Genomic DNA, 139,317 nt, shown 5'->3' with positions numbered 1-139,317 from the left:
TGAATGAGAGAACAGGTGCCCCTTGTCATCTTGAGGATAACTTAGGTTCAAATTCTTGAGAAGGTGTGCCTGAGTATTTGATCTGCTCAAACTAGATTCCCAAATAATTGACCCATTTAACTAGGCAGGGGTTCACTCCTTATATTATACACAAAAAAAGAGAAGGCCTTTTTTCTCCATGAACCCTCTTACTAAGCTTCAATATATCTTCTAAAATTGACTTTCAATTTTCATATAGGCAAACTTGAGTGGATTGAACAGGAGTTACATGACCATTACCATGTAGGGAAACTTGAGTGGGCAAGATATGTCCTTGATATCTTCCCCGATCTCAGACATAATTGTTTCTGTCCTCCCAGGTTCTAAGTACTCGTACCGTTATTCGCTATCTAAGTTTTCTTTCAGTTTAACATATTTCGGCAAACTTGAACAGTAACAGTTATGCTATACTGTCTGTTCCTTAATATTCTTGTAATGAATTCAGTCATGACAGTGGAATGTCTGAACTGTTATATAGAGTGCCCACCGTTTGAGGCTTGAGTCATGCACCCAGTGCTGTGGAGTTGGGTTTTAAGTAGATGCCAGTTCCAGTAGCCTGTAAACTGGGTATGTGGCTGAATGTATTGGTGTTACATGATATAGATTCTTTGAAATATCTTATGTTGCAATGAAATCACACAACCCAGTTTGTCCGACTCATCAGTCATGACTTTGGTCTCAGTAACTTTCCTGAATGTCATAATTTACCCTGAATGCTTGATGATATCTTGTTAGCTTATATGCATTCCAGAGGTGTTACCATTGCCGATGATGTGGGGTTATGATGAATAAAAGATTGATTTAGTTTTTCCATCAAATTCTCTTTAGGAGTATCTCATTAAGTTCGTTCTTTCTGTTGCAGCATTGATGTAGTCTCAAAGGCATTTGAAGGCCAATCCATGGTGAATAGGCAGAGAATGGTGTACAAAGCTATATGGGAGGAGCTTCAGAGCATAGTGCATGCTGTCGATCAAATGACTACAAAAACTCCTGCAGAGGTCAATGCAGAAAAATAAGCTACCGATGAACCCTGGACATGAGTTCTTCTGAGCTCATTTTAAGTTTCATTTCTTCTTTTTGTCATTATTAAATATTTGGCTTGGAGGGAGTTTCTCCCTTTTTCCATCAATGCTTACTCTTTACTCTTTTCGACATTGGCATTGTTAAGTCTGTCATTGTGACCTGCTGGTAAGCTCTCAATATCTAAACGAATCTACTTATCAGCACATTTTCCTGTTTTTTGTCTCCTTGATTGCTATAAGACCTGCACTTTTCAACGTCGGTATTGGATGCTGCTACGTAATTGCATCTGAGAGAAGATACATTCTCTGGTGAGTCGAAGTTTCTGCCCACCAATTGCACAATATAGCGACCAGTGTCCGTGTAGTTCCGGTGTCCTTTTCAGCTTTTTGAGAGATTGTTCATGTACGTTATCCCAAATTCCTCTCACTAGAGATAAACTTGTTGTACCCCACCATTCTAGAGTTTGATTGAAGTCAAAATTAAGTATCTATTATCTGATCCTCGAGGACTTCTTTCCCTGTCTATTGGCCATCCAAATGCAGTGAGTTCCTCCCCACAAAACCCACCCCCTCTCACCTGTTCTCTCTCAGTTGAATTCGAGTTGTTTGGTAGCCGAACTTGCGGTTTGGACACGGTAGAATAGGGGGGCAACATTTGAACTAGGTGGACAAGTAGAGATGACCATGGAACCGTCGGTTCGGTTCCACCAAATTTGAAACATGAACTCGGTTTGATTTTGGTTCTGGAACTCAGTTTTGGTCTAGTTACGAAACCAAAACCATCGGTTTAGTTTTGATTTTGATTTGACTCATTGATTTTGATTGATTAAAAAAGCTAAAGTATTTCAGGAACCAAAACCAAACCGTGTGATCCCGGTTCTGCTTTGGTTCGGAACTATCAAATCATTGACCTAGTTCGGTTTCGACCGCTTCAGTTTTGGTTTGAATTGAACTGTAAACCGAAGTCTTTAATGGTATTTTGCAGTGCAGAAGTTGCAGAAGGAGCTTTGTTTAAGCAAGCTAATCGACTATAGGATGAGGTGGTTGGCAACCGGTCTTCAAAGTCAAGTTGCGGGTAAGAGGGAGATCGGACTTGTTCTTCTGGTTCAACAAGATCGACGCGTGGATAATCTTGCGAAGCTATGTGAAGTGCGAAAAGTGTAGTTCTATCTTTAAGTTCCACGAACAACAGAAATAAAGAGAGTGGATGATTAGTGGAAGCATGACAGAGTTACACGTTCGAACGGCCACAGTAACTCAGTGATGTCTGGGGGAAGCAGAGGCACCGATGCTGTTGTGCCGCATCGAGGGGCCCGATGGAGGGATAGGCGTGCCTCTGGGAAGGAAGTTCAGTGTTGGAAAACCTTCGATCTTGTAGGAGGGGAACACCGGTCGCCGTCGCTCGACGCCTTCACGCATCGCCGCTGAACGAACTCTGTAGATGGAAGCTTCGCATGGTAAGCTCGGAACGGCAAGCAATAGGAGGAAGAAGAAGGGAGAGAGGTGATTAGAGGCCATGTGGTTGCCGCTCGCTGCTCCTTTTCCATGTCCCATAGGAGCCTTTATAAATCCTCAGAGGTCAAAGAAAGCAGCCGAAAGGAAGGCGAGAGGGAAGACTTGAAACAGAGAGGAATGGGTTAGGGTAGGGTGAGTGTCCTAAGATGTACACGACGACACGAAATAGAAGTACAAGTCGATCAACTTCTTCCATCAGCAAAGGCAAATCAGAGGCACTGAGTAGTTACCGTGAGATGGATCAGTGGCGACATATGCGGCGGGCCATCACAGAGTGTGATCGTTAGGTTTCGGAGACGGCAGCATTGGGATTTTGATAGATCCCCAACTTTGTCTTTTGGGAGAATTCGCTGGATTAACTACGTATTAGCCTTTGAACTGCGGCGCCTCAAGTACTGTGCTCCGCGTTAGATAAACTGCACTCAGCCTTCCCAATGTTGACGTTCTTACTCTGCAACCAGGGGACCATTCGCACTCCCCTCTGACCCTAAGAGATGATTGGGTGGGTTAGCGTAGTTCTTGAGGTTGATAAAAGGAATGATTTTTGAGGATATTTCATTAGTGAGTGAGGTTGTGTTGGAGTTCCATATGGGTATATTCTGATGATGAACAGAGTCAAAGGCTAAAATGATGTGGTATTGTCATCCACGTTGATGACAGCAGAGTCACATATGGGCCATGGTGCAGAGACTGCAATGTTGCTACGAGAATATATACAAACACATATGTTTTAATTTAAAATTAATTTTTATTTATTATATTAAGATACTATTGCATGCAGTCGAATACAACATATATTAGCTGTGAAACAATACCCTAACCACTATAGTATCTCAATAATTAGTATTGCTTACTTTGATATTGACGAACTAAATACTATAAATTGAAATCACTTCTGAAGTCATTTGGTGTCAACTATATATTCGAGGAAGAGTGCATACGGAAAACGCATTCTACTATTTTGATCCTAATTTTAAAGATTCCTGAAATTTATTTTAGATCTAAAATTTCTTTATGGTTTCCTCTTCGGATGAGACACTGATCAACCGAGGCCGATGAAGCTCCGAAGCGCAGCAAAAATGACGTTAGTGGTAACAAAACCCATATATTTTCCCTCGCAAAAGCATATTAATATCTCGTCATCATTCAATTTGTCGCCGTGCGTTCTTCCTTTCTTCTCTCCTCGGTCGGGCGGAAACCCTAACTAGCAGCGTATTACTGATGGCAAGCGGTACAAGGTAGAGCCATGGTCGAACCAAAACCCGAACTCGCTCGGAGTCACACCTACACTGCCGCGTCTGCGGCAGCGATGCCCCATCAGCGTTCTCCCATCCCGGAACCTCCTCTGCTGGCGACTCCATCGTCGTCGGCTTCGGGCCTCGCGGTCAAGGACTCCCGTGTCCGTGCCTTTTACGAGATCCTCTCGCGGGTGCCTCCGGCGGAGGTGGAGTCGGTCCTCTCCCGCTGCGGCATCACCCCGCTCCCCGAGCACGTGGACGTTGTCCTCCGCCTCTGCTACGCTTTCCCGGCCGCTGCCGTCAAGTTTTTTCGCTGGTCCGGCCTCTCCCTGAAGCACACCCATTACGCCTGGAACCTGATGGTCGACATTCTCGGCAAGAACCGCATGTTCGAGCCCATGTGGGACGCCATCCGCTCCATGAAGCAGGAAGGCGCTCTCTCCATCGCCACCTTCGCCTCCGCCTTCGGCTCCTATTGCGCCGCCGGCCTGATCAAGGAGGCCGTCATGACCTTCGACGTCATGGACCGTTACGGCATCCCTCAGGATGTCGTTGTCGTCAACTCCCTCCTCAGCGCCATCTGCCGTGAGGACGGCCGCATGGCCGACGCCGCCGATTTCTTCGACCGCGTCAAGGCCACCGTTGCCCCGGACGCCGACACCTTCGCCATCCTCCTTGAGGGCTGGGAAAAAGAGGGCAACGTCACCCGCGCCAAAAATACCTTCGGCGAGATGGTGATCCGCGTCGGCTGGAACGCCAAGAACATGTCTGCCTACGACGCTTTCCTCATCACCCTCGTCCGCGGTTCCCAGCCCCATGAGGCCGTCAAGTTCCTCAAGGTGATGAAGGGCAAAAACTGCCTGCCTGGGCTCAAGTTCTTCGGCAATGCCCTCCACATCCTCATCCAGCAGAACGATCACGTCCACGCCCTCGCTCTGTGGAACATAATGGTCACCGACAGTGGCCTCATCCCCAGTCTCTCCATGTGCAATTCGATGATCACTCTTCTCTGCAACAATGGCAACCTTGACGCTGCCTCTCGCTTACTCGATGAAATGCCATACTATGGGGTCTTCCCTGACCCCATAACTTATAACACCATCTTTGATTGTCTGATTAGGAACAAGAGGGCCCGTGAAGCAGAGTCATTCTTCACAGAGATGCGGAAGAATGAGCAGCTGCCGTCTCCCAAAAATTGTGCAGCTGCCATTAGAATGTTCTTCGACCAGTACAACCCATCTGCAGCTGTGGAGGTGTGGGGTTTTGTGACGGAGGTGTTTGTCTCACAGGACAACGAGTGTGCCAATGAGCTGCTCCTCGGGTTCCGAGAACTTGGGCGGTTGAGCGAGTTGAGAAGGTATGCTGATGAAATGCTTGACAGGGGCGTAGAATTGCGGGCATCCACTGTGGAGAAGTTGAAGACTGCCTTTTACAAGGCTGGACGGCAGGATGCTTATGATCGGATTCTGAGGAGGTTAAAGCAGCATTAGGATATCTAGAATGGTGGTTGGACGGGTATGTCTCACTCCTTTAATTCTGGGTCTATATCGACAATCTTTTCTAAGATCTTTCTGATAAGAAGGCTGTGGGTTGGAGGTGCATATATATGAACAAGGATCTGGCAGTGGCTTGACGCTCTTCCACCAGATCTTGTTTCCTTGATCGAAATTGAAGTACTTATTGTGATTATATTTGCTTGTTCCAAACAGAACAGGGGATTTCATTTTGCTGCAAGACCCATCATAAGTTCGATTGAGGGGCTTGGCTGCTTTAATCATTCCTGAAGCATCAAGAGGTCTATCTACATAGATTTGATACTTCCATGACTACATATTAGTGGATAGCATATTATTTCACAAAGCTTCCATGACAGTAAACACTATGTTTCTATTTCTCTTGTTCATATATATTAGATGCTGAAAACTCATGATTGGGGTCGGCTAGATTACATGACTTCCATGACTTAATTCACAAAGCTTCCAGGACAGTAAACATTATATTTCTATTTTATCTTGTTCATATATATTACATGCAGAATACTCCTCAAATTTTTATCCCATTCTGCATAGTGTGTTTTCTTGCAGGTTTTGTCTGTTTTATTGAGCCTACTTGGTTCAGTTTCCTTTTCTTTCTATTTCTTTAATACTTCGCTATCTTTTTGTGTGTGTAATTACACAAATGATATTTAATATGATTCTATAATCTACTTATTTTTTGTTTCCACCATTTGGTTTTGCTTTTATTTAAATGAATGTGGAACTTAAAGACCTTGTGGAATTATTAATATGTTATGCTTTTGTTTTGCACCAGCCTCAACTAAAATCAAGTTCATAACAAATCTAATCACTTCAATTCTGTTACATCTACATTATAATCTCATAGGATTTGAACTTTGCATTTTGATTTGACTGGAATTTGCATACTTTTCATTGCCTACACCAATATCCACCTTGTGACTAGGCCCTAACAGTATGTATGATTTGCAATTTGATTTAGGTTTCTACTAATACCATACTTGCCATCATCTGAATGCAAAACCACATGAGCCTTGTCCGAGAATGAGTAATCAAATATTTACTCTTCTAGTGTAAATAGTGACTTTTCTATAATGATGATCATAGTGTATTTATGATTTGGATTATATGACAATAGGACAATAACAGGAAGCAAAGTCTCAATTATTTGCGGTTGGCTCACAACTCATTATAAGATAATGTCCATAAAAATCATTTTTAGTACTGAAAGGCTTAATTGATCTTTAGTAGGAACTTGTCGTATCTTGTTGTAATTTGTCTAGTCTAAAAAAAGCCACCACCACCAACAACAACAACAATAAAGTCGTAAGTCCCAACGACTTGGGATCGATTATATGGATCTTTTGTCGTCATTGAGATTTGTAAAAAAATCATATGCTTAGTTAAGTTTAGAGTACTTAGATCTTTGTTTATAGTTTCTATTAAAGCTTTTTAGGCCTTTCTCTATCTCTTCTCATATCACCAATATTAATCATTTCATCTCTTTTGACTACTATATCCGGAGGCCTCTTAAGCACATGCCTATACCATTTTAAACGATTTTCTCACATCTTATCCTCTATCTAAACGATACCTAATTGTTCATGAATAAAACTTTTTTTTCTTTATTTTCTAATAACTTCACACATCCATTTTAATATTCTCGTTTTGGTGATATAACCTTTTGTATATATTGTTTCTTAACTGTCCAACACTTTGATTCATAAGGCATTGTTGGTTTCATAAATGTCTTATAAATTTTCTTTTAATCTCAATGCTATCCGATGATCACACAAGATTTTTGATGCCACTGCCATTTTAATCATTATGCTTTTACTTTATGAATAATATTTTCATCGATCTCTCTGTTCTGTTGAATAATTGATCCAAGATGTCTAAAACTTTTACTTATAGGATTTCTTGTCTATCCAACTTAACTATATTCTCTTGTGTATTTCTAGAATCACTAAAAGTGTATATCATGTATTCATTTTTAGCCCTACTTGATAAAAAAATTTTAGTTTCTAAGGATTGCTTCCATAACTGAGGTTTACAGTTAATTCCACTTACACTCTCATCAATTATGATAATATCATCAACAAATAACATACACTAAGGAGGTATATTATGTAAATGACTAGTAAATTCATCCATTATCAATGTGAAAATGTAGAGGCTTAATGCGGATTCTTGATCAAATCTTATGCTAATAGAAAACTCACTAGACACATTCCATATATTTCTAACACTAGTAGCTATATTATCATACATACTTTTAATGACAATATAATTAATGGATATACTTTTTTTTACTAAGACTCACTGTAATAAATCTTTAGAAACTCAATCATAGGCTTTTTCTTGGTCAATAAAAATCATATACAAATATTTTTTCTATATATTTTTTCATTAATCGTCTTAATAAATAAATAGCTTCTATGGTTGATCTTCCAAACATAAATCTAAATTGATTTTCTAAGATATTTGTTTCAAGCTTTATCCTACTTTCATAGTATGGTTGGCGATATTAATTTCTTTATAATTTGCATAATTTTGTATGTCACCCTTATTTTTGTAAATTGACACCAAAATTTTTTTCTCCATTCGTCATGCATCATTCTAAATCTTATGATTTTATTAAATAAGCTAGTTAATCAAGATATTCCCTTGTCCTCTAAGTTTTTTCAAACCTCAATAAGGATACCATTAGGCCTCACATCCTTAGCTATTTTCTTCTTTAATACGTTTGTTACTTCACTGGCTTTAATTTTACAAACAATTCTATGATTATTAAATCTACCACTACTATTTATCATTAAATCTTAGTCTTGCATGAAATATTCATTAAATAATTTATAAAAATATTTTTTTAATCTTTTCATAATCTCATTATCATTAACAAGTATTATTTGATCTTCATCTTTAATGCATCTTATATTACCTAAATCCTTACACTTTATTTTTCTAGCTTTAGCAATTTGATATATATCTTTTTCACAGTCTTTAGTATCTAATTTATTATAAAAATTATTATAAGCTTTATAAATTGTCATACTAGCTGTTTTTTTAGCCTTTTTTTAAGATTATTTATGTCTTTTAATATTCTCCTTATTTTTATAATTTGTCAATCTTTAAAACATGATCTTTTTAGTAAAAATTACTTTTTTAATTTTCTCGCACCATCATCAATTCTCTCTTAAAGTTAAACCTCTATCATTAATTTCATTAAGAATCTCCTTTGCTAAGCTCTTAGTCTTATTAGCCATTGTAGTCTAAATAATATTAATATTATCCTCATTTGAGTTCCAAATAATCTCCCTTTCCATCATATTCTTAAAAAAATTTATATTTTCATCTTTAAAATTCCACCATCTAGTCTTAATAAAATTTTCTACTATCTTTTTCTTCTTCCATTTTCTGCAATGAATATCTAATGCCATCAACCTATGTTGATTCGTCGAACTTTCACTAGGTGTAACTTTATAATTCTTACAAATAACTTTATCTATCCTTCTAGTGAGAAAAAAGTTTATTTAACTATAATTGTAACCACTGTTATAAGTAACTAAATGTTTATCTCTCTTCTTAAAGTGGGTATTTACAATAATAAGATCATATGAAATTACAAAATTCAAAAACATGCCACCATCTTGATTTCTTTTCCCATAACCAAGCCCCCATGCACTTCTTTATATTCACCATATGTTTGCCCTATATAGCTATTTAAACCTCCAAATATAGATATCTCAGTTATAAGCATTCCATGAATGACACCATCTATGTTTTTCTAAAATTCTCTTTTGGTTTGATCATCTAATCCAACTTAAGGGGTATAAGCACTAATGACATTCAAAACATCTTGTCCTTTCACAAATTTTAAAACTATAATTTTATTTGCAATTTTTTTTTACATCTACAACATTGTTTTTAAGATCCTTATCAATAACAATTCCCACACAATTTCTGTGTTTAATTTTCCTACTACTAAATTTTAAATCCAATATTATCAATCTCTCTAGATTTTTCCCTTACCTATTTAGTCTCTTGTAAGTAAATAATATTTAATCTTCTTCTGATCATAGTGTCTATTAATTCTAATCTCTTCCCTAAAAGTGTTCATATATTCCAAGTTGCTAATCAAACCCTTTGTTCTCGGACTAACTTCTTTACTCCCATTTGTTCAAAACAAAGAGAGAGCCTTGCTTACTTGGCACATCTGGGTATTGACGTGATGGGCTGCTTCCGACTACTTCCTAGCCCACCTTTTGCAATTTGGGACACCTAGGCAGTGAAGGTGTCTCGCGTCACTTTCGGGTGATGACTTGACTCTATATTGAAATCGATTAAGATTCATGTTCATGAGATTTGACATAGTTTTATATTGATTGTCAATGACCTAACACAACCCTCAACGTTTTTCACCTGGGCTTCGGATAGGCATCGGTAGTGTTTCTCAAGAAAAGCCATCCTTGAACTTAATTTGTGAACTTTGAATATAAATATGTTTTGGTTGTTGCACCAACCTAATCCTAGGCCATAAATTTGCTGCTTCTTTAGGATTAATTGTTTACAAGGAAATACAAGTGGGCCATTAGTAGCCAGAGTAGAGGAGTAAATAAGTGATTTTGGAGCCATTTTGTTTCCTTTGGAATAGTTTTGCTATTTTGGGCACAATCTCTAGACTCACCAAGATTTCTTTAAGTAATAGATAAGAAATTAGCTAAAATAGAAGATACGTAAGATCATGCCCAAAGAAGTCAATCCCCAATTTGGAAGTATATCTCTCCTTGAATACAAAGATATATGATTGATTGGGATCCTAATGGGCATGGAAATTTAATGAAAAGATGAGTAATTCAAATTTGAAACTAGCTGTTTTTTTTAATGTGCCGACAGTTCTGTATGGCATCATGCTATGCTATAATGTATAGAGTTATGAAACATAAAAAATTGTCTTCTCTGATGGTGTGATTCCATCATGAATGTGTGAGACACGAAGCATGCAGAAGTGTGAGACTTTCAAATGATTTTTTCAGAAGTAAGTTTGGTATTTATACTTTTTTTTTTTCCAAATTGCCCACTTTTATTTTTTCACGATTATAAAGTCCCAAACAGGGTGTTTTCTGGTTTTAAGAGTCCCTCTATGCATATATCGTACACCAGATTGGTATTTGATTTTTTGGTTTAACTAAGATATTCTGTCATTGAGGTTGATTTGAAGGCTATAACATCAATATAGGACATCACAAAATAGACATTCATCGTGAATTGTTGAATTGAGGATTTCCGAGTTTCGAGCATTTGAGCTTGAGGCTGAGTTCCTACATGTGAACGCATATTATGTGGGAGCCATTTTGTTATTTTATGAATATAAGAAATATTTACATAGTTCATTAGGCTTGACATAGAAGTAAATAAATAAAAAAAGAAGACCAGGGGCATGGATTAGTATCTCGGCTGTACTGGTTAATATGGGTTGGTGTATATTGGTTCGACAATCAACTTAGTAAACCAGATGCTGCTGCTCAATTGATCCTATATCGGGCTTGCCGGCCGTGAGCTCACTGAAAGGCTTATTGGATGATAAACAGACCGATGATGAGTTGTCTAGTAGTGTTTCTTTTTAATTTCTGATAACTATGAACTGTCCTTTTTTTTCTTTCTTCTCTCTCTCTTCTTATGTTAGGCTCTCTCTCTCTTTTTTTCGTCTTCTCTGTCTCATCACATCGCAATTGTCTCATTGCCATCTGAAATTTTCTGCCACCTCCTCCTATTCCTCCTTCATTGTCTCCTCTTTCTTTGCCTTATCCTCCAATTGGTAAGTAGATTGGTACCCAGCCATCTGATGCATTTTCTTTAATGTGACAAATATTGTCTTTTTTCTTCTTCTCTCTTAACTTTTTCTGCTAATCTCACTCTCTCCCCTCCTTTGCCTCCTTAACATCACATTGCTGCCTTCTTCCTCCCTTCTCCTCTGCTATCTCCTGCCTTCATCAGTCTGACAAATAAACAGACTGATGATGAGTTGTCGTAGTGTTTCTTTTTAATTTCTGATAACTATGAACTGTCCTTTTTTTTTTTCTTTCTTCTCTCTCTTCTTATGTTAGGCTATCTCTCCTTTTTTTTTCATCTTCTCTGTCTCGTCACATCGCAATTGTCTCATTGCCATCCGAAATTTTCTGCCACCTCCTCCTATTCCTCCATTGTCTCCTCTTACTTTTCCTCATCCTCCAATCGGTAAGTAGATCGGTACCGAGCCATCTGATGCATTTTCTTTAATGTGACAATATTATCTTTTTTCTTCTTCTCTCTAACTTCTTCTGCTAATCTCACTCTCTCCCCTGCTTTGCCTCCTCAACTTCACATTGCTGCCTTCTTCCTCCCTTCTCCTCCTCCCCTTCGCTCTCTCTCTGTCTGTCTTTGGTCTTGGCAGTATTAGATGCTGACCCATGCATATTGTCACCATGTTGTACAGTACCTTATCAGTTCAGGCACAAACCAATGTTGGTACTGTTCCAAGTTTATAATCCATGATTAGGAGTAAACTACTTGATTAAAGATTGGGCATTAGAAAATAAGTCAATCCTAACCAAAAATCAAGAAAATAAGGAAGATTATCTCGCAAACACATTTAGAAGTTTACTTTTTTCCAAATAAAGGAGATAAATGACCGATTGACATTTTGATGAGTTTAGGAAGTTGGTAAAAAGATAAATGAATCAAATTTGAGATTGGTTGTCATATTCACATTTCTTATTCCTTTAACAGATCAGTAATTGATTTCTTTTATTTTTATTCTCAAGTGCTATGATGTATGGAGTTGGATGATTAATAAAAAGCCTTCACCTATTGATGTTGTTCCGACTTAGATGTTTGAGATGTACAATATGTTGTCTTCATTTGGTCTTCTGTGTCAAATTGAGTCTGAGATTATCCTTTTTATTATTTTCTCAAAATCACTTAATATATTATCTTCCATAAATATCAAATCCTTCAAAAAAAAGAAAAAATCTTTCCTTAGTAAACCCTTCATGCATGTATCCTGCATCACTTCCCTGAAAGCAAAAGGAGCAATTTACACTCCTCTGCCCTGATGCCTTGTAATGGAGTTGACTTTTGCATGCCTTGTTTCAGTTTCAAAGATCTTCTTTTTACTGTTCCATGTCACAAGGATTATAACTAAGCAACCTGCTATCGCTAGTGGAATGCTGGAAATTGAGTCCAATGGCAAAAGGAAAAGAGCAGAGTGGAAGTAAACTTGAGGAAATCTTTTGTCTTTGGGGATAACAGAAACATAATAAAAGAATTAAAATGAGGAATAATGGATGACACATCCAGTGGGTGTTTTTTATTTGTAAAGATTCACCAATAGAATCTTGTATTTTTTTAATTACAAAAAAATTACTATGCGAAAGGATCTACTTTGTAAAGTTTTGACCTAGTAGGATTGCCCTTGTTTATGGGTATTGTGATTTATCCTGATTATTTTTACTGTAACTTCCACATAGTGAGGTTAAACAAATGGGAATTTAGGCAAGGTAGGGATTTTGATAGGACAAATGATGGATATAGTGATCATTCTTATTAGTTGCAGCTTAAATTCATAAAAGAAAAGGCAATCCTCCTAATTCTGTAGATCTTGTAAGAGTCTAGGTGTTAGAGAAATTTCAGGCTTCACAATATTAAGCTATCTTCATTTCGGAGGAACAAATATGCTGGCATGTAACAACATAACTCGTTTTAACTTTTAAACATGGCCTTAGGTTCTTATTCTTCTATGTCCTATGATTCTTAAGTCTCCACTTCTAGTGGATGTACGTCTTTGAGATTAGGATTATGATCTAGCATGACATGCCCATGCCAAGCACAAGCTGGAGCAAATGTTGTACTCATGGTAATGTGTGGTGGCACATGCCTAGCTTATTTATGGCAGATTCTTGATACTTTGCTTGCATTGGCCTGTATATTGCTTCCCGATATTATGCACTAGGCATGTCAGTGTTGCTGTGAATTTTTATTTAGGATAGCTAGATATTGCTTACCAAAATTCATTATTATGCATCTGCTTATTTGTACTAACCATTTCAGAGGAATGCGTGTAAAGAATGTTGTGATACTTTAGCAACTTATTATTTTTATCAGTCTGGTTACCATGGAAGCAATACAAATAGTTGCTTATGACTCTTGACAACTATGAAAAATCTCCTTCCAAAACTTATGCGGTGATCATACTCAGACAGAACCTATTTGTTGTTTGATAAGTTAGCCATTCAGCTCTACTATTTGTTGGATGTGTAAAATAGATGTGTATAACATCAATGCACAAATTTTCTTCCCGTGCAGTGCATTGTGGACCTCACTTATGTTATGCCCAGTGTAAGCAAGATCAACTCTTTGGAAATGTCTTCTCAATCTTTTGTCATTTCAAACGTCTCTTTTTTTTTATATTTAAGAGCTTTTACATCACTCTGTTGGATTATGTAATTCTTTTCGTTGAAACTCAGTTTGGTCTGATTAAGGATCGCAGTCAACACTTGTAATATCACAGGTTTTTCTGTTTCTTGGGATGATTCGATTATGCGCACAATGTGGTTGTTCACCTCTGCTTTGCACTGAATCTTTTATCTGGATTTTGACTTATTCCTGAAAATGGCTCCTGTAGATTATTAGCAAAATCATTTTTCAGATGCATCATTGCCCTGACATTCTTGAAAATAAGTCTTTGTTGATCCATTTGAATGAAAAAGATGTTTCATTCCTTCGCTCTTACTAGATTCAGATTGTACAAGACATGATACAACCACATCCAAGACTTGAAGTGAGAATATGAGAGAGAAGTCAAGCATGAGATAGAATGAAACCAGCTTTCATTGAGTTGGCTGCTTCAATCAGAAATCAGAATGGAGAGAGAAGGTAAATGGCAGGGAAAATCTGTCTTCAATATGTATTTTTTTAATGAAAAGCATTTGAATAAGCTCAAGTTATTATCATAAAAGGACGTTAAAAATAAAAGAATATGGGGTTCTACTGATGCATATGATGTTCTTTTTCCAAAAGGAAAAATACATTACTAACCTTTTAGTGGTTAACGATAAAAAGTATCACTAGACACGCTCAGTTCATTCTGTATCATTCTAGACACAATAAAAAAAGTATTTACTACATGACTGAGCTTGTAAAGTTGATGACCTGTCAAGGCAGTATTTGTTTGTGACAAAGATGCCTTTTCTCTACATCGTTTTGCCTTGTCTTAGCTATCATAAAAGAAGAGTTAAAAGTGCAAGTTGGAAAGGCAAGAGATTTCTTTGCTGGATTTGTTGCTACTAGCCGTGTGTCGTTCTTGCTGGAGATTCTAGATTTAAGATCTATCAAATCGTCACAAGTAGGACGTACAATCCTTTTAGTGTTAGTAAAATGCTGATGAGATCTACGATAGCAATTGGAATGTCGCGAAGGATAACTCAGCATGTGCATAGTACGAGTAGAATTGTGTATATATAGGGAGCGCTCTGTTCGGACTGTGGATGTCAACTAATTGAGCAACGTTCGGCCGACTACTGATATGATGTTACAGTGCATTGTTTGCCATGGATGGTGATCAAGACATTGGTTTCCATGATCCTTACTAGTTAGTGCGTTGTTGATCAATGGCCCTATGCAAGACCGCTTCCAGGGGGAGGTTCTGATGATGATGACGGTGGTGGTGGTGATGACAATAATAGCACAATACCTACCACCAAATATGACACAGTGGTCCTTCTTGCCTCCGGATCTACTACACCCATCTTGTTTCTTGTCACTGCCTGTTCTCTGTTTTGCACTGGTTTCATGATTGTGGCTTGATTTCTCACTCCTCATAGATACCACTGAGAAAAAGTGTGAACAAATCTCTCCCTCTTTGGAATGAACATTTTTTTATTGCCAGCAGATCGAACTTGAAGTTTTATTTATTACATAGAAATTAGCTAAACAAAAGACTGCCATCGTGAAGTTGCAGATTAGTAGTAGAAGCCACCAGCTAGCCTCGGTATTTTCGTGTAACATGGTTTGTTTTTATTTATTTATCGAAGGCTTATGTCCGGTCAGGCCAAACCAATTCCCTACGCGGCTATATATTTAATATATAGTGGCATTGAGGTTGGTGCAAACGTGAAGATGGACGGCGTAGGATCCAATGAGAAGGCTGTGTACCGCTTGCAACCTATAAATTAAAACATCAATTTATGCAATAAATCAAATGAAAAATGAAGATGGAGAATACGAGATGGTGGTGGTGGTGGTGGTGATGGTAGTGGGGCATTCATTCTTCCAAACCCCGAGAGAAAACAACCTCTGTCCTCTTCTCCTTTCCTCCGCCGACGGTGTCGCCCCTCCTCCTACACGGAAGCAACCGAACTGAACTACTTTCCATCGAAGGAGATGCGTCGCTGACCGGGGCAAGCTCAGGTGATTTGTTTCTCCCCCCTCCATCGTCTTCTGTATTGTTTCCCTTTTGTGTTCTGTTCCTTCTTTGTTCCATCATCGCTTGTTTGGTGCAGATCTGGCCGTCCTTGGAGGTCCTCGATTAGCATTCCGTCCTGCTCCTCTTGAAGAAGAAGAAGAAGAAGGTTTGCTCTCTTGTGCTATTTTCTCGACATTGTGGGTTATCCAGACGGATTCGAGTAGTGAACACTCCACATTCTTCCTCCTCTTCTTCGAAGGAGGAAAACGGTGGCGATTCGATGAGGCCAAGTCCTGATTTAGTTATTCTTTCATTTCGGCGTTCGATTTTATCATGTCTTCGAAAGTTGGCATCATCATCGGTTTTAAGATTCAAAATTCCCCATCTGCAGCTTTTGATTACTTTCAAATCGATTGGCAGCTTTTCAATTACGTCAAACCTATTGATGGCAGCAGCTTAATGACTTAATAAAGTGGCAGGTGCACGATTACCCAAAAGCCCAGAGCAAAAAATAACAAGCGCCGGATCCCTTTTTCTTCCTTCCTTAGAGTGAAGCTGAAATTAATCTGTACTACTTATGGTTTCAGCAAACGCAATCTTTTGATTTTTGATTTCTCTTGTGCAGGCGGCTCATCAGTCATGAAGAGATTAGCTTGCTGTCGCCGCCGTACCAAAGACTTCAGCCTTGATTTCGAGGAGAAGGAAAACAGTATGTTTCTCTTCTTTCTTCTTACCTTCCGCCGGTTACGAGTTTACTTTCTGCAATTTAGCTTTTGCCCTTCGGTGGATCCCTAAGTCGTTTTCCCATTCCTCCTGTGGGGTTTTGTTGGGTAAAAGGACGGGAGGGATAGTGGTCCATCACTGCATTCTAATTGACAAGACTGCTTAGCAAACAGTGCACCGATGGTGAGAGGAGCGCCGGGTGGTCGCACCGAAGCAAGAGTCTTGTACAATATGCTTATCCGACCTTGTTCGGTGCCGATAATGGCTGTCCGACGCGTAGCTCCTCCCGTACGTGTCAGTCATGTGGAGTATTCATTTACTGAATTATTGAGATGATTTAAAGCAAGGATTCATGGCAGTAACAGCGGACATGAAGGGGGGAGCGGGGCACCCGTTGGATTACAAATTAAAGCTTGAATTCATTTCCAATCTTTGAATTTTAGAACCAGCATAGCTTATCTGGCCGATCATGATTGGTCAATTCGGTTTGGGAATTCAAACTGGTGTTGGAACAGTTATTCTACTGGTGGAGAGAGATTCCTGTCTTCCTCCTTTTCTTGCGGCCGTTCACGTGAACGATGGTGTTGTGCGTCGCAAGGGAAATGTGGGGGACATGTCTACCGTAGGCCTCAAGTCGCTAGGTAATTGACGTTGCTGTGGACCATAGTTGCACTTACACTTTGTAGGCATCTGGTAAACGAGTCTTCTGTACACACCAATGGCCCGTAGGTTACGTGATGAGCCATGTTGGTCTACGGTTGCCCAGACTATTCCTGACGTCTAGATGATCTTTCAGGTCACCATACTGTAAAGATAATAAATGGCTCTTTATCCTCCTGATGTCACGAATCTGGTAGTGCATCTGAAGATTTGCTTACTAGATCTTGCATCTTTTTCAATAAAAACTGTTAAACAGCAAGCAAAAGTGTGAAAACGTGTTACCTGAATTGTTAGGTAACATTTAGAGCTTCAGATCTTTGGTACTAGATGATGCCGTAGATTGCTTATTTTCTGAATTGCACGGCAGCTCTATCAACCATTTTCTCTATGAAATTAGAACCATGAACAAATGTTTCTGCAGGAGTGATGACATATAATGGCCTTGAGAGCTGCATCCTCAACAGCTGCACCTACGACGATGAGAGTGCTGGCGATGGAACGAGTGGAACTAATGGATCTGTAGTCATTGACTCCCCTGATGAGGATGCTTCAAGTTGCTTCTCCAGCAAGGATGCCCTCGGCTCTTCCTTCTCTTCACAGTGCTTGCCCTCGAGCAAGCAGCACTTGCTAGATGAGTTGGATAATCTTAACACCCTGCATCATTTCTGCACTAAAGGAAAGGCACCTGCCGCATACTCAATGGAAGTCTCAGATGTTGAGGTAATGAAGGAAAAGTTTGCAAAGCTGTTGCTTGGTGAGGATGTTTCAGGGGGGGCCAAAGGGATCAGTACTGCTCTTGGGTTATCTCATGCCATTACCAATCTTGCAGGTAATGATGTTATTTCACTTAATAAATGAAATGAGACATTTGTTTGGAGTTTGGACCTTCTGACCACTATTTGGACCTTATGCAACTCGGTTTATTGGCTTATGGGCTGCAGATTGTTGAGCTTGTCTTTTTTGTTTACTGGCCTACACTGTGGTTGGAGTGTCACACATCCAACTTGCTTCTTAAAAATTAATGAGGCTGCATCATATCAGAACTATTTTTTTCTAGTGCCAGCTTTTTGAAATCTGGAGGATAGAAAAATCTAGGTTTGTGGTGTAAAGACAATGAGCTTGAAGATATTACGTATTTGCCTTTAAGATGCTAATTATCTAGTTTCTCCATAAAGCTAAGTTCACATTTCGTTGTGAGATAATAATCATTATCCATGAGACTTGTTGAGTTTATACATGGAGAGCAACTTCTCCACTTTCTAGATCCAAATGCTATTGGGAAATTATAAGTTTGCTGACAGTCCAAAAACTGTTGTATTTCTTAGATGAACATCATCTTCTGAAGTATCTTTGTAATATTTTTAAAGATATAGATTATGTTAAGTTGTGTCCAGCGATTGAATATCAAGGTCAAGTATATGTTATCCAAAATTATTTGGTCATTAATGCAGACTTGGCCAAGTAGTTTTAGGTCATTATCAGAATAAGAAAAGCCTAATATTTTCATGCAATGGGTACTTTGATATTATCTGTTGGTTCTGATTTTTCTTTCCGTTTTAGCATCAATATTTGGGGAACTTTGGAAATTGGAACCCTTATCTGAAGGAAAAAAGAGCAGATGGCGCAGAGAAATGGACTGGTTGCTTTCCCCTACCAACTACATGGTTGAGCTGGTTCCTGCAAAGCAGAATGGCACTGATGGTGGGATGCTAGAGGTGCATTCTTGGTGGCTAAACACACATTATGTAGATTTATATGTTGACATCGACGAAATTTTATTTTCTCTCTACCTTTTGCAGATAATGACCCCAAAAGCTCGTGCAGATGTTCATGTGACACTTCCTGCCCTTCGAAAACTAGACTCGATGCTCATTGTATGCTTGATGTCTATTTTTTTAACATAAATTAATGAAGATTAGATGATTAGCTACATATTGGGCATTGCAAATATAATTGTGCCTTATAATTCTCTATAAAATCTTCTTTCCATGTATGTATATTAAGCTACATGTGCACCATTGAAGAATGACTTGTTTCCAGGAAGTGTTAGATTCAATGGTGGACATGGAGTTTTGGTACGCGGAAGTAGGTGGCAGAGATGATGGATCCAGCCTGCACAATGGTACAAAGAGCAAGAAATGGTGGCTTCCTGCTCCTCGGGTTCCAGAGTCTGGACTCTCCCCTTCCCAAAGAAGAAAGCTTGGTTTCCAGGCTAAATTTGTCCATCAAATCCTGAAAGCTGCCAAATCCATAAATGAACAGGTCTTGGTCCAAATGCCTATTCCCTCTGCCATCAAGGATGCTCTTCCAAAGGCAAGCTTCCAATCTAATTAGTGTACTGCTGGAGACATTAAAGTGTAATTTGTTTTTCATTATTATTGTATTTTTGTCTTCTTTTTTTTCTTTTTCAAACAGTCAGGAAAGGCTAGCTTGGGTGTAGATATCTACCATGCTATTGCTGCAGAATCAATTCCAGTTGAGGAAGTCTTGCTTTCTCTAAACATGGAAACTGAACACAGTGTTCTTGATATGGTAAACCAGTTGGAAGGTGCAGTTTTTGCCTGGAAGCAGAGGATTACTGAAGAAACAATGAAAAAGTCACCAATAAGATACCCATGGTCTTTTGTCAAAGAAAATGGATCAGAGCTTGAGAAGAGGGTAGTCAATTTGGAGAGGGCCGAAGCACTTCTGCATCTTTTAAGAATCAGATTCCCTAACCTCCCCCAATCCTTTATTGATGTCACCAAGGTCCACCACAACAAGGTAATTTCATTTCTTCCGCAAATAATTTTTGCAAAAGGATCTGTTTCCTAACATCGTTAAATTTAACACATACCTGCAAGAAGAAACATAGTTTGATATTTCCATTTCAATCATAACTGTGTTACGATCAACAAAAGCTTATGAACCTTGTTTAGGGTTATATGACGTGCATCAGCCATGTGAAGCGATCTGTTCTCCTTGTTCTTGATGCTTTTGAACTTTTTGTTGCAGGATGTTGGACATGCCATTACCGAAGCCTATTCAAGGGTTCTTGGAGGTTTGGCATTCAGTATCTTGTCAAGGATAGGAGATATCTTTCAAGAGGATGACTTGAAGAATCCCACCACTCCAATTGCCAACCTCAAATTTGATTTCTCATCTAATGTATATCTGGCTGGAATCGCAGAAACACCCCCTGGTCATATTAAGCGGTCTCTAATTGACCAGATGAACACTGTGGATGGGCGTTTTAGCAGCTTCTACATTGGTAAGGCCTCAGAGGAGCTCTTTCTCGATGGCAAGGCCAAAAGAATCACAGTGGTCCCAACCAGCCCATTGAGAAGCCGAACTTGGTGCTACTGAAGGGAAGTCTGTGCAACTCCTTGATATAGCGAGAGATGAGCGGTGAGCAGGTATCATCTCATTATAAGTTCCAAGTGAACACATGATAGGAATAGATAGATAGGCCCAACTGGCAGTCACTCCAAAAATATGCACACTGCGTCCTATTCCAGTCAAATCAATATTCGAGATAAGCCATGTGTTTACACAAATGCGTTGTAACGATGATGCGTCTGCCCGGCCTTTCTACCTACTTTATATTTACATGTTACTTGTTTCTCTGCACTATAATATGTGATCATGTAATGGCTCCTGTGTTTGCTTGCTCTGTATATTTGTTCATTAAATGTGCCTATGACTGGGTTGCGATGGATCGTCAAGCAAAACACGTCGACTGAATTTATCACCGAACGGTGACTGTCACATCTGAACCTAGTTTGCTGTTGTTTCAGCTTTTATTTTTCATCAAAAGGTTTTTCTTTCCTTTGACTAACAGTTGGGATTATCAATTATTTTAGGATTTCCGAAATTGATGTCCGAGGAAGATAAGGAAGAATATTTGTGAAGGTAAAAAATATTGATAATTAAGATTTTATTTTTTAGTAAATATTTTATACATTATTAAGTTTTGATGAAGGAAGAATAAGACATGAGGAATATTTTAGATATTTTTAATTTTAATTCTCTCTGGATTATTGGAATTGAAGTAAAGATAATTCGAGATCTTATAATTGATCTTCAATTTATGATATATATTGATCTTTGATTTCTTTTTTTTTTTTAGTTTCGAAATTTTCTCCTTTCCTCCCAACAAAATTTGGAACTGCATACGTCATGAACGGTGACAGACAGGAGGAACGGAGCGCGGAAGGTAAGCTTACCTATTGGTCAGTAGTCCACGCTGTACGCGTCGCTTGCGTGAAACCAAACACGGGCGCTCGGGACCGACGCGTGTTCACCAGCTTATCTTATTAGCGTCAGCGGTGGGACCCAGCGACGAAGGCTGACGGACGGGATCCCACGGCGGAGGCCGGGAGGCACGACCACGTCCCAACGGTCCAAAACAGTCGGCCAACCGTAGGATTTAGATCATCCCGTCCTCCGGTGATCGATTGCAAGTCCATCTCACCGTTCATCTAATATCCCACAATAATAATATACAATAATAATGATGATGATAAGGGGGTAAAAGGAGAGACAAAAGAGAAAGCGTACTTCCCCCGCCCGCACCCGCTCCAACCCTCTCTCTCCCACTAGACAAAGTTGGGGGCCCACCCCAGACGAGCAAGCATCGACGAAACCGGCGCGTCGGGTATTGTTAACCACGGTTAGTTCGGCCACATATATAACAATATACTGATAATGGATAAAATTGTGGCCAATTTATTGAGTCTCGGTACACGAGAGACCGATGGACGAGCGAGGCGAAGAACGGAGGAGGAAACTTAAATAGTTCTATTTTATTCGAAAGGAAAACAATAGAAAAAGGCGAAAAGGGTAAAAATTCCGAAATCCAGTCCTCGTTCATCCCGGGGAGGAAGGTTTCCTTCTCTGTACTCTTCTCCCCTCCCCTCCCCTCCGCTCTCTCCCCTCTACCATTTCGTTGTTGCCCACCCTCTCCTCCTCTGTATTAATTATTGATATCATCGCCATAGATAACCCTAACCCTCCTCGATTCCGTGTTGCTGCGATCTTCCCGTCCGCTCCGGAATAATTTCTGCACGCCTTTGAGCTCCCGATCCGGTCATTGCCGGCGCCTCCTCCTCCGCCCCGATGCGTCGTCGGAATTGAGGTGATGGGACTGGAATCGTCCGGAGGGATTCGGCGACTAGTGGGTTTGAGTCGGGGAACAGCTGACACGATCCAGGATCTCGGCGGCGCTTCGGCGTGGTAGATTTAGGTCGGGTGGCGCCGCGTGTGCTGATGGTGTAGTAGGGCTGGTCGGTCGGGGGCTATGGCGGAGGTTGATGCCAGCAAGGTGGTGGTGGTGGAGGATGGATCTCGTGATGAGCCGCCCCCCTCCAGCTCATCGTGGAATCCGCTTCGGAAAGCATTCCGCCCGTATGTCTCTCCTTCCCAGTCTTCTACGGCGAGCTCAACACAATCCAGCAGCGGCAGCGGCAGCGGCAGCAGCAGCAGCACCACACTTCGGGTGATCGTCAAGAGACCTGTACTTATTTCCACTGTCGATAACCTTCGTTTAGCTTTTTGCCATAATACCTAAAACTGAGAACAAATATTTCTTCCATGTCTTCTTTTAACAAAACCAATATGAAACAATGCTTTCTTTCCATACTGGTAGATTTGCATCATGAAGAAAGGCATATGAGAGATTTCTCCTATATGAAAACAGATCCTAAAACAAACCCTTATTTAACTTCAACTAAATGCAATGTATCAGCATTTATATCAAAGATAAACAATCCATTCCCATCAGAAATGATTCAACCTGGTGTGGTGCTGTTTACTGAGTGTTTAATACAATAACTTGTTTGTTCAATTTAGATTGACCCTTGAAGTTCTTGCTTTTCAATTACTAATCTTAGGTTTTGTAAGAATAAAGGCATATATCGGTTACATTGATTGACAGGAGAATCATTTGCATTTCAAGAGATTGTCGATCGTAAGAGACCAGTTAATTTTACAATGTGGGAGAAAGAAATATGAAATGTACTACTACTGTTCTGCTGTACCTTGGTTCTAGTAGTTAATGCATACGACCCTGTTACATATCCTGTCCATAATAGCATCATGGTTAAATAAGACCATTTGACCCTAATGACATTGACTTCAAGCAATTAAACATGGTGAGCAACACACTTGTTAACATACCATGAGCACTAAGAAGATCTGCTATAATGGAAAACTTGACGAAAACCTAAGCAGTGAAAACATAAGTTAGGTTGCTTTTTTTTTGGCTTTTTTTTTCAATTGTGACTCTTGTTTTCTCAATCTTTGAAGTGGTTTTCTATGCTAAGATAAGCTTTCTGACATTTCCATGCATGTGTCTAGGCTGCTTTAATCAGATTGAACTATGCATTTATCAAATAATGGCCTTATTAAAATTAGCTATTTATCTATTGTTGTGGCATGTGATAGCCATGTCTTGTAAGAAATCTCTATCATTATCTGATGAGTATTGTTGGACTTCCATAGTTTGTGGCAAGTGATAAAACGGTTCCTGCTGCAAGGAAATGTGACTTGTTTGATGGCTATACAGATAGCTAAGGACATTAGGCATCCATTTAAAGACCGCAAAGAACCTTGTCTTTGGTGTCTGGGCAGTTTAAAAAAGATCTACTTAATGAACTAGACCATATTTGCCATTAAGATGGGAAAGGGGGAAGAGCTTATGTTTTTGGTGATGAGATTGTGAGTAAATCTTCCCTTATTTTCTTAATAACTCTGCTTCAAATACCAGGACACAAAACAAAATTAGGAAAGCTAAGTCCAGCCTAGAAGCAAAAAAGGTGAACTATTTCCAAATTATGATAAATATGTTGTTGTGTGGCACGGTTTAGGCAGCTATTGGTAGTTGGCTATATCTCGTGAATCAGTAACATTTCATAATTTGTTCTGGGCCAATTTGGGACACATACCAACATATGTCCAGTTGTTCAATACATTTTTATTATGTTTATTGCATTATGTGTTATATATATATATATATATATATATATATATATATATATATATATATATATATATATATATATATATATATATATATATATATGAAACAACAGATTCTGGGTATATGTATGTATAATTTGGAAGTTTGACGTACTTATAATGTTTATATATTTTGTTTGAACACCTCTGACAAATCTTTTAAGTTTCATATATGATAATCATAAATTACCCATGTTATACAAAGTATGAAATTATAATGATATAAAAAAAATATACGTGCACAAGTTGTCCTGCTCATGTTGTGTCATATCTTACTTTCATGAGATTTGTCATGTCAGCATATCTGTATTGTATCTAGTCTGTAATATAAGCATTCATATTCATGCTTCATAGGCTAGAATTTGAGAACTAATTTTAAAGGATTGGCAATAGTTGGAAGCTAATAATGCAATTTTGCTTTAATTGTTGTGCTTTAAGAGTTGAATGTCATTAATACAATGGTTGTAGAAATGGTTGGGTGGTAGTGATCTGTGTTGTACACTAGACTGAACTTAGCAATTACCTACAAGGTGATCTTAACTTTAACAGAGTAATATGCAAGGAAGGAGGTGCTAGTTGCCAAAGATGTTTTGGCTGGTTGCTGCCATGGAGCACTGGGTAATGCCAGCCCATCCTGCAGTATGCTGTGCCTCCAATTATGGACGCAAGTGATTTTTGACAATGTCACAATTGTGCAGCACACTTCTACATGCTTGTTAAGTGCCTGCACAATATGTCCTGAACCTTGGACCTTGGTATCTAGAGTCCCCATGTATGGGTAACTCTGAGCTATCTCATATGATTCAAGTTGTTTCTGTGGCTGCTCTTGTTCTTCTAACTGTCTATATTGTTATCATTATGTTCACTTTACTGAATGCAACCATAATTTCCTCATGTATGTTATTTTATATGATGCAAGTGTGGTCATATTATGAATAGTTATTTTGTGAATTTATGAGTTTTTACAGTTAACTGTTGTTTCTCACCCTCATCTTGTAACTACTGAATTATCATACCTTTCCCATCATTTACAACCATGTTGGTGCAAGCTGTTGATTATGGTTCTTTCTAACAAATATCAATGTTTGAACTTTTAAGTACTGATAGCAAATTTGCTTATGCAGCTGGTGACAAGACTGACCAAGGGCCTAGTTGAAACTTATCAAATCTGTAATCCCACATTTAAATATTCAGAGGCAGTGAATCCAAAGCGCTTCCTAACAAATCCTTCAATCGGAGTGCTGAATGATGGCTACGATAATGCAAATTCAGATCTTATCTTACATGTGAACTTTGAGTTGGTCAATTTAGAGAGAAAACGAAGGTTTGGCTCCATTATGATTTTATAGCATTTTTGGTTAGGTTCTTTTATTAATTAAAACTTTGCTTCTTGATATACACTCATAAGATGTTTTTGTGGTTCTCTGATGTTAAAACCATGAAGGCCCTGAACAACTCTGGTTATGTTTGGGGTTTCAGCAGGTACGACTTGTAGTTGTAGTGTTCCACAAATCTGAACGATAGATTTTTTATTGCTGTAAGAATAGTGAAAAGAAAAACACCAGCTATCTGTTTTTTACTTTGAATATCGATATTGTACTATAAATAATCACTTATAGAAAGTGCTTCATAACATGGTCGATCCTAAGACCTAAAAGAAATTTAAGATCAAGGTTCTTTTTTGTGAAACTGACTTGTATAGGGGATTAATTAGTCCAAAAGTGAATCTGATTAAGGAATTACTTTTCAGAATATGAAGACGTATGAGTGTTTGGGTGCTTTGAATATTACTTGAAAGGAGGGACTATACTTTGTGCAAATTCTAGCTCATCAATTGAATCCCTAAATTTTGAACCGTTCTTGGAGTTTGACATTCAACAAGCAATGAGTTTGCAATTAATGCCTTCACTATGATTGCATTCCAGTTAGTTTGTTGATATCTAAAGTAATGCATTATCAAATGATTTTTTCATAAACTTGGTTATAGTTTTCTTTCTGGATTTTAGGTATACTGTCAAGGATATGCTTGGCCAAGGGACCTTTGGACAGGTTGCCAAATGCTGGGATTTGGAGACCAACAATTATGTTGCTGTGAAGATAATAAAAAACCAGCCTGCTTATTATCGGCAGGCAGTGGTTGAAGTCTCTATTCTGCACATGGTAAATAATATGAGGGGCAGTAGGTGTGTGCATATTGAGTTTATGAATGGAAAGTCATAATCACTATGCTTCTTTATATTGCTCCATGCAGTTGAATCAGAAGTTTGATCCTGATGATAAACATCACATTGTCCGCATCCTTGATTATTTTGTATTTCAGCGACACCTGTGCATATCCTTTGAAATGCTTGGCTCAAACCTGTAAGCTGTCTCTGATATATATATATATATATATATATATATATATATACAGCAATCAAATTTTGGTGTTAATGATGAATGATTTTGCTATGTTTATGAATCTGATATGCACTTATCATCTCTGTAGGTATGAGCTAATTAAAATGAACCACTTCAAAGGTTTATCATTAAACATTGTGCAGATGTTCTCAAAACAGGTGAGCTGATTTCAAGTCAAGTGTACAAACATTTCCAGCTTCGGTTTATAAAATTCATTTCTCATTATTGATTCATGCACTTTTATGTCAATCCTTAGATTTTGCGCACATTGGTTGTCATGAAAGATGCTGGCATAATACACTGTGACATGAAGCCAGAAAACATACTTATATCTACAAGGTGAGCTGCTAATTGTAACACCAGGGCAGGATTTTTTTGGATTTTATTTGTTTGTTGAACCTTGATTCTTAATTCTTGAATTCCACAGTGTGAAGCCAACAGAAATAAAGGTTATTGATTTTGGATCAGCCTGTATGGAGGGTCGGACAGTGTACTCATATATTCAGGTGCTCTTGCTGCCTCATCAGAGTCTTACATGCAATTTTCTATCTGAAGAGTTACAGATATAAAAAGTACTGTATATGTGTGCTTATCATGCAAGGCTTGTTCCTGTGTATTGCAGAGTCGTTACTACAGGTCTCCGGAAGTTCTTCTGGGTTATCCGTATCCTTTCTGGCATACTACTTAATTTGGTTACTATTCTTTCATTTTTGGGAAAAAATTGTTTGATCTTGCATTTCGGTTTTCTCCTTGTTCCTTTTGCATCACAATATTGAGCTTAATTTTCTTATTGAGTGATGATACCAGATTGTGAGTGTTATTCTTCTGTGGATTATTCATGATATATGTAGGTGGCAGTAGAATTCTATTTGGCAAAGTGTATGTGGCTCTTCATCAATATCATCTTGGTTAATTGCTTGTAATCATTGTGTAAAAAGTATCATGCTTAACATTTCTGTCAGATATACAAGCTCGATTGATATGTGGTCGTTCGGATGTATTGTTGCTGAACTGTTTCTAGGATTGCCTTTATTTCCTGGAGCTTCCGAATATGATCTACTGAAGCGGATGATACAGATACTGGGGTAGGTCTTATAAGTTCTTTGTTTAAAGCATCTAGTAGCTAAGCAGTAGGACTCTTCGCAATGTTGAATACATTTTCACACTGTTATAAGAATATCTTGACAACTGTTGTTTTTTCATTTATTGTGGCGGTGGTGCATGATTCATGATTGTGATGATAGAGAGGAATTTGAATATATTATGAATCATATTAGTAAAAAGACTTACTACACTTAGATTGCAAATGGCAATTCTTTTTTAGACCGAGTAACAAGCCCACATATGTATTAGCTGATTAAATTCATATTTGGTTTATATGGACTACTGGTTGTTATCTTCATAGGAAGTCATAACAAGTTATTGCCAAATTTGCAGGATCTTATAACAAGTTTGCCTTGTTATTATCCTCCTAAATTGGTCTTATTAATTTGATTATTGAAGTGCGGAACAGAATTGAGTTGATTATTCTAATATGACACTCTGTCAAGTTAAGTTTTGAGTTAGGTGGTTGAAGTATATACTGGATGGATTGAGAATATAAAATTAGGCTGACAGGTTCATGTGTACATCAGCATGTTCCTTATATTGGATGTGGGTTGTCATGACCCTTGATGAGTCATTGTTCTCACGTTGGAACTGGTAACAACATCAAACCTCATGTCGTGTGCATTGATGATCCAACGTAAGGCAGCTAAGGTTTAAGTTGAGTGTGTCAGGTTTAGTTTTGTGTTTAGTTTCTTTCAGTCTTCAGATTAAATTGAATGAGTTCTTGGTTCAAAATTCTTTTCTATTTTAGGTATTTTAATTATCTTTCCTCATTCTTAATCTGATTTCTCCCAGCCATTTAGCTCTATCATCACCTATGTTGAAGATTGTTGTAGATAGGGAACATCTGAAAAAGGATGTAACAAATTGGTGTTAGACATTCATTTAACTTTATATGCAATTGTTCTTTGTGTAGTTTTTTGTTTGATAGCTGAAATCATCTCAAGACCTCAAGTTGCTAATGGTGTATTTGGTATTTTGCTATCTCCACAGTGGGCAACCACCTGATAATTTGCTTAGGGATGCAAAAAATACCAGCAAGTTTTTTAAGCATGTTGGAAGTATTTATCGTTTGGAGCATGAAGAGACATCCGAGGAAGTTACTAGTGCTTACCGAGTTTTAACTGAGGAGGAATTTGAAGCAGTGAGTTATGGAAATTTTATAATAAATAATGTTGTGTTTCTTTTCTATTCTCATGCTTTCTTTTTGTCTCCTGATATCTCTAAAGAGAGAATCAAAAAGGCCATCAATAGGAAAAAACTACTTTAATCATGTAAAGCTGGAAGATATCATCGCCAACTACCCTTACAGAAAAAACTTGCCAGAGGAAGAAATCATAAGAGGTTTGATTTTTTTTTAATTTCACAATTTATATTACTGCATAGAGTTTTTGCAAATGCCGAATAGCATTATCTTCTTTTATCTAAATAAGTAACTTTTCTGCAGAAAGTTTAACTCGCTTGGCGTTGGTTGATTTTTTGAGGGGCCTTGTTGAATTTGATCCAGGAAAACGGTGGTCTCCCTTACAGGTTCTTAATCTAAATTTAATTTTCTTATGCCATTTAGCTTATAGAGTTAAATTATCTACTCCAATTTGATGCAATTATGTATATTATATGCTCATCCTCAGGCTTCAGGTCACCCATTTGTCACTGGAGAACCATTCAGATGTCCTTATAAGCCTCCCCCTGAGTCTCCAAGAATTGTAAGTGAACTCTTTTAGAACCTTACGATATCTACATTCGTTGAGGTCCCTGCATATTTAAGTTAAGCCACCTAGCTTTCCTTTATAAAAGTCTTGCATGATCTGATGCTTGTACTCTATTAATTTGATGCTAGAGTTTTATTAGCACTTTTTAGTATGTTCACCTGTTTATCTATGTGACTATGGTAACTAATCTTTAGGAACTTAGTGATGAGTCTCTGATGCTTCTAGCTTCTCCATGCTACTAAATATATGTGAGACATTTTACAGGAATTGACTGTCAGATACTGAGCTTAATACCTTGCTTTCTGTTTTTTAGCCTGTAATTCATACTGTAACAGTAGACCACAATCCAGGAGGTGGTCATTGGCTGGCTGCTGGTCTTTCACCCCAGGTCATTGTAAAACCATTTTGTCATTTGTGAATGCTATTTGTTTGTTTTCATTTGATGTCCTGTCTGAGCTTGCAATTTTTTCACTTTTTAGGTTTCGAGCGTTAACAAGTGTTTACCACTCAATAGCCCTCACTTTCACAAGGTACCCATGTCTTATGGCAGTAGCTATGGCAGCTTGGGGAGCCATGGTAGCTATAATGATAATACAGGTCTTGGGAGCAGTTACGGAAGCTATGGTGACATTAACAGTGTGCATGCCTATAATTCACCGGTAGGTCCATGTGGATTCAATATGCATGTGCAAGTTGGCGGACCATTCCTTGGATCTAGTCCAGATGCTAGACATAGATCTCAGCTGTCTCATGGAACTGGGTTTGGTGTTAGTCCTTACGGAGGTCTGGGACCAATGTCTCTCGGAGCCAGTCCCTCACAATTCACTCCTCCAAGCTCACAGATGCAGATTTCATCTGCTTCTCCTGGAAAGTATGGTCCAACTTCTCCTGTGAGAGGCAGTATTCGTGGTATCTCTTTGGGTAAAGCAGCTGCGGTTGGCCAGTACAATAAAAGAACTTGGGGCTACCCAACAATCTGCATGCAGCCTTATGGAAGTGCCGATCATGGACCAGGATTTTGTGGTGATGGCATGAGTTGTAGCCAACCTGATGCTCAGTTCCGAGGACACGGTGGTTCTCCTCATTCTGCAATTTCATCTTCCAGTCATTCTAACTGGTGGCAACAGATGGGTGGAGGGAATGGCTTGTCTTCGAGCCTCAATTCAGCCAATCAGAAGAGTTATCCAGCCCCTCAAGCTCAAAATTCCTTTGTGGCCTCTTCACACAGCTTGGAAGTTCCATGTGATAAACCAGAAGGCAGTTCATCGCTGCCTGATCCTGCAGATTGGGATCCCAATTATAGGTAAGTTGCAACCTGGATGCCTGTTTTGTATTGCCTACTTACAGTGCATTCCAGAACTTGAGCATTTGCTTCCTTAACCCTCCTCATTGGCTTGTAAGCTTTGGTTCAATACATGTGCAAGTTGCATGGAAGAAAAATGACAAAAAATTTACTAGAAGATAATAGTATCACTGAACCTTTAGAAGAAAAATCATTATGACAAGATGGTTACCAGCTGCTGAGTACAAGAATTGGATAGTTCATCTTTGAGGATTTAGAGAATCCTACTTATTTTATTTTCTGTAGAAACTGTTTTCTTTAAGTTAAAGACTGTCTCCTGGCTTCTTTTGTTAAAATGCATAGTCGGTGTTCTTTTAGTATGACTGAATTTGTAACATACCCATATTATTCATAAACTTGATTATATTATGTTTCATTTTATGTTTCTGGACAAGTTTAACTTTACAAACTTCTATATATATACATTTCAAACAATTTTTTGTATTTATGTCAAAGTGTCAAACATCGTGTCAATAGATTGCCTTGTTGTTCAGTTATGTCTGCTTTGTTTATAATAATCTTGGCATGTTGTCATATCCAGTTAACCTATGCATGTTTTTCTTTTAATTTCATATACTTCAATGTCCCTTTTCTTTTTTTCCAGTGATGAATCCCTTTTGCAAGAGGATAATGCAGAAGTCAGCTCCCTGAATTCAGAATTTGCAAATTGTGTACGTCTTACTGACCCATCAGATGAGGCCGTACTAACTAGTGGAATTGGCAGATATGCCCATAACCAAGCTCATCCAAGCACAAAATTCTTATCATCAAATCAAAGGTATGAACACCATCTATTTCCCTTGGTTGTCATCTATATGCATTTTTGGAGTTAAGGATATTTTAGTTGGAAAGATTAGTATCTTGAATTTAATATCTCTGATTATTAAGCAAGGATTCAGATGATTTTTGCAGTTCAGTAGGGCAACATGTGCCACACAGTACCACCCCTACTGCATCATGTCATGCCTGACACGGTCGTGCTCCCTGGCTTTATCTAGTAGCATCACATGTGGCTCCCACACTTCTCTGCACCAAAATATGTATTAGTCACTGGTCACTGCATGTAGGGATGCTCAGATGCAGATAAACCATGTCCGTGATTGAAGTTGCCTCATCACCTAGCAATGGTTTATGTTGGTTCTTTGTAGACACTGCCTGACTCTAGTGTAATTGAATCTTGGCTAGTCAATTTCATGTGTAAAATTATTTAAAATTTTAGATCTATGAAGAAAATATTTATTGTTTGGAAGAAGTTGCTAAGTTATGAACTTAATTTTAAAGTGGCAGATTTTTTTCTTGTATGGCTCTTGATTTTTTAGGAGGAAGATATTCTTTTCCACGTATACTCTAGTTTTCCTTCTATTATCCCCGTTCAATAAATCTGTTGTAACGTCTGGTACCGAGTAATGAGTTCCTGCCTTTAGCCAATTACAAAACAATTTGATGAGATTGAGACTTGCTCACTAGCACACATTTTCGTTATTGGTTCTTTGTTCTATCTTATTTTCATTCCCATGCTTCTACAAATTCAATATTGCAGGAATAGAAACCCCAATTAAGATACAGAAATGGACCTATTCTCATTGATTTTTGGTTTACTAAATCCCATGGTTTAGGTAAGCCATCAACATTTTTCATTTGATATGATTCAAACCATTTTGACATTTGTCCTAGCATGGATTAGTGTCCTGGAAGTTTGAAAATTAAAAAATGTTGAAAATATAATGTGATTCAGATTTGTCATCTAGTGGTCTATCTCAAGTTTCATGTCATTTTATCATTTGTGCTACACTTTGTAGAAAAATTGGTGGCAAAGATACTGGTGACTTAGGGGAGTGAAAAAATGTTAAATCTTAAGATGCTACTAGTGCATATTTTATTATGTATTTGATTATTTGGTGTAATTGCATAAGGGTGCGACAACACTATCCTGTGCAATGTGCCACTTGTGTCAGAGTGCACCTGTATCTTATTTTTGTAATTTGATGGTTGGTATGAATTGTTAGGTATAATCATAGTTTTATATTCTCCACCATCTGCTTTTAATTTTTCTCCTCAATGAAATGGAATACATTTCTGTCTTTTCCTGTTTGATTACAGAACAGATGGTCTTTGTCAGACATATTCATTTGCTGAGAATTACCCTTCTACTTCCCATGAAATACGAGGTGGGAATGGTCGTCCACCTCAATTCTTGCAAAACTTTCCAAGCCGTTTTGGCCAGCAATCTGTTCATAGGTACAATTACATGAATTCAACTATGCATGGTGAAAGAAGTCATCAATATGGCCAGCCAGCTTATTCAAATTACAACAGAGCAGATTCTCATTCTTCAGCAAATGCTATGTTTAGCAATAGTATGCCATGGGGTAATCATACAGCTTAGTCTAAAGTTTTCCTCTTTTATCAAGTTGATACCATTGCCACTGGTTTCTTGCTTTCTGATGTTGCTTGTTTATAAATGAAACTTCTTGTGCAATTTGCTATACATCTCAGTTGGTTTATTTGAAGAATTGGCCATTCAAAGTGCAGCAGGATAGTTCTGTTGTTTCTGAAGATAGGAAATGTAACATGCAGATATCTGCAACAATATATTGGTGTGGGATATTGTTGACTGTAGGATTACACTAGCAAATTGGATATAGGAACACTTTCAGAGAAGGGACTAGATATGATGATTAGGAGAATTAACACAATTTGTTTACATGAACTAAGCAGGTATCAAAGAAGTATGGGAAGATTGATAGTATTAGATATAAAAGAATTGGTACACAAAGAAAGGAGGTTATATATAGAAAAGTCGGTACTATTGTAGGTAAGGATCATAGTGAGTGTCTAATTAAAGTTTCTTGATGATCTAACCCAACTTGACAAAATCATAGTATGGCAAGGAATGCCTGAATCTGCTTTCAACCAAAACCTAGCCAAATCGGATCTGGTTGGTAGGCTGCCACACTTGATCCATGTTTTGTTCTTGGAGGGTGGAAAGGTGACACAAACTTAGAATACACTGGCATTTTCAGTCTGTTGGTTATATCACCTTTGGCATTTTCAAGCTGTTAGACTGTATCACTGCTGACCTCTGCTGTGGATGAACTCTCAACAAGGCAGCTGATCCCATATGCTTCATGAATTTTAATCCACTATGAAATGAGAAGAAAATTTTCATGTCTAATAGAAGGAAAATAATACAGAGTAAGCAATTAACTTCAGGCACCTTAATGGAAGTTGGTTAGGGGTTTTGAATTCCATAATCTTGGTGGCAAAAACTTCAAGCATGTATACTGACCTGCTTTACACCACTATTATTTTCTAATGTAAGGTATAAATTTATCATCGCATCATTTGGTACATAATATTTCACATCTAAGTCTATACTACATTGGCTTTGTTATTTGATAGTAAAAAACCATGTTTGAAGCTTATAGTCTTTGATCGCCACCTGGGAAGTCTATATAAACCTTGATTTAAGTCCGGTGTGGAACTTACAAGAAAATCATCTCCTCTAATCAATACAGTAGAGTTAGAGATTACAAATTACGATGGTTATTTCATATATAGTCATCATGGCTTTTCATGCATATCTTACACATGGCCAGTATTTGCATGAATGCAACTAATTTTAGATGTTCCACCAGTACCCAGGGTGTACCCTTCATTGTAATATTGCTTTTTATAATTGTTTGTAATTATTTTCTTTCTAGACTCTTACCATGGCTAGAGTAATTATAGGAGTTGCTTCTTGATCACTAAAAACAAAAAGGTAAGCTTCTTTGACCATCCTCTTTTGCCTAATGTTGGGAAAGAATTTCGGGAGCTTTCTTGATCTTAAATTTTGCTACATATAGCCAATCCATATGAGGATGGTGTCTACATGAAGAGGGCAATCTTTGTTTCATCAGTCAAGCCTATGGATTGTCAGACTTTTTTCTGATTACTAGAGGGCTTGTCATCCTTTGAACTGTACCAGGTATATGCATCTTTCTGAGATGATGGGGCATTGTCATGTTCTGGAGAAAATAGTCACAAAAAGATGAGTGACCTTTTCTTTTTCTTAATCTTTTACTAATTTACTATAAGGCAATGAATTATGACAATTTTGCAGCTGGCAAAGTTGTTAGCAAATATATATTAGTTTAAAAATTGTATATTTTGTATAACATATGGGTTTTCACATTTAAGATTTATGTGACAGTAGGCTACATGGTTGAGTTCTTTAGTTTTTGGATGAACCAAGCCTCTTATAAAATTTTTTTTAATGTCATGTCTGAGAGTGAGCATTATTTTAGTTGTACAGAGTCCTGACAATTAGATACATTTTGGTCATTGAAGCGATTGCGAGTTGGATTATTTATGGATTGTAACCATTAGCGCATGTTAATTACAGTAGGACGTAGTTTATTATTCGATCAAGTTGTCCAATGTACATCCTCTTTGTATGGTTCACTTTGAATCTCATCTCCCATTCTTGTAAACTGGGAGCAACTAGCTATATATGCCCATGTTGATGTTAAATCGGTGTGATCTGTTTTTCTTTGCCTCGTCCGGGTGACACCAATAGGATATCACTAGAAATGAAATTTACATGTATTTTTAATCCATATGGCTAGAAAACAGCTTTTATTACCCATATTTTTGCACCCTTTTGTATGTCAGTGCCTCTTAGTCGCTTCTGATTTGGGTTTTCCTATTGAGGATTAACTTTTTTTTTTTGGCTGGTTGGACTACAGGAGGAAGGGTTGGACATTCCATGGCGACGACCCTACCGACATCCCATTCGAAAAAGGACTATGGAAAGATCTGATGCTGTCAACCATATCTGTTTGCCCGGAACTGAAAATTTCTACTTGGAAATTCCAATTCCAGCTGCCTTGCCTTGCTTGTGTTGCTTGTGACAGTCCTTGATGGGGTTGCTGATACACTGTGCTTTTCACAAATATATAATGTTATGGTCATGGGAACACATTGCATTTTATATGATCTTGATGTTTCAACTCCATGCGACTGTCTCTTTACTTTTGCTGCCAAATTGCATAATAGGTGATTAATTGTATAAATGGATTTGTCTGACATAATCTGAGTTTTCTTCCTGCACTGACAGGTGCGACAAAGAGGCGGCTATAACAGATTAGGGGCGTGATGGACTATACCGTTAGACAGGATTTCATTTTAACTGAGCTTCAACCTGGCGACCTATAAAAGTAAGTTTCCGTAATCTTATGTATTGTGAACAGCCTCTGTGGCCGGTTGTTTGCTGCCTTGGTTGACCACAGTGGTGGTGGCCGCCGATGATGTTCGTGTTCGTTTCAGCCTCCCCCTATTAGATAGATAGATAGATAGATAGATAGAGAGCTCGTCCATTTGCTGGTGTCGCTTCGGGCACTTTATTACCCAGAAACGTCGGAACGTCGGGTGAGTGGGTGAGAGCCGGGATGTCATGACCTTAGCTGGAATTGCCTAAGGCGTGGGGCACACTTGTGGCCAAAGACGCGAACTTAACTTGTGTTGCCTAAGTCGCGAGTCACCCTTGTGGCAAAGACGCGAACTTAGCTTGCGTTGCCTAAGTCGTGCTTCGCCCTTGCGATCTTGCTCCGCAAGGATCAGCCCACTTTGTAACCTCTCGCAGGTCCCGAAGGACCTGTAAAAGAGAAAGAGAGTTAGATCGAAAGAACGAGCAACGGATAAGTCCCGAAGTCTCGCGAAAAGGAAAGCTTTACAAGCAATTCGTCGAACACCTTGTGTGCACAAGAGAAAAGAGGGAGAGGGAGAAAAACAAGGCTTTCAAGGATGAACGAACAGCTACAAGCCCACAAACAGTCGCTCACCTGGTCCCGGGCGCAAAACCAAGTTCCCGTAAAGGTCACGTGCGAACTTGCGAAAGAGTGTTCAACGCCCGGTATATAACCGAAGTCCCATCCAGCCATGTGCCACCCGGGGGGTTCCTGGGGTCTGAGATGGCTGACATTTTGGTGAGCGGAGGCAGCTCTCCGCTCACCTCCCGCGGCACGCGAAAACGGAGCTGTTTTGGGCTGTTTTGCTCGGTTCGGTGAGCAGTCGCTTTGCAACGCTGCAGCTTGTTCGAACTTACATATTTACAAGCAAAATGACCCAAAACCATAGGAAAACATGATGTCAAGCAGCTGTACATGCGGGTGTGAGCGACGAACGGTTCGTTGAACAGAGTTGTTGCGGGTGCGCGACGACCGTTCGTGACATTCTCTCCCACTTAAACTGTCGACGCCCTCGTCGACGCTTGTTGGTAGTTGTTGATGACTTCTTCTTCATGTCGCAGGGCATCTTCAGGCTCCCAACTGGCTTCAGTTCGGGGAAGCTTTCGCCACTTCACCAAGTACTCTGTCTGCTCCGCTCCGTTGGGTAGCTTTATCTTACGATCCGCTAGAATGGTTTCCACTCGCTTCTCGTAGGAGGCTGTGATGGGAGGAAGCCGAGTTGGAACACTTCGAGAGGCATCTTGCGGATCCGAATGGTAGGCCTTCAGGTTGCTGGCGTGAAGAACGTTGTGAATTTTGAACCACGCCGGCAGCTACAACTTGTAAGAAACATTGCCTACTCTGTTGATAATTGGGAAGGGCCCTTCATACTTACGCACCAATCCTTTGTGAACTCTGTTCCTGAAGAATTGGAGTGATGCTTGTTGGAGCTTTACCAACACCAAATCGCCAACTTTGAACTCTTGTGGTCGCCTTCCCAAGTCTACCCACTTCTTCATCCGTTTTGTCGCCTTCTCCAAGTAAGCTCGCGCAATATCGACATTTCGATGTCACTCCTTTGCGAAATGATAGGCTGATGGACTACTCCCAGTATACCCAATTGCCATAGTGTGCGGAGTCGACGGTTGTTGTCCTGTTATAATTTCGAAGGGGCTCTTGTTGGATGCAGAGCTCCGCTGCAAGTTGTAGGAGAATTGGGCGATGTCCAACAGCTTCACCCAATCTCGTTGATTGGCACTCACGTAGTGCCGGAGATACTGCTCCAAGAGCGAATTTATTCTTTCAGTCTGGCCATCCGTCTGGGGGTGGAGGCTTGTAGAGAAGTATAATTTTGACCCCAACAATTTGAATAGCTCGGTCCAGAATCGTCCCAGGAACCGAGCGTCCCGATCACTAATGATATTGTGTGGGACTCCCCAATACTTCACTACACCCTTCATCATCAGTCTGGCCGCCTCTTCAGCTGAACAGTGTAGGGGAGCAGCAATGAAAGTTGCATACTTTGAAAACCGATCGACCACCACAGAGTATCGATCCAAGTCCCCCTACAGGTGGCAAGCTTGATATGAAGTCTAAGGAAATGCTCTCCCATGGCCTTTCTGGTACGGGCAACGGCTCCAAAAGTCCCACCGGCTTCCGCTGCTCCGCCTTGTCTTGTTGGCAAGTAAGGCATGTTCGAACATACTCCTCCACATCAATCCTCATCTTTGGCCAGTAGAAGGCCCTCTCCACGAGAGCCAACGTCCTGTGAATGCCGGGGTGTCCAGCCCAAAGGGAATCGTGACACTCTTTTAAGAGTTCACGCCTTAAATTGTCCACTCGGGGAACATAAACCCTATTTCCTTTTGTGTAAGCAAGTCCCTCCTGGACCCAAAATCGTCGTGCCTTGCCTGGGGATCAGTATACAGTCCATCTCTGATTCGGGAAAGGAAGTTGGAGTGTAACTGACTTGCTTGGCCTCTGCTCTCCAGTTGTGCAGCATTCACGCATTCCACTTTCCGACTCAGCGCATCGGCCACGACATTCGCCTTCCCGGGCTTGTATTCCATTGCCATATCAAATTCAGCCAGGAAGTCCTGCCACCATGCTTGCTTTAGGGAGAGCTTCTTCTGAGTTTGGAAATAACTCAGGGCGATGTTGTCTGTCCTCAACACAAATCGCGACCCGAGAAGGTAGTGTCGCCAAACTCGTAGACAGTGGATCACTGCTGTCATCTCCTTCTCATGCACTGGATACCGCCTCTCGGTTTCGTTGAGTTTGCGGCTCTCGTAGGCCATCGGATGACCTTCCTGCATGAGTACTCCTCCAATAGCGAAGTACGAAGCATCTGTGTGGACTTCAAAGGGCTCTCCATAGTTTGGCAATTTGAGCACTGGTTCTTCTAGGACAACAACCTTTAGGTCTTGGAATGCTATCTCACATTTGTCTGACCACTTCCAAGGCTGCTCCTTCTTCAGCAACTCCGTCAGTGGGGTTGCCCGCTTCGAATATCCGGCAATGAAGCGTCGATAGTAGTTGACGAAACCAAGGAAGGATCTCAACTCTGGCACCTTCTTTGGAGTTCGCCATTCCACGACTGCTTGCACCTTCGACTTGTCCATCCGAATGGAGCCATCACCGATTCGATGCCCCAAGAATAGGATCTCAGTTTGAGCAAAGTAGCATTTCTCCCTTTTTACAAACAATGTGTTCTCCCTGAGAACCTTGAAAATCGTCCAAAGGTGCTTGACATGCTCCTCGAGCGTTTGGCTGTAGACGACGATATCGTCCAAGTAGACGACCACGAACTTATCCAAATACTCGTTGAATAGCTGGTTCATGAGAGTACAGAATGTGGCCGGAGCGTTGGTTAAGCCAAAAGGAATCACCAAGAACTCAAACGCTCCATATCTGGTCACACAAGTAGTCTTTGCTTCGTCGCCTTCAGCAATGCGCACCTGCCAATATCCCGACCGAAGGTCGAGTTTTGAGAAATACTTCGCCTTGCCCAATTGATCGAACAAGTCCGCAATGAGCAGGATGGGATACTTGTTCTTCACTGTTACTTTGTTGAGGGCTCGGTAGTCGACGCATAATCGGAGGCTCCCATCTTGTTTCTTATGGAAGAGAACTGGAGCTCCGAAAGGTGCTTTAGAGCTGCGGATGAGACCACCGCTTAGCAGTTCACCTAACTGCTTCCTGAGTTCTGCCAACTCTGGTGGAGGCATGCGGTAGGGTGGTCTTGCCGGAGGCTTCACTCCTGGCTCCAGCTCGATACTGTGATCCACGCCTCTGCGTGGTGGAAGAGTCTTCGGCAACTCGGGTGGCATGACGTCTTTGAACTCTTTTAGGACGTTCACCACCACAACAGGTTCTTGAATGGCCTCCTTGTTGAGTGGCTCTAGCTTCATAGCAGCCACGAATGTCAGTTCGCCTTTTCGCACCCCTTTCTTCAATTGTAATGCCGAAATATGTTGGGGCTCCTTGGTTCCTCTCCGAGAGACGGGAACCACGCAGGGGTCATCGCCTCCCATCATACATAGGGAGTTCAAGAACGGCATCGGCACCAACTTCGCCGCGTGCATAAACTCCATTCCAAGAATCACTTGGAAGTCGTCCAGTGGCACGGCCATCATGTTGGTGTTTCCACTCCAAGTCCCGATTTTGATAGGAACACCCTTCGCCAACCCGGAGATTCGCCTAGCCTCCGAGTTCACCGCTTTCATTCGGCTTGGGCTCTTCTCCAAGGTCAACCCAAGTCGTTGTGCTTCGCGATCGGCTATGAAGTTGTGGGTAGCGCCCGTATCCACCATTGCACGGGTCGTTTGGCCATTTAGCTTGATGTCCACATACATCAGCTCGCTACTTCCTGCTTTTTGTGCCTTCGTCTTCATGTTCTCCCCCACTTGACCCCGCATAGCATTCAGCAAACGCATTGCTCCCATTCGGGGTCCTTGCGACTCCTCATCGTCGCTGCTGGATTCAGAACTGCTTGAGCTAAGGACGACAGCTTTGCCCTTGTCCGATCGGGGAGGGTGGATGGAAGCCGTCAATGCATTGAGTGCCTGTTTTTGTGGGCACTCCCTCACCATGTGCGGTCCTCCGCACAAGAAGCATCCTCCCAGTTTTGAGGCCTTGCCTTTCGGGTTCGGCCCTTTGTGGGAGCTCTTCTTCTTCTGTTCGCCCCCGAGCTCCTTCCCTCGAGAATGTTTTGGAGGGCAATTGCATGAAGATTGTTTCCTTCTCGCTGGGTCTTCAGAGGAAACAAAGTCGGTGAGCCTTTCTGCAGCTGCAATTGCCCTGACTACATCGGTAACATTCCTTCGATTCAGCTCCTGTTGAGCCCATGGTTTCAAACCATCAAGGAAGCTGAACAACTTGTCCTTCTCGGACATGTCCTGTACGTCCAGCATTAGTGCAGAAAACTGCTTCACATAGTCTCGGATGGTGGTACTTTGGCGGAGTTGTCTCAACTTACTTCTTGCGACGAACTTTGTGTTCTCCGGCAGAAACTGAGTTCTCAACTCCCGCTTCAAGTCTTCCCATGTGTCGACTCGACACCGACCTTGTTGGATCTCCTCCTAAAGAGTGCGCCACCAAAGTTTCGCATCTCCGTTCAGATACATTGTTGCTATGGAAACTTTGGTATCTTCAGAATCGAGCCTCGTAGCTCGGAAGTATTGCTCCATGTCGAACAGAAAGTTCTCGAGCTCCTTGGCATCTCTGGCCCCTCCATATCCATGGGGCTTAGGTGCCCTCAAATTTTGCGGCGGTGCAGCGCGGGTGTTGCCCCCTCCCGCATTTAGCGTTCTTGTGAGCATGGCCACCTTTGCAGTGAGTTCTGCCACAACATCCTGTAAGTGCTGCACGGAGTCCTTGGTGTCATCGGACAGTCGGTCGACTAGGGCCTCGACCTTGTCGATCCTGGACTCCACTTCCTCTTGCGAGCTCTCTACCCCAACAAGTCTTTGTTGGCCATGGTAGAGTTCCTCCATGCTCGCTTCCAGAACATCCAGGGGGGTTTCCGCCGTCGTGAGTCTCTCCTTATGACTCTTTTTCCCAGTTAGCGCACCAGATTGCGCTTCCTCCGCTCGCGGAGAGTTGCCAATTTCTCGCTCATCCTGTTCGCTGTCGCGCTCCTCTTGAGTGGCTCCAACAGCATGAGAGCGAGTGTGCACATGCAGCCCACCTGCAGCTGCTTGGGGTAAGGGTCCGGCTTGCCCCTGTTAGGATCGAGAGCACTAAGAGGGGGGGGTGAATTAGTGCAGCGGAAATCTTATAATAATTTAAAAACCAAAAGCTGCGTTCGTTCAAAAACTATTATGATGCAAAAGCAAATTCTCAGTTTGTATCTAAGTGCAGTTTGCGTCTAAGCGCAGATTGCGTCTAAGCGTAGTTTTGCGTCTAAGCGCAGATTGCGTCTAAGCGCAGTTTTGCGTCTAAGCGCAGTTTTGCGTCTAAACTCAGATTTACGTCTAAATGCAGATTTACGTCTAAACGCAGATTTACGTCTAAACGCAGTTTTACGTCTAAACGTAGTTTTACGTCTAAACGCAGATTTACGTCTAAACGCAGTTTTACGTCTAAACGCAGTTTTACGTCTAAACGCAGTTTTACGTCTAAACGCAGTTTTACGTCTAAACGCAGATTTACGTCTAAACGCAGTTAGACGCAGATTTACGTCTAAACTTTGAAACTCGTTTGTATACTCGCAGAAGGCAGTATGCAGTTGAAACCAAGACGTAAACGTGAACTGAAATCTGATGATTGAGCGAAGAAAGTCGATTTACGTCTGAATGCAGTTTTACGTCTAAATGTTGAAACTCGTTCGTAAAATCGTAGAGGACAGATTGCAGTTATTAATAGGATTAAAATGTAAGCGTAAACTGCAAGGAAGCTCGTTCGTAAAAGCACGAAAAACAGTTCTGCAGAATCAAACGTAAACGTAAACTATAATGTATGAAAATACGAGTTTACGTCTGAATGCAGATTTGGAAGAACAGCACTTAGAACTTGTTCGTGAAAGCGCAGAGAGCAGTAGTGATGAGGGAGGTTTGCAGTAATGATAAAGTGCTCGAAAGTAAACGCAAACCAGAGATTTAGAGTGGTTCGGTCAGCCTTGACCTACTCCACTTTTGGCTTCCTCCACCGATGAGGTTGCCGACGTCAACTAGGTGCCTTCCTTCAATGGGCGAAGGCCAAACTTCCCTCTTACAATTTCTCTCCTTTTGACAGGCTTAGGAGACAACCTTTACAGATGTTTTCTCTCCTCACTTTACAACTCAAACTTGAAGAACATAAGGAGGAGGAAAACTAGCAGTTTTGAGCTCTAAGAACCACTGAAAAGATCAAGATTTCGGGTCAGTTCTTGCTCAATTCAGTGCTGAATGGGTGGGGTATTTATAGGCCCCAACCCAATTCAAAATTCGAGCTCAAAACGATCAAATCGATCAAATCCCAGAATTCTGGGATCAGGCGGTTGCACCTCTCGACTGGAGAGGTGGCACCGCCTGGCAGAGCTCGAAGACTGAGCTCTGCCGATTGCTTCTCTCTGCCAGAGCTCGAAGACTGAGCTCGATGGTTGCATCACCTGGCAGAGCTCGAAGACTGAGCTTGGTGATTGCATCACCTGGCAGAGCTCGAAACTGAGCTCGGTGGTTGCATCACCTGGCAGAGCTCCAAGCTGAGCTCAGGCTGATCCACCTCTCTGCCAGAGCTCGAAGACTGAGCTTGGTGAATGCATCACCTGGCAGAGCTCGAGACTGAGCTCAGGCTGATGCACCTCTCTGCCAGAGCTCGAAGACTGAGCTCGGTGGTTGCATCGCCTGGCAGAGCTCGGAACTTGAGCTCTGGCGGTGCAACCTCTTGGCTGGGGCGGTTGCACCTCCCAACCCCACAGCCCAGGCGGTTGCACCTCCTGGCTGGGGCGGTTGCACCTCCCAACCCCACAGCCCAGGCGGTTGCACCTCCTGGCTGGGGCGGTTGCACCTCCCAACCTCGCAGCCCTGGCGGTGGCACCTCCAAGCTGGAGAGGTGGCACCTCTTCACTATTCCAGCTCACTTGGTTTGGCTCCAAACTTGGTCCAAACCAGTCCGAACTTGGGCCTAATTGGCCCCTACTTGGGTTATAGGATTAACACCTAATCCTAACCCTAATTAACATGCTAACTATGAATTTAAAGACATTTTCTAAGCTATTACAAAGTCCGCAAGTCAAGACTTCTTCTAGCGAGCTTCCGGCAAACTTCCGGCGGTCTTCCGATGAACTCTCGGAAACCATTCTGCGGACTCCCGGCAAGCTCCTAGACTTCACGATTTGTTCTTAGCGAGTTCCAACGAGCTTCTTCGGCAAGCTCCGATCTTTCTCGGCGAGCTCCGCGAACTCCCAACGAATCTTCGGACTTCCGTCGAACTCTCGAACTCGCAACAAATCCTTCGCGCTTGACTCCGACACTTTGTTTCGCTTTATGTCTTCATCGTTATCATAGTTAATCCTGCACAACAAAACAAAACTTCAATCGAGACAATTAATCCTAAGCAATTAACCAAGTTGTCCGACATGTCATTGGTCCCTCGACGCTTCGTCCGATTCTTCGGCGCATCGTCCTCTCGTGCAGCCTATTGCCCAATCGGCCAGTTGACTCCGCAACTCCGATATCCTTGGCACAATACCCGCTCTTCTTGGCCCGATGCCCGAGTCCACGGCCCGAAGCCTTCTGTCGATACGTCGACCGATCCACCGGTCCGACGTCCAATCTTCTGACATGTTCCTTCGGCACAACATGATTTTCCTGCTTTAATTGTCTCATCCTGATCGAAGCATCCTGCGTCACTCAAAACGCAGATTAAATCATAAACATATATCAAGTAGTTTCATCATCAAAATACGAGATTCAACAATCTCCCCCTTTTTGATGATGACAACCACTTGATGACGGAGTTAAACTTAACTCCCGGAGTTTAAACAAACTCCCCCTATCAATATGCCATATTGATAGAACCTTGAATTCAAACTGAATTCAAGTCATTGCAATATTCATCATGAATACTTGCAACACGTCAACATGAACTTATGCATAAACTTATGCATCACATGTCATGTCATCAACATACTTCTCCCCCTTTGTCATCAACAAAAAGGAGAAGTACTACAATCAAGTGTGTGTGATATTGGTTCAACTCATTGCATGAAGAACATAGTATCAAGTTTTATCATCATGCAATCTTGGAGCTAGAAGATTTAGCAAGTGTTACATCATGCTTAGAACATTCATGCTATCAAGTTTTAGATATGCAAGTTTTATAACATATAAGATAGCACTTTTGGTAATGTTCAAGATAGCAAGTTCTATATCATGCAAGCTAGCAAACTAGAGATGTTCAAGAAAGCAACTCTTGCTTCTTGAAAATTTTGCTCACTTTGCTAGATGCGCAAGTTAGCATTTTTGCCTCTTGAGATAGGCAAGATAGCACATTTGCTTCTTTTGAGATAGCAACTTTTTGCTTCTCTTTAGACCAACAAGCTAGCAATTTTTACGATATACAAGTTTCACAATATATAAGCTAGCAAAAATTTCGAAAGCAAATGCAAGATAAATTTCTTGTGTAAGCTCATGATTATTGCTTCCTATTGTAATGTGCAAGTTGCAAGTCTTGCTTCTTGAGATATTCAAGATGGTGATGTTCAAGAAGACAACTTTTGCTTCTTAAAATAAGCAAGTTAGCAAACAAGTTTTTGCATCTTCTTGACTTGTGCAAACTAGCTATCTCCCCCTTTGTCATTGTCAACATGGGAAAAACCCTTTACATCAATTTCTAAATCATGACAAAGGTAAGTAATCATTCTTATTTGTGCATCATTATAGTTTCAATGCACAAATTCATTAACATTACATTTCAAAAATTTATGCATGATACTGAAAAATCAATCTTCATCATGAGCATTTCAAACATGATATTCAAGCATTCATGATATATCATATTGGCAGCATGATCATAGATATTCAAACGATGGTATCTAGAATTCATTACATCCTATTATGCATGATCATTAACTCCTCATTTGTATTTCATGCATTATTTCATTTCATCTCATAAGGAATATCAAGAAGAGTTATTGGATGATGAGATAAATATTTTATGAATACACAGAATATCATAAGTGTTTCATGTATCCATATTATCACATGAAGCATATTATCATTTTTAAGATTCATAACATGAATAACGTTATTACTATTTCATCAAAATCAGTTTCGAGATTCACATAATATCATGAAATCATTAATCTCGATAAGATGGGAAAAACATTTTCTTTTTAAGTGATTCTTTTAACACATCATAAAAAAGAAAAACTCATTCATAATTCAAGTGATTTACAAGATATCATAAATGAATTTATCACTTGTATTTCACCAAAATCGAGAACTCTAGAGTTAGAAAATGATTGAAGCATTTAATCTGATTGAAGAATGATTCATATTTAAAGTGTAGCATTTGTCAAATCTGAAATCATCAAGTATAACTTTAATATTTTCATTGCAACATTAAGCAAGGTTTCATTGAACATAATTTTGAATGATTCTTATAGATGCCTAAAACCTCTTTAGTTTTAATCTATGATTGACTTTATAATAGCATGCTCAAATCTTTATTTTTATGTCAAAACCATACATTATATTTCATAAACAAAGACAATGAGAAATATCAAGCCTTCCAGACAAAAGCCATGTATCGTCATTGAAAAGCAATATGAAAATCATCAAAATATACATTCTTGCTTCTCAAGCACATAAGATTAATCTCACTAGGTGTAAAAATCATTAGATTTCTATCTTGCATTAACATAAGACATGCAATTTTCATTATCATTTTCAAGATTACAAGCATGATCATATTTTTGCATTTTCATTGTTAAATTATTAAAAATATAATTTTCAAAAAAAGAAAAAGAAAAGTGCATCATGAAAAGCATCATGTAATTTCGAAGTAAATTAGGGGGATTTCGATTACCTCATCATTGTAGGCTGTTAAGGCGTAGTTTGCCGCCTTGCTTTTGTTGACTTTCTCTTCTTCGGAGGAGCTCGATTCATCCCAATTTTTGTTCTTCTTCTTGCGTTTAAAGCAAGTAGTTCCATTCTTTTTGCTTTTTAATTTTCGTTTCATTTTAAGTTCACCATCACTTGAGCTTATGCTCGAGTGGTCTTCAAATGATCTATGTCCCAAATCCTTCCTGTTCTTTGGAAGGTTGGTTTGTTCATCATTGTCCTCATCACTTGAGTCATCGCTCAAGTGGCATTCATTTGTCCAGAGTTCCAAATCCTTCCTGTTCTTTGGAAGGTGGTTCTCAAGTTCTTTACGTGCATTGCACGTCATTTCATATGTGATCAATGAACCAATTAGTTCTTCAAGTGGAAAATGGTTCAAGTTTTTTGATTCTTGAATAGCAGTTACTTTTGAATCCCAAGTTTTAGAAAGTGAGCGCAAAACTTTGTTAACGAGTTCAAAATCCGAAAAGCTTTTACCAAGTGATTTTAAACCATTGACGACATCCGTAAAACGGGTGTACATGTCAACAACGGTTTCGCTTGGTTTCATATGAAAAAGCTCGAAATCAAGCAGTAGAATATTAACTTTCGAGTCTTTGACTCTACTAGTTCCCTCGTGCGTGATTTCAAGAGTGCGCCAAATATCGAAAGCCGTTTCACACGTAGAAATCCGATTGAACTCATTTTTGTCCAATGCGCAAAATAAGGCATTCATAGCCTTTGCGTTTAAAGAAAAATTCTTCTTCTCCAAAACCGACCATTCGTTCATCGGTTTGGAGGGAAGTTGAAAACCGTTTTCAATGATATTCCATAAATCCAGATTTAGAGAAATTAAGAAAACTCTCATTCGAGTTTTCCAATAAGTGTAGTCCAATCCGTTAAAGAACGGTGGACGAAAGACCGAACAGCCCTCTTGAAAAGTCATTTCTCTCGGGTGTAAATCCGAAATGAGAAAAACCCCGCTCTGATACCAATTGTTAGGATCGAGAGCACTAAGAGGGGTGGGGGTGAATTAGTGCAGCGGAAATCTTATAATAATTTAAAAACCAAAAGCTGCGTTCGTTCAAAAACTATTATGATGCAAAAGCAAATTCTCAGTTTGTATCTAAGTGCAGTTTGCGTCTAAGCGCAGATTGCGTCTAAGCGTAGTTTTGCGTCTAAGCGCAGATTGCGTCTAAGCGCAGTTTTGCGTCTAAGCGCAGTTTTGCGTCTAAACTCAGATTTACGTCTAAATGCAGATTTACGTCTAAACGCAGATTTACGTCTAAACGCAGTTTTACGTCTAAACGTAGTTTTACGTCTAAACGCAGATTTACGTCTAAACGCAGTTTTACGTCTAAACGCAGTTTTACGTCTAAACGCAGTTTTACGTCTAAACGCAGTTTTACGTCTAAACGCAGATTTACGTCTAAACGCAGTTAGACGCAGATTTACGTCTAAACTTTGAAACTCGTTTGTATACTCGCAGAAGGCAGTATGCAGTTGAAACCAAGACGTAAACGTGAACTGAAATCTGATGATTGAGCGAAGAAAGTCGATTTACGTCTGAATGCAGTTTTACGTCTAAATGTTGAAACTCGTTCGTAAAATCGTAGAGGACAGATTGCAGTTATTAATAGGATTAAAATGTAAGCGTAAACTGCAAGGAAGCTCGTTCGTAAAAGCACGGAAAACAGTTCTGCAGAATCAAACGTAAACGTAAACTGTAATGTATGAAAATACGAGTTTACGTCTGAATGCAGATTTGGAAGAACAGCACTTAGAACTTGTTCGTGAAAGCGCAGAGAGCAGTAGTGATGAGGGAGGTTTGCAGTAATGATAAAGTGCTCGAAAGTAAACGCAAACCAGAGATTTAGAGTGGTTCGGTCAGCCTTGACCTACTCCACTTTTGGCTTCCTCCACCGATGAGGTTGCCGACGTCAACTAGGTGCCTTCCTTCAATGGGCGAAGGCCAAACTTCCCTCTTACAATTTCTCTCCTTTTGACAGGCTTAGGAGACAACCTTTACAGATGTTTTCTCTCCTCACTTTACAACTCAAACTTGAAGAACATGAGGAGGAAAACTAGCAGTTTTGAGCTCTAAGAACCACTGAAAAGATCAAGATTTCGGGTCAGTTCTTGCTCAATTCAGTGCTGAATGGGTGGGGTATTTATAGGCCCCAACCCAATTCAAAATTCGAGCTCAAAACGATCAAATCGATCAAATCCCAGAATTCTGGGATCAGGCGGTTGCACCTCTCGACTGGAGAGGTGGCACCGCCTGGCAGAGCTCGAAGACTGAGCTCTGCCGATTGCTTCTCTCTGCCAGAGCTCGAAGACTGAGCTCGATGGTTGCATCACCTGGCAGAGCTCGAAGACTGAGCTTGGTGATTGCATCACCTGGCAGAGCTCGAAACTGAGCTCGGTGGTTGCATCACCTGGCAGAGCTCCAAGCTGAGCTCAGGCTGATCCACCTCTCTGCCAGAGCTCGAAGACTGAGCTTGGTGAATGCATCACCTGGCAGAGCTCGAGACTGAGCTCAGGCTGATGCACCTCTCTGCCAGAGCTCGAAGACTGAGCTCGGTGGTTGCATCGCCTGGCAGAGCTCGGAACTTGAGCTCTGGCGGTGCAACCTCTTGGCTGGGGCGGTTGCACCTCCCAACCCCACAGCCCAGGCGGTTGCACCTCCTGGCTGGGGCGGTTGCACCTCCCAACCCCACAGCCCAGGCGGTTGCACCTCCTGGCTGGGGCGGTTGCACCTCCCAACCTCGCAGCCCTGGCGGTGGCACCTCCAAGCTGGAGAGGTGGCACCTCTTCACTATTCCAGCTCACTTGGTTTGGCTCCAAACTTGGTCCAAACCAGTCCGAACTTGGGCCTAATTGGCCCCTACTTGGGTTATAGGATTAACACCTAATCCTAACCCTAATTAACGTGCTAACTATGAATTTAAAGACATTTTCTAAGCTATTACAAAGTCCGCAAGTCAAGACTTCTTCTAGCGAGCTTCCGGCAAACTTCCGGCGGTCTTCCGATGAACTCTCGGAAACCATTCTGCGGACTCCCGGCAAGCTCCTAGACTTCACGATTTGTTCTTAGCGAGTTCCAACGAGCTTCTTCGGCAAGCTCCGATCTTTCTCGGCGAGCTCCGCGAACTCCCAACGAATCTTCGGACTTCCGTCGAACTCTCGAACTCGCAACAAATCCTTCGCGCTTGACTCCGACACTTTGTTTCGCTTTATGTCTTCATCGTTATCATAGTTAATCCTGCACAACAAAACAAAACTTCAATCGAGACAATTAATCCTAAGCAATTAACCAAGTTGTCCGACATGTCATTGGTCCCTCGACGCTTCGTCCGATTATTCGGCGCATCGTCCTCTCGTGCAGCCTATTGCCCAATCGGCCAGTTGACTCCGCAACTCCGATATCCTTGGCACAATACCCGCTCTTCTTGGCCCGATGCCCGAGTCCACGGCCCGAAGCCTTCTGTCGATACGTCGACCGATCCACCGGCCCGACGTCCAATCTTCTGACATGTTCCTTCGGCACAACATGATTTTCCTGCTTTAATTGTCTCATCCTGATCGAAGCATCCTGCGTCACTCAAAACGCAGATTAAATCATAAACATATATCAAGTAGTTTCATCATCAAAATACGAGATTCAACAGCCCCGTCTTGCTTGATTCGCCACGATGCTTTGCCATGGCGAAGTTGCGAAGTTCGTTCGCTGTTCGATCGAAGAGCTTGCCCGCTCTGATACCACAATGTCACGACCTTAGCTGGAATTGCCTAAGGCGTGCGGCACCCTTGCGGCCAAAGACGCGAACTTAGCTTGTGTTGCCTAAGTCGCGAGTCACTCTTGTGGCAAAGACGCGAACTTAGCTTGCGTTGCCTAAGTCGCGCTTCGCCCTTGCGATCTTGCTCCGCAAGGATCAGCCCACTTTGTAACCTCTCGCAGGTCCCGAAGGACCTGTAAAAGAGAAAGAGAGTTAGATCGAAAGAACGAGCAACGGATAAGTCCCGAAGTCTCGCGAAAAGGAAAGCTTTACAAGCAATTCGTCGAACACCTTGTGTGCACAAGAGAAAAGAGGGAGAGGGAGAAAAACAAGGCTTTCAAGGATGAACGAACAGCTGCAAGCCTACAAACAGCCGCTCACCTGGTCCCGGGCGCAAAACCAAGTTCCCGTAAAGGTCACGTGCGAACTTGCGAAAGAGTGTTCAACGCCCGGTATATAACCGAAGCCCCATCCAGCCATGTGCCACCCGGGGGGTTCCTGGGGTCTGAGATGGCTGACATTTTGGTGAGCGAAGGCAGCTCTCCGCTCACCTCCCGCGGCACGTGAAAACGGAGCTGTTTTGGGCTGTTTTGCTCGGTTCGGTGAGCGGTCGCTTTGCAACGCTGCAGCTTGTTCGAACTTACATATTTACAAGCAAAATGACCCAAAACCATAGGAAAACATGCTGTCAAGCAGCTGTACATGCGGGTGTGAGCGACGAACGGTTCGTTGAACGGAGTTGTTGCGGGTGCGCGACGACCGTTCGTGACAGGGAGGCAATCAGAGTTACCTGCCCTCTATAAAGGGCACACAAGTCAAATTGGACCGTCCCACATGTAGGCAGTCAAGATTCGACATTATTGGGTTCTAACATGCAGGCATCCCAACGACATGGTCATGTCTTGGTGTGCGTTTGCGTTTAGTTAGTTTGACACGTCAACTAAATGACCATTTTATAATGGTGTCAACTTTGGAGCAGGAACTTACCCGTGCAAGTGCATTTGGCGGTGTTAGAATAAGTCGTGTCTGATAATTTCGTATGATCCTCCCGTAATTAACCCTCCACTTATTGGTGCAAGTGCACTTAGCGATCGTGTTTGATAATTTTGTATAATTCTTTCCTAAATTAACCTCCACTTCAATCAGACGGTTCCGATGCATCTTTGGTTTTATTTGAGTAAAATACCATCTTTCTATTTTATAAATCAATCGAATAAAACCTTGTTAATTTAAGCATTGTTGGGATCATCGTCGGATCACTGCTAGAGAGGATGACACTTGACCGCCTTCGTCCTCTCCCACATATCTGTAGAAATTCAAGGATATATGATCTCCCTAGGTAACACAACTATCTCACACGTGATTTTCAGTTTTGTGGGTTTTTACGCATCAATCTTCGTATAACGATGAACACCTTTTAGGAAATTTAGGATTTTTATTTTATGTTCTTCGCCCCTATATTTCCCTACACAAGTCCCCTGACCCGATCAATGCCCTTTTGACCCCATCCTCGTATCTTTCTACTCATCTTACGATGCCCTTAAGTTGGGACTCCATCTTTCCCTCCACCCGGTGATAATGTCCTACCTCCAATAGTGGGAGACATCGCCTTTTTAAATGACGCCCAACTAATGACGCTACTTAATAGTATTCATCAGAGAATGCCGACATGTTGATATTACTCCAACTCACACCCTTTTCGTCGCTTATTTTTTGTTATGCAAGGGGAGAAGTGGCTACTACCTAACCATTTGGGGAGATTTCAAGATTAATGGTGCTTCTTCCAACTACAAAGATTGGAAGGAGTGCTTCTTCCTTATGAGTTCAAGTCGAAGCTAGAGATTCAACATTGTCTAATTGGCATATTGTATTAATAACACATCTCCCTTCTTGTCAAATAAGGAGGCTAGTCAAGTGCTTCAACTGAGGTACATACTCTCTTCCTCCGAGATAGTTTGAAAGATAGACAAGAACTAGTTAATTGATAGGGTACGATCGAACCTCCCATCGCTTCACTCCACCTCTTTTTTTAGTCCTCAGCCTTGTAATTTGAATCTTCTACGAGCATGGATTTACACTTCTTGAAGAGGAAGGTGCCTAGTGCTAGTGATAGGTGTCTTACAAGTCAATTATGTAAGTGATGACACGTGTGACATAGTACACATGCTTTTTTCTTATTATATTATTTGACATTTTATCACTTTATCTTGTACATTGAATATATTGTGATGTCTATGGATCTATGCAATGGGAATCAGATCGTTATAAGATCATGATAATAAGACCGATTGACCTTTAAACACAGACCTTAAATAATCCCGATCATAAGTTACTCGAGAGAGACATCGAGATAACCAGATAGACTAGTGTGTTATATACTCATTCATATAATAGAGGCGGTTGGTCACATAGTTGCTAATGTGGAGACACTATGGATATAGTAGAGGTGCTAATTAGAGAATGAGTTCACTGATCGATCCGCTCATAGAATACTAGATGGTTGATGATACCTCATTGTCAAATAGCGATTCTATCATTCCAGTGGTGTATTTGGTCTTTAGACTTAAGATACCAAGGATATCCTATATGAGTACTTTACTTTTTTATACTAAATTTATAGACCTGGAAGTTCTAAATCTAGCATAATCGATCATCGAAAATGACAGCCAACCTTACGAGGGCTATTGAGTATCAATAGAGGATCATCCACTCTTAGTGTCATAAGAAAAATATTTCATGTGTTATTGCTCAGACAAATCCCTAGTCGGGGTCATTCGGATTGAGAGAGAAAGAGTTCTCTGAGAGAATCCAATTAGAGAAAGACTAGAGTAGAAATCGTATGAGCCTGATAGCATCATGCCCAGTATATAGTCTCTAAGATATTAGATGGATGAGGGACTATATATATACTGTAATAGAGGACAGACAAGTCCAATGGATTGGATTCCCTTGTATTATTTGGGGAATACGACGTAGTGGCCTAGTACGTCCGTAGTCGATGAGTCAAGTGAATTATTATAGAGATAATAATTCACTGAACCAGAAGGAGTTTTGATAAGTATAACTTATGGCTAGCTAGATATTGGGCCTAGAAAGACAGATATGGTAGATGTTGCGACGAGTAGAGGTTCTATGTGATATCCGTTGAAGCTCCTATCTTATTAAATATCCAATATGCCACTGGATTATTGAATTCTGTGGATGAAATCCAATAAAAGTCAATAAGCGATTATTGGATAGAGATTCACTAATATAAGAGGTTTGGGTAGTTGGATGAAGATCCAATACCCAATAGGGCATGATTCGTTAGGGTTAAGTTGACATGAGATTTATATAAATAGGAGAGAACTAAAGGGTCATAAGCTAAGACTCTTTTTGGCTGCCACATTTTATTCTTATCTTTCACTCTCCTCCTCAACATGTAGCCCTTATTTGGGGCATGTGGATAGCAAGAAGGGTTGACCTCTTCTTGATTGTGTGGTGCGTGCATCGAGAAGATTTGAGGAGCATCTTCATAGCCCCTATCATGTGGATCACTGCTAGAGAGGATGACAGTTGACCTCTTTCTTCCTCTACCATAGATCTAGAGAATTTCATGGATATATGATCTCCTTAGGTAACATAACTTTCTTATACGTGTAGTTTTCGATTTCGCGGGTTTTTGCACACCAATCTTCGCACAACGATAAAAGATTAATTTTCTGTGAAAATATAAGATTTGTGTTTATATTCTTCCATTGTGCATGTAATGTTGTCCCAGATTTCCCTACATCTAGCTCCTCATCGGGCATATCGGAGCTTTGTTCAGCCTAAGCTACTACTACTTGCGAGCCATTGGTAGAGTCAATAGACCCGCCTCGATTTGATCATCATAGCAACGCCAATAAACTAAGGAAGAAATATGAGGCCATTGTGAGGAAAGTCCTATACCCTCAAAGGAAAGACGCACTTAAGGAGTTAGCTCGGGAGAGGGAGTTTCCAACCACTATAACGTTAATACCTCCCGGAGGTTGAAGTTCTAGGTCTTTCTTAGGGAAAATGACGAGCATATCATGGTCAATGTTAGATTTGTGCAAGGAAAAGCCGCTGCCCTTCGTAGCTTTACAAATAGCTAATTTACTAGACTTGACCCTCAAATATAATGTTGTAGCGAAGGTGGAAAGATTTAAAAGAGATGTAGAAGGTGATGGGTGAGGGCACAACTACGGAGTAGTACTATTGCGAGTCTCTATTTTTAGGGATGGGGTGAAGTAAATCCACTACTACCTTTGGAGGTCGAGCGATGTTGGATACTAGTGTATCAAGCGGAAGCGATCATTGACTATAAAGCATTTGTCAAATTCAAGAGGGGTCTAAAGTAGATGAGGGTCACCTCACACTAATTCGAATACCAAATTGCTTTGGCTCGTTTTAAGATTAGGTACTCCAAGCTGGAGCTCAAGGAGGATCCATTCATAGACTACCTCGAGAACTAAAATGTCTCGATACTGACCAAGATGCTCTTTAATGATAGCCTTGACTCACTACCTCATCAATGCTTTATTTTGATAGGTCAAGACTTCATCTTCAATTTAAAAGCCCGACCTAATTGATGTAATCCTTTTCGAAGTAATGAAATTTTTTTTTCTTAATTCACATCTAGCACTTTAAATATACATCCTACAGCCAACACCCTAGGCTTTAGCAGGCCAACATCCGATGCTAAAGGCATTGTCCTCCCTAGCCTAATCCCGAGAGAGGCATTGAGGATAAAACTTTTTAAAGTTTTCAATGTGCCATATTTTTAGCAACACCATACCCTCTGTTGTCATGAGATAGTACGTTTCATCTCAGATGACTTTGATGACTCAATAAGACCCTTTCCAGTTTGGTGCCAACTTCCATTGGGACATGATCGAGTCACTAACCACAGCTTTTTGAAGCACCAAGTCCCTTAGTCTAACCCCTCGAGAGCGGACTCCTCAATCGTAGAGTTTAGCCATCACCCTTTTGTATCTTAATGCTTGTAGGTTTCCTTTAACTATAACTTCACTAATCAAGTCAAGCTCGACTTGAAGTCTCTCTTCGAAGGTTTCTTCGTCAAAGCTCTCAATCCGAGATGTCAGGAAGACTATCTCAGGTGGTAGGACAACTTCGATGTTGAATACCAGTTTGAATGGTGATTCTCTCAAGCCGATCTTGGGTATGGTTTGGGAGGCCCATAGAATGTTTAACAACTCAGCCACTTAGGTACCATTTTCTTTAATAACCCTCATCTTTAATCCTTCAAGAATGACTCAGTTGGTAATCTCGGTAAGAGCATTGGTTTGTGTTGGGAAACCTGGGGTGATATCATATATGCAATGGAAGGACAAAAACTTACAAAAATCTTAAATTTCCATAAAATAGTTTCTTATCGTTGTGTGAAGATTGGTGCATAAAAACCTACAAAACCAAAAAATCGCGCGTGTTTGGGGATATGTGTTATATATGAAGATCATATATCCTAATATCATACAGATCTATGAGAGAGGATAAAGGAGGTTAACTATCCTCCTTTCTAGTGGTGATTCATATGGTAGGGGCTGCGAAGACACTCTCCTTAAATCGCTACACAAACCTTCTCTTCACGTGCACCAAGGGATCAAGAAGGGGCTAGCCCTTATTGTCCACACATCCCAAATAGGGGTTGCTGGCTGAGGAAAAGAGGGAGGAGAGGAGAATAGGAGGTGGCAACCAAAAGGGGTATAGCCTATGGCCCTTTAGTTCTCTTCTATTTATAGAGGTCTCATATCAACTTAACACTAATAGATCCTAACCTATTGGGTACTAGATCTTCATCCAACTACCTAAGCCTCTTATATTAGTAGATCTCTACCCAATAATCTTTTATTGACTCTTATTGGATCTTATTCATAGATCCAATAATTTATGGGTTTAATGGATATCCAATAAGATAGGGGCTCCAACGGATATCTCATATCCGAACCTCTACTCGTCATAACATCTACTATATGTGTGTAACCCTCTAGGCCCAATATCGTGTGTCATACCTGTCAAAACTCTTTTTCGCTCAATGAATTATTATCTCTATAATAATTTAATCGACTCATCGACTATAGATGTACTATGCCACTACACCATAATCCCTAGATGATATAGGAGACTCCAATTCATTAGACCTGTCTGTCCTCGATTACCATATATATATAGTCTTTAATATATCCAATATTCCAGAGAATATATACCAGGCATGATGTTGTCAGACCCATACAAAATCTACTCAAGTTTTGCTCTAATCGGATTCTCCTATAGAACTATTCTCTCTCAATCCGAATGACCCTGGCTAGGAATTTGCCTGAGCAAGAACACATAGGATATTCGTCTCATGACACCGAGAGCGGATGATCTTTTATCGACACTCAATAGTCCTTGTAAGGTTGGTTGCCACTTTCGATGACTAGTTATGCTAGATCTGAAAATTTCAGGCTTATTAGTCTGGTATCAAAGAGTAAAGTACTCATATAGGACATTCTTGGTATCTCAAGTCAATCCATTAGTGAACTCATTTTCTAATGAGATGACGAAATCATTGTCTGACAATGAGATACCATCACTCATCAAACATTCCGTAAGCATGAACTCATTTTCTAATGAGCACCCGTACTGTATCTCTAATGTCCCCACACGAGCAACTATGAGACCAACGACCTCCATCATATGGATGAGTATAAAATACACTAGTCTATCTAGTTATCTCGATGTCCCTCTCGAGTAATCTATGATCGAGATTATTTAGGGTTTATGTTTAAATACGAATAAATCTCATTATCGTGATCACATCACGATCTGATTTCCATTACATAGATACATTGACATCACAATATATATAACGGACAATATAAAGTAAGAAAAATATCAAAATAATAAGCAAAAAGAGTACATATCATGTCACACGTGTCATCACTAACGTGATTGGCTTGCAAGGCACATATGACTAGCAGTTTGGGGATGAGCAATCAAGTTGAACCTTATTTGAATCTTGTAAGATTGATAGAACTCCTTGAACTTTGTATTGTTGAATTGAGTCTCATTATCGGCTATGAGGGCCCTTGGGATTTCAAAGCGGGTAATGATGTTCTTCCACATGAATCCTTCAACTTGCTTCTCGATGATCGATGCTAGCGGCTCAACCTCCACCAACTTTGTAAAATAGTGCACTCCCATAATGAGAAACCTCTGCTAGCCCAAGGTTGTTAGAAAGGGTTCTCGGAGGTATGTGTTCCACTGGGTGAAGGGTCATGTGTAATCAATCGGGCTAAGAGAGACCATCGATTGGTGTTATATTCAAGCAAACTTCTAACACCTATGGCACCTCTGGGCATAGGCAATTGCATCGTTTTGCAACATCGACCAATAGAAACCTTATTGAAATACTTTGAATGCAAAAGTCCACCCACCTATATGCTCCTCACAAACGCCTTCATGCACGTTGGCAATTACCCTTTCAGCCTCTTGGGGTGTCAGACATCTGAGGAATGGTTAGCTGGTGGACTTGCAGTATAGTTGGTTGTTAATTATGTAATATCATACTTAATAATGTTCAACTCCTTGGGCTATCATGGGGTGAGTATTGTCTCTTTTATAGCATAATATCTCATCCATCCAACTTGGTTCCTCCTCGACGGTGGATATGCTGTGCTTTTCAATGGTTTAGGTCAGCAACGTCTTGACCAATGACCAGCCCTCCCTCAAAACTCGAGTGGAGGATAACTTGGGGAGTGCATCAACCTAGGGATTTTTCATATGAGGGACCCATAACACGTTGAGTCAGAAGAAGCTGCGAGCTAACCACCGCACCTCAATGAGGTACTTTGTTATAGTCGCATCTTGGGTTTTGTAGCTCCCCTCTACCTAGCTTATAACTAGTTGTGAGTCACTGAACATCATTAGGTCTTGAACTTGAAGCTCTTGGGCGAGTCGAAGACCTGAAAGAAGTGTTTCATATTTGACCTCCTTTTTAGATATTTTGAATTTGAATCAAGGAGCTTATTTGTACACCTATTTGTTTGGACCCTTTATGACAAGTTTGACGTTGCCCCTTTCCAATATGGTAGAACCATATATGAATAGAGTCCATGTTGAGAGGGTGTGACTGTTGGCCTCGGCCTCGAGCAAGAGAGTTAGGTATGAGATAAAATCTATCAACACTTGAGCCTTTATGGCAGTTCTCGGCATGTATCGAATATCAAACTCATCCAGCTCTACTAACCACCTCAATAGTCACCCCGAGATAATGAATCAAGAAAGAATATGTATGAGTGGTTAATTGGTGATCACTTGTATGGTGTATGCTTGAAAATAAGGACGGAGCTTCCTTGACGCCACTTCTAATGCAAATGCCAACCTCTAGATAGGCATGTATCATTCCTTGGGTCCGTTCAAGACATGAGTAACATAATAAATAGGCTTATGTCTATTCAAGACATAGCCGAGATGGAGCTCCAGCTCTTCAAATGTCTCCTAACACTCCTTAATCCATAGGAAGCCATTTATGTTCTTCAATGCTTAGAAGAAGGGTAGACACTTATCATTTGATGATTCGACTAAGCACTGTTATTTGCCTTCTTAATTATTATACTTCCTTTACCAACCGAGGTGAGCACATCTTCAATATGACTCGCATCTTCTCAGGGTTTGCATCTATTCCTCTCTAGTGAATAATAAATCCGAGAAATTTTTTCGAGTTGACTTCAAAAGTACACTTGGTAGGATTAAGGTGCATGTTGAACGTTTTCAAAACTTGAAATGTCTCAACTAAGTCCGCTAGATATGAGTCAACTATTCTACTTTTGATTATCATGTCGTCCATTTACATTTTGACATTCCTTTCGATCTAGCATTTGAACATTTTATTCGTCATCCTTTGGTATATTGTGCTAGTCATAGGTGTTCTATAAGCCAATCATGTGAGTGATGACACGTGTGACAGGCTACGTAGTCTTTTTATTTATTATTATTATTGATATTTTCTTACTTTATGTTACATGTTACATATATTGTGATATCCATGGATTTATACAATGAGAATTGGATCATGATGAGATCACGATAATGAGACCGATTCATATTTAAACACATACCTTAAATAATTCCGGTCATAGGTTACTCGAGAGGGGCATCAAGATGACCAGACAAACTAGTGTGTTATATACATATCCATATAATGGAGGTGACTAGTCTCATAGTTGCTCGTGTATGGGCACTAAGGATATAGTGCAGTTGCTCATTAGAGAATGAGTTCATTGATTGAGTCGCTCACAAAATGCTGAAAGGTTGATGATACCTCATCGTCAAACAATGATTCTGTGATTCCATTTATATATTTGGTCCTTAGATTTGAGACACCAAGAATGTCCTATATAAGTACTCTACTCTTTGATACCAAACTTATAGGTCTGAAAGTTCTAGATTAAGCACAACATGAATTGGGAGTGGAAACCAACCTTAGAATGGCAATTGAGTATCGATAGAGGATCATCCGCTCTTAATGTCATGAGAGGAATATCCTATATGTTCTTGTTCAAGCAAATCCCTGGCCAAGGTCATTCAAATTGAGAGAGAAAGAGTTCTCCGGGAGAATTTAATTAGAGCAAGACTCAAGTAGATTCCATTTATGCTTGATAGCATCATGCCCGATATATAGTCTTTGAGATATTAGATGGATGAAGAATGATAGATACATGATAACTAAGGATAAATAAGTCTAATAGATTGGATTCCTCTATATCATTTAGGGATTACGACGTAGTGGTCTAGTACGTCCATAATCAATGAGTTAGTGAATTATTATAAGAGATGATAATTTACTGAGTCAGAAGGAATTCTAGTAAGTATGATTAATGACCAGTTCTATATTGAGTATAGAGGGTCACACACATATGATAAGTGTTGCGATGAGTAAAGGTTCAGATATAAAATATCTATTGGAGCCCCTATCTTATTAGATATCCAATAAGCCTCTGAATTATTGGATCTTATGGATAAAATCCAATAAGAGTCAATGAGAGATTATTGGGTAGAGATCTACTAATCCATGAGGCTTTGGTAGTTGGATAGAGATCCAGTATCTAATAGGACATGATCCATTATAGTTAAATTGATAAAGACCTCTATAAATAGGAGGAAACTAAATGGGCATAGGCTAGACCCCTTTTGACTGCTACCTCCTATTCTTCTCCCTCTCTCTCTCTTCCTTAGTCGACAACCCCAGTTTGAGGCATGTGGACAACAAGAAGGGATAACCCCTTCTTGATCACGTGGTGCGCATAGAGAGGAAGATCATATGACAATTTGAGGAGCATCACCACATCTATCATGTGAATCACAACTAGGGAGGAGGACAGTTGGCCTCTTTCATCCACTTCTATAGAGTTGGGATTTTACAGGGATATACGACCTCCCTAGGTAATAAATCTCACTTCATACGTGCGATTTCGATTTTGTATTTTATTTTATGTACCAATCTTTGCACGATGATAATAACATTTTTCTTTAGAAAATCTAGGATTTTATTTTTCTGGTCTTCCACTGCACATGTGATACTCTATCTAGGTTGATATCACCCTTGTATTTTTTAATTCAAATGGCATGACTCGATAGTAATATATAGACTTTTTAACTAGTACAACATTAGCAAGTCATTGAGGATACTGTACCTTGGTAATAATCTTTGCTCCTAAAAGCTTGTCTACTTCATGGCTAATCACTTACTGACGATCAAGAGCAAACTTGTGAGGCTTTTGCTTTACTAGTCAAGCCTCAGGAGAGATGTTCAAGTAGTGTTGGGCCATGTCTGGGTTGATTCCTGGCATGTCTCTCGGCAACTATGCAAACACTTAGGCGTTTTTCCTAGGAAAATTGATGAGTTGTACTAGATTCTCCTCGGGAAATGTTGTCGCCATCTTGACAACTTCATTAGGATGAGCTTTGTTCAAGGGTGCCTTGATTAGCGACTCCATCATCTCCAGATGTGGGAGGGAGTTAGCAAAATTTTGAGGGTCCATCGACGGTGTCTCATGTTGAGCCTTCTTCGGTAAGGAGATCGTTATTATATAGCATTGGCACGACTCCCTCGGGTTGTTTCTCAGCTCTCTGATACTGGTCCTTCTTGGGTATTTCATCACCATGTGATAGGTCGACACCACTGCCCTCAAATTGTTGAGTGTGGGTTGGCCTATGATCGCATTGTACACTGAGGGGATGTTAACCACCATGAATTAGGTCAATGTTTTGGAGCATAGCTCATTCCCAAATGTGACATGTAAGCTCATAGTCTCGAGAGGGGAGATGGAGTTGTTAGTGAACCCCCTCAACAAAGAAGTCACAAGGGTGAGATTGTTCGCCGAGAGCTCAAGTTTTTAAAAAGTATCAAAATAGAGGATATTGACAGAGCTACTTGTGTCAATTATGACTCTCTTCACTTGGGTGTTAATTATCCTTACGGAGACTATCAAAGCATCATCATAGTTTGGGTCAAGGTACTCTATCTCTTTTTTTTTTAAGATTATTTTTTAGTCATCTTCAGTCCTTGGGAGCTTTTTAATATTAGCTTGGGCATAGGCTTTATGACTTAAGGATTTGTCTCCTCCCGAGGTAGGTCCATTGATAATGACATCGATCTACCTCTTCATCGGCCTCCTAGGTCAAGGCAAAGATTCCCAATGCCTCTAGACAAACCTCCTAAGGCGTCCCCAATGAATAAACTCTTTGATTTGATCATTTAAATCGTGACGGTCCTTCATGTCATGACCATAATTGTGGTGGAAGTGATAATACTTGGATTTATCCCTTCTTTCTAGTAGTTTCTTTATTAGTTGAGGGTGTTTCAAGAGTCCCTTTTTTATCTATAAAAAGACTTCAATTCTAGTTATCTTTAAGAGAGTCAACTCAAAACTTGAGCGAGACAACTCATGTCAATCATTTCTTCTTCGTCGTGGTGACTCAAGTTTGGGCCTTACGGTTGTCACTCCTATCTCGGCCTGTTGCACATCTCCTTGTGTTTACTTAAGACTATTGGCTCCGCGATAATGTATTAGTTGGCCCTCTAAAGCACCTGCATGTCTTGGATCTTGTTAGTAAATCGAACGATGAAGTCGAAGAGTATTTCTTCCTTCTCTTGCTTGAGTCTAAGAACCATTATCGTCGATGGCCTATAACGCACATTTCCAAGGAAGTAGTAACTCATTTGCGAGCTATGCAAAAGAGTCCATCAAAAGTGGCTCCAAGCGAGTGTATTATAGTGACATCTAGGCAATAGTATACTCTATTGATTGGTGCTATCGTCAAAGACATCTAGTGACATCTTCGGGAAGGCATAACACATTGAGGCTTTTGAGGTGTCATATAGTGACATCTAGGCATAGAAGGCAATAGTATACTCTATTGATTGGTGCTATCGTCAAAGACCTCCAAAGACAGGAGGCGGAAGTTTGTTGGGATTGGCTCTTTCTAGATGTTTTAAGTGAATGGGGACTGGCCCGAAGTGGGATCATCCAAACTTTCCCCTCTACATTGCTAGAACTCTCGCCGCATCTCTTCTAAGCATTAGTCCATTTACCATAACTATATCATCAAGGAGTTAGTTATCCATCGAATCTGCTAACTGGGTCTCAGAGTCGGGTAGAGCAAAGCGGTGGTGCAATAGTGTACTGAATTCCATAGTTAGGGAATAGCACTCTCTCGGCCAATAGTTTCATGAACCTTGGGTGATCCTAAGATGCTATCACCATGTCGGGCAGGGGGATCTTGATGGGCACCAATGCTACTAGCAATTGAGGTATTAATCGCGGTTGAAATGATGGTGTTACTTGTTGAGCTAGCTAAGGTAGGAGTGGGGCGATAACTTGCATAATGTCCGTTAGCGTCTACACCTATTGGGTGAGGTTTAAGAACACCTCGATAAGGACAAATATGTAGCTCAATGTCATCCCTCAGGACGAAAGGCCTAGGTCATTGAACAAATGTTAATACTGCATTGGCGTTTATGTCAAAGTGGACGAATCCACGTGAGGGAAGAATGGTAGTTATCCTCCTTGAGTAAAACTATTATGGGTCAAAGATAGGGCCTTCTCACTGGAGCATTCGTTGAGAGGATTAATGAGCAGACGTTCCTGAGACATCAGACACTCCTAAAGCCAAAATATTAGGGGAAATCATCATCGACGTCTAAGTCAACTTAATGTGATCTAAACCCGAGGTGCAGGAGTGTCCGAGGTTGTGACTGTGATGGATCCAAGCTAGAAGTGTCGAGTTAGTGACCAAGAAATGTCTCTTAACGAGTGTAAATTTTTTTTGAAAAAAAAAACTCGAGGATTAGCTTTTATACCTTATCTTGAAGGGGATAATTTATAATCACCTTAATATCCTCCTCTTGACATTTTATCCACGTGAGCAACAGAGGAAAGATAACCCCGAATGGTCTACCTTGAACTTTTATCCATGCGGATAGATAGATGAAGAGTGATCCAGACCTTTTCCTTTCACAATAACTTCCACATAATGCATATGTCGAATGTTGATTCATCGTTAATATATTCTAAATCAATACTTATGTTAAAATTCTAATTTAATTTGCAGCTTCACATTTCCAAAAATGCTAATAAAAATTAAAGTGAAAAATCATTAAAAGAAGTAGCAAAAAAACCAATCATTTAATTGATTACACCTGTATCTTACTTGAATCCGACTTGACCGGGAGTCTATCCATCTTTAATTTGGCTAAAGATAAACTTCAATTCAATCCAATCATTATCAAAATGTCTTCTGAGCTGACCCAGAAGCATCTTATAAAATCACCAAAAAGTTGACCTCAGAAAAACATATTTATAAAAAATTCCTAAAATTCACGTTCTTTAAAGATTTCTAATTGAGTTTAAAAACCCCTATGCTCCGCACTAAATAGATAAATTAAAAGCTACCTTCACATAATATTACGAATAATATACAAGGAATCTCTTTGTAGAGAGAGTTTTACAGAAAACGCTAATCAATGAATCTCTTGGTCTGCTGGCTACAAAATGTTTGTACATACTGACAGTGCCGTTGTACATCTCATAATTGGATACTCATACAGATTTGACCAAAACAAGAGCCAATGGAGATCCAAAGTTGAAGGTGATGCACACTTAATATAATCTAATGTTCAGTGAAGGGGCAGAAAAAATAGAGGTCACTTTAAATTTGTAGCTGAGAAGGGATTGGTGTTGCATGAAGGACACTCAGACTCCTTTAACTGAGCATCTACTTGCTTGATGCATCTATTGTGCAAACATCCCGTCGACAAAGGGGGCATACCCTGCACAGGAAATGAATCGCATAACATAAACATATATCCTGCCTCTGGTTAGACACGGTCGACTGCTTAACAGTGAGCTTATGAAAACATTATATTTATATATAAATATATATGCAACTGACTCGATGAATGATTGGTAACAGGATTTTAATTTTGCTCCTTTTTTTTCTTCTGGGTGTTATGTCGATGGCATGTACGGTTCTAAGAAGGGACATTTTATTTCTGTATCTACTCCTTGCCATTTTGTTCACTATTGTTATTGCCTGACTGCTGGTGGACACTGGACGACAGATGGATGAATGTTTTTTACTTCTCATTCTTCCATTCTAACCTCGATCAGGGACAGCAATCTAGTCTCTTGGAAATTAAAGAGGTAAGGGTTTTCTTACTGTTCTAATTACTCTCCCTTTTGAATTTTTCCTCTTTTAGCTAGCACACTAAACTCCATATTCAAATAATACTATATTGTGAGATCACAGTAATAGAAAGAATGTGTACTAGCAACGTATCTTAAAGAAAATTCCAAATCTGTGCAAACAGGTTATGCTATCAACTTAAACATTGTTCGTCAAAGATAAATTATAAATGAACAAGAGAAAGACACATTAGAAGGATACCTGTGAATTTCTTTCAACCATTTATCTATACATGTTCGATGAAATTCGTGATTGCAAGGCAACATCCGCATGCAATCCCCTTCTTCATACTCCACGAGGCAAATATAACATCTATTAATCAAATAGCAACCAGGAGAATATGTAATAAGCATAATAGCTTAAACTTTAAGAGCAACAATTGTTTGTTATATATTTTTGAAAGAAAAACATAGAGAAAATTTTGTTGTACAATTATTTAGCATTTGATGAGAGGTGCAAACTACCAAGTATTGCTCAAACACAAGTATATATGGAGCTACTAACTAACAATAAAAATTATGAACAGCTTGGACTGCAAACTACTGCTGATTGAAGACAGAGAACACATACAGTATTATTCACAGGCTGATAAACTGAACAAGTATGCCATTGCATCTAAGCTTCTAAAAGCTTCAGGGTCAGCGTGATGACAATATTTAGTAATGCAAATTCAAGTCCTTTAACCAATCACCTATCGATCCAAATAGAGGATACAACTGAACAATTACAATAAGAAAAAACCTGTAAACTCATAACCTTTTAAACCAGCAGCAGTAGAACATTTTCAGGGATAAAGTAAAAAGGTGCCTGAGCAAGCAAGGGAGTGACTCTTACTGTGCAACCTCCTCGTTTTGGGTTTTTGATGGCTTGCGATATATTTTTACTGGAATACACTCTACAACCTCCTTTGGTGCAGGAACTGATCCAATGGCCGAAAAAGATGGTCGAGAAGATAGAACTACAGACTGTTGGTGGATTTCATCCAAAACCTAAAAGAGATGCATAACTGAAATTGATGTTGCCCTCAAGAAGGAAAATCAAGAAACCAACAAATGTTTTTTGTCCATGGTTTTATTCACTATTCCACTATACCTCAAACAATGCTTCAGCAAGCATAACTATCCTTGATATGCTCGCCCTTGTGCTTGTGTCATCATCAGGATTGGCAGTTTGATTATTTGTTCTGCATGTGCAGTGACCTGTTCGATGCTGACCAGATAATATACATGATCTATCATGACCTAACAAACTCTCAAATCGGCTACCAAGTCGTTGAAGAGCACGAACCTGCAAATAAAAGTTGATTCTCTCTGGGATTACTACACAAATATGCACAAGTACAAAGATATAATTAAAATTGTCCCACCTGAGATCTTATTCTTCTTCTCCTTTCAAGGAAAGCTGATCTGTGCTCAAACACATCATGATTACCAACTCTCCGTTGAGTATCTGAGGCATCATCATCGTGGGTATCCATAGTTCGAGCAATTTGATAAGGTACACTACTAGAGGAATCAGGCAACAGTTCACTAGTCCTCCGGGAAGAAGAAGGTGCTCTTCCTGCACCACCAGAGGTTTGTCTTCCACTAGCCTGCTCGCTGGACCACACAGGCCTATCTTCCAGAAAAGCAGGACCAAACAAGCCATCAGAGAATGGAGTCCTTCTTAGAACTCTATTTCGGAGCCTTCCAACACTTAGTGTTCTACTAAATCGTATGCTACCTTCCAAAGGTTCTTCAGGTCCAAACCTTCTATGAGAATGCCTTGTATTTCTGGATTCTACAAAGCTCCTATTAGAATATAGACTAATTGTAGCATCTCTGCCTGCATTAATTCGAGCTGCATCTTGGGAAGAGCTTGGTTCCAGAGATTGTGTATCATTTCTATTCATAGAACTATGAAGATTTACTAAAGCATGTTCTCCTGCATCACTTCTCGGGTCAGAGACAGCAGCAGAGAACAGAGGATGGGACTCGGATGAACCCAAACTGACTGCTCTGTTGAGCCTAAAGTTGATATCATCTGGGACAAAGTTCAAATGAGAACATGACGTAACTGAAGTGTTTGATGATGCATCAGCTACAGAATTTGTTTCAGAATTGCTGCTGGGAACCAAATCAATCTGCTCTATACCCCCATTATCTCCTCCACATTGTTCACCATCAGAAGAATGTGAGCAGGGCAACTTACCATGACAAGCAAGTTCAACTTTGTCACAACCATCATCATTTCCACCGCTTGATTTGCTCGCTACTTCAGCACAAACAGTGTGCTTAGGCCTCCCATTCTCTTCTATCTTCTGCACCCAAAAGTGATAACTTATAGACATGTACAAAGACTCTAGAATAGCATAACATAATTATGACAGAATAATTCAGATACCAAATCGAGTAAAACAATAAAAAAGAAGATGAATAGTATGTTCTACAAGATTTGAGATCAACAAGCAAGGAAAGTCCTGCAGGATCTCACAGGGATTCGCTTTGCAAAGAACTTTTATTATGCACCGGTTAACACACCACATGATTAACTTATTACAGAATGCATTGGGCAAAAACCATTGACTAGAAGTATATCTTCAATGGGAGGCAAAAATGGACAATGGTATCTGCACCAGAAAAGCAAGGACCAAATCATAAATGTGCTACCTAACAATCATGGCATAAATAATGGAAATATGGTGCCAAAAATCTCTCTTCCACTGCTTCTCTTTCCAAAAAATAAAGAAAAAGGACAAGGGTGAGGAAATCTAGGAAAAAAACATTACAATAGGTTAATCTGGCAAAAAATAGAATTATAATTCTCCATGTCCAAAGCTTTCTGAAAATTTTCCAGCATTGAGTGACAAATGGCAGCACCAAGTATAATGAAGATGCAATGTATCTGCTCCAGAATCTTGTTAAGGGGAAAAAGCCAGAGAGGTATCAACTTCCTGACTACCATAGTTAATTGACGCATTTTGAACAGAAAATATAAGTTGGTAATGCTACAAACTTCCGAAAAATGTACATATTTTTAGAAGAAAAACAATCAAAATATGCCAAGTAAAAGACGCACATTCATGAAGTTAAAAGATCTCCATCATGTCATAATGCCGTAGAAGAATAGAAGAATTTGATTTGTTCAAACACGTAACGATTGCAGGCAGGTCAATGTAGAGAGCACGTTTGCCTAGATCATTCCCACCGGAAGCAGAATAGAAGAGCACGTTTTCATAGTGTACAAGAGAAGCAGTGACAGATTCTTGTCAGCCTTGATACACTAATAGAATCAGCAAGTACTTCTCTTGTAATTTCAAGCAAAAGAAAGGAAAATGTAAGTAATTCAAGAGAATTTTTGTTGCAGTGTCTCTTGGAATTGGTTTTCGTAAAGCACAGATCGCCTCAAACTAAGAAAGATAATAAATTAAATAGATAAAAGCGCCCTGATCCGCCAACAAGTAATGCAGATCCGGCGTTTCGCAACACAGATCAAGAGCCATTATCTAAACAGATCTAAGGCAGAGAAAGGAAGAAGCGATCGCCCACCTGAATAGAGGAGAGACCGAAGCAGGAGGAGGAGTTGAAGACCCTAACTCCTGTTGATCTCAGCTTCCGGACGCCACCCGACGAAGACGACGCCGCCGCGTTCTTGCTACTGCCAGATCCCATCAGTTACCACCTCCCTCCTCCTCCTCCCTCAATCCGATGTTACTGCCGCCACTCAGATCCGCCCAATGCGAACCAAATCCCCATCATTCCGACAACCAAACCCCAAAAGAAGAAGAAGAACAGTGAAGAACCGGAGGGGAAGAGGAAGCGAAGGAGAGAAACAGCTCGATCCAGAAGCGAAGCCGAACCCTCCTCTCGCTATTACGACATCTCGCTTTATAATGACAACGACGAGAATATATTTGTTCCGATGTTAAAAGGGTATTGGGGGTGGGCGGATGGATGAGGACCGTTGGATCAGTGAGTGACGGTGAGATATGCAGCGCGTGGTCTACCAGTGCAAAGTGTTCTTTTTGTTTCGTTGAGGGATTTAGAATTAATGACTTGTTTGGTTGCTGGGAGCTGTTACGGCCGTTCCATTTAAAAACATTTAAATGCAGGAATGGATCTCGAAACGCGGAGCGTACAGCACTTTGCGGTGGCGCCAAGTTGGCCACCACGACGCTCTCATCCTGTCACTCTTACACTTACTATTTGTTATTATTAGACGCAACCAGAGGCAGAGACTTACAGGGTGGTGGGGATCTGCTGGTGCTTTATGGAACAGCAACAGGGGAACGTGCCAACAGATGACTGCCACGTCGACTAGTTCCCTTGTAGCCGGGGAAGCATTGGCATTTCGGCCATGTCATCGTCCGATGTGCATTCAAATAATTCCTTGGAATGCTTACCAGAATGGCTGGCTCGACACGGGCGCAAAAGCGACCCGGAATGCTCGCAATTTTTTGTTTTTGGTGAACACAGTATTCGCAAAATCTTGAGATGTGCTCTTTATTGCGACAAATTCTCGACTATAAGAAACTTACTCGCTGAGGTATTAGGGAACTTTGGAGAATGGAGAGTTTCACACGTGTCTCACGCCACATTTAAAAGTTTCAATAGCGATTCTCTTTGAATAAGATAATAATTCTGATTTAATTTAATTTTTAAAAATTAATATAATATATACAAAATATTTTAAAAAATAATTAAATTCATTTTATTAATAAAATTAACTAAATAGCTCCTACAACAATTCATGCGCAGATTGTCACATAAACCAATTAGTAAATAAACAGGTAACCAAGAAAGAGCATAAACCTAAAGGCTTAAGCTTATTCGTACAATAGGATTGCTTGAGAAGTAAATTTGAGCTGTGAAAGGGGACCACCTTATTTTCTCCAAAATGGTGGTGCTTATTACAAGCCCTTCTTTTTGGAATGCCAGTTTTCGATACTACTAAACCAATTCCACTGGAAACATAAACCCATGAAGCGCATGAATCCGGCACCAAGCACCTCAGCTAATGCAGCCAAGAATGAGCTCTGTGGGGACAAACCAGCTGTTGCTATAGATAGCATAGTCCCCTCGAAGTTGCAGGGAACAATAAACCTTGAAGATTTGATGCCATCTAAAGCTTTTTTAGCGACATCATCGGCCTTCATACCACCAGAAGACCCTGCTATGATATTGGTGAGATCTGGCCGCCTCCTGTGCTCTGTATTCAGCAAGAGAAGTCATGTAATCATAATAGCTTGTTTTAGGAAAACGTTTGAGATCAAATGCTATGATATTGTCGCAATGCTAACAATGGTTAAATGGGTCAGAGAACATCGAGTCCATTGTCATATGTTAAGACACAACACATGATTTATATAAAGAGAATAATAGCTCAAACTAGTAATTACAGATGAACTAGCAACAAAGGTAGAAAGAAACATCCCAACTTTTACTGCTTTTATTTGAATAAATACCACAAGGTTCAGCATAACAATGATAATGATGCTTGTTCTAGTACTTATTCTGCGGATAAAGCCCATTGACATTTCTCCACCAATCAAAATGGTATAAAGCAGAAACTAAGATACCTTAAGGTGAGCATGCTTTCTTCATTTATATGATATGATGCACAGCAGTTGAAAGGAAGGAGATGAACACTTTTTCAGGTAAGGCTTTTCTGGTCAAACACCCTTTTTTCAAATTTGTCAAACGGGTTGACGTCACAAATTCATATTGATGAACACTGTGGTCCACAATTGGTAATTTGAACTCTGCTGACATTTCAAATGAACAGTGCAAGAAGATCACAAGGGACTCGTTGCATACCTTCGGCAAAACCTGGAGTCTCTGTATCTGGAGGAAATATCATGGACACATGAATGTCGTCAGCAATGACCTCATGCTGCAGAGCCTCCGCCAAGCCGCGAAGTGCGAATTTGCTAGCGGAGTACGCTGTGTAACCGTAGACACCCACCTACAGCACGGAACGGTCACCACAAGATCACAAATCTTCGGGTTCCAAAAATGTTAGGGAAGAACGATGATACTGATTAAAAGATTAGACCGTCGGGGGGACCAAATACTTGCAGATCGGTAGAAAACAAGTTGGGCGGCCATTAAGAAAAGCATGCTCGAAAAAGTAGTTCAATCATTATAAGGGGTCAAACGTCGAACAATTTAGCGGCGGTACCTGGCCGGCCTGAGAGGACATGATGGCGATGGAAGCAGGGAGTCCCGTGACCTTGGTTCTCTGCTTCATGGTAGGCAGCGCAGCCTTGATGAGGTTGAAGGTACCCATAAGATTGACCTCCACCATGAACCGCACTTCCTCCAAATCCTGTTTCTCGAGCTCTTGCGGCGTGAACACGCCGTGGTTGCACACCAGTACGTCGACGGGCCCGGCCGCCTCCACCGCCTTCGCGACGGCGTCGGCGTCCCGAACGTCGGCACTGAATATGGCAACGTCGACGCCGGTTGCGAGGCGGATGGCGTCGCGGGCCTCCTGGAGTTGGGCGGCTCTACGAGCAAGGATGGAGACGTGGGCGCCCTCCGCGGCAGCGAGGCGGGCGAGGGCGAGGCCGATGCCGCTGGAACCCCCGGTGATGAAGACATGGCGGCCCTTTATGGGAACGCGCACGGGGCGTGGGCGTACTAGGAAGGCGAGGACGGCGGCGAAGACGACGGGAGCCATCAAGACGGGGAGGAGGAGCAGAGGAGAGGCCATCGAGTGTTGGGAGAACAGAATTGGGACGGCACGAAGAGACGGAGCTTGTTTCTGAGCTCTGTGCACTCCGATCCAACGGTATTCTTGAGACGGAGCAATATGTATATATATACAAGTAGGACGATGGAATGGGAGTGGCTGAGCCGATGGATGGGTCCTGACATCCAAAGATCAACGGTTCTAAGACAATTGGGTGGGTCGAGTCGAACCCACCATAGAAGACCGGTAATCTTCTATTCATAACGTATCCAACACTCTCTGACCATCACAATTAAATGGTAATGCAGTTTGACTAGATCTGACAGGCTCAGGAACTTTGACCACATCAAATTGGAACGGAGAAGAGATGATTGGTGGGGTGGGAGGGAAGGATTCGGTCCTGAACCCGACTCAAAGGGATGACTTCCAATATCAAAGCCGAACCAAAAAAGTCAAGCCAGTCACATTCTTACTCCCTTTCAAGTCAAAGAGGAACAGAAGTTTGATTGCAATACGATTGTTAATTTATTTGATATGTTATTCCTAAATTCGATAAATAACAGAATTTAGTTCAGACTATTGAGTCCATGCAACATAAGCAGAATTGATGACAAATAATCGATAAATATAAGAAATATTATCCTGTTAGAGAATACGTCGGAAAGTTGGCACCTTCGTGAGTTGCCGAAGCAGAGAATCGAGCGGGCATGCATTAGCAACATTAGCTCGACGATAGCCGCCGCCGCCTCCGCCTGGTCATGCACAAAGAAACAATCAAAGCATTGATCATGATCAACAATCGAAATGAGAGCTCTGCCAGTAAATTAACCTCCGACCAAAACACAACATCAACAATTTTAATGAGAGAGAGAGAGCACTGCGTGCTGTCGAGTTCCAATGACATTGACACAGAGAGAAAAGGTGCAGGGGAGAGGTGAGGAATCCATGTTGGAGAAGAGGAGCACGTGCAGAGATGGAGGGGGGGGGGGTGGTTTGGACGCGGCATCCGTGCACATCTGGAGAAGAGGAGCACGTGCATTTCCTTTGTTGATATATTTTTTGTTTTTTCCCCAAATGTATTAGAAATTGGTGCTTTTCACAAAACGCAGCAAGCGCCAGTCCTAAAAGCCTCAAACATCCACCAACAATGCTAAAAGTGCAACTAACCACTATAATAAACAAGGCACTACCACTAATGCTAAACCGCGTGCACGCTACCGTTATAACGCCAACATTTTCTAGGTAAATATTTTCGGGTAGCTTTCACTGAACATCAAAATGCAAGAGAGCTCGTATAAAAACACGGCAAACGTTTTTCACCAGAAACATACGGTGCGTTTAGTTGACTGCAAAGGTTTTTGACTCAGCCAACTACTTTCCTGGAATACCTCCTGGCAGGAATCTCAGATTGGCTGTGCCAACCACCAGCTTTCATTGAAGGTGGAGGCTTGTCCGTTTTGTGTGTACGAGAATTCAGTGACATACGTCCCAATTTGTCAGTCATTTGTACATGAGCTTTACTCGGCACATCAGTAACCTTGCCAGGATTCCGTCCCAAATGTCCTGCTCGAAAAGTCACAAAAAACACCCTTATTTAAATAAAACAACACTGCTAGAAAGTTTACCAAAACAATAAAACAATAACCAAAGAAACTGCAACTACAGTACAAAAAACAACTTGCCTGGGTTAAGCCTTGTTGGTGGTTTATATCGAGATTCTTTCAGATTGTTCTTCGGGGATTTTCCATTTTTCTCAAACTCCTAACCATAGTAAAAAAGATGATGAGAATACGTATAGATAAAAATAAGATACAAAAGAACTGCAAGCCACCTGATTATCCATCTCCAATTTCCTTTGAACACCTGCAAGAACAAATTCGATCATATGACTCCAATAGATGGTTATTTCATGTCATGCAAAGCAAATCAAACCAAGACAAAAGTTGAAGTTCCCATAAAAATAGTTACTTCTGCTTTCACAATACAAATAAAACCTGACCATGGCTTGTCATTCATGTCTTGTACTAATGAAAAACTTACCAGCTCTGAGAGAAGCATTTGCTTTTGCTGTTACAGAACTATTTGCTGATTTAGTGACAGACAGAGCTCCAGTTGAATATCTTCTAGTACTGCTCTGCTCCGGTGCTCCTTTGATCCCAACTTCAATAACAAGAAAATCATGCTTATTTCAGAAATCAACCTCAGAATGATTAGCATAATGACAAGAACAAAAATTCTAAAGTTGAAAACTGACCAGGTGTATGTGACGCCACTCTTGGACGAAGGAATGGAGGCACATAAAAGCATGACTACAAATATCCAAGGAATGAAACAGGTATTAGCATATTTTCTAGTCAAAAGGCCATGCCAATTTACATAACATCTTCACTATAAATAAGGCAAGACAGAGGAACGATGCCCACTTGGAAGAAAGGATGTTGAAGAACGTCGGATGCTTTTGGTCTCCTGCAGGGGTCCCAGGAACATAGTGCCTAGAGATAGTGTATCATCGTTGGACAAAAGATATTAGACTAATCAAGGACAGCAATAATTCCTGTATCACTTCAAAAGCAAACAAACAAGAAAAACCATATGCTTACTGTAATTAGATTAATTGCATCCTCACTGGCAGAGGGAATTAAAAGTGATAGATGGACAGGAGGACACTGTACACCAAGGAAATACATTGTAGGATTAGTTTGTGCAGTATAACTTAAGATAAATGGAGAAATAAATCATGAGATTGTATAGCCTCAGTGCACTTAGGATCAGTAATGTACTGTCTTAATATAGTGGATGATTGCAGACTAATACATTGTCATAATTTCACATCAGACATGTATAATGAACAATATAATAATGTAAATAAGGCACCCAGAGCAAAGAAGCATATTCAATTTTTCATAAAAATAAAGTCTAGATTTATACAGAAAGATCAAAAGAAAACAACAGAAATCCATGTTACAGCCAAACATGATTTATATAGAAGATATCACACAATATCATTGCATCCATCTGCATAAAAATGGATGGCGTAACAATGACCAATACCTGATAATACGTCAAACAAGTAATTGAGTAACAATGCCCTAAACAGAGGATGCTCTTCAAAACCTTGCGCTATAACAAACTTTAGAAAGCGTAATAAACTTGTCAGGTACACAAATTACCTGAGGGAACTGATGCTTCATAAAATCTGCAAGCTGTAATCCTTCTGCCCAGGAGTCCTCATTTGGACTACCAAGAACACTGCAAATTTTGTGAATCTCGTCCACTTCACTGCATGGCAAACTTGTATTTACAACAAGGAACAAACAAGAGGACACAAAACTGAGGACAAATAATTGAGTAGCTTGATTTTGCAGAGGAATAACAAACCAGAGAAAATCAGAAAACATATCATAATCAAACTTGTTTTGTGTCATCTATATCTGGTTGTACAAATTTTGGTTGTACAAATCTGTTACCATTCTGACCAAGCACCAGTACTGGAACATATAGGTCAGCATCCATCGGTATTTATTTTTGTAATTATTTTGGTGACAGGACAGGACAATACAGATCCATATTCCATCCAAATCTTTAACTGCAGTTCATACTATATAAATCTTTAACTACAGGATACATATAGCATGCATGTTATAGAACTTTGGATCTTTTCAAACCTTTCCTCAAACAGCTACATATGAGAGACCTTCCCCCATCACCAGTCTCTTGCAAGTAGTTGAACCTCACCGCCAGCAACTTCCATGTAAAAGATAGTTGCTAAATTCTAGGCAGATTGCAGACATACACCAACTACTGTCAGATGTAGCACATTAACAACTTCCATGCTATCCCTCAACCAAATAGGAAGCTGCTTTCAGCTGAATTGGCTCATTATATAGCAAAAGGTGTCTATTCCAATTACATGAGCTTCAACTTTAGGTGGTTGTGGTTATATTGTACAAAAAGCAAAATGTTTTACTTTCTCGTATGTTTCCCTTGGTTTTGGACTAACATATTTGGTCAATATAGGAACATTTTAGCCACAAATTATGTATTAGGCATCAATCATAATCAATGATATCATATTTTTCATGTTCACATACAACAACATAAATAGTAAAACAAGAAGCAAAATTCAGAGCTTACGGGTTATGGATTACACTCGGGAGATTTAAAAGACTGACAAGAGGAAGAAAATAAATGGAAAGATATGTTGTTGGAAACTTTAAATGAGCAATACAAGTTAATTATATATGGTACCTTGAGCCAGGAAAAAGAGGACGGAGAGTAAATAGCTCAGCCATGATAGCGCCCATAGCCCACATATCTAAAGATAATAGAAAGAAATAAAATGAAGATTACTATATGTTAAAAAGCTTTTATGTTTGAAGTGTGTAACAAACTTAAACTTACCAACTGCAGCACCATAAATGGATGACTGCAGCAAAACTTCAGGTGCTCGGTACCTAGCACATCCACACATATTAGATGCTCAAGGAATAAACTAATAACATGACATAGCATGATGTAGATTGCAAATTATCAAACTAAACATACCAACGGGTAGAAACATAATCAGTGTATGGTGGCTGTGAACAAACTTCCCGTGCTAGGCCAAAATCTGCTATCTTTATAATGTCCTTTGTGACCAATAGGTTCTCTGAGAAAAAAAAAATCCAAAGATGTTTAAAAACGCTAATACGCAATTTCAAATATATCTGACAACTAATGCAACAAATAATAGCAACATATCAGAAATTTCTTTCCAAGTTAACTAGAATTTAGATAGATATTACAGATAAAATCTTGACTCATATATCAATGCAGCTCTGTGCAATATAGCAAAAATCTTCGACATAGAGGAATTTCATTTCCCATCTAAATAAACAAAGGAAAGCTAACCCCCTACCATAAAACACAATGTTCTCAAAAAGATAGAAGAAAAATGTGACACATGACAATGTTCTTTACACCAACATTTTGTGACAATCAGTCTACAAAAACCATTGAAGCATGACATAATGTACAGCTGATGAGACCATTGAATTGCATTAGATGCACAAACAAAAAAATAGAATTCTCAAGGGCCCTATGGTACTGCACACAGTAATTGGATTCTGTCAAGCATCCGCAAGTGCTCTACAAACTTCAAAATGCAACCTTATGGACTCTCCACATGTCTCTTCAAAAAATTTCAGTTATCAGATGCATATAGCTTAGAAATACCTCTACAAACTCAGAAATATGTTTGTGAGATATACAGAAAAGGTTTAAATATTAGGTTTGAAAAGAAACAAAACAGAAACCAAGGAAGATAAGAAGAGTTAGCGTTGTAGGTTGAAATCAAGCTCGGTTGAGTCTTATATTATTTGTCATCTCTAGCAAATCCATCCTAAACAGGGCAGGAACTAAAAGGTTCATTACATCAATTGTATGCCGGGCCAGAAAAAAGAAGAGTATATGAACATAATAATATCTGTAATACTATCTTGAGTCCCTTCCACGAACCTTTTAAGCTTCACTGTCATTTCCTATGAAAAGCAAGCACGAAATATTGAGTGAGAAAATTATTAACATAGAAGGGTGGTGATGAATAATTAATTCTCAGTCTTAAAGAAGTGATAAGAGAGACTTAAGTTTATGGAACAAGATCTCACACGGAAATAATTTTATTTCAAAATATACCCTATAGTAGCTGTAAATGCATAATATGATTCTTTGGTAATGATAACGGTCCTTTTAGTCACCTTGCTGAGTTTGATGTTAGGAACAAATCCAGCCTTCACTCATGTAAAAGATGAGAAGCTCAGAGTGTGGGTGATGTGGGGATCCTTATCCTATAAGCAGAAAGGAAGAGAATCACTGAAAGTTCACCCAGCGGGATCATCCAATGATTGACACTGTTTAATATAGATGAAGAAGATGATAAAGAGATAGCGAAGGAAGCTGGAGAATGATCAAGATGACCAGGACACCTGACACATGCCACAACCACAACGGTTCCTGTTTATGCCACAACCATGTGGAGCAAACTCTCACAGCATGTTGCAATGCATAAAAGTTCTTATGCAGGCCTGATGTAGGAGATCGTTGGAAGGAAATGTACTAAAGCTGTAGAGCAATCTACAGCATTTTGCTCTGCGTAAAAGTTCTTCGGCAGGCCTGATTTGGGAGGTGGTTGGAAGGCAAGGTACTAAAGTCATTCGATGTTGGTCGACTGATGGGGCCCTCCGTCCACATGACTAGCAATTACTGTTGTAAGGGCTCATTTCTTATACTAGTACCATAATTGAATGAACAATTGACAACCAATCCACATTATACTATCTTTTGTTGTCTAATCCCTTCCTAGGGACTAATTCAAGTCTGCAAAAATTTGAAGGAATGGCACAATGATCTAACCTTTAGTAACCACCAACAGAGTCTCTTAAACCTAAATGGCTACTTCGATCATTGTGCTATCTTTTGTTGTCTAATCCCTTCCTAGGGACTAATTCAAGTCTGCAAATATTTGAAGGAACGGCACAATGATCTAACCTTTAGAAACCACCAACAGAGTCTCTATAAACCTAAATGGCTACTTCGATCATAGGAGATAAAAAAAGCATCTGCAAAAATACAATAGAGCATCTGCATAACACAAAATATCAAAGCAATCCAGGAAAGCTGATTGGATCATATCACTTGAAAGATTTACTGATTTGTTAAGATCATATACTATTTTCAACTTAATATAGATTTTACAGATTTTCACAAATTATACACTCATGGCTTAGATGTATAGACATTAAACACAAAACACAAAGCAATTACCAGGCTTGAGGTCACGGTGAAAATAGCCTCGCTGATGCATGTAAGCAAGGGCTTGAAATATCTGAAAACACCAATTACGAATTTCTGCCTCTGAGAAACCCTTGCCTCTGTCTTTCATAATTTGGTAAAGATTGAATTCCTGAAGACATTCACCAAAATTATTTTAAATCCCATGATACATAAATGTAGAATAAATAAAAAAAGAAGGGAGTCATATCATCATACCATGTACTCAAACACAAAGTACAATATATCATTTTCCCTTATGACCTCCTTAAGCTTCACAATATTAGGGTGGTTCATCCGCCGAAGAGACTGAAAAAAAAATGATGTAATAAAACCCTCCACAATAATAAATCAGCAACACATAAGAGGAATATAGTTGAGATGCAGAAGACCACAGGGACATGTTACCTTCACTTCCCGAAGATTCATACATTCTTCCCATGAATAGTATTTCCTTTTCATTTTCTTAATTGCAACCTACATAATCACAAACAAATTAAAAGAAGATATACATCTCAAAGACAAAAAAGAAAATACACATCTCAGGTAGAGCCTAAGAACAGTCTAGATAACATACAACTTCTCCACTCTGCTTATTTAAGGCACGCCAAACACTCCCAAAAGTTCCATCACCAACTTCCTTAATCAATTTAAACCTGCAACAGTTGGTAGTTCTCCTTCATGTCACTGCATTACATGTAAAAAAACCATCATAAACATTTCAAAGTTCAAACCCACCTTTCCATTGTTTTCAGCGGCTGTAGCTAGGTATAATCTCCAAGTCCTCAAGAGTTTATTTATATCTCTAACAAGTAGTATGGTGAAACAACAAAATGATTATGCTTGAAGAGATGATCTTAGATATGTAACAGATCTTAAACAAGCTTCAGCAGATATAGACTATTAGTTCTGAAATAATAGATCCCACTACCAGATCTCTGAGACTGCTGCAAAAGTCTTATCCTCCAGCAGTCTAAAGTAAACTCCGTGAGGCCAATTTAAACCTTAAAAATTGTTGCAGATGACATTTCGGAGTTCATGTTAGCCACACGATTGCCCAAAAGAAGCAATTTAAAGCAAGCTCAATGAAGCTTACAAAAAACTTGATTGCCCAAAAGAACCAGAGCAAAACAACTTCAATGAAGCTTTTCTTCCTCCATAAAAGCTTTGCACAGGCACTGTGACATGTTATTGCTCAAACACATTTCTTCATTGAAGAACTCCCAGAGAAAGAAGCAGCAAATCTCAGGGCTGACTTAAGTGACGCAAGCAAGCGAAAATGTCTACTAATTAGGATGTAAGGAAACTGCATAAACCTCACTAGCTCAGCCCTGAGAAAAAACAACAAAGCCAAAATTCTGATGTTAAGATACTGCAAACAAACATATTACCTAAAATATATGAACAAGAAGATTGTACCCCACTGATTATTTCTTTGATGTTAACAACTTGAGAACTCCGACAAACTTCGAAAAGATGTTGTGCAGATAATATGCTGCCACGGAAGACCAATTATGAGCACACTAAATGTGGAAAGTACATATATAGTAATCAAAAGCACAAGTAGCTGGGTTACTTCTGAAAGTTCAGCATCGATCCAACAACTTCAAAAGCAATCTGCATCAATCTAACCACAGTGGACTTGGACCAATATCTCCCCACTAAGTATAGTTGACAAAAGAGACAAGAAAAAAGCCTCCAAGAGCAAGAATCCGCCAACCAAGAGCTTCCTGGAATAAGAAGAGTTGGCAGAGGCAGAAAGTTGACCAAAAAGGGACTTGCTCCATGTATATAGTGCAAATGTTAAGCCCACAAGATCGTGAAAATGCAGAACCTATCAAACAGGAAGGATATGACATGTTAGCACTTGAACATCCATCACCAGCAGATATTTGTTAAAATATGTAGCATCAAGCCTGTAAAGTGACCACTGGTAGCATCAAGCAGTCACGTTACAGTGTTGCTCCAGTGGACACAAGGACTGAAGATTTTGAAGCAAAGTTCTTTTTTTTTTAAAGCAAAGTTCTTTGTAAGACACACACAGACAGATAAAATTAAGATGGTCACTTGACACAAAACGCCACAACAGCATCACAAACAATAAGATGAACAGTAGACTTGCCAAGCCAAAGAAGAAGTATAACAATCTACTCACAATTTTATACATAAGATAAAAATATATCCAAAACCCAGAAACAGAACAATTATACATAATTTTAGCTACAGACATGAAGAGACTTATTGTTATTCAGTAAATATGATCAAATTATTTGGATGAGATTACAAACTCTTAGTTAAATTCAGGTTCCAGGGAGGACTAGCTAAATTCAGTTGTCATAGGTCACAATCACTACAATAAATTTCTAGATTTTTGGAAACTAAAAAGCACGGATCATGAAGCTAACTACACATAATAATATAAGAAAATAACTGAAGGACCACGAGGCAATTATTACCTTCACCACCTAAGGTGGGGAACAATTTGAGGTTCGATTACAGAGCAGAGTAGCACACACAGATCAGAACATGTGAATGGCCAAATGGCATCAACCAACCATCTAGCACTATTGGTAATTAGGTTCTTACCGATACTATAACAGATCATGTGATATAATCATAATTATATAAACTCTATCTATCTTCATATTCTGATAATAGAGGCTACAGATTTAATTTTCATTCAAGAGACCAGAGAGACCAGAGTTATTAGTCCTCAAATATAACATGCATTCACGATTTATCTACATGCCGTGGAGTTTGACAGACAGGATTTTCTTTTACCACGAATGCGCCAGTCTTATTAGTAAAACCCTAACATAATGAAGAAATTGAACGAGTAATAGATTTTCCTCCGGCTTAGTGCATGAAGAGCAGGAACCCAAAGAAATGTCACCTCAAGATTCTTATCCAACAATCATAACTCAAATCACAAAAAACTCAAACCTCGTCCAGACGACAACGGCCAATCTAATAACTAAAATGGTCAAAGTGCTTATAGGGGAAATCCCGGGGGACAAAAAGGAAAGAACCCATCTCAAAAGGCACAAATAACAAGATCCTGTCAACAAAACCGTTCAATCAGCAAAGATCTCGATGCCTACAATGACTATTGCTTCATTGATTGAAGCTAATACTCTAAATCATCGATGTGCAACAACCATGCACAAAATTACGCACGACTAATCAAGCAAATCCAGAGCGAGCCAAAATCCACAGATCTATCAGCGAAAAACGATCTCATCCCATGATCCGAAACCCCACAGCTACGAGCTCCCTCGCATCAGATTCAAACCCCAAGGATCCGCATCGGCTTATTCCCAAGAAACACCACGGATCATACCGCAAAACCCGAGTTCTTGGAATCTTGAAGGAAGGAAAGAAGGAAAGAGGGAGAATCCAACCCCAATATCCGAAGCTCTACCATCAAGATTCCTCCACGCCCCTTCTCCACATCAGATCCAAACCCCACGGGGTCGGCATCTCCGCAGGTCCCAGAAACACCACCGATCGAACCGCAGAATCCGATCGGAAGAGAAGAAGGGAGGGGTTCGATGGGATCTTGAAGGAAGGGAGGAAGGAGCAAAAGGGAATAGGGAAAGAAGAAATAATTAATGAAGAAGTAAGAGGGCGTAGGGTGGGAATCGATACCTCGCCGTGTTGATGGGGCATTAACCCTTCTTCCTCACCTTGTCGCCTCCAATTCTCGTCGCCGCCGCCGCCTCCCGCAGGATAATAAGGACCCGTAGCCAACCCCAATCCCTCGACATATATCGACACCCTTTTAATTAGGCGTAGATGGTTGTTCTTTACCGACCCATGCCTGCAAAGAATTTAAATAACGCATTTACCCTTGCATTAACCTATAAAGAATATGGATGTATATGGAATATTACCTCGTTATCATATCATTATTATTTGCGATAAAAGATACAGAGAGGTATGGAGATTTCGTTGCAGATAAGACGCGACACCGGCTCCATCATACTCGATGCGGATGTTCCTCCGGGAACATCTTAACCACCAAACGAAGCCGGGGGACGATGGGAGGGAGTGTGGCCTATTGTATGACGTCATGCATAATTTGTCATTGTTAACGGAGACATAGGTCCTATTGTACCTCAGCGTCGTTAATCATTTATTAAAGAGATGATAACGGTAACTTGTTGGAAGTAAGAAAGATTAATTTGTTAGATTATGTGATTAAGATATATTATAATCTTGAGGAAGTAAGAAAGATTAATTTGTTAGATTATGTGATTAAGATATATTATAATCTTGATTAGATTCTAATTATCATTTATTAATAAAATAAAAATATAATTTAATTATAATAGGATTGATTTTTTAGGAGATGAATTTAGTCTTGAGAGACTATTCTAATTATTATCTTAGATTTTCTATTTTTATTTATAAAAATTATAAGATATTTTAGAGATGAAACATTAATAATTAAGATTATAGATTTATTTTTAATAATTTTTAGTCTCTAATCTATCACTCATAACGATCTTATGAAGTATAAGAAAACAGGAAAAGACGAATCTAGTTCTCCTAACATAATTATTATAACTTTCAAATTTGATAATGGTATAATTACATATTAGATAAAGACTTTTTTAAATAATAATAATAAAAAATATATCATAAATTTAATCTATTATTATTTGATTTCAGTTTATAGTATTAAAGCTTTTCACATAATAATAATATTAATATAATCATGATTTTTATGCTTACAATTGATATTAAAGTCATATCTTTGAAATCAAATATATTAGATTTGTTTATTGGTACTCTTTGCTTACGAAAATATATTATTCAGTTTTGATTTACGAAAATATAATAATACAATCTGTTTTTTATCTAATCCGTCTTGTCTTTTGCTTACGGGTGATACAAGGTTCCTTGTATTTGATCGATAGATCATCGTTGATAATTTATTGTTAGTGATAATATTATTTAGGGTGATGGCCTTTGTAGCTGTGAGTCGAATCGCGGGCAGCAACTACATGCATGTGTTATTATACATAGTGAAAACATTGTGGGGTGCGACAATCATAAGCAATCGCATGCACGAATACTTATGTACAATAGCCTTGCAACGATTAGTCTACCTTGGTCGCAATCTGTTGTAGTAGTGTCAGTGTCACGATGGTTACAATAGTAATACTACCCACAACGGTTGCAATAGTGTCACTATGTGTGGTGGTTATAGCAACACTACCTATAACGGTTGCAACAATGTTATTGCACTAACATTTACTAGCTACGATCGGCATAGCAAACAAAATAGCCACGATCGCACAAACGCATGGGCATAACCATGAACAGTGGCAACCGTGGGGATCGTTAAGTGATGCATATGCACAATTACGCGTCGGCACGACAACATAGCACAACATGGCGATCGGTGAGGTCGCCAGTCGATAGTGTTAAGATAGCTGTCGCTTAGAGTGACAGTTGTAGGCGATGCCCTTGTGCCGTGGCAAGCGCATGCCTCGCACAACGATTGCGTAAAAGGAAGCTGGAAAATTAGGGTTTTAGTTTTGAAATTATGATTTTGCTCTTATAAATCAGTTAATTTCAATTTATATTCTATTGATTGTTTTACCCTTCAAAAACTATATATTTTTATTATATATCCTAAGAAAAATTATGGTTTTACTCATCAAAAATTAAAATTTCTGACTTGTGTCCTCAATTTTAAAATTAACTAATATAATTTACTTTAATCAAGTATTTTGATCAAATTTGATCATGATTGTATTTTGATTGCTTAATTAGATTTACATTCAATCAATCAAATTTCGATAGAATTTCGATTAATTTTTAACTTTGATTAACTTTATTTTTTGACTAACTTAATTGAGCTTATCCAATTAAATAAGGTCAATCTAATTTAGGATTCCATACAAAAAATATATAAATAATGATTTTTTTTAATTTTCTCATATGACATTTTGATAAATTCTTACATGTGATAATTAAATTTGAATTATTATTCTTGAATATTTGATTGGTTATTCACATGTATATTTTTAAGTTAATAAGTAATATTTTGTTTTTACATAAGGGCATGATTTATATTTTATCATGATTATAATTATCATATGAGTTATTGTTTATGTTGATTAATGTTTAATAATTATCATGATTATTATTTTATTATTATTAAACTAATTTTACATAAATTAGATTAAAAGATACTTAGTGAATATTATTTATAATTTATATCCTTAGGTTTTATTTGATTGATAGTTGCCAAAATGATTTAGACTAATAAATTAAATTAAAGAATTAATCCTAAATGATATTAAAAGATAATATTCACAATGATACAAGTAATTAGAAATTTTAGATAATTCTCATCTTTGAATAATTATATGATAAGATATGATGATACTAGTTTAGATACCTTTATAATTCAGAATTATATACCCAAATATATCAATACTATTCCATAAAAATATCATTAGTGCTCCGTAAATAATTTTAAGCGAACATTAGATATATCAATATTTCACTGAAGGTGAAATATAAATGATATCAATAGTTTATCATATTTTAAAAACTCAAAACATTAATATTATTTTATAGTTTACAATAATACTTCTTTCTAAGCACTCTAATGTTTCTAATATCCTTGTACTATATGGTTCAAATTATTTAGAATAATTAAAATATATATAGTTTACATTGGATGTATTAGATCTTGATCTAGCATTGTTTATTAGAAAATCCACATATTTGACTAATAAAAGCACTATGAAACTAATAAATAAAATTAATACTATGAAAAGATCTACTAAATTCAGTTTAATATTTATAAGAATGAAAATTATAAATAATATAAAAATTTTATTATCATTTACAACTAGCACACAAGAATATTTAAGGACTATAAAAGATAGTTTTAAATATATTGATAAGTCATTGGTTGGTACATTAATGAAAAATTGATTGTGGTTCAATATGATGATATTCGAGAGATTCAATATTACATCTTCAATATGACAAGGCTACGAAACTTAAAGTAATAGTGATGAATATGGATGAATCTATCATCGTATAATTCATATATAATTATCTTCCTACTTAGTTTGGCTCATTCAATATTCACTATAATAAAAATAAGGATAGGTGAAACTTGAATGATTTGATTAATATATATTTAGGAAGAATTAATTTGTTATTCATCAAATAAATTTGTCACGTTTATAAATATTAAACAAACTAATAAAAAATATTTATAATAAAGTACTTCTTTTATAGAAAGAAATGATATATGAAAATGGACCATATTAAATGCAAGACCTAGTAGGAGAAGAAATATATAGACTCTATCTTTATATATTTTAAATCAAATATTATAATGATTCATTCTAATACTTGGTAGATTGATTCTGATATTTCATCTCATCTCATGTTACCAATAACATAAAAAAAAAATTAACTTGGAAATCAAAATAATATGAAATATTAGTTATTATAGGATATCGTCTCAAAGCAAAAGTGATAGTAGTAGAACTTATCGCCTACGCCTAGAGACATGCCATATGATAAATATTGTTAACACATACTATGTTCCTACTATTTCTAAAAAATATATTTATTTTTATAGAATTAATGAGTTAGGAAATTATTTTTTTTCATAATGATAAACTCAATATATTTTATGATTAAATAAAAATTGATTTTAGAATTTTATGTGATGTTTTGTACAAATTTAATTTAAATATTGAGTTTGTAGTGATACTAGTGACCCTATAATCAAATGTTGGATTGAAATATAATTTTAATGATGAAAAATCTTCTATATTATGACAGATATTTAGGGCATATCTTCAATAAAAGAATTAAAATATTAATGAGGAATAGATAATATTTTAGAAGATTTCAATATCACTAATTTTGATATTTGCCTAAATTGTATTAATAAAAGTCATACTAAACATATAAAGATAAATATCACAATGAGTAAAGAACTCAATGAGATTATTCATACTAATATATACAAATCACTCAATTTTTCCTATTTCAATGGAAAGAGGTATTTTATTATATTTATAAATAATTTATCTAGATATATTATATGTATCTAATACATAAAAAGTTTTAAACTATTAACACTCTTGAAGTCTAAAAAACAAGATCGAGAGACAATTAGATAGAAAAGTTTAAATTATCAAATTTGATAGGAGTGGTGAATTTTATAATATAAATAATGAATATGATCAAAATAATTGTAGGATATAATTAGAAACATTATGAGTTATTTCTTTGTACTTGAGTCAATATAAGGTGAAGCTCTTATGATAGCTATGTATATCTTAAACATGATTCATAGTAGGTTAGTTACATCAAATCTATTTGAGTTATGAATTAGGTCCAGAAACAACATTAGGTCCAGAAACTATTTTTTGATATTTTATTGATTATCTAAAAAAATCCAAGGGATACATATTTTATTACCTCGATCATGAGGTAGTAGATTTTGATAATAAATTATTTCTTAAAAATGTTAAAATCAATGAAAATGAAAAATCTTAACGGATCAATTTTGATATTGAGGAGATACAAGTTAATGATGATTATATGTTATATCACAATATATAGAAAGTAATGATTATGAAAAGTGATATGATGCAATTGATGAAGAGTTAAAAAAGTCGATTACAAATGGATCTTTAAGATAAAATGTGACTCGAGAGGTAATATTGAATGATTTAAAATCTAACTTACGAGTAACCATTTTTCTCAAAAAGAAAATATCTCTTATAATAAGATATTCTCTCCGGTATCTAAAAAGGATTCGTTGAGGGTTGAAATAACATTAATAACTTATTATGATCTTGAGTTACGTTGAATAGATATAAAAATAATATTTTTAAATGAGAATCTAAATGAGAAAATATATATGGAATTACATGAATGATTCATAGAAAAGGAAAAGAAAAATTGAGTTTGCAAACTTAATAAATCTATTTATGACCTTAAGTAAGCTTCCAAGCAATTATATATAAAGTTCCATGATACCATTATTTCATTCAAATTTATGAAAAATATTGTTAATTAATGCATATATCTAAAAGTAAGTAAGACCAAGGTTATTATAATAGTCGTATCTATGAATTATATTTTAATTTATATTAAAATATAATTCAACCAATTTTAAGATGATTAATATAAATAAGACAACCAATTTTATTAATATTGAGATATTTAAAGATTTATCTCAAAAATTGCCAAGACTATCTAAGAAATGATATATTAATCGAGTCTTAAAAAGACCTAATATGTAACTTTATTTAGTTAATAATATACCTATTACTAGAAATGAAAGATTAAGAGAAAATTAGTATCATAAGAATGACTTATAAAGAAATCAAATGAAGGATATTCATTATACATGCATAGTTGAAAGTCTATTAAATGTTTAAATTTGTATAAGACTAGATATCAGTTTTATAATTAGTGATGAAAATAATAGAAAATAAGAACAATTACTTAAGAAGCTTTATTGAATAAATGAAAAATACTTCAATACATTAACATGTTCCTTCTCTTATTTATACAATACCAATCTTGGATCGATACAAAGAATGGTTTACAAGTGAGAGACTTCGTGAGTAAAGTAAGAACAGGACCACCGAAGACGAAGAAGCTTTATTGAAGAAATGAAAAATGCTTCAATACATGTTCCTTCTCCTATTTATACAGAGAGAAAGGATTTTCCTCAACAGAATAAAGGATTTTCCTCAACAGAATAAAAAGATTTCCTCATATAGTTGGGGAAATCTTATATTCTATCAATTAGAATATTGAGTAGATACCAAGCAATCCAAGAATGAACATTCGAAAGCTACGAAGAGAATAATAAAATATCTCTAGGGTACAAAAGATTACATGCTTACATACAATAGATCAAATCAGCTTTTAAGTAACAGAATATTCAGATGTTGATTTTATAAATTACCTCGATAGTAGAAAGTCAATTTTAAAATTTATATTCATGTTAACTAGACGGATAATTTCTTGAAAAAGTATAAAATAATTACTTATTGCATTATCAATAATGAAAGCTGAAGTTGTGATATGTTTCAAGACTACAAATGAAATTTTATTGTTGTGGAATCTCACGATTTGGTATAATTGACTCAATTGTCAAGTCGTTAAAAATATTTTATGGTAATTCTATAATAATTTTTTTTTTAAGATTGACAACTACTCTAATGGTTTCAAGCATACCGAGATAGAGTATTTAGTGGTTGAGAAAAAGTCTAGAAACAATAAGTATCAAACGAGAAAATGAGTACCATCTTGATAATTGTTGATTCATTTACTAAATCTTTATGCTTATTTAAAGAATATGTTTTCAGAATGAGACTTGTGAGTAAATTCGAAAAGATATGATGATACATATTAAGATGAATGTTATTATTAAATTTTTACTTAATTAAAGTTATTTATTTTTATTTTTTGATTATATTTATGTTTATGTATATTATAGTTAAATATAATAATAAGGTTATTTTGATAAGATAAATTATAAAGGTTATTATGAATTATATTAGGAAAGATTAATAGTATTGTGGTACATAAAAAAAAGTATGATATTGATAGCATATAATCGATATGACTCATATTAGTAGTTGGACTTAATGTAGTATTATTATACATATTAGATTTATTATCTTATTTTAAAATTTATGATCATATATAAAATAAAATTTATTTTTTTTATAATTTAATTAGATAAAGTTATTTTTTTTAAAAAATATTTATTTATTTATTTATTTATTTATATCTTATCAATTAATAGTTCAAGTAAAAGAATGTTAGATTATGTAACATTATATAATTATATAAGATATATTATAGATCTGACTAAATTCTAATAATAGTTATTGACTAATAAAAGGAAAATCAAATTATAGTATGACTTTTACGAGATGATCTTGATAGGAGAGACTATTCTTTATAGGATCTAGTAAGGATGAAACATTAATAATTGAGATTACAATATATTTATACTTTTTTTTAGAATCTAATTTATCATTCATAATGATCCTATAAATTGAATGATACATCTATAGATGAGATAATTTTTTTGAATGATATCAAAATATATACATCGTAAATTTAATCAATAATTATTTAATTTTAATATTAATTTTTTTTATATGATGATAGTTTAATCATGACTTTCATATGATTAGAATGTTACTCTCTAATCTCTCAGTGGACGATTTCCTCCCCAGGGACCCGGTAGGACGCACGTCGTAGGCTAACACCCGAGTCCGATATTGCTGGCGGACACGACAAAGTCGAGAAACTTCGCATCCAGCAGTTTCAGGGGATGTATTTGGTCTGATTTAATCTACGTTTGCGTGCTGACAGCTACTCGCAAACCCCCTTAATCGCACATGCGAGCATTAGACATTGGTGCACGTCGACTTCGGACCTTCCATGATGCCTGACTAATTCAATCTACGGCGAACGTGAATGGTGGAGGTGGTCAGCACGGGGAGACACCTTTGATTTGTCGACCGACCAATTCAATTACGCCTCTCAGCCAACGGGCGAGATCTGATATCAAGGGCCTTGTCCTTGATCCGACGGCGAGGGACGACCTTTGAGGTCAGAAACGCCGCGTTGACCTTTGGGTTCGGCTCGACCGGGGCGGAAGGTGTGACCGATGATAGGCGGTCGTGAAGCCAGCGGCAACCGGATGGACCAGTGCTTTAATTCGGGTCGCCGTAGTATAATTAATGGCGAAGTTGGGAGGGGCGGCTGGCATCGTCGTGCTCCCCACACGATTTGGGATTTCATTTCGGCGCTTTCCGTCTCTCTTCGTCCCTTGGGATTTCTGTTCCCATCTCTCAAGCATTTCCTGAGGTATTCTCCTTCTATCTGCTCGAATTCTCGATAGATTGTTTTCTTATATCGGAAAAAAAAATCATCTTTACGAGTTCTGGATCGACCATTTCGCGTGATCGCCACAGAAGGATTTTTTTTTGTTCTTCGTTGCGTCTGTCTTGGTGATTTGTTGTTAGTTTTGTCATGCTATTTTTGTGATTTCGAATTCTATGGTGAGAGTGGTTTGTGATTTTGGTGGAAAGATGGGATATTTTTGATCCCTCTCTCTGATGGCACGAGCGTATTGACCCTTGATCTGAACTTTTTTGGAGGATGTTCGTCGTCGCTATCATCCAAAAATTGCAAGTTGATGAAACAATTTTGTTAAAGTCAACCATGCGAAGAAAAAAGGGAAAGAAAAAAGAACTGCATGATTCATGCCTATCCTACCAAAATAAAAAGAAGAATGTTTGATTGATCTTGGGCTATTATTCATGTTCATATCTACTTTGATCCCTCATGCTTAATACTGCAAGTTCAATCTTTTAGGCTGATGCCGGATCTGCCTCCAAATTTGCTCAACTTAATTTCTCTAATTTTCTTTGGTTTTCCACCATGAAATGGTCATCATAGGACTTGGTTATGCTGATGAAAACTCTTGTAACCCTTGGTAACATAACATAAGCGTTAAGCTTATTCTGTTTTCTTGGTAGACTATGCTTATTTATCTTTCTTCGAACATTAGCTATTTAGATAAGGATTTGAAATGGAGAAATTGGCAAACAAATAACATTTAAACAACATATACACCCCAAGTTTCTCTTGTAATATGCTTTTGTTTCACTGAATTGATTTGATATAAGTTTAATAGGTTTCCATAATGAAATGGTTCTTCAAGGTTTTAAGCTGATGGCCAGAAATTTTTGTCACCCTTACTGACATACCATAAACCGAATCATTGTTTTGTTTTCTAGGGACCATACTACTTCATCTTTATTTTAACATTGGCAATTCAGGCAGGGATTTGGATTGAAGAATTGTCTGACCTATAAACAATATTTACATCCATAGGCTATCTATATCTGTATAAGGCCTTTTCCTCTCTTTCTAGGTTATCAGTTCTTTCAAGTGAAAAATTAGGCTATCTATCTCATCTTTCGTAGAATTTTTCTTTTGTTTCCTGTTTCAATATAATGTCATGTTATCCTAGCTTCTGTTGTATATTTTCATATAATAACTGTGGAGGCATTGAAATATTTATTCATCTTTTCTTTGTTTTAGTTGCTTGGCATTCAAATGGAGTCTGGCTTCAGTGGAATATCAAGTGAATCACCGTGTCCTGAGATTTTTGCTCAGCAAGATATTCAAAGATGCCCATTCTTGAGAAATATCAATGAGCCTACCAACTTTTCCTTCTCATCTGTCAATTTTCCTGTCCCTGTAAGTTTCCTGGTGCCATACAAACTAGATGTGATGTGATAATTACTTATGCATATACTCTTTCATTTGTTAAGGTGCAAGGGGCCAAGGGTCCAATCTTTGAAGATGGACCCAATTTTGAAATGGCATTTAGGCTTTTCCATGGGCAAGATGGAGTTGTTCCACTCACAGGAAGATCATCAGAACGTCAAGAGAAACTAGAACCTGAATTTGTTGATACATTTAATCCCTTAGCAGCGAAGGCAGCCACAATCAGTCTTTCAGCTTTTGGAGGACCTTTCGGCTTTGATTTTTTCTCCAAAAAGTGGAAGAGGCAGAATAATAGATCCTCGGAATCAGCTTCTCAGGTAGTTTCTTTATGTTCCATTATTCTTGGCCTGTTAATCGCATGATTTGTTTGCTTTACGTGTATTTGACTTCATTTTAGATGTGTTCTTTGATACTCCATTACTTTGATCATATTGATAATAATAACTTGCTTCACTTTGACAACCAAGAGTGATATGTTTCTTGGCTTTACTGCTGAGCTGTCATGAATGTACACAAAACACATTTCTTTTTGCAAGTGACAATGATCGAAAGGGCTTCTTCTGGTGGAACATTGTGAATCACTGTTGTAGCAATCACAATTGTATTATTTCTACATGAAGTCCATGCTACGAGGCATTATATTCACTAACCTCTGTCTTCACATAAATTGATTCAGAAACGAGGTGATTCGGTGCATGAGTCGCGAAGCAACGAGTGGCTGGAAACCGGGCAGTGCCCCATAGCGAAGTCATACAGGGCGGTTAGTGGGGTTCTTCCTCTGGTTGCAAAGGTTTTAAAGCCTCCACCAGGTATGAAACTAAGGTGTCCGCCTGTTGTGGTGGCTGCCCGTGCAGCACTGGCCCGAACAGCCTTGGTAAAGAACCTCCGGCCGCAACCTCTACCAGCCAAGATGCTAGCTATAGCCATGCTGGGCATGGCAGCAAATGTCCCGCTCGGGGTATGGAGGGAACACACAACAAAGTTCTCCCCGCAGTGGTTTGCAGCAGTTCACGCAGCCGTACCTTTCATTGCAATGCTTAGGAAGTCTGTGATGATGCCGAAGACAGCAATGGCAATTACGATAGCAGCATCAATCTTAGGTCAGACCATCGGATCAAGAGCTGAGCGGCTCCGGCTAAAGGCAGTTGCAGTGGCCAATGCAGGCGACTCCAAAATTCTTCAAACCAGAGCTGTTATATTTGCTCAAAAGACTGGGCAATGCAGCAGCGAAGTAGTTTGGGATCCCCTTTCTCTTAATAAGCTGGAGGGCGCAGACTCTTCCCCTGCTTCTCCGAGGGCTGCTGTATGCTATTGATGAGATGTATTCTCAAACAAGATCTAGTTGACTGATAACCGTTTGACATTTATGTGTGTATCATTATGCATTGCATCTGGGTGTTGGAGTGCTCTTTTACCATCAAATTGTCACAGGCAGGATTCAATTCAAGTGAATAAAAAAGAAATTTCTTGACCTTTTTGCCGTCAGTGTAGTAGTTCTGTCATCGTTTTGTCGATAAATAGATTACGCTGGTTTTCTTTTACTCGGTGGGATCCTCGTGTTATCGTCCTGTCAGGGAATAAACGGGTGGAAGGAATCCTTGTGTGTTTGGTGGAAGGTGTGATGAGGGCCACTTTGTGGAAGCGTTGGTGGGGTTGGTGAAACAAAAGAGAGAGTTTTGTGGACGAGGAGGTCCGCTGGGTTTGGTACGCTGAACTGCTTCCCTTTTTAATTATTCTCTTTTGTCTTGGTTTGATTTGCTTAACTTGACGTGATTAGCGTGTGATTAGCATGTGTTAGGTTTCTATTTGATTTGTTTAATTATTCTCCTTTGTCTCCGTCGGGGAATGACATTGGCCGGACATGAGTGTCCGATATCATATCGACCTGCACTGCACTGAGACCAATGTCGTGATGAGGTGTTCCCAAACATCTCATCATGTGAGGTGCCACCAAGGCACCATGGCCTTCGTGGCAGCCAATCAATCATGTGAAGTTGCAATCAAGGTTAGCCACACAAACTAACACTAATCATCAACTATGTTATGAGGTTGGCAGGTCTAACCAATCACACTAAATAACACTGCTTCAAGTAAAAAATTACTAGGATTAGAGAAAAGATGATGAACTCTGGAACAGAGTTATTAATCCATGTGAAGAGTCATTTCTATACACTGCTAATTTTTTGTACAGAACTTGCAAATAAATTTAAGATATCAAATTTACTCGTCGCCGAAAGTAGGTCGAGTTAGGTGCTCATGAATTCGAAAACCATCTTAACCTGCAAGACGTACACAAACTGGAAGAAGAGACCATCCATCTGTAGCAGCCAAACTTGCAGTTCCAAGGACCAACTACATCAAAATAGAACATGATTCTTCGACTCTCCATTCGTCCGGATCATAGTGTAAGTTCAACATACAGTACAACGATAAGAAGTTCATGAGAAAACTGATCTGAAAATGTGAGAACTTTTCGTTCATCCACTGCAAAAGCATGCTTCAGATATAACAAGGACACGAAGAATAAAGATGTGCAACACTTGCTAACAAAGAAAACCTTACAGATCAACACATAAAGTCCAAGAAAACAACACATAAAGTTACCATAAAATGTTAGAGCTTCAACACTAGAGCTGCCCTTATATGATTGTTCTCTTTCATACCTCTGTCCTATTCTTCATCCTCATCTAAGACATCATTTTCAGCCAGAAGGTGATCAAGGGAAACCTTAGCCTTTTTTGGTTTTGATGAGTCCTCATCAGCCGTTGCCTCACCTCTTCTCTTTTCCTTAGTATCCGTGCCTTCTTCATTGACATTAGCTGACTCTTCAGGAATGGAGCCTCCATTTTTTGCTTCAATATCCTCCTTTGAAACCGAGTCACCAACCTCCATGATCGTAGTAGATTTATCATCTTTGGTCAAAGGTTGTTTGCACTCGACGAGAAGAGTGCGGACTTCCTCGGTGCTCGCAAGGTCCATAGGTGTTTGCCCGGCCTTTGTCTTGGCGGTAAGGCTTGCACCTTTTCTAATGAGATACTTGAAGAGCTCTGGATGGGATCCTTGGACAGCATAGTGCAGAGGGGTCAAACCTTTCCTGTTAGCCGCCCTGACAGAGACACCAGAGGATAATAGGATCCTAATTATCTCTAGATGACCTTTCTGAGCAGCAAAATGGATCGCAGCCGTATCATCCATAGCAGCAGCTCCGACGTCAGCCTTATTCTTGCAGAGAAATCTTACTACTTCGGTCTGCCCAGACCAAGCAGCTAGATGCAGTCTCAATTTCAAATTATTCGTGTCAAGGTAGCAACATTAGATGATCAAACAAAAGATTTTTAAAAAGAATTATTTGTTCCAGTTTTTAACAGAATAAAAACAAAAGGAAAAATGTGCAATGCAGTTGAGAGAATCAAGTTTCAGAATGATCCAAAAGTTGAGTTTGTACCCTATGACTTGAAACTTTCTAAGATGACAACAGGTTTAGTAAGAGAAACTATGATATATCCTTTTTTCGACCACATGGAGGTTCAAGATATTGAATAATTTTTGTTAATTTACTTACCCGATATGGAGATCTTGAAAAGTAAAGCACTTGTTGGATGTTTAAAATTTTTAATACCCAAAAACTCATAACATAAATTGACAGAAAAGAGATGTTTAAATTGTCCACAGCAAAAATTTCTCAGCTTCGTAATGAACATTTCCTATATTAAATCTAAGTATCGAAGCAACACAATTCCACCCACAAGTTATGTGGAAGTTCTTATAACGAAGAGTGTCAGTGTGGATGAATACGCATGTATCATTTCTGCAAATCATTGCCACAGTCATCCTCCATCGATAGATAGTTTCATCATCTATATCCTTTTCTTCATTCTCTTTTCAAAGGAATCGAATTGATATTTAAGACCTAAGACTCAGAAGGGCCAGCTAGTCACAAATAATGCACCAAATCAGACAGCAATCCGAATCCTAGCAAAGGAATTTAAATGAACCAGCCAAGTAGGTTAAAGCTCAAAAACCCTAAGGGAACCTTAAAACTCAGTGCCAAACTCTCGGCGGCGCAATAAGCTGCTCGCTCGACAGATTCTGAACCAAGCGAAGAGCCCACCACATGATAACGACAACAAAAGCGAAGATTGAGGAAAGGAGAACAAGGGAGAAAGGATACGGTGTCCGGGAATGGCGATCTCGAGTATTGACGGCGAGGGGATTAGCGTTGCAGATGGACTCGACCGTGGTGAGGTCCCCGTTCCTCGCGGCGGCGTGGAGATCGGAAGATTCGCTGCCCCCCTTCGGTAATCGGTTCTTCCTCCTCGATGCCGCTCCGGGGTCTCCCATCTCCGCGGGGTGTGCCGTCGTGGAGCTTCAAGCGACGAAGGCAGCGGTAATACATAGTTGATTGAAGGCCGAGACGGTAGCAGGATGGGCCGAGTTAAGGCCCACAAATGTGGAGACGTACTTCGAACGAAGATACCTTGGATCGTTAGAATCGGACTAGGATTCCGAGAGACATTGGATCGAGCTGGGGCTTAACACCCGCATCTTTCCTTCTTGGATTAGGATTATAGCTCGATTCGGATAGGATTCCGAATCGAACTGGGGTTCGGACACTCTGCCTGTTATATAAGGACGTGACCTTTGGACTTGTCACGCATCACTCCTCTCCGACACTCTTCTTCGCTCCACACTGTTGTATCGTCGCGTGGAAAGATGTCTTCGCAACGAGGAGGAGGAGGAGGAGGGCGGCAACATTTGGTGGTGCGCTCGGTTTGGGCGTGGAACTTGGAGTACGAGTTCTCCATCATTGCTTCCCTCGTGGATCGCTTCTCTTACGTCGCCTTCGACACGGAGTTTCCCGGCTTCCTCTACAGAACTCGGAGGCCACACCGTCTTCTCCCGCCCAGCCTGCGCTACGCCTTCCTCAAGGCCAACGTCGACAAGATGGAGCTCGTCCAACTCGGCCTCACCCTCTTCGACGCCTTCGGCGACCTCCCCTCCATCGGCACCGGCGGCAGGGTCGGGTACGCGTGGGAGTTCAACTTCCGCGAATTCGATGTCCGACGCGACCTCCACGCGCCGGACTCCGTCGACCTGCTCCGCTCCAGTGGCATCGACTTCGACCGGCTCCCCCTCTACGGCATTGACTCCGGCCAGTTCGCCGCCCACCTCTATCGTTCCGGCCTCGTCGCTCATTGCCGTTTCTGCCGCCCGCACTCCACTCGATGGATCGCCTTTCACAGCTGCTACGACTTCGCCTATCTCATCAAGGTGCTGGGGTTCGGCCGGCCTCTGCCCGACACCCTGGAAGAGTTCCTCGGCCTGGTGAACTTGCTCTTCGGAGAGACTGTGGATCTCAAGCACATTATGCGCGGCTGCAAGGGTCTCTCCGGCGGGCTGGAGAGAGTGGCGAGTACCCTCGGGGTGCCACGCCAAGCTGGGAAGTCGCATCAAGCTGGATCAGATAGCTTGGTGACCTGCCAAGTCTATCTGAAGATGAAGCGGAGGTTCTTCGACGACCAAGACGCCAAGGTGGCCTGCCATCGCGGCATCATCTACGGCCTACAAGCCTGCTGAATTCCTCCTTCGTTCTTGGAGTTTGTCAACGCAGCGCAGTGAAGGTGGTCGATTCTCAAAGCAAGTCAACTCAAATATGATCTTTCTCTTTTTCTTTGTGCACAAATGTCGAATGTTTCAACGTAAATAATATACAAATCAAGTCGTCTGTCAAATTCGGATGTGAAAATTGATTGCTGCTTGTGATGTATGGTAAGAATCCGAAGATTGTTGGATATGCACCACATCGATCTGTGCTCTGTTATTTTCTTGGATAAACTGATAGCTTTCAAATTGGGCAAACAACATGATATGTTGATGGCCGAAGAGAGGAAGTTCCCGTACAAGGGGGAGTTGTTTCGTCCACGATCAAATCATTCAACAAACCGCAGTATAAAGATTTACGCTGTAGGAAAGAAACATAGACTCGATATCAACTCGATGCGCACAATGACAGCATCGGATGTGTCTGCAAGTGCAGAATCGACACTCAAAGCTGGTTTACAACCCCTGCGTTTGGATTCTGAGATCCAAGTCGTTTCCTCTTGATCCACCAACCATCTCACCTCTGCTTCCTTTCACATTCAAATCCAGCAGAAGAAGAGAACTGTCCTCGGCCTCATCTCTACCTTCCTGATAAAGTTGAAACCCTCAATCGTTCCTCTTCTTGATGTTTTCCTCTGACCGCACTAATCTCAGCTCCGAGTGCTTCTCTTCGCAAACCCGACCGACGTTCTCCGTCAAGCCTGATAGTGGCAGGTCGAAATCCGTAAGCTGGGCTCTGGTGGCTTCCAAACTGCCTGACGAGCCATTCATGTCGAAACAAAGATCTTCTGAGCTTTCTCCAGCATTGCTTGCAAGTACTTCCTCTGAGCCTTTATACTCGTTTGCAATTTCTTCTGTGCCTGGTAAAGAAATCTCGCGAATGTTACAAGGAGTAGGGCCTTTGTTTGCCACACACCAATAGGCTTACCTCCCGCTGCTCTTGCAGTTTCCTCTGCACTTCGATCTGATAGCATAATGCCTCTCCAAGAGGCATTTCTCTGCATGGTTTGTGAAACATCGGATGACGGATATAAATTGGAGAGCATAAATCAAAGTCTGGAGTTCACGGGATTACTAAATTACAAAAACTACATCAAGTGCACAAACATTCCAATCTATACCGTTTAATAAGAATCACAGACTAACCATTACTGCTAAGATTCTTAAGCTTCGCAAAACTTCCCTAGCTTGTTCGAAGCTATTAAATCCTTTGTAGTATCTTGAGTCAAGAAGCTTTTCTCCGCGATTTATTTTTATTTTCTTTAGCACAGTCCTATTTATTTACAGAACTCATCGATGTTTTGTATGCAACGTCACATCCCGGATTTATAAAAAAAATAAAAATATCAATAATTTATTATCCATTATTTATATAATAAACTTCCTCTTTTTCTTTTTTTTTTCTTCATCCTTTAATTCAAATCCTTGTTTTTACAATAATAAATATTCTATTAATTAGAAAAAGGACCACAGCTTCTTGGTAAGTCATAAGGAAGCTTCAGATTTATTACAAAGTAGTAAATTACTCTGAAAATAAATATTAGATAAACTGATTTATTATTAAATCCTTTATAGTATCTCGAGTTATTGATGTTTAGTAGTATTTCGAGTCATTGCAGAACTCATTGATGTTTTACATGCAGCACATGATATTTGTTAACGCTTTGCAATTTCTTGTATAAAGTTTAAATTTTATATGCAACGATACGTAAAAGTAGAGTTTGTGCCATACACATATCCGACACCGAATGTTCTAGAGACGTCACTGCTGGTGGTAGAGGAACAATTAGTCTTGGTTGAATTGCTTCCTGCATGAGGAATAAAAAGCAGGCATGAACGCTCAATTCTAAGTAATGTATGTACTCTCTCAGTTTATGGTGGCCTGCCTTGACCTACCATTTTTCTTTGCTTCCTGGCCTGTCTCCCTTCTGGTTTGCTTTCCAGGTCTGTACTTCTACAGACAGATAAAGCAAGATCAGAATAGAAGCAATAGACCATAGAAGGAGGGACAAAGAGATGTGACCTGAAGATGACTCTTGAGATGGTAAAACATCAACCCCTTCATGCCCATCAAGCTTAGCACCGACTTTGGAATCTCTTCTCCCAATTGATCACCGAATTATAATTAACGATCACAATTCGATCGTAATTGACTCAGATCTACAATTCAGAAATACGAAGCTTCAGCAAGGTGAGTGGAAGGCACCATGGCCTTCGTGGGAGCCAATCAATCATGTGAGGTTGCAATCAAGGTTTAGAGATGTTGAGCTAACTAACACTACTTCAAGTCAAAAATTAAAAGGATTAGAGCAAAGATGATGGGCTATGGATTTCCTGAGTAATTAATCCTTGTGAAGAGTCATTTCCACACACTGCCAATTTTTTGTACAGAACTTGCAAATAAATTGAAGATATCAAATTTACTCGTCACCGAAAGTATGTCAAGTAAGGTGCTCATGAATTCGAACGCCATCTTAACCTGCAAGATCTACGCAAATTGGGAAGAAGAGACCATCGATTTGTAGTGACCAAACTTGAAGTTCGAAGGACCACCTACATCAAAAGAGAACAAGATTCTTCGACTCTCCACTCGTCCAGACCATTCCGTAAGTTCAACATACGGTACAACGATGAGAAGTTCATGAGAAAACTGATTTGAAAATGTGAGAACATTTCCGTCACCCACTGCAAAAGCATGCTTCAGATATAATGATGAAACAAAGAATAAAGATGTGCAACATTTGCTAACAAAAAACACCTTATAGATCAACACATAATGTCCCAGAAAACAACACATAAAGTTACCAATAAAATGTTAGAGCTTCAACACTAGAGCTGCCCTTACATGATTGTTGTCTTTCGTATCTGAGTCCTATTCTTCATCCTCATCTTGTACATCATTTTTCAAACAGAAGGTGATCAAGGGAAACATTAAGACTTTTAATGTTTTGATGAGTCCTCATCAGCAGCTGCTTCACCTCTTCTCTTTTCCTTAGTGTCCGTGCCTTCTTCATCGACATTAGCTGACTCTTCAAGGATGGAGACTCCATTGTTTTCTTTAATATTATCCGTTGAAACCGAGTCACCAACCTCCTTGATCGTAGTAGATTTATCATCTTTGGCCATAGGCTGTTTGCACTCAACGAGAAGGGCACAGACTTCCTCGATGCTCACAAGGTCAATAGGTGTTTGCTAGGCCTTTGTCGTGGCGGTGAGGCTTGCACCCTTTTTAATGAGATACTCAATGAGCTCTGGATGAGATCCTTGGACGGCATAGTGCAGAGGGGTCAAACCTTTCAAGTTAGCAGGCCTTGACAGAGACATCAGAGGATAATAGGATCCTAATTATCTCTAGATGACCTTTCTGAGCAGCAAAATGGATCGCGGCTGTATCACCCATAGCAGCAGCAGCTCCAATGTCGGCGTTATTCTTGCAGAGAAATCTTGCTACCTCTGTCTGCCCAAACCAAGCAGCCAGATGAAGACTCAATTTCATATTATTCGTGTCAAGGTAGCAACATTAGATTACCAAACAAAAGATTTATCAATAGATTCGTTTGTTCCACTTTTTTACAAAATAAAAAGAAAAGAAAAAATGTGCAATACATCCGAGAATCAAATTTCAGAATTGATAGGGAGAAGCTTGGCACTACCAGATCCCCTCGCCACCTAAGCCAGCAACGCCACCAAAGCCAACTGTGGGGGCCCCCACCAACAACCTCCCAGTCGCCAGCAGGGATCTGCCCTGCCAATCCTAGCTTCCCAACGTGGTGTCACGGCCTTAGCTGGAATTGCCTAAGGCGTGAGGCACCCTTGCGGCCAAGACGCGAACTTAGCTTGCGTTGCATAAGACGCGTTTCGCCCTTGCGATATTGTTCCGCAAAGATCAGCCCACTTACAACCTCTCGCAGGTCCCGAAGGACCTGTAAAAGAGAAAGTTGATTAGTTCGAAAGAACGAGCAACGGACAAGTCCCGAATTCTCGTGAAAAAGGAAAGCTTTACAAGCAATTCAGCGAGCACCTTGTGTAAACAAGAGAAAAGAGGGAGTGGGGGAAAACAAGGGCTTTAGAAGGTTGAACGAGCAGCTGCAAGCCCACAAACAGCTGCTCACCGAGTCCCGGGCCCGACAACAAGTTCCCGTCAAGGCAACGTGCGAACTTGCGAATGTGTGTTCAACGCCCGGTACTATATCGAAGCCCCATCCACCCCTGTGCCACCCGGGGGGTTCAAAGGGGCTGAGATGGCTGACGTTTTAGTGAGCGGAGGCAGATTCCAAAAATCAACCCGCGGCACACGAAAACGGAGCTATTTTGGGTTGTTTTGCTCGGTTCGGTGAGCGGTCGCTATGTAACACTGCAGCTTGTTCGAACTTACATTTTTACAAGCAAAATGACTCAAAACCAAGGCAAAACAGGCTGCCAAGTAACTGTACATGTAGATGAGAGCGACGAACGGTTTGTTCAACGGAGTTGTTGCGGGCGCGCGACGACCGTTCGTGACAGTGGGCACATAAGACCCACTCCTTACTAATGCCGCAGCTAAAGAAACCATGCCCCGCATTAATGGTTGGCAGCATGCCCCAGCTTCCCCAACCGCCTCCTGGCTGACATCTCAACAGAAGCCATGCCTGTGCATTAATGACTAGCAGTATGCCCCTGCTTCCCCAGTAGCCTCCTGGCTGACATATCAACAAAAGCCATGCTTCAGTATTAATGATTGATAGCATGGCCCGATTTCACTAGCCTTCCCCTCCGGACGACCGATGGAGGGCCCACTCCTTGCCTAACCCAAAGCGACAGGGGAGTCAACCCAAAGGCGTCCCAACGGTCCGCACCAGCAAGCCGTCCTTATTAATGACCCCCCCCATACATAGTAAGAGGGGCCTGGCTAACACACGTCTAGATTGCTCGATGCCTAGGTAAAAAATCCAAGCCCCAGACCAAGACAAAAGGAGGCAGGCAAAAACCCTCTATTCTCTCATTTACACTACTCACACTATTGTCTTCCTCCCCCTCCATCAGTCCATCTTTCGCTAACTTAAGCATCGAAGGGGTTGACCTGGGACACCCTCGGCACAAGCCTATTGTGCAAGGTCGTCAGCGTAGCATGAAGGCGTGACTAGAAGGCAAGCCAGCAGAAGAGACCTACACTTTTGGCAGATAACTAATCAGGCCGACTCACCGATCGACGGTCTTTGTGTGTTAACAAGAAATATCCAAAAGTTGAGTTTGTACCCTATGACTTGCAAATTTCTTAGATGTCAACAAATTTAGTATAAGAAACTATGATATATCCTCTTTCCCACCACATAGAGGTTGGAGATATGGAATAATTTTTGTTAATTTACTTACCCAAGATTGAGATCTCGAAAAGTAAAGCACTTCTTGGATGTTTAAAAATTCTAATACCCAAAAAAACATAACATACATTGACAGAAAAGAGATGTTTAAATTGTCGACAGCAACAATTTCTCAGCTTCGTAATGAACATTTCCTATATTAAATCTAAGTATCGAAGCAACACAATTCCACCCACAAGTTATGTGGAAGTTCTTATACCGAAGAGTGTCAGTGTGGATGAATCGGCATGTATCATTTCTGCAAATCATTGCCACAGTCATCCTCCATCGATAGATAGTTTCATCATCTATATCCTTTTCTTCATTCTCTTTTCAAAGGAATCGAGTTGATATTTAAGACCTAAGACTCAGAAGGGCCAGCTAGTCACAAATAATGCACCAAATCAGACAGCAATCCGAATCCTAGCAAAGGAATTTAAATGAACCAGCCAAGTAGGTTAAAGCTCAAAAACCCTAAGGGAACCTTAAAACTCAGTGCCAAACTCTCGGCGGCGCAATAAGCTGCTCGCTCGACAGATTCTGAACCAAGCGAAGAGCCCACCACATGATAACGACAACAAAAGCGAAGATTGAGGAAAGGAGAACAAGGGAGAAAGGATACGGTGTCCGGGAATGGCGATCTCGAGTATTGACGGCGAGGGGATTAGCGTTGCAGATGGACTCGACCGTGGTGAGGTCCCCGTTCCTCGCGGCGGCGTGGAGATCGGAAGATTCGCTGCCCCCCTTCGGTAATCGGTTCTTCCTCCTCGATGCCGCTCCGGGGTCTCCCATCTCCGCGGGGTGTGCCGTCGTGGAGCTTCAAGCGACGAAGGCAGCGGTAATACATAGTTGATTGAAGGCCGAGACGGTAGCAGGATGGGCCGAGTTAAGGCCCACAAATGTGGAGACGTACTTCGAACGAAGATACCTTGGATCGTTAGAATCGGACTAGGATTCCGAGAGACATTGGATCGAGCTGGGGCTTAACACCCGCATCTTTCCTTCTTGGATTAGGATTATAGCTCGATTCGGATAGGATTCCGAATCGAACTGGGGTTCGGACACTCTGCCTGTTATATAAGGACGTGACCTTTGGACTTGTCACGCATCACTCCTCTCCGACACTCTTCTTCGCTCCACACTGTTGTATCGTCGCGTGGAAAGATGTCTTCGCAACGAGGAGGAGGAGGAGGAGGGCGGCAACATTTGGTGGTGCGCTCGGTTTGGGCGTGGAACTTGGAGTACGAGTTCTCCATCATTGCTTCCCTCGTGGATCGCTTCTCTTACGTCGCCTTCGACACGGAGTTTCCCGGCTTCCTCTACAGAACTCGGAGGCCACACCGTCTTCTCCCGCCCAGCCTGCGCTACGCCTTCCTCAAGGCCAACGTCGACAAGATGGAGCTCGTCCAACTCGGCCTCACCCTCTTCGACGCCTTCGGCGACCTCCCCTCCATCGGCACCGGCGGCAGGGTCGGGTACGCGTGGGAGTTCAACTTCCGCGAATTCGATGTCCGACGCGACCTCCACGCGCCGGACTCCGTCGACCTGCTCCGCTCCAGTGGCATCGACTTCGACCGGCTCCCCCTCTACGGCATTGACTCCGGCCAGTTCGCCGCCCACCTCTATCGTTCCGGCCTCGTCGCTCATTGCCGTTTCTGCCGCCCGCACTCCACTCGATGGATCGCCTTTCACAGCTGCTACGACTTCGCCTATCTCATCAAGGTGCTGGGGTTCGGCCGGCCTCTGCCCGACACCCTGGAAGAGTTCCTCGGCCTGGTGAACTTGCTCTTCGGAGAGACTGTGGATCTCAAGCACATTATGCGCGGCTGCAAGGGTCTCTCCGGCGGGCTGGAGAGAGTGGCGAGTACCCTCGGGGTGCCACGCCAAGCTGGGAAGTCGCATCAAGCTGGATCAGATAGCTTGGTGACCTGCCAAGTCTATCTGAAGATGAAGCGGAGGTTCTTCGACGACCAAGACGCCAAGGTGGCCTGCCATCGCGGCATCATCTACGGCCTACAAGCCTGCTGAATTCCTCCTTCGTTCTTGGAGTTTGTCAACGCAGCGCAGTGAAGGTGGTCGATTCTCAAAGCAAGTCAACTCAAATATGATCTTTCTCTTTTTCTTTGTGCACAAATGTCGAATGTTTCAACGTAAATAATATACAAATCAAGTCGTCTGTCAAATTCGGATGTGAAAATTGATTGCTGCTTGTGATGTATGGTAAGAATCCGAAGATTGTTGGATATGCACCACATCGATCTGTGCTCTGTTATTTTCTTGGATAAACTGATAGCTTTCAAATTGGGCAAACAACATGATATGTTGATGGCCGAAGAGAGGAAGTTCCCGTACAAGGGGGAGTTGTTTCGTCCACGATCAAATCATTCAACAAACCGCAGTATAAAGATTTACGCTGTAGGAAAGAAACATAGACTCGATATCAACTCGATGCGCACAATGACAGCATCGGATGTGTCTGCAAGTGCAGAATCGACACTCAAAGCTGGTTTACAACCCCTGCGTTTGGATTCTGAGATCCAAGTCGTTTCCTCTTGATCCACCAACCATCTCACCTCTGCTTCCTTTCACATTCAAATCCAGCAGAAGAAGAGAACTGTCCTCGGCCTCATCTCTACCTTCCTGATAAAGTTGAAACCCTCAATCGTTCCTCTTCTTGATGTTTTCCTCTGACCGCACTAATCTCAGCTCCGAGTGCTTCTCTTCGCAAACCCGACCGACGTTCTCCGTCAAGCCTGATAGTGGCAGGTCGAAATCCGTAAGCTGGGCTCTGGTGGCTTCCAAACTGCCTGACGAGCCATTCATGTCGAAACAAAGATCTTCTGAGCTTTCTCCAGCATTGCTTGCAAGTACTTCCTCTGAGCCTTTATACTCGTTTGCAATTTCTTCTGTGCCTGGTAAAGAAATCTCGCGAATGTTACAAGGAGTAGGGCCTTTGTTTGCCACACACCAATAGGCTTACCTCCCGCTGCTCTTGCAGTTTCCTCTGCACTTCGATCTGATAGCATAATGCCTCTCCAAGAGGCATTTCTCTGCATGGTTTGTGAAACATCGGATGACGGATATAAATTGGAGAGCATAAATCAAAGTCTGGAGTTCACGGGATTACTAAATTACAAAAACTACATCAAGTGCACAAACATTCCAATCTATACCGTTTAATAAGAATCACAGACTAACCATTACTGCTAAGATTCTTAAGCTTCGCAAAACTTCCCTAGCTTGTTCGAAGCTATTAAATCCTTTGTAGTATCTTGAGTCAAGAAGCTTTTCTCCGCGATTTATTTTTATTTTCTTTAGCACAGTCCTATTTATTTACAGAACTCATCGATGTTTTGTATGCAACGTCACATCCCGGATTTATAAAAAAAATAAAAATATCAATAATTTATTATCCATTATTTATATAATAAACTTCCTCTTTTTCTTTTTTTTTTCTTCATCCTTTAATTCAAATCCTTGTTTTTACAATAATAAATATTCTATTAATTAGAAAAAGGACCACAGCTTCTTGGTAAGTCATAAGGAAGCTTCAGATTTATTACAAAGTAGTAAATTACTCTGAAAATAAATATTAGATAAACTGATTTATTATTAAATCCTTTATAGTATCTCGAGTTATTGATGTTTAGTAGTATTTCGAGTCATTGCAGAACTCATTGATGTTTTACATGCAGCACATGATATTTGTTAACGCTTTGCAATTTCTTGTATAAAGTTTAAATTTTATATGCAACGATACGTAAAAGTAGAGTTTGTGCCATACACATATCCGACACCGAATGTTCTAGAGACGTCACTGCTGGTGGTAGAGGAACAATTAGTCTTGGTTGAATTGCTTCCTGCATGAGGAATAAAAAGCAGGCATGAACGCTCAATTCTAAGTAATGTATGTACTCTCTCAGTTTATGGTGGCCTGCCTTGACCTACCATTTTTCTTTGCTTCCTGGCCTGTCTCCCTTCTGGTTTGCTTTCCAGGTCTGTACTTCTACAGACAGATAAAGCAAGATCAGAATAGAAGCAATAGACCATAGAAGGAGGGACAAAGAGATGTGACCTGAAGATGACTCTTGAGATGGTAAAACATCAACCCCTTCATGCCCATCAAGCTTAGCACCGACTTTGGAATCTCTTCTCCCAATTGATCACCGAATTATAATTAACGATCACAATTCGATCGTAATTGACTCAGATCTACAATTCAGAAATACGAAGCTTCAGCAAGGTGAGTGGAAGGCACCATGGCCTTCGTGGGAGCCAATCAATCATGTGAGGTTGCAATCAAGGTTTAGAGATGTTGAGCTAACTAACACTACTTCAAGTCAAAAATTAAAAGGATTAGAGCAAAGATGATGGGCTATGGATTTCCTGAGTAATTAATCCTTGTGAAGAGTCATTTCCACACACTGCCAATTTTTTGTACAGAACTTGCAAATAAATTGAAGATATCAAATTTACTCGTCACCGAAAGTATGTCAAGTAAGGTGCTCATGAATTCGAACGCCATCTTAACCTGCAAGATCTACGCAAATTGGGAAGAAGAGACCATCGATTTGTAGTGACCAAACTTGAAGTTCGAAGGACCACCTACATCAAAAGAGAACAAGATTCTTCGACTCTCCACTCGTCCAGACCATTCCGTAAGTTCAACATACGGTACAACGATGAGAAGTTCATGAGAAAACTGATTTGAAAATGTGAGAACATTTCCGTCACCCACTGCAAAAGCATGCTTCAGATATAATGATGAAACAAAGAATAAAGATGTGCAACATTTGCTAACAAAAAACACCTTATAGATCAACACATAATGTCCCAGAAAACAACACATAAAGTTACCAATAAAATGTTAGAGCTTCAACACTAGAGCTGCCCTTACATGATTGTTGTCTTTCGTATCTGAGTCCTATTCTTCATCCTCATCTTGTACATCATTTTTCAAACAGAAGGTGATCAAGGGAAACATTAAGACTTTTAATGTTTTGATGAGTCCTCATCAGCAGCTGCTTCACCTCTTCTCTTTTCCTTAGTGTCCGTGCCTTCTTCATCGACATTAGCTGACTCTTCAAGGATGGAGACTCCATTGTTTTCTTTAATATTATCCGTTGAAACCGAGTCACCAACCTCCTTGATCGTAGTAGATTTATCATCTTTGGCCATAGGCTGTTTGCACTCAACGAGAAGGGCACAGACTTCCTCGATGCTCACAAGGTCAATAGGTGTTTGCTAGGCCTTTGTCGTGGCGGTGAGGCTTGCACCCTTTTTAATGAGATACTCAATGAGCTCTGGATGAGATCCTTGGACGGCATAGTGCAGAGGGGTCAAACCTTTCAAGTTAGCAGGCCTTGACAGAGACATCAGAGGATAATAGGATCCTAATTATCTCTAGATGACCTTTCTGAGCAGCAAAATGGATCGCGGCTGTATCACCCATAGCAGCAGCAGCTCCAATGTCGGCGTTATTCTTGCAGAGAAATCTTGCTACCTCTGTCTGCCCAAACCAAGCAGCCAGATGAAGACTCAATTTCATATTATTCGTGTCAAGGTAGCAACATTAGATTACCAAACAAAAGATTTATCAATAGATTCGTTTGTTCCACTTTTTTACAAAATAAAAAGAAAAGAAAAAATGTGCAATACATCCGAGAATCAAATTTCAGAATTGATAGGGAGAAGCTTGGCACTACCAGATCCCCTCGCCACCTAAGCCAGCAACGCCACCAAAGCCAACTGTGGGGGCCCCCACCAACAACCTCCCAGTCGCCAGCAGGGATCTGCCCTGCCAATCCTAGCTTCCCAACGTGGTGTCACGGCCTTAGCTGGAATTGCCTAAGGCGTGAGGCACCCTTGCGGCCAAGACGCGAACTTAGCTTGCGTTGCATAAGACGCGTTTCGCCCTTGCGATATTGTTCCGCAAAGATCAGCCCACTTACAACCTCTCGCAGGTCCCGAAGGACCTGTAAAAGAGAAAGTTGATTAGTTCGAAAGAACGAGCAACGGACAAGTCCCGAATTCTCGTGAAAAAGGAAAGCTTTACAAGCAATTCAGCGAGCACCTTGTGTAAACAAGAGAAAAGAGGGAGTGGGGGAAAACAAGGGCTTTAGAAGGTTGAACGAGCAGCTGCAAGCCCACAAACAGCTGCTCACCGAGTCCCGGGCCCGACAACAAGTTCCCGTCAAGGCAACGTGCGAACTTGCGAATGTGTGTTCAACGCCCGGTACTATATCGAAGCCCCATCCACCCCTGTGCCACCCGGGGGGTTCAAAGGGGCTGAGATGGCTGACGTTTTAGTGAGCGGAGGCAGATTCCAAAAATCAACCCGCGGCACACGAAAACGGAGCTATTTTGGGTTGTTTTGCTCGGTTCGGTGAGCGGTCGCTATGTAACACTGCAGCTTGTTCGAACTTACATTTTTACAAGCAAAATGACTCAAAACCAAGGCAAAACAGGCTGCCAAGTAACTGTACATGTAGATGAGAGCGACGAACGGTTTGTTCAACGGAGTTGTTGCGGGCGCGCGACGACCGTTCGTGACAGTGGGCACATAAGACCCACTCCTTACTAATGCCGCAGCTAAAGAAACCATGCCCCGCATTAATGGTTGGCAGCATGCCCCAGCTTCCCCAACCGCCTCCTGGCTGACATCTCAACAGAAGCCATGCCTGTGCATTAATGACTAGCAGTATGCCCCTGCTTCCCCAGTAGCCTCCTGGCTGACATATCAACAAAAGCCATGCTTCAGTATTAATGATTGATAGCATGGCCCGATTTCACTAGCCTTCCCCTCCGGACGACCGATGGAGGGCCCACTCCTTGCCTAACCCAAAGCGACAGGGGAGTCAACCCAAAGGCGTCCCAACGGTCCGCACCAGCAAGCCGTCCTTATTAATGCCCCCCCCATACATAGTAAGAGGGGCCTGGCTAACACACGTCTAGATTGCTCGATGCCTAGGTAAAAAATCCAAGCCCCAGACCAAGACAAAAGGAGGCAGGCAAAAACCCTCTATTCTCTCATTTACACTACTCACACTATTGTCTTCCTCCCCCTCCATCAGTCCATCTTTCGCTAACTTAAGCATCGAAGGGGTTGACCTGGGACACCCTCGGCACAAGCCTATTGTGCAAGGTCGTCAGCGTAGCATGAAGGCGTGACTAGAAGGCAAGCCAGCAGAAGAGACCTACACTTTTGGCAGATAACTAATCAGGCCGACTCACCGATCGACGGTCTTTGTGTGTTAACAAGAAATATCCAAAAGTTGAGTTTGTACCCTATGACTTGCAAATTTCTTAGATGTCAACAAATTTAGTATAAGAAACTATGATATATCCTCTTTCCCACCACATAGAGGTTGGAGATATGGAATAATTTTTGTTAATTTACTTACCCAAGATTGAGATCTCGAAAAGTAAAGCACTTCTTGGATGTTTAAAAATTCTAATACCCAAAAAAACATAACATACATTGACAGAAAAGAGATGTTTAAATTGTCGACAGCAACAATTTCTCAGCTTCGTAATGAACATTTCCTATATTAAATCTAAGTATCGAAGCAACACAATTCCACCCACAAGTTATGTGGAAGTTCTTATACCGAAGAGTGTCAGTGTGGATGAATCGGCATGTATCATTTCTGCAAATCATTGCCACAGTCATCCTCCATCGATAGATAGTTTCATCATCTATATCCTTTTCTTCATTCTCTTTTCAAAGGAATCGAGTTGATATTTAAGACCTAAGACTCAGAAGGGCCAGCTAGTCACAAATAATGCACCAAATCAGACAGCAATCCGAATCCTAGCAAAGGAATTTAAATGAACCAGCCAAGTAGGTTAAAGCTCAAAAACCCTAAGGGAACCTTAAAACTCAGTGCCAAACTCTCGGCGGCGCAATAAGCTGCTCGCTCGACAGATTCTGAACCAAGCGAAGAGCCCACCACATGATAACGACAACAAAAGCGAAGATTGAGGAAAGGAGAACAAGGGAGAAAGGATACGGTGTCCGGGAATGGCGATCTCGAGTATTGACGGCGAGGGGATTAGCGTTGCAGATGGACTCGACCGTGGTGAGGTCCCCGTTCCTCGCGGCGGCGTGGAGATCGGAAGATTCGCTGCCCCCCTTCGGTAATCGGTTCTTCCTCCTCGATGCCGCTCCGGGGTCTCCCATCTCCGCGGGGTGTGCCGTCGTGGAGCTTCAAGCGACGAAGGCAGCGGTAATACATAGTTGATTGAAGGCCGAGACGGTAGCAGGATGGGCCGAGTTAAGGCCCACAAATGTGGAGACGTACTTCGAACGAAGATACCTTGGATCGTTAGAATCGGACTAGGATTCCGAGAGACATTGGATCGAGCTGGGGCTTAACACCCGCATCTTTCCTTCTTGGATTAGGATTATAGCTCGATTCGGATAGGATTCCGAATCGAACTGGGGTTCGGACACTCTGCCTGTTATATAAGGACGTGACCTTTGGACTTGTCACGCATCACTCCTCTCCGACACTCTTCTTCGCTCCACACTGTTGTATCGTCGCGTGGAAAGATGTCTTCGCAACGAGGAGGAGGAGGAGGAGGGCGGCAACATTTGGTGGTGCGCTCGGTTTGGGCGTGGAACTTGGAGTACGAGTTCTCCATCATTGCTTCCCTCGTGGATCGCTTCTCTTACGTCGCCTTCGACACGGAGTTTCCCGGCTTCCTCTACAGAACTCGGAGGCCACACCGTCTTCTCCCGCCCAGCCTGCGCTACGCCTTCCTCAAGGCCAACGTCGACAAGATGGAGCTCGTCCAACTCGGCCTCACCCTCTTCGACGCCTTCGGCGACCTCCCCTCCATCGGCACCGGCGGCAGGGTCGGGTACGCGTGGGAGTTCAACTTCCGCGAATTCGATGTCCGACGCGACCTCCACGCGCCGGACTCCGTCGACCTGCTCCGCTCCAGTGGCATCGACTTCGACCGGCTCCCCCTCTACGGCATTGACTCCGGCCAGTTCGCCGCCCACCTCTATCGTTCCGGCCTCGTCGCTCATTGCCGTTTCTGCCGCCCGCACTCCACTCGATGGATCGCCTTTCACAGCTGCTACGACTTCGCCTATCTCATCAAGGTGCTGGGGTTCGGCCGGCCTCTGCCCGACACCCTGGAAGAGTTCCTCGGCCTGGTGAACTTGCTCTTCGGAGAGACTGTGGATCTCAAGCACATTATGCGCGGCTGCAAGGGTCTCTCCGGCGGGCTGGAGAGAGTGGCGAGTACCCTCGGGGTGCCACGCCAAGCTGGGAAGTCGCATCAAGCTGGATCAGATAGCTTGGTGACCTGCCAAGTCTATCTGAAGATGAAGCGGAGGTTCTTCGACGACCAAGACGCCAAGGTGGCCTGCCATCGCGGCATCATCTACGGCCTACAAGCCTGCTGAATTCCTCCTTCGTTCTTGGAGTTTGTCAACGCAGCGCAGTGAAGGTGGTCGATTCTCAAAGCAAGTCAACTCAAATATGATCTTTCTCTTTTTCTTTGTGCACAAATGTCGAATGTTTCAACGTAAATAATATACAAATCAAGTCGTCTGTCAAATTCGGATGTGAAAATTGATTGCTGCTTGTGATGTATGGTAAGAATCCGAAGATTGTTGGATATGCACCACATCGATCTGTGCTCTGTTATTTTCTTGGATAAACTGATAGCTTTCAAATTGGGCAAACAACATGATATGTTGATGGCCGAAGAGAGGAAGTTCCCGTACAAGGGGGAGTTGTTTCGTCCACGATCAAATCATTCAACAAACCGCAGTATAAAGATTTACGCTGTAGGAAAGAAACATAGACTCGATATCAACTCGATGCGCACAATGACAGCATCGGATGTGTCTGCAAGTGCAGAATCGACACTCAAAGCTGGTTTACAACCCCTGCGTTTGGATTCTGAGATCCAAGTCGTTTCCTCTTGATCCACCAACCATCTCACCTCTGCTTCCTTTCACATTCAAATCCAGCAGAAGAAGAGAACTGTCCTCGGCCTCATCTCTACCTTCCTGATAAAGTTGAAACCCTCAATCGTTCCTCTTCTTGATGTTTTCCTCTGACCGCACTAATCTCAGCTCCGAGTGCTTCTCTTCGCAAACCCGACCGACGTTCTCCGTCAAGCCTGATAGTGGCAGGTCGAAATCCGTAAGCTGGGCTCTGGTGGCTTCCAAACTGCCTGACGAGCCATTCATGTCGAAACAAAGATCTTCTGAGCTTTCTCCAGCATTGCTTGCAAGTACTTCCTCTGAGCCTTTATACTCGTTTGCAATTTCTTCTGTGCCTGGTAAAGAAATCTCGCGAATGTTACAAGGAGTAGGGCCTTTGTTTGCCACACACCAATAGGCTTACCTCCCGCTGCTCTTGCAGTTTCCTCTGCACTTCGATCTGATAGCATAATGCCTCTCCAAGAGGCATTTCTCTGCATGGTTTGTGAAACATCGGATGACGGATATAAATTGGAGAGCATAAATCAAAGTCTGGAGTTCACGGGATTACTAAATTACAAAAACTACATCAAGTGCACAAACATTCCAATCTATACCGTTTAATAAGAATCACAGACTAACCATTACTGCTAAGATTCTTAAGCTTCGCAAAACTTCCCTAGCTTGTTCGAAGCTATTAAATCCTTTGTAGTATCTTGAGTCAAGAAGCTTTTCTCCGCGATTTATTTTTATTTTCTTTAGCACAGTCCTATTTATTTACAGAACTCATCGATGTTTTGTATGCAACGTCACATCCCGGATTTATAAAAAAAATAAAAATATCAATAATTTATTATCCATTATTTATATAATAAACTTCCTCTTTTTCTTTTTTTTTTCTTCATCCTTTAATTCAAATCCTTGTTTTTACAATAATAAATATTCTATTAATTAGAAAAAGGACCACAGCTTCTTGGTAAGTCATAAGGAAGCTTCAGATTTATTACAAAGTAGTAAATTACTCTGAAAATAAATATTAGATAAACTGATTTATTATTAAATCCTTTATAGTATCTCGAGTTATTGATGTTTAGTAGTATTTCGAGTCATTGCAGAACTCATTGATGTTTTACATGCAGCACATGATATTTGTTAACGCTTTGCAATTTCTTGTATAAAGTTTAAATTTTATATGCAACGATACGTAAAAGTAGAGTTTGTGCCATACACATATCCGACACCGAATGTTCTAGAGACGTCACTGCTGGTGGTAGAGGAACAATTAGTCTTGGTTGAATTGCTTCCTGCATGAGGAATAAAAAGCAGGCATGAACGCTCAATTCTAAGTAATGTATGTACTCTCTCAGTTTATGGTGGCCTGCCTTGACCTACCATTTTTCTTTGCTTCCTGGCCTGTCTCCCTTCTGGTTTGCTTTCCAGGTCTGTACTTCTACAGACAGATAAAGCAAGATCAGAATAGAAGCAATAGACCATAGAAGGAGGGACAAAGAGATGTGACCTGAAGATGACTCTTGAGATGGTAAAACATCAACCCCTTCATGCCCATCAAGCTTAGCACCGACTTTGGAATCTCTTCTCCCAATTGATCACCGAATTATAATTAACGATCACAATTCGATCGTAATTGACTCAGATCTACAATTCAGAAATACGAAGCTTCAGCAAGGTGAGTGGAAGGCACCATGGCCTTCGTGGGAGCCAATCAATCATGTGAGGTTGCAATCAAGGTTTAGAGATGTTGAGCTAACTAACACTACTTCAAGTCAAAAATTAAAAGGATTAGAGCAAAGATGATGGGCTATGGATTTCCTGAGTAATTAATCCTTGTGAAGAGTCATTTCCACACACTGCCAATTTTTTGTACAGAACTTGCAAATAAATTGAAGATATCAAATTTACTCGTCACCGAAAGTATGTCAAGTAAGGTGCTCATGAATTCGAACGCCATCTTAACCTGCAAGATCTACGCAAATTGGGAAGAAGAGACCATCGATTTGTAGTGACCAAACTTGAAGTTCGAAGGACCACCTACATCAAAAGAGAACAAGATTCTTCGACTCTCCACTCGTCCAGACCATTCCATAAGTTCAACATACGGTACAACGATGAGAAGTTCATGAGAAAACTGATTTGAAAATGTGAGAACATTTCCGTCACCCACTGCAAAAGCATGCTTCAGATATAATGATGAAACAAAGAATAAAGATGTGCAACATTTGCTAACAAAAAACACCTTATAGATCAACACATAATGTCCCAGAAAACAACACATAAAGTTACCAATAAAATGTTAGAGCTTCAACACTAGAGCTGCCCTTACATGATTGTTGTCTTTCGTATCTGAGTCCTATTCTTCATCCTCATCTTGTACATCATTTTTCAAACAGAAGGTGATCAAGGGAAACATTAAGACTTTTAATGTTTTGATGAGTCCTCATCAGCAGCTGCTTCACCTCTTCTCTTTTCCTTAGTGTCCGTGCCTTCTTCATCGACATTAGCTGACTCTTCAAGGATGGAGACTCCATTGTTTTCTTTAATATTATCCGTTGAAACCGAGTCACCAACCTCCTTGATCGTAGTAGATTTATCATCTTTGGCCATAGGCTGTTTGCACTCAACGAGAAGGGCACAGACTTCCTCGATGCTCACAAGGTCAATAGGTGTTTGCTAGGCCTTTGTCGTGGCGGTGAGGCTTGCACCCTTTTTAATGAGATACTCAATGAGCTCTGGATGAGATCCTTGGACGGCATAGTGCAGAGGGGTCAAACCTTTCAAGTTAGCAGGCCTTGACAGAGACATCAGAGGATAATAGGATCCTAATTATCTCTAGATGACCTTTCTGAGCAGCAAAATGGATCGCGGCTGTATCACCCATAGCAGCAGCAGCTCCAATGTCGGCGTTATTCTTGCAGAGAAATCTTGCTACCTCTGTCTGCCCAAACCAAGCAGCCAGATGAAGACTCAATTTCATATTATTCGTGTCAAGGTAGCAACATTAGATTACCAAACAAAAGATTTATCAATAGATTCGTTTGTTCCACTTTTTTACAAAATAAAAAGAAAAGAAAAAATGTGCAATACATCCGAGAATCAAATTTCAGAATTGATAGGGAGAAGCTTGGCACTACCAGATCCCCTCGCCACCTAAGCCAGCAACGCCACCAAAGCCAACTGTGGGGGCCCCCACCAACAACCTCCCAGTCGCCAGCAGGGATCTGCCCTGCCAATCCTAGCTTCCCAACGTGGTGTCACGGCCTTAGCTGGAATTGCCTAAGGCGTGAGGCACCCTTGCGGCCAAGACGCGAACTTAGCTTGCGTTGCATAAGACGCGTTTCGCCCTTGCGATATTGTTCCGCAAAGATCAGCCCACTTACAACCTCTCGCAGGTCCCGAAGGACCTGTAAAAGAGAAAGTTGATTAGTTCGAAAGAACGAGCAACGGACAAGTCCCGAATTCTCGTGAAAAAGGAAAGCTTTACAAGCAATTCAGCGAGCACCTTGTGTAAACAAGAGAAAAGAGGGAGTGGGGGAAAACAAGGGCTTTAGAAGGTTGAACGAGCAGCTGCAAGCCCACAAACAGCTGCTCACCGAGTCCCGGGCCCGACAACAAGTTCCCGTCAAGGCAACGTGCGAACTTGCGAATGTGTGTTCAACGCCCGGTACTATATCGAAGCCCCATCCACCCCTGTGCCACCCGGGGGGTTCAAAGGGGCTGAGATGGCTGACGTTTTAGTGAGCGGAGGCAGATTCCAAAAATCAACCCGCGGCACACGAAAACGGAGCTATTTTGGGTTGTTTTGCTCGGTTCGGTGAGCGGTCGCTATGTAACACTGCAGCTTGTTCGAACTTACATTTTTACAAGCAAAATGACTCAAAACCAAGGCAAAACAGGCTGCCAAGTAACTGTACATGTAGATGAGAGCGACGAACGGTTTGTTCAACGGAGTTGTTGCGGGCGCGCGACGACCGTTCGTGACAGTGGGCACATAAGACCCACTCCTTACTAATGCCGCAGCTAAAGAAACCATGCCCCGCATTAATGGTTGGCAGCATGCCCCAGCTTCCCCAACCGCCTCCTGGCTGACATCTCAACAGAAGCCATGCCTGTGCATTAATGACTAGCAGTATGCCCCTGCTTCCCCAGTAGCCTCCTGGCTGACATATCAACAAAAGCCATGCTTCAGTATTAATGATTGATAGCATGGCCCGATTTCACTAGCCTTCCCCTCCGGACGACCGATGGAGGGCCCACTCCTTGCCTAACCCAAAGCGACAGGGGAGTCAACCCAAAGGCGTCCCAACGGTCCGCACCAGCAAGCCGTCCTTATTAATGCCCCCCCCCATACATAGTAAGAGGGGCCTGGCTAACACACGTCTAGATTGCTCGATGCCTAGGTAAAAAATCCAAGCCCCAGACCAAGACAAAAGGAGGCAGGCAAAAACCCTCTATTCTCTCATTTACACTACTCACACTATTGTCTTCCTCCCCCTCCATCAGTCCATCTTTCGCTAACTTAAGCATCGAAGGGGTTGACCTGGGACACCCTCGGCACAAGCCTATTGTGCAAGGTCGTCAGCGTAGCATGAAGGCGTGACTAGAAGGCAAGCCAGCAGAAGAGACCTACACTTTTGGCAGATAACTAATCAGGCCGACTCACCGATCGACGGTCTTTGTGTGTTAACAAGAAATATCCAAAAGTTGAGTTTGTACCCTATGACTTGCAAATTTCTTAGATGTCAACAAATTTAGTATAAGAAACTATGATATATCCTCTTTCCCACCACATAGAGGTTGGAGATATGGAATAATTTTTGTTAATTTACTTACCCAAGATTGAGATCTCGAAAAGTAAAGCACTTCTTGGATGTTTAAAAATTCTAATACCCAAAAAAACATAACATACATTGACAGAAAAGAGATGTTTAAATTGTCGACAACAACAATTTCTCAGCTTCGTAATGAACATTTCCTATATTAAATCTAAGTATCGAAGCAACACAATTCCACCCACAAGTTATGTGGAAGTTCTTATACCGAAGAGTGTCAGTGTGGATGAATCGGCATGTATCATTTCTGCAAATCATTGCCACAGTCATCCTCCATCGATAGATAGTTTCATCATCTATATCCTTTTCTTCATTCTCTTTTCAAAGGAATCGAGTTGATATTTAAGACCTAAGACTCAGAAGGGCCAGCTAGTCACAAATAATGCACCAAATCAGACAGCAATCCGAATCCTAGCAAAGGAATTTAAATGAACCAGCCAAGTAGGTTAAAGCTCAAAAACCCTAAGGGAACCTTAAAACTCAGTGCCAAACTCTCGGCGGCGCAATAAGCTGCTCGCTCGACAGATTCTGAACCAAGCGAAGAGCCCACCACATGATAACGACAACAAAAGCGAAGATTGAGGAAAGGAGAACAAGGGAGAAAGGATACGGTGTCCGGGAATGGCGATCTCGAGTATTGACGGCGAGGGGATTAGCGTTGCAGATGGACTCGACCGTGGTGAGGTCCCCGTTCCTCGCGGCGGCGTGGAGATCGGAAGATTCGCTGCCCCCCTTCGGTAATCGGTTCTTCCTCCTCGATGCCGCTCCGGGGTCTCCCATCTCCGCGGGGTGTGCCGTCGTGGAGCTTCAAGCGACGAAGGCAGCGGTAATACATAGTTGATTGAAGGCCGAGACGGTAGCAGGATGGGCCGAGTTAAGGCCCACAAATGTGGAGACGTACTTCGAACGAAGATACCTTGGATCGTTAGAATCGGACTAGGATTCCGAGAGACATTGGATCGAGCTGGGGCTTAACACCCGCATCTTTCCTTCTTGGATTAGGATTACTCTTGTGGGAACACTGGGGATATAGTATAGGTGCACATTGGAGAATGAGTTCACTGATTGATCCGCTTCCGGAATGTTGGATGGTTGATGATGTCTTATTGTCATATAGTGATTCCGTAATCCTAGTGATGTATCTGATCCCTAGACTTGAGACACCAAGGATGTCTTGTATTAGTGCTCCACTCTTTGATACCAGACTTTTAGGTTTGGATGTCCTAGATCTAGCAAAGTCGGTCATCGGGAGTGATAGTCAACCGTACGAGCGCTATTGAGTGTCGATAAAGGATCATCCGCTCAAAGTATCATGAGAGAAATATCACATATGTTCTTGCTCAGACAAATCCCTGGCGAGGGTCATTCGGATTGACAGAGAAAGAGTTCTCCGAGAGAATCTGATTAGAGCGAGACTCGAGTAGAAACCGTATGGATTTGACAACACCATACCCGGTATACGGTCTCTGGGATATTATATGGATGAGGGACTATAAATATACGGTAACTGAGGACTGATAGGTCCAATGGATTATATTCCCCTATATCGTTTGGGGACTGCAACGTAGTAGCATAGTACGTCCGCAGTCGATGAGTCGAGCGAGTTATTATGGAGATAATAATTCACTGAGCCAGAAGAAGTTCTAATAGGTATGACTCATTGCCAGCTCGATATTGGGCCTAAAGGGTTACACACATATGGTAAGCATTGCGATTAGTAAAGATTCGAATATGAAATATCCGCCGGAGCCCCTATCTTATTGGATATCCAATAACCCTCTGAATTATTGGATCACATGAACGAGATCCAATATTAGCCCATGAGAGATTATTGGATAGAGATCTACTAATATAAGATGCTTGGGTAGTTAGATAGAGATCCAATACCCAATAGGGGAGGATCCATTAGGGTTAAGTTTACTACGGAACTCTATAAATTGGAGGGAATCAATGGTTCATAGGCTAGAACCATTTGCTTGCCTCTCCTATTCTCCTCCCCCTCTATCAGAGAGGAGTGCGCTAGACCTCATTCACCCTCTCCTAGAAATCTGCAAGGATTCAGGGATATACGATCTCCCTAGGTATCACAATTTATCTTATACGCGGTTTTAAGTTTCGCGGATTTTTGCGTACTAATCTTCGCACGACGACGAATACATCTTTAGGAATTGGGGATTTTGTTTTCTGTTCTTCCGCTACGCATGTGATGTCGCCCCCCAAGATTTCCCAACAAATACTCCCGCTATGACGGATTGATACCGATCCTCCCGCTCATACGATCGAGCCAACACACTCACACCCTGTTGGTCGAGTACCTGCCCAAGAAGCAGAAGAAGAGACAAGCCCAAAAGAAGACCCAACCTTCCGGACAGTAGGGGGAGGGAAAAACAGAGAGGGAAACCTCCCAAAGCAGAAGGGGGAGATCAAAAAATGAGAGAGAGTGAACTACCGTGTGAAAGGGGGAGAACAAAGAGAGAGAGGGAAGGAAAAAAGAAAGGATTCACTTAGGTCAACATTCGTCACTCCTACATTTGCCCCTACAAAAGAGTGTCATCCGCCTCGATGGATCTCGCACCAACCATCACAGCCTTAATAAGGATCTCACAGCAAAAACAACACTCACGCAAGCATGTAGTAGTATAAGTAAAATGACAAAATTCAAGGCCCCTTTGCAGTGTCCCGAAGCACACCTTCCAAGGGGGGCAAACGAAACAAAAAAGTTTGGCATTGCCAGCTCACCTCGCCACCTAGGCCAACAACGCCACCAAAGCCAAATGTAGGAAACAACCAACTCCACCCAACCGCTAGTAGGGATCTGCCCTACTGTCCTAGCTTCCCAAAGTGGGCACACAAGACCCACTCCTTACCGATACCGCAACTAAAGAAACCATGCCCCGTATTAATGGTTGGCAGCATGCCCCAGCTTCCCAACCGCCTCCTAGCTGACATCTCAACAGAAGCCATGCCTTTGCATTAATGACTGGCAGCATGCCCCCTGCTTCCCTAGTCGCCTACTGGCTGACATCTCAGCAGAAGCCAAGCCTCCGTATTAATGATTGATAGAATGGCCCGATTTCACCAGCCTTCCCCTTCGGATGACCGAAGGAGGGCTCACTCCCTGCCTAACCTAAAGTGACAGGGGAGTCAGCCCAAAGGCGTCCCAATGGTCCGCACCAACAAGCCATCCTTATTAATGCCTCCACCATACATAGTAAGGGAGGCCTTGGCTAGCACACGTCTAGACCACTCAATGAGTAGGTATAAAAGCCAAGACCAATACCTAGACAAAAGGAGACAGGCAAAAACCGCCTATTCTCTCATTTACATTACTCTCACTATTGTCTTCCTCCCTGTCCATCTTTCACTAACTTAAGCATCGGAGGGGTCGACCTGGGACACCCTCGGCGCAAGCCTATTGTGCAAGGTCGTCAGCGTAGCTCGGAGGCACGACTAGAAGGCAAGCCAGCAGAAGAGACCTACACTTTGGACATATAACTAATCGGGCCAACTCACTAGTCAACTGTCTCTGTGTGTTAACAAGAAATATCCAAAAAGCTTAGTTTGTACCCTATGACTTGCAAATTTCTTAGATGACAACAGATTTAGTATAAGAAACTATGATATATCCTTTTTTCGACCACATGGAGGTTCAAGATATTGAATAATTTTTGTTAATTTACTTACCCGATATGGAGATCTTGAAAAGTAAAGCACTTGTTGGATGTTTAAAATTTTTAATACCCAAAAACTCATAACATAAATTGACAGAAAAGAGATGTTTAAATTGTCCACAGCAAAAATTTCTCACCTTCGTAATGAACATTTCCTATATTAAATCTAAGTATCGAAGCAACACAATTCCACCCACAAGTTATGTGGAAGTTCTTATAACGAAGAGTGTCAGTGTGGATGAATACGCATGTATCATTTCTGCAAATCATTGCCACAGTCATCCTCCATCGATAGATAGTTTCATCATCTATATCCTTTTCTTCATTCTCTTTTCAAAGGAATCGAATTGATATTTAAGACCTAAGACTCAGAAGGGCCAGCTAGTCACAAATAATGCACCAAATCAGACAGCAATCCGAATCCTAGCAAAGGAATTTAAATGAACCAGCCAAGTCGGTTAAAGCTCAAAAACCCTAAGGGAACCTTAAAACTCAGTGCCAAACTCTCGGCGGCGCAATAAGCTGCTCGCTCGACAGATTCTGAACCAAGCGAAGAGCCCACCACATGATAACGACAACAAAAGCGAAGATTGAGGAAAGGAGAACAAGGGAGAAAGGATACGGTGTCCGGGAATGGCGATCTCGAGTATTGACGGCGAGGGGATTAGCGTTGCAGATGGACTCGACCGTGGTGAGGTCCCCGTTCCTCGCGGCGGCGTGGAGATCGGAAGATTCGCCGCCCCCCTTCGGTAATCGGTTCTTCCTCCTCGATGCCGCTCCGGGGTCTCCCATCTCCGCGGGGTGTGCCGTCGTGGAGCTTCAATCGACGAAGGCAGCGGTAATACATAGTTGATTGAAGGCCGAGACGGTAGCAGGATGGGCCGAGTTAAGGCCCACAAATGTGGAGACGTACTTCGAACGAAGATACCTTGGATCGTTAGAATCGGACTAGGATTCCGAGAGACATTGGATCGAGCTGGGGCTTAACACCCGCATCTTTCCTTCTTGGATTAGGATTATAGCTCGATTCGGATAGGATTCCGAATCGAACTGGGGTTCGGACACTCTGCCTGTTATATAAGGACGTGACCTTTGGACTTGTCACGCATCACTCCTCTCCGACACTCTTCTTCGCTCCACACTGTTGTATCGTCGCGTGGAAAGATGTCTTCGCAACGAGGAGGAGGAGGAGGAGGGCGGCAACATTTGGTGGTGCGCTCGGTTTGGGCGTGGAACTTGGAGTACGAGTTCTCCATCATTGCTTCCCTCGTGGATCGCTTCTCTTACGTCGCCTTCGACACGGAGTTTCCCGGCTTCCTCTACAGAACTCGGAGGCCACACCGTCTTCTCCCGCCCAGCCTGCGCTACGCCTTCCTCAAGGCCAACGTCGACAAGATGGAGCTCGTCCAACTCGGCCTCACCCTCTTCGACGCCTTCGGCGACCTCCCCTCCATCGGCACCGGCGGCAGGGTCGGGTACGTGTGGGAGTTCAACTTCCGCGAATTCGATGTCCGACGCGACCTCCACGCGCCGGACTCCGTCGACCTGCTCCGCTCCAGTGGCATCGACTTCGACCGGCTCCCCCTCTACGGCATCGACTCCGGCCAGTTCGCCGCCCACCTCTATCGTTCCGGCCTCGTCGCTCATTGCCGTTTCTGCCGCCCGCACTCCACTCGATGGATCGCCTTTCACAGCTGCTACGACTTCGCCTATCTCATCAAGGTGCTGGGGTTCGGCCGGCCTCTGCCCGACACCCTGGAAGAGTTCCTCGGCCTGGTGAACTTGCTCTTCGGAGAGACTGTGGATCTCAAGCACATTATGCGCGGCTGCAAGGGTCTCTCCGGCGGGCTGGAGAGAGTGGCGAGTACCCTCGGGGTGCCACGCCAAGCTGGGAAGTCGCATCAAGCTGGATCAGATAGCTTGGTGACCTGCCAAGTCTATCTGAAGATGAAGCGGAGGTTCTTCGACGACCAAGACGCCAAGGTGGCCTGCCATCGCGGCATCATCTACGGCCTACAAGCCTGCTGAATTCCTCCTTCGTTCTTGGAGTTTGTCAACGCAGCGCAGTGAAGGTGGTCGATTCTCAAAGCAAGTCAACTCAAATATGATCTTTCTCTTTTTCTTTGTGCACAAATGTCGAATGTTTCAACGTAAATAATATACAAATCAAGTCGTCTGTCAAATTCGGATGTGAAAATTGATTGCTGCTTGTGATGTATGGTAAGAATCCGAAGATTGTTGGATATGCACCACATCGATCTGTGCTCTGTTATTTTCTTGGATAAACTGATAGCTTTCAAATTGGGCAAACAACATGATATGTTGATGGCCGAAGAGAGGAAGTTCCCGTACAAGGGGGAGTTGTTTCGTCCACGATCAAATCATTCAGCAAAACAGCAAACCGCAGTATAAAGATTTGCACTGTAGGAAACATAGACTCGATATCAACTCGATGCGCACAATGACAGCATCGGATGTGTCTGCAAGTGCAGATCGACAGTAAAAGCTGGTTTACAACCCCTGCGTTTGGATTCTGAGATCCAAGTCGTTTCCTCTGGATCCACCAACCAACTCACCGCTGCTTCCTTTCACATTCAAATCCAGCAGAAGAAGAGAACTGTCCTCGGCCTCATCTCTACCTACCTGATAAAGTTGAAACCCTGAATCGTTCCTCTTCTTGATGTTTTCCTCTGACCGCACTTCTCTCAGCTCCGAGTGCTTCTCTTCGCAAACCAGACCGACGTTCTCCATCAAGCCTGATAGTGGCAGGTCGAAATCCGTAAGCTGGGCTCTGTTAGCTTCCAAACTGCCTGACGAGCGACTCATGTCGAAACAAAGACTTCTGAGCTTTCTACAGCATTGCTTGCAAGTACTTCCTCTGAGCCTTTAGACTCGTTTGCAATTTCTTCTGTGCCTGGTAAAGAAATCTCGTGAATGTTACAGGGAGTAGGGCCTTTGTTTGCCACACACCATTAGGCTTACCACGAGCTGCTCCTGCAGTTTCCTTTGCACTTCGATCTGATAGCACGACGCCGCTCCAAGAGGTATTTCTCTGCATGGCTTGTGAGACATTAGATGACCGATATAAATTAGAGAGCATAAATCAAAGCCTCGAGTTCACGGGATTACTAAATTACAAAAACTACATCAAGTGCACAAACATTTGAATCTATACCGTTTAATAAGAATCACAGACTAACCATGAATTCGAATGCCATCTTAACCTGCAAGACCTACGCAAACCGGGAAGAAGAGACCATCGATTTGTAGTGACCAAACTTGCAGTTCGAAGGACCACCTACATCAAAAGAGAACAAGATTCTTCGACTCTCCACTCGTCCAGACCATTCCGTAAGTTCAACATACTGTCACGAATGGTCGTCGCGCACCCGCAACAACTCCGTTCAACGATCCGTTCGTCGCTCACACCCGCTTGTACAGCTGCTTGACAGCAGGTTTTCTTATGGTTTTGGGTCATTTTGCTTGTAAATATGTAAGTTCGAACAAGCTGCAGCGCTGCAATGCGACCGCTCACCGAACCGAGCAAAACAGCCCAAAAACAGCCCAAATCAGCCCAAATCAGCCCCGTTTTCGCGTGCCACAGGTTCGCGCGGCGAACTGTCTCGTCAAAGCAAAATGTCAGCCATCTCAGACCCCAGGAACCCCCCAGGTGGCACCGGGCTGGATGGGGCTTCGGTTATATACCGGGCGTTGAACACTCTTTCGCAAGTTCGCACGTGACCTTTACGGGAACTTGGTGTTGCGCCTGGGACCAGGTGAGCGGCTGTTTGTGGGCTTGCAGCTGTTCGTTCATCCTTGAAAGCCTTGTTTTCCTCCCTCTCCCTCTTTTCTCTTGTGCACACAAGGTGTTCGACGATTTGCTTGTAAAGCTTCCCTTTTCGCGAGACTTCGGGACTTGTCCGTTGCTCGTTCTTTCGATCTAACTTTCTTTCTCTTTTACAGGTCCTTCGGGACCTGCGAGAGGTTACAAAGTGGATGATCCTTGCGGAGCAAGATCGCAAGGGCGAAGCGCGACTTAGGCAACGCAAGCTAAGTTCGCGTCTTTGCCGCACGGGTGACCCGCGACTTTGGCAACACACGCTAGCTTCGAGTCTTTGGCCGCAAGGGTGCCTCACGCCTTAGGCAATTCCAGCTAAGGTCGTGACAATACGGTACAAAGATGAGAAGTTCATGAGAAAACTGATTTGAAAATGTGAGAACATTTCCGTCACCCACTGCAAAAGCATGCTTCGGATATAATGATGAAACAAAGAATAAAGATGTGCAACATTTGCTAACAAAAAACACCTTATAGATCAACACATAAAGTCCCAGAAAACAACACATACAGTTACCAATAAAATGTTAGAGCTTCAACACTAGAGCTGCCCTTACATGATCGTTGTCTTTCGTATCCGAATCCTATTCTTCATCCTCATCTTGTACATCATTTTTCAAACAGAAGGTGATCAAGGGAAACTTTAAGACATTTAATGTTTTGATGAGTCCTCATCAGCAGCTGCTTCACCTCTTCTCTTTTCCTTAGTGTCCGTGCCTTCTTCATCGACATTAGTTGACTCTTCAGGGATGGAGACTCCATTGTTTTCTTTAATATTATCCGTTGAAACCGAGTCACCAACCTCCTTGATCGTAGTAAATTTATCATCTTTGGTCATAGGCTGTTTGCACTCAACGAGAAGGGCACAGACTTCCTCGGTGCTCACAAGGTCAATAGGTGTTTGCTAGGCCTTTGTCGTGGCGGTGAGGCTTGCACCATTTTTAATGAGATACTCGATGAGCTCTGGATGAGATCCCTGAATGGCATCGTGGAGAGGGGTCAAACCTTTCAAGTTAGCAGGCCTTGACAGAGACATCAGAGGATAATAGGATCCTAGTTATCTCTAGATGAACTTTCTGAGCAGCAAAATGGATCGCAGCCGTATCACCCATAGCAGCAGCAACTCCAATGTCGGCGTTATTCTTGCAAAGAAATCTTACTACCTCTGTCTGCCCAAACCAAGCAGCCAGATGAAGACTCAATTTCATATTATTCGTGTCAAGGTAGTAACATTAGATTACCAAACAAAAGATTTATCAATAGATTCATTTGTTCCACTTTTTTACAAAATAAAAAGAAAAGAAAAAATGTGCAATGCATCCGAGAATCAAATTTCGGAATTGATAGGGAGAAGCTTGGCGCTACCAAATCCCCTCGCCACCTAAGCCAGCAACGCCACCAAAGCCAAATGTGGGGGCCCCCACCAACACCTCCCAGTCGCCAGCAGGGATCTGCCCTGCCAATCCTAGCTATGCAACATGGTGTCACGGCCTTAGCTGGAATTGTCTAAGGCGTGAGGCACCCTTGCGGCCAAGACGCGAACTTAGCTTGCGTTGCCTAAGACGTGCTTCGCCCTTGCGATATTGTTCCGCAAAGAACAGCCCACTTGCAACCTCTCGCTGGTCCCGAAGGACCTGTAAAAGATAAAGTTGATTAGTTCGAAAGAACGAGCAACGGACAAGTCCCGAAATCTCGCGAAAAGGGAAAGCTTTACAAGCAATTCAGCGAGCACCTTGCGTGCACAAGAGAAAAGAGGGAGAGGGGGAAAACAAAGGCTTTAGAAGGTTGAACGAACAACTGCAAGCCCACAAATAGCTGCTCACCGAGTCCCGGGCCCGACAACAAGTTCCCGTCAAGGCAACGTGCGAAATTGCGAATGAGTGTTCAACGCCCGATACTATATCGAAGCCCCATCCACCCCTGTGCCACCCGGGGGGTTCAAAGGGGCTGAGATGGCTGACGTTTTGGTGAGCGGAGGCAGATTCCATAAATCAGCCCGCGACACACGAAAACGAAGTTGTTTTGGGCTGTTTTGGGGATGTTTTGCTCGGTTCGGTGAGCGGTCGCTTTATAACGCTGCAATTTGTTCGAACTTTCGTTGAACGGAGTTGTTGCGGGCGCGCGACGACCGTTCGTGACATTCTCCCCCACCTAAACTGTTGACGCCCTCGTCGACGCTTGTTGGTAGTTGTTGATGATCTCTTCTTCATGTCGCAGTGCGTCTTTTGGCTCCCAACTGGCTTCAGTTCAAGGAAGTTTTCGCCACTTCACCAAGTACTCTGTCTGCTCAGCTCCGTTGGGTAGCTTTATCTTGTGGTCCGCCAGAATGGTTTCAACTCGCTTCTCGTAGGAGGTTGTGATGGGAGGTAGCCGAGTTGGAACACTTCGGGAAGCATCTTGCGGATCCGAGTGGTAGGCTTTTAGGTTGCTGGCGTGAAGAACGTTGTGAATTTTGAACCACGTCGGCAGCTGCAACTTATAAGAGACGTTGCCTACCCTGCTGATAATTGGGAAGGGCCCTTCATATTTGCGCACCAATCCTTTGTGGACTTTGTTCCTAAAGAATTGGAGAGATGCTGGTTGGAGCTTTACCAACACCAAATCGCCAAATTTAAACTCTTGCGGTCGCCTTCCCAAGTCTGCCCACTTCTTCATCCTTCTTGCCGCCTTCTCCAAGTAAGCCCGCACAATATCTGCATTTCGATGCCACTCCTTTGCTAAATGGTATGCTGACGGACTACTCCCAGTATACCCAATGGTCATGGTGTGCGGAGTCGACGGTTGTTGTCCGGTAATGATCTCGAAGTGGCTCTTGTTGGATGCAGAGCTCCGCTGCAAGTTGTAGGAGAATTGGGCAATGTCCAACAGCTTCACCCAATCTCGTTGGTTGGCACTCACGTAGTGCCGAAGATATTGCTCCAGAAGCGAGAGTATCCTTTCAGTCTGGCCATCCGTCTTGGGCTGGAGGCTTGTAGAGAAGTATAACTTTGACCCCAACAATTTGAATAGCTCGGTCCAGAATCGTCCCAGGAACCGAGCGTCTCGATCACTAATGATATTGTGCGGGACTCCCCAATACTTCACCACATCCTTCATCATCAGCTTGGCCGCCTCCTCTGCTGAATAGTGTAGGGGAGCATCAATGAAAGTTGCATACTTTGAAAACCGATCGACCACCACGAGTATCGATCTGAGTCTCCCTACAAGTGGCAAGCTTAAAATGAAGTCCAAGGAAATGCTCTCCCACGGACTTTCTGGTACGAGCAACGGCACCAAAAGTCCCACCGGCTTCCATTGCTCCACCTTGTCTTGTTAGCAAGTAAGGCATGTTCGAACATATTCCTCCACATCAGTCCCATCTTCGGCCAGTAGAAGGCCCTCTCCACGAGAGCCAACGTTCTGTGAATACCTGGGTATCCAGCCCAAAGGGAATCGTGACACTCTTTTAAGAGTTCACGCCTCAAATTCTCTACTCGGGGAACATAAACCCTATTGCCTTTGGTGTAAACGAGTCCCTCCTGGACCCAAAATCGTCGTGCCTTGCCTTCTTTGATGAGCTGCATCAGGATAACTGCTTGGGGGTCACTATACAGTCCATCTCTGATCCTGGAAAGGAAGTTGGAGTGCAACTGACTTGCTTGGCCTCCGCCCTCCAATTGTGTGGCATTCACACGCTCCACTTTCCGACTCAATGCATCGGCCACGACATTCGCCTTCCCAGGCTTATACTCTATTGCCATATCAAATTCAGCCAGGAAGTCCTGCCAACGCGCCTGCTTTGGGGAGATCTTCTTCTGAGTTTGGAAATAGCTCAGAGCGATGTTGTTCGTCCTCAGCACAAATCGCGATCCGCGGAGATAGTGTCGCCAAACTCGTAGACAGTGGATCACCGCTGTCATCTCCTTCTCATGCACTGGATACCGCCACTCGGTCTCGTTGAGTTTGCGACTCTCGTAGGCCACCGGATGACCCTCTTGCATGAGTACTCCCCCAATAGCGAAGTCCGAAGCATCTGTATGGACTTCAAAAGGCTCCCCATAGTCTGGCAATTTGAGCACTGGTTCTTCCATAACAGCGGCCTTCAGATCTTGGAATGTCATTTCACATTTCTCAGACCACTTCCAAGGTTGCTCTTTCTTCAGTAACTCCGTCAGTGGAGTTGCACGCTTCGAGTACCCCGCTATGAAGCGTCGATAGTAGTTGACGAAACCAATGAAGGATCTCAACTCTAGCACCTTGTTTGGAGTTCGCCATTCCGCAATCGCTTGCACCTTCGACCTATCCATCCGAATGGAACCATTACCGATTTGATGCCCCAAGAATAGGATCTTCGTTTGGGCGAAGTAGCATTTCTCCCTTTTTACGAACAATGTATTCTCCCTGAGAACCTTGAAAATTGTCCGAATGTGCTGGACATGTTCCTCGAGCGTTTGGTTGTATACAACGATATCGTCTAAGTAGACGACCACAAACTTGTCCAAATACTCCTTGAATAGTTGGTTCATGAGAGTGCAGAACGTGGCTGGAGCGTTGGTTAAGCCGAAAGGCATCACCAAGAACTCAAATGCTCCATACATGATCACACAGGTAGTCTTCGCCTCATCGCCTTCAGCGATGCGCACCTGCCAATACCCCGACCGAAGGTCGAGTTTTGAGAAATACTTGGCTTTGCCCAACTGGTCGAACAAGTCCGTCATGAGCGGGATGGGATACTTGTTCTTCACTGTCACTTTGTTAAGGGCTCGGTAATCAACGCAGAGTCGGAGGCTCCTATCTTGTTTCTTCTGGAAGAGAACTAGAGCTCCAAAAGGTGCTTTAGAGCTGTGGATGAGACCACTACTTAGCAATTCACCTAACTGCTTCCTGAGTTCTGCCAACTCTGGCGGGGGCATGCGGTAGGGTGGTCCCGCTGGAGGCTTGACTCCTGGCTCCAGCTCGATGCTGTGATCCACGCCTCTGCGTGGCGGAAGAGTCTTCGGCAATTCGGGTGGCATAACGTCATTGAACTCTTTCAGGACGTTCGCCACCACAGCAGGTTCTTAAATGGCCTTCTCGTTGAGTGGCTCTAGCTTCATAGCAGCCACAAATGTTAATTCACCTTTTCGCACCCCTTTCTTCAGATGTAATGCCGATATGTGTTGGGGCTCCTTGGTTCCTCTTCGAGAGACGGGAACCACGCAGGGGTTGTCACCTCCCATCATACATAGGGAGTTCAAGAACGGCATTGGCACCAACTTCGCCACGTGCATAAACTCCATTCCAAGAATCACTTGGAAGTCATCCAATGGCACTGCCATCATGTTGGTGTTCCCGCTCCATGTCCCGATTTTGATGGGGACTCCCTTCGCTAACCCGGAGATTCGTCTGGCCTCCGAGTTCACCGCCTTCATTCGGCTTGGGCTCTTCTCCAAGATCAACCCAAGTCGCTGTGCTTCTCGATCGGCTATGAAGTTGTGGGTAGCACCCGTTTCCACCATTGCACGGGTTGTTTGGCCATTTAACTTGATGTCCACATACATCAGTTCACTACTTCCTGCTTTTTGTGTCTTTGTTTTCATTTTCTCCCCCACTTGACCTCGCATGGCGTTCAACAAACGCATTGCTCCCATCCGAGGTCCTTGCGACTCCTCGTCATCGCTGCTGGATTCAAAACTGCTCGAACTAAGAGCAACAACTTTGCCCTTGTCCGATCGGGGAGGGGGGGGGGGGGGGGGGGGGGTGGATGGAAGCCGTCAAAGCATTGAGTACCTGTTTTTGTGGGCACTCCCTCACCATGTGCGATCCTCCGCACAAGAAGCATCCTCCAGGTTTTGAGACCTTGCCTTTCGGGTTTGGCCCTTTGTGGGAACTTTTCTTCTTTCGTTCACCCCCGAGCTCCTTCCCTCGAGAATGTTTCGGAGGGCGATTGCTTGAAGATTATTTCCTTCTCCCTGGGTCTTCAGTGGAAACAAAGTCGGTGAGCCTTTCTGCAGCAGCAATTGCCCCGACCACATCGGTAACATTCCTTCGATTTAGTTCTTGTTGAGCCCATGGCTTCAAACCATCGAGGAAGCTAAACAACTTGTCCTTCTCGGACATGTCCTGTATGTCCAGCATTAGTGCAGAAAACTGTTTCACATAAACTCGGATGGTGGTACTATGGCGGAGTTGTCTCAACTTCCTTCTTGCGACGAACTCTGTGTTCTCTGGTAGGAACTGAGTTCTCAACTCCCGCTTCAAGTCCTCCCATGTGTCAACCCGACACCGACCTTATTGGATCTCCTCCCAGCGAGTTCGCCACCAAAGTTTTGCATCTCCGTTCAGATACATTGTTGCTATAGAAACTTTGGTATCTTCAGAATCGGGCCTCGTAGCTCGAAAGTATTATTCCATGTTGAACAGAAAGTTCTCGAGCTCTTTGGCATCTCTGGCCCCTCCATATCCATGAGGCTCGGGTGCCCGTAAATTTTGTGGTGGTGCAACGCGGGTGTTGCTTCCTCCCGTATTTAGTGCTCTAGTGAGCATTGTCACCCTTGAAGTGAGTTCCGCCACAACTTCCTGCAGGTGTTGCACGGAGTCTTTGGTGTCATCAGACAGTCGGTCGACTAGGGCCTCGACCTTGTCGATCCTGGACTCCGCTTCCTCTTGCGAGCTCTCTACCCCAACAAGCCTTTGTTGGCCATGGTAGAGTTCCTCCACGCTCGCTTCAAGAACATCTAGGCGGGTTTCCGTCGTTGTGAGTCTCTCCTTGTGACTCTTCTTCCCGGTTGGTGCTTCATATTGCGCCTCCTCCGCTCGCGGAGAGTAGCCAACTTCTTGCTCATCATGTTCGCTGTCGCGCTCCTCTTGAGCGGCCCCAACAGCATGAGAGCGAGTGTGCACATGCAGCCCAACTACGGCTGCTTGGGGCAAGGGTCCAGCTTGCCCCGTCTTGCTGGATTCGCCACGATGCTTTGACATGGCGAAGTTACGAAGTTCCTTCGCTGCTCGCTTGAAGGGCTTGCCCGCTCTGATACCACAATGTCACGGCCTTAGACGGAATTGCCTAAGGTGTGAGGCACCCTTGCGGCCAAGACGTGAACTTAGCTTACGTTGCCTAAGACGCGCTCCGCCCTTACAATATTGCTCCGCAAAGATCAGCCCACTTGCAACCTCTCGCAGGTCCCGAAGGACCTATAAAAGAGAAAGTTGATTAGTTCGAAAGAACGAGTAACAGACAAGTCCCGAAGTCTCGCGAAAAGGGGAAGCTTTACAAGCAATTCAGCGAGCACTTTGCGTGCACAAGAGAAAAGAGGGAGAGGGGGAAAACAAGGGCTTTAGAAGGTTGAACGAACAGCTGGAAGCCCACAAACAGCTGCTCACCGAGTCCCGGGCGCAACAACAAGTTCCCGTCAAGGCAACGTGCGAACTTGCGAATGAGTGTTCAAAGCCCGGTACTATACCGAAGCCCCATCCACCCCTGTGCCACCCGGGGAGTTCAAAGGGGCTGAGATGGCTGACGTTTTGGTGAGCGGAGGCAGATTCCAGAAATCAGCCCGCAGCACACGAAAATGTAGCTATTTTGGGTTGTTTTGCTCGGTTCAGTGAGCGGTCGCTTTGTAACGCTACAGCTTGTTCGAAATTACATTTTTACAAGCAAAATGACTCAAAACCAAGGCAAAACAGGTTGCCTAGTAACTGTACATGTAGATGAGAGCGACGAACGGTTCGTTGAACGGAGTTGTTGCGGGTGCACGACGACCGTTCGTGACAGTGGGCACACAAGACCCACTCCTTTCTAATGTCGCAGCTAAAGAAACCATGCCCCGAATTAATGGTTGGCAGCATGCCCCAGCTTCCCCGACCGCCTCCTAGCTGACATCTCAACAGAAGCCATGCCTCTGCATTAATGACTGGCAGCATGCCCCCTGCTTCCCTAGTCGCCTACTGGCTGACATCTCAGCAGAAGCCAAGCCTCCGTATTAATGATTGACAGAATGGCCCGATTTCACCAGCCTTCCCCTTCGGATGACCAAAGGAGGGCTCACTCCCTGCCTAACCTAAAGTGACAGGGGAGTCAGCCCAAAGGCGTCCCAATGGTCCGCACCAACAAGCCATCCTTATTAATGCCTCCACCATACATAGTAAGGGAGGCCTTGGCTAGCACACGTCTAGACCACTCAATGAGTAGGTATAAAAGCCAAGACCAATACCTAGACAAAAGGAGACAGGCAAAAACCGCCTATTCTCTCATTTACACTACTCTCACTATTGTCTTCCTCCCTGTCCATCTTTCACTAACTTAAGCATCGAAGGGGTCGACCTGGGACACCCTCGGCGCAAGCCTATTGTGCAAGGTCGTCAGCGTAGCTCGGAGGCACGACTAGAAGGCAAGCCAACAGAAGAGACCTACACTTTGGACATATAACTAATCGGGCCAACTCACTAGTCAATTGTCTCAGTGTGTTAACAAGAAATATCCAAAAAGCTGAGTTTGTACCCTATGACTTGCAAATTTCTTAGATGACAACAGATTTAGTATAAGAAACTATGATATATCCTCTTTCCCACCACATAGAGGTTGAAGATATGGAATTATTTTTGTTAATTTACTTACCCAAGATTGAGATCTCGAAAAGTAAAGCACTTCTTGGATGTTTAAAAATTCTAATACCCAAAAAAACATATCATACATTGACAGAAAAGAGATGTTTAAATTGTCGACAGCAACAATTTCTCAGCTTCGTAATGAACATTTCCTATATTAAATCTAAGTATCGAAGCAACACAATTCCACCCACAAGTTATGTGGAAGTTCTTATACCGAAGAGTGTCAGTGTGGATGAATCGGCATGTATCATTTCTGCAAATCATTGCCACAGTCATCCTCCATCGATAGATAGTTTCATCATCTATATCCTTTTCTTCATTCTCTTTTCAAAGGAATCGAGTTGATATTTAAGACCTAAGACTCAGAAGGGCCAGCTAGTCACAAATAATGCACCAAATCAGACAGCAATCCGAATCCTAGCAAAGGAATTTAAATGAACCAGCCAAGTAGGTTAAAGCTCAAAAACCCTAAGGGAACCTTAAAACTCAGTGCCAAACTCTCGGCGGCGCAATAAGCTGCTCGCTCGACAGATTCTGAACCAAGCGAAGAGCCCACCACATGATAACGACAACAAAAGCGAAGATTGAGGAAAGGAGAACAAGGGAGAAAGGATACGGTGTCCGGGAATGGCGATCTCGAGTATTGACGGCGAGGGGATTAGTGTTGCAGATGGACTCGACCGTGGTGAGGTCCCCGTTCCTCGCGGCGGCGTGGAGATCGGAAGATTCGCTGCCCCCCTTCGGTAATCGGTTCTTCCTCCTCGATGCCGCTCCGGGGTCTCCCATCTCCGCGGGGTGTGCCGTCGTGGAGCTTCAAGCGACGAAGGCAGCGGTAATACATAGTTGATTGAAGGCCGAGACGGTAGCAGGATGGGCCGAGTTAAGGCCCACAAATGTGGAGACGTACTTCGAACGAAGATACCTTGGATCGTTAGAATCGGACTAGGATTCCGAGAGACATTGGATCGAGCTGGGGCTTAACACCCGCATCTTTCCTTCTTGGATTAGGATTATAGCTCGATTCGGATAGGATTCCGAATCGAACTGGGGTTCGGACACTCTGCCTGTTATATAAGGACGTGACCTTTGGACTTGTCACGCATCACTCCTCTCCGACACTCTTCTTCGCTCCACACTGTTGTATCGTCGCGTGGAAAGATGTCTTCGCAACGAGGAGGAGGAGGAGGAGGGCGGCAACATTTGGTGGTGCGCTCGGTTTGGGCGTGGAACTTGGAGTACGAGTTCTCCATCATTGCTTCCCTCGTGGATCGCTTCTCTTACGTCGCCTTCGACACGGAGTTTCCCGGCTTCCTCTACAGAACTCGGAGGCCACACCGTCTTCTCCCGCCCAGCCTGCGCTACGCCATCCTCAAGGCCAACGTCGACAAGATGGAGCTCGTCCAACTCGGCCTCACCCTCTTCGACGCCTTCGGCGACCTCCCCTCCATCGGCACCGGCGGCAGGGTCGGGTACGTGTGGGAGTTCAACTTCCGCGAATTCGATGTCCGACGCGACCTCCACGCGCCGGACTCCGTCGACCTGCTCCGCTCCAGTGGCATCGACTTCGACCGGCTCCCCCTCTACGGCATTGACTCCGGCCAGTTCGCCGCCCACCTCTATCGTTCCGGCCTCGTCGCTCATTGCCGTTTCTGCCGCCCGCACTCCACTCGATGGATCGCCTTTCACAGCTGCTACGACTTCGCCTATCTCATCAAGGTGCTGGGGTTCGGCCGGCCTCTGCCCGACACCCTGGAAGAGTTCCTCGGCCTGGTGAACTTGCTCTTCGGAGAGACTGTGGATCTCAAGCACATTATGCGCGGCTGCAAGGGTCTCTCCGGCGGGCTGGAGAGAGTGGCGAGTACCCTCGGGGTGCCACGCCAAGCTGGGAAGTCGCATCAAGCTGGATCAGATAGCTTGGTGACCTGCCAAGTCTATCTGAAGATGAAGCGGAGGTTCTTCGACGACCAAGACGCCAAGGTGGCCTGCCATCGCGGCATCATCTACGGCCTACAAGCCTGCTGAATTCCTCCTTCGTTCTTGGAGTTTGTCAACGCAGCGCAGTGAAGGTGGTCGATTCTCAAAGCAAGTCAACTCAAATATGATCTTTCTCTTTTTCTTTGTGCACAAATGTCGAATGTTTCAACGTAAATAATATACAAATCAAGTCGTCTGTCAAATTCGGATGTGAAAATTGATTGCTGCTTGTGATGTATGGTAAGAATCCGAAGATTGTTGGATATGCACCACATCGATCTGTGCTCTGTTATTTTCTTGGATAAACTGATAGCTTTCAAATTGGGCAAACAACATGATATGTTGATGGCCGAAGAGAGGAAGTTCCCGTACAAGGGGGAGTTGTTTCGTCCACGATCAAATCATTCAGCAAAACAGCAAACCGCAGTATAAAGATTTGCACTGTAGGAAACATAGACTCGATATCAACTCGATGCGCACAATGACAGCATCGGATGTGTCTGCAAGTGCAGATCGACAGTAAAAGCTGGTTTACAACCCCTGCGTTTGGATTCTGAGATCCAAGTCGTTTCCTCTTGATCCACCAACCAACTCACCGCTGCTTCCTTTCACATTCAAATCCAGCAGAAGAAGAGAACTGTCCTCGGCCTCATCTCTACCTTCCTGATAAAGTTGAAACCCTGAATTGTTCCTCTTCTTGATGTTCTCCTGTGGCCGCACTTCTCTCAGCTCCGAGTGCTTCTCTTCGCAAACCCGACCGACGTTCTCCATCAAGCCTGATTGTGGCAGGTCGAAATCCGTAAGCTGGGCTCTGGTGGCTTCCAAACTGCCTGACGAGCGATTATTGTCGAAACAAAGACTCTTCTGAGCTTTCTCCAGTATTGCTTGCAAGTACTTCCCCTGAGCCTCGATTCTGGTTTGCAATTTCTTCTGTACCTGGTCAAGTAATATCGTTAATGTTACAGGGAGTAGAGCCTTTGTTTGCCACACCCCATTAGGCTTACCTCCAGCTGCTCCTGCAGTTTCCTCTGCACTTCGATCTGATAGCATAACGCCTCTCCAAGAGGCATTTCTCTGCATTTTTTGTGAAACATCAGATGACGGATATAAATTAGAGAGCATAAATCAAAGCCTGGAGTTCACGGGTTTACTAAATTACAAAAATTACATCAACTGTACAAACATTTGAATCCATGTCGTTGTAATAAGCATCACAGACTAAGCATTACTGCTAAGATTCATACGCTTGGCAAAACTTCCATGGTTTGTTCGAAGCTATTAAATTCTTTGTAGTATCTCGAGTCGAGAAGCTATTCTCCGCGATTTCTTTTCTTTAACACAGTCCTATTTTTTGCAGAACTCATTGATGCTTTGTATGCAGCCTATGATCTTTGTTAATGCTTTGCAATTTCTTGTATAAAACTTACATTTTATATGCAATGATATGTAAAAGCAGAGTTTGGTGCCATACACATACCCGGCACCGTCTGTTCTTGAAACGTCACTGCTGGTTGTAGAGGAACAATTAATCTTCCTTGAATTGCTTCCTGTATGAGGAATAAAAAGCAGGCATGAATGCTCAATTCAAGAGAATTTATGTACTCTCTTAGTTTATGGTGGCCTGCCTTGACCTACCTTTTTTCTTTGCTTCCTGGTCTGTCTCCCTTCTGGTTTGCTTTCCAAGTCTGTACTTCTGCAGACAGATAAAGCAAGATCAGATCAGTAACAATAGACTATAGAAGGTGGGAAGAGATGTGACCTGAAGATGACTCTTGAGATGGTACAACGTCAACCCCTTCATGCCCATCAAGCTTAGCACTGATTTTGGAGTCGCTTCTGCCAAATTGATCACATAATTTTAATTAACGATCATAATTCGATCGTAATTTACTCAGATCTACAATTCAGAAATACGAAGCTTCAGCGAGGTGGGAGGAAGGCATGTACGGCGCCACCATGCTTCTCAGACTCTGCTCTCACGCTGCCCCAATTCCTCCTTATATACAGATTGCCAGTGGCAGCTAATAGGATTACATTGCTGCTGTGATGCGTGGAAGCAGAATTATGTGGAAATGATGGAAGCTGTACATATATGCACACTCACTGTCGGGTCCGCCGAGCTTGGTGACAGCGTCCACGAACCGGTCATGGAGGTCGGGCGTCCACCTTAGCCGAGGCTTCGGGTCTCTCGACAGCATAACTCCAGCTCCTTCCCCTCCGGTAGCCTCGAACAGCGATGCTGCCAGTGGTGGACGGCGTTGGTAAATGTTCTCCATCTCACATGCCAACCAAAACTTTTGCTCTTTCGCTGCTGCGTTCGTTAGCTTTAAGCACAGACTGCTTTGTCAAAAGCCATGGATTCCGATTCCGGGTCTCATTCTTTTGCCAATCTCCTTTTTCTCGATGACGGAACGAAGAAGAGCGGCAGAAAGCAAGGCCGAAACTTGAGATTTAGATCAGATCAATATGCATAGTACACACAAACCCAATTGGAAGAGGAGAGGATAAGGACTGTTGACTTGACATCAATAAACAAGCAAATACTAGCGGAAAAGGAGGCGTTGTGGGAGGATGAGACCGACGGATTCCCGGCGACGAATCAGTGAAAACGTGAGAGCGAGGGAATGGTAGGAGGAGGAGAGACAGCAGCAACCACTCGAGATCGTAACGCTCGGCAGGCCAATCGCAGGTCTCCTCGTGTCTGACGAGGAAGCAACTGCGTCTACGTTGCACCTCGGAACACGATTAGGATCGGTTCGGTCGGAAACAAGGGAGGGTGACGCGGGAATATTCCCCACGTCGGAGGTGCAGCCCGACGGGGCTCCGCTTCTGTGCAGGCTTTTCCTATTCTCCTCTCCCTCCCGTCAATCAATGCGGACCATATAGAACTCGTCTGCTGATTTTTTTCTTGGATCACGGGAGCCATAGAACTCGAAGAAGAAGTCTTGGATTAGCATGTGGACGGCGAACATGTGTGGGGTTGCTGTGCATGGTATGGTATGATGTTATCGTCTAAATCCGAGAAGACTAAGATGGATGTTCTCGCTGTCCCATTCATTTGCATCAGAATTGCAGACCGCTGCTGCTGATCCATGAGAGACGACAGATCGCACAGTCCATTGTCTCAACATCACCAACACTTGGAATCGAGAGGCGGTGGCGCAGGTTAACTTACGGAGACCAAGAAAAGCTGAGACCATTGGTTCGGTCTAAGATTCCCGGACAGATCAGCTGTGGGAAAGAGGAGGGTTTAATAATCGGCAGGGTAGGGAAAGCCGGACACAGGGAATTTGGGTGGCGGAGAATAAGAATCTACGCCGTCCTCCACACTTGTACTGTCGGATGAGATGGGGTCCACGCCGCACACGCCGGAATCTGATGCCGGTTGCACCCGCACGGGGAATCTTGCACCACCCTCTCTCTCTCTCTCTCTCTCTCTCTGTGTGTGTGGAGGAGGGACGCAGCCAACCACGTGCACCGCGGCCCACATCGTCACTTGATTAACCGCCTTCATGTTAAAGCTTCAACGCATCAATTCATCCAAATTTAATGCGTTAAATTTTTAGTTTATGTTAAATTTTATCATGAAAAATATTAATAATATTTGGATCAATAGGATCTGATTCGAATCTAAATGTTTCAGAAATCTTTATATTTGGTCGATCTCGATTGTTCGACTTATGCCGACCTGCATAAAGATCTTGTTTATTTTCTAACGTGGTTCCTCTAATGTTAAAGTGAGTGAAAGAA

At 41.6% G+C, this 139,317-nt stretch overlaps 17 protein-coding genes and 4 pseudogenes across 33 annotated transcripts in view; 10 read left to right on the top strand and 11 right to left on the bottom strand.

Annotated features, from left to right (window-relative positions):
* Positions 1-1,265, top strand: part of LOC135626456 (protein BOLA4, chloroplastic/mitochondrial-like) — a 16,280-nt gene extending 15,015 nt beyond the window's left edge. Inside the window, exon 3 of the mRNA XM_065131765.1 lies at positions 902-1,265. Within this exon, the coding sequence (XP_064987837.1) occupies positions 902-1,055 (154 nt within the window). The 3' untranslated portion in view covers positions 1,056-1,265. The remainder of the gene's footprint in view (positions 1-901) is intronic.
* Positions 1,266-3,636: 2,371 nt separating this feature from the next.
* Positions 3,637-13,927, top strand: LOC135627826 (pentatricopeptide repeat-containing protein At1g77360, mitochondrial-like). Of its 2 annotated transcripts, XR_010492703.1 has the most exons (3): positions 3,637-5,329; positions 5,524-5,609; positions 13,672-13,927. XR_010492703.1 is itself a non-coding variant. In XM_065134172.1 (2 exons), exon 1 carries the CDS (start codon positions 3,823-3,825, stop codon positions 5,302-5,304), a length of 1,482 nt encoding a protein of 493 aa, XP_064990244.1. In that variant the 5' UTR covers positions 3,637-3,822; the 3' UTR covers positions 5,305-5,329; positions 5,524-5,741. The 2 variants fall into 2 exon arrangements, 1 of the variants encoding a protein (XP_064990244.1); XM_065134172.1 differs by lacking the exon at positions 13,672-13,927 and having other exon boundaries at positions 5,524-5,741.
* Positions 13,928-15,523: 1,596 nt separating this feature from the next.
* Positions 15,524-20,823, top strand: LOC135626160 (rop guanine nucleotide exchange factor 14-like). 3 transcript variants are annotated; one of them, XM_065131266.1, is made up of 10 exons: positions 15,524-15,774; positions 15,867-15,935; positions 16,190-16,248; positions 16,395-16,478; positions 17,574-17,981; positions 18,713-18,867; positions 18,952-19,026; positions 19,193-19,465; positions 19,568-19,915; positions 20,147-20,823. In XM_065131266.1, the coding sequence occupies exons 4-10, from the start codon at positions 16,409-16,411 to the stop codon at positions 20,495-20,497; spliced, it is 1,680 nt and encodes a 559-aa protein (XP_064987338.1). In that variant the 5' UTR covers positions 15,524-15,774; positions 15,867-15,935; positions 16,190-16,248; positions 16,395-16,408; the 3' UTR covers positions 20,498-20,823. The 3 variants fall into 3 exon arrangements, with proteins under 3 accessions (XP_064987338.1, XP_064987337.1, XP_064987336.1); XM_065131265.1 differs by lacking the exon at positions 16,190-16,248 and having other exon boundaries at positions 15,867-15,932; XM_065131264.1 differs by lacking the exon at positions 16,190-16,248 and having other exon boundaries at positions 15,525-15,774.
* Positions 20,824-21,860: 1,037 nt separating this feature from the next.
* On the top strand, positions 21,861-35,708 carry LOC135627825 (dual specificity protein kinase YAK1 homolog). Of its 5 annotated transcripts, none has more exons than XM_065134169.1 (19): positions 21,861-22,628; positions 25,273-25,472; positions 26,155-26,308; positions 26,400-26,509; positions 26,637-26,706; positions 26,805-26,887; positions 26,976-27,054; positions 27,171-27,211; positions 27,511-27,633; positions 28,649-28,799; positions 28,885-28,999; positions 29,103-29,185; positions 29,287-29,361; positions 29,681-29,755; positions 29,847-30,670; positions 31,314-31,487; positions 32,810-33,078; positions 34,558-34,679; positions 35,440-35,708. In XM_065134169.1, exons 1-18 carry the CDS (start codon positions 22,431-22,433, stop codon positions 34,641-34,643), a joined length of 2,910 nt encoding a protein of 969 aa, XP_064990241.1. In that variant the 5' UTR covers positions 21,861-22,430; the 3' UTR covers positions 34,644-34,679; positions 35,440-35,708. The 5 variants fall into 5 exon arrangements, with proteins under 5 accessions (XP_064990241.1, XP_064990239.1, XP_064990243.1 ...); XM_065134167.1 differs by having other exon boundaries at positions 21,861-22,646; XM_065134168.1 differs by lacking the exon at positions 34,558-34,679 and having other exon boundaries at positions 21,862-22,646.
* Positions 35,709-64,167: 28,459 nt separating this feature from the next.
* Positions 64,168-68,847, bottom strand: LOC135586921 (uncharacterized RING finger protein C4G3.12c-like). Of its 2 annotated transcripts, none has more exons than XM_065133309.1 (6): positions 68,503-68,847; positions 66,342-67,271; positions 66,068-66,262; positions 65,810-65,964; positions 65,177-65,287; positions 64,168-64,559 (listed from the first exon to the last, which is right to left on the bottom strand). In XM_065133309.1, exons 1-6 carry the CDS (start codon positions 68,623-68,625, stop codon positions 64,505-64,507), a joined length of 1,569 nt encoding a protein of 522 aa, XP_064989381.1. In that variant the 5' UTR covers positions 68,626-68,847; the 3' UTR covers positions 64,168-64,504. The 2 variants fall into 2 exon arrangements, with proteins under 2 accessions (XP_064989381.1, XP_064989380.1); XM_065133308.1 differs by having other exon boundaries at positions 66,342-67,274; positions 68,503-68,845.
* An 865-nt stretch (positions 68,848-69,712) lies between these two features.
* LOC135585906 (3-dehydrosphinganine reductase TSC10A-like) lies at positions 69,713-72,637 on the bottom strand. Its single transcript, XM_065134166.1, has 3 exons — positions 71,135-72,637; positions 70,771-70,918; positions 69,713-70,162 (listed from the first exon to the last, which is right to left on the bottom strand). The coding sequence occupies exons 1-3, from the start codon at positions 71,666-71,668 to the stop codon at positions 69,864-69,866; spliced, it is 981 nt and encodes a 326-aa protein (XP_064990238.1). The 5' UTR covers positions 71,669-72,637; the 3' UTR covers positions 69,713-69,863.
* Positions 72,638-72,914: 277 nt separating this feature from the next.
* Positions 72,915-82,259, bottom strand: LOC103970546 (cyclin-dependent kinase F-4). Of its 8 annotated transcripts, XM_009384354.3 has the most exons (21): positions 82,103-82,259; positions 80,031-80,288; positions 79,874-79,949; positions 79,551-79,785; positions 79,386-79,458; positions 79,193-79,259; positions 79,032-79,110; positions 78,863-78,931; positions 78,674-78,763; positions 78,449-78,587; positions 76,193-76,295; positions 76,049-76,101; positions 75,896-75,962; positions 74,818-74,926; positions 74,248-74,313; positions 74,071-74,139; positions 73,902-73,956; positions 73,688-73,807; positions 73,479-73,510; positions 73,330-73,408; positions 72,915-73,210 (listed from the first exon to the last, which is right to left on the bottom strand). In XM_009384354.3, the coding sequence occupies exons 6-21, from the start codon at positions 79,198-79,200 to the stop codon at positions 73,011-73,013; spliced, it is 1,338 nt and encodes a 445-aa protein (XP_009382629.2). In that variant the 5' UTR covers positions 79,201-79,259; positions 79,386-79,458; positions 79,551-79,785; positions 79,874-79,949; positions 80,031-80,288; positions 82,103-82,259; the 3' UTR covers positions 72,915-73,010. The 8 variants fall into 8 exon arrangements, with proteins under 8 accessions (XP_009382629.2, XP_018676530.2, XP_018676531.2 ...); XM_018820985.2 differs by having other exon boundaries at positions 79,386-79,785; XM_018820986.2 differs by having other exon boundaries at positions 79,193-79,458.
* A 7,936-nt stretch (positions 82,260-90,195) lies between these two features.
* Positions 90,196-93,254, top strand: LOC135626613 (uncharacterized). Its single transcript, XM_065132047.1, has 4 exons — positions 90,196-90,352; positions 91,595-91,753; positions 91,828-92,100; positions 92,460-93,254. The coding sequence occupies exons 2-4, from the start codon at positions 91,610-91,612 to the stop codon at positions 93,096-93,098; spliced, it is 1,056 nt and encodes a 351-aa protein (XP_064988119.1). The 5' UTR covers positions 90,196-90,352; positions 91,595-91,609; the 3' UTR covers positions 93,099-93,254.
* Positions 93,255-94,302: 1,048 nt separating this feature from the next.
* Positions 94,303-96,239, bottom strand: LOC135627820 (uncharacterized). The gene is made up of 2 exons (XM_065134162.1): positions 95,955-96,239; positions 94,303-95,060 (listed from the first exon to the last, which is right to left on the bottom strand). The coding sequence occupies exons 1-2, from the start codon at positions 96,122-96,124 to the stop codon at positions 94,454-94,456; spliced, it is 777 nt and encodes a 258-aa protein (XP_064990234.1). The 5' UTR covers positions 96,125-96,239; the 3' UTR covers positions 94,303-94,453.
* A 97-nt stretch (positions 96,240-96,336) lies between these two features.
* Positions 96,337-97,596, top strand: LOC135627818 (probable CCR4-associated factor 1 homolog 11). The gene has a single exon (XM_065134158.1). The coding sequence runs from the start codon at positions 96,497-96,499 to the stop codon at positions 97,358-97,360; it is 864 nt and encodes a 287-aa protein (XP_064990230.1). The 5' UTR covers positions 96,337-96,496; the 3' UTR covers positions 97,361-97,596.
* A 56-nt stretch (positions 97,597-97,652) lies between these two features.
* On the bottom strand, positions 97,653-103,486 carry LOC135627822 (myb family transcription factor PHL11-like; annotated as a pseudogene).
* Positions 103,487-103,887: 401 nt separating this feature from the next.
* LOC135626335 (probable CCR4-associated factor 1 homolog 11) lies at positions 103,888-104,751 on the top strand. The gene has a single exon (XM_065131562.1). The coding sequence runs from the start codon at positions 103,888-103,890 to the stop codon at positions 104,749-104,751; it is 864 nt and encodes a 287-aa protein (XP_064987634.1).
* A 292-nt stretch (positions 104,752-105,043) lies between these two features.
* Positions 105,044-110,876, bottom strand: LOC135627821 (myb family transcription factor PHL11-like; annotated as a pseudogene).
* LOC135626332 (uncharacterized) lies at positions 108,077-110,905 on the bottom strand. The gene is made up of 2 exons (XM_065131560.1): positions 110,618-110,905; positions 108,077-108,232 (listed from the first exon to the last, which is right to left on the bottom strand). Exons 1-2 carry the CDS (start codon positions 110,903-110,905, stop codon positions 108,077-108,079), a joined length of 444 nt encoding a protein of 147 aa, XP_064987632.1.
* Positions 110,906-111,277: 372 nt separating this feature from the next.
* On the top strand, positions 111,278-112,141 carry LOC135626331 (probable CCR4-associated factor 1 homolog 11). The gene has a single exon (XM_065131559.1). The coding sequence runs from the start codon at positions 111,278-111,280 to the stop codon at positions 112,139-112,141; it is 864 nt and encodes a 287-aa protein (XP_064987631.1).
* Positions 112,142-112,433: 292 nt separating this feature from the next.
* On the bottom strand, positions 112,434-121,689 carry LOC135627823 (myb family transcription factor PHL11-like; annotated as a pseudogene).
* On the bottom strand, positions 115,467-118,296 carry LOC135626329 (uncharacterized). The gene is made up of 2 exons (XM_065131556.1): positions 118,009-118,296; positions 115,467-115,622 (listed from the first exon to the last, which is right to left on the bottom strand). The coding sequence occupies exons 1-2, from the start codon at positions 118,294-118,296 to the stop codon at positions 115,467-115,469; spliced, it is 444 nt and encodes a 147-aa protein (XP_064987628.1).
* Positions 121,690-122,351: 662 nt separating the features above from the next.
* Positions 122,352-123,215, top strand: LOC135626328 (probable CCR4-associated factor 1 homolog 11). Its single transcript, XM_065131555.1, has one exon. The coding sequence runs from the start codon at positions 122,352-122,354 to the stop codon at positions 123,213-123,215; it is 864 nt and encodes a 287-aa protein (XP_064987627.1).
* Positions 123,216-123,521: 306 nt separating this feature from the next.
* Positions 123,522-126,233, bottom strand: LOC135627824 (uncharacterized; annotated as a pseudogene).
* Positions 126,234-134,751: 8,518 nt separating this feature from the next.
* On the top strand, positions 134,752-135,615 carry LOC135626327 (probable CCR4-associated factor 1 homolog 11). Its single transcript, XM_065131554.1, has one exon. The coding sequence runs from the start codon at positions 134,752-134,754 to the stop codon at positions 135,613-135,615; it is 864 nt and encodes a 287-aa protein (XP_064987626.1).
* Positions 135,616-135,971: 356 nt separating this feature from the next.
* Positions 135,972-138,545, bottom strand: LOC135627819 (myb family transcription factor PHL11-like). Of its 2 annotated transcripts, none has more exons than XM_065134161.1 (6): positions 137,672-138,545; positions 137,327-137,403; positions 137,203-137,260; positions 137,045-137,114; positions 136,572-136,641; positions 135,972-136,497 (listed from the first exon to the last, which is right to left on the bottom strand). In XM_065134161.1, the coding sequence occupies exons 1-6, from the start codon at positions 137,841-137,843 to the stop codon at positions 136,099-136,101; spliced, it is 846 nt and encodes a 281-aa protein (XP_064990233.1). In that variant the 5' UTR covers positions 137,844-138,545; the 3' UTR covers positions 135,972-136,098. The 2 variants fall into 2 exon arrangements, with proteins under 2 accessions (XP_064990233.1, XP_064990231.1); XM_065134159.1 differs by having other exon boundaries at positions 135,972-136,503; positions 137,672-138,523.
* Positions 138,546-139,317: the final 772 nt, after the last annotated feature.

The sequence above is a fragment of the Musa acuminata genome, chromosome BXJ2-11 (genome assembly GCF_036884655.1).
Source record: "Musa acuminata AAA Group cultivar baxijiao chromosome BXJ2-11, Cavendish_Baxijiao_AAA, whole genome shotgun sequence".
NCBI classification, from domain to species: domain Eukaryota; kingdom Viridiplantae; phylum Streptophyta; class Magnoliopsida; order Zingiberales; family Musaceae; genus Musa; species Musa acuminata.
The sequence above is the reverse complement of the archived record's forward strand: the minus strand, read 5'-3'. Positions and strand labels throughout refer to the sequence as shown.

Excerpts from the sequence above, each read along its gene's own strand:
- LOC135627826 (XM_065134172.1), top strand. The coding sequence starts at position 3,823 with ATGGTCGAACCAAAACCCGAACTCGCTCGGAGTCACACCTACACTGCC.
- LOC135626160 (XM_065131265.1), top strand. The coding sequence starts at position 16,409 with ATGAAGAGATTAGCTTGCTGTCGCCGCCGTACCAAAGACTTCAGCCTT. Across the intron at positions 16,479-17,573 it reads TTTCGAGGAGAAGGAAAACA|GAGTGATGACATATAATGGC; the intron begins GTATGTTTCTCT and ends ATGTTTCTGCAG. Across the intron at positions 17,982-18,712 it reads TGCCATTACCAATCTTGCAG|CATCAATATTTGGGGAACTT; the intron begins GTAATGATGTTA and ends TTTCCGTTTTAG.
- LOC135627825 (XM_065134167.1), top strand. The coding sequence starts at position 22,431 with ATGGCGGAGGTTGATGCCAGCAAGGTGGTGGTGGTGGAGGATGGATCT. Across the intron at positions 29,000-29,102 it reads AGAGGAAGAAATCATAAGAG|AAAGTTTAACTCGCTTGGCG; the intron begins GTTTGATTTTTT and ends ACTTTTCTGCAG. Across the intron at positions 29,362-29,680 it reads CCCCTGAGTCTCCAAGAATT|CCTGTAATTCATACTGTAAC; the intron begins GTAAGTGAACTC and ends TCTGTTTTTTAG.
- LOC135586921 (XM_065133308.1), bottom strand. The coding sequence starts at position 68,625 with ATGGGATCTGGCAGTAGCAAGAACGCGGCGGCGTCGTCTTCGTCGGGT. Across the intron at positions 65,965-66,067 it reads TTGCTGAAGCATTGTTTGAG|GTTTTGGATGAAATCCACCA; the intron begins GTATAGTGGAAT and ends CATCTCTTTTAG. Across the intron at positions 64,560-65,176 it reads TGGTTGAAAGAAATTCACAG|GGTATGCCCCCTTTGTCGAC; the intron begins GTATCCTTCTAA and ends TTTCCTGTGCAG.
- LOC135585906 (XM_065134166.1), bottom strand. The coding sequence starts at position 71,668 with ATGGCCTCTCCTCTGCTCCTCCTCCCCGTCTTGATGGCTCCCGTCGTC. Across the intron at positions 70,919-71,134 it reads TGTCCTCTCAGGCCGGCCAG|GTGGGTGTCTACGGTTACAC; the intron begins GTACCGCCGCTA and ends TCCGTGCTGTAG. Across the intron at positions 70,163-70,770 it reads GACTCCAGGTTTTGCCGAAG|AGCACAGGAGGCGGCCAGAT; the intron begins GTATGCAACGAG and ends TGCTGAATACAG.
- LOC103970546 (XM_065134163.1), bottom strand. Across the intron at positions 74,140-74,247 it reads ATGCAATTAATCTAATTACA|GCACTATGTTCCTGGGACCC; the intron begins GTAAGCATATGG and ends CACTATCTCTAG. Across the intron at positions 73,211-73,329 it reads ACCAACAAGGCTTAACCCAG|GACATTTGGGACGGAATCCT; the intron begins GCAAGTTGTTTT and ends CTTTTCGAGCAG.
- LOC135626613 (XM_065132047.1), top strand. The coding sequence starts at position 91,610 with ATGGAGTCTGGCTTCAGTGGAATATCAAGTGAATCACCGTGTCCTGAG. Across the intron at positions 91,754-91,827 it reads CTGTCAATTTTCCTGTCCCT|GTGCAAGGGGCCAAGGGTCC; the intron begins GTAAGTTTCCTG and ends TCATTTGTTAAG. Across the intron at positions 92,101-92,459 it reads CCTCGGAATCAGCTTCTCAG|AAACGAGGTGATTCGGTGCA; the intron begins GTAGTTTCTTTA and ends AAATTGATTCAG.
- LOC135627820 (XM_065134162.1), bottom strand. The coding sequence starts at position 96,124 with ATGGGAGACCCCGGAGCGGCATCGAGGAGGAAGAACCGATTACCGAAG. Across the intron at positions 95,061-95,954 it reads GATCGCCATTCCCGGACACC|ACTGCATCTAGCTGCTTGGT; the intron begins GTATCCTTTCTC and ends TTTGAAATTGAG.
- LOC135627818 (XM_065134158.1), top strand. The coding sequence starts at position 96,497 with ATGTCTTCGCAACGAGGAGGAGGAGGAGGAGGGCGGCAACATTTGGTG.
- LOC135626335 (XM_065131562.1), top strand. The coding sequence starts at position 103,888 with ATGTCTTCGCAACGAGGAGGAGGAGGAGGAGGGCGGCAACATTTGGTG.
- LOC135626332 (XM_065131560.1), bottom strand. The coding sequence starts at position 110,905 with ATGGGAGACCCCGGAGCGGCATCGAGGAGGAAGAACCGATTACCGAAG. Across the intron at positions 108,233-110,617 it reads AGCTTATTGCGCCGCCGAGA|ACAGAGGTAGCAAGATTTCT; the intron begins GTTTGGCACTGA and ends TGGTTTGGGCAG.
- LOC135626331 (XM_065131559.1), top strand. The coding sequence starts at position 111,278 with ATGTCTTCGCAACGAGGAGGAGGAGGAGGAGGGCGGCAACATTTGGTG.
- LOC135626329 (XM_065131556.1), bottom strand. The coding sequence starts at position 118,296 with ATGGGAGACCCCGGAGCGGCATCGAGGAGGAAGAACCGATTACCGAAG. Across the intron at positions 115,623-118,008 it reads AGCTTATTGCGCCGCCGAGA|ACAGAGGTAGCAAGATTTCT; the intron begins GTTTGGCACTGA and ends TGGTTTGGGCAG.
- LOC135626328 (XM_065131555.1), top strand. The coding sequence starts at position 122,352 with ATGTCTTCGCAACGAGGAGGAGGAGGAGGAGGGCGGCAACATTTGGTG.
- LOC135626327 (XM_065131554.1), top strand. The coding sequence starts at position 134,752 with ATGTCTTCGCAACGAGGAGGAGGAGGAGGAGGGCGGCAACATTTGGTG.
- LOC135627819 (XM_065134159.1), bottom strand. The coding sequence starts at position 137,843 with ATGGAGAACATTTACCAACGCCGTCCACCACTGGCAGCATCGCTGTTC. Across the intron at positions 136,642-137,044 it reads TCAAGAACAGACGGTGCCGG|AGAAATGCCTCTTGGAGAGG; the intron begins GTATGTGTATGG and ends CAAAAAATGCAG. Across the intron at positions 136,504-136,571 it reads AACTGCAGGAGCAGCTGGAG|GTACAGAAGAAATTGCAAAC; the intron begins GTAAGCCTAATG and ends TTACTTGACCAG.